This window comes from Thamnophis sirtalis, unplaced genomic scaffold (genome assembly GCF_051295495.1).
Source record: "Thamnophis sirtalis isolate CommonGarterSnake01/CBP01778 unplaced genomic scaffold, rThaSir2_p1.2 scaffold_10, whole genome shotgun sequence".
Classification (NCBI taxonomy): Eukaryota; Metazoa; Chordata; class Lepidosauria; order Squamata; family Natricidae; genus Thamnophis; species Thamnophis sirtalis.
The window spans coordinates 37,557,833-37,702,011 of NW_028261390.1; the positions used below are offsets into that span (position 1 = coordinate 37,557,833).

At 38.3% G+C, this 144,179-nt stretch overlaps 4 protein-coding genes and 1 long non-coding RNA gene across 12 annotated transcripts; 1 reads left to right on the forward strand and 4 right to left on the reverse strand.

The window, feature by feature from the left end:
- Positions 1-4,436: 4,436 nt before the first annotated feature.
- On the reverse strand, positions 4,437-47,157 carry HSPA4L (heat shock protein family A (Hsp70) member 4 like). 2 transcript variants are annotated; one of them, XM_087724407.1, is made up of 19 exons: positions 46,919-47,157; positions 44,322-44,379; positions 43,800-43,940; positions 43,267-43,389; positions 41,941-42,040; positions 40,283-40,416; positions 39,665-39,909; positions 39,505-39,542; positions 28,877-29,028; positions 28,351-28,457; positions 20,838-20,971; positions 17,871-18,070; positions 14,491-14,589; positions 12,231-12,362; positions 11,911-12,036; positions 10,239-10,346; positions 6,843-6,962; positions 6,325-6,486; positions 4,437-5,243 (listed from the first exon to the last, which is right to left on the reverse strand). In XM_087724407.1, exons 1-19 carry the CDS (start codon positions 47,023-47,025, stop codon positions 5,058-5,060), a joined length of 2,472 nt encoding a protein of 823 aa, XP_087580533.1. In that variant the 5' UTR covers positions 47,026-47,157; the 3' UTR covers positions 4,437-5,057. The 2 variants fall into 2 exon arrangements, with proteins under 2 accessions (XP_087580533.1, XP_013918528.2); XM_014063053.2 differs by having other exon boundaries at positions 39,505-39,581; positions 46,919-47,155.
- LOC148043856 (uncharacterized) lies at positions 34,952-37,998 on the forward strand. Its single transcript, XM_087724408.1, has 2 exons — positions 34,952-36,524; positions 37,517-37,998. Exons 1-2 carry the CDS (start codon positions 35,613-35,615, stop codon positions 37,949-37,951), a joined length of 1,347 nt encoding a protein of 448 aa, XP_087580534.1. The 5' UTR covers positions 34,952-35,612; the 3' UTR covers positions 37,952-37,998.
- A 763-nt stretch (positions 47,158-47,920) lies between the features above and the next one.
- Positions 47,921-76,940, reverse strand: SLC25A31 (solute carrier family 25 member 31). 2 transcript variants are annotated; one of them, XM_087724410.1, is made up of 7 exons: positions 76,324-76,940; positions 73,743-73,870; positions 69,066-69,183; positions 67,492-67,646; positions 54,837-54,962; positions 53,181-53,298; positions 47,921-48,041 (listed from the first exon to the last, which is right to left on the reverse strand). In XM_087724410.1, exons 1-7 carry the CDS (start codon positions 76,538-76,540, stop codon positions 47,938-47,940), a joined length of 966 nt encoding a protein of 321 aa, XP_087580536.1. In that variant the 5' UTR covers positions 76,541-76,940; the 3' UTR covers positions 47,921-47,937. The 2 variants fall into 2 exon arrangements, with proteins under 2 accessions (XP_087580536.1, XP_013918519.2); XM_014063044.2 differs by lacking the exon at positions 47,921-48,041 and having other exon boundaries at positions 52,948-53,298.
- Positions 76,941-78,754: 1,814 nt separating this feature from the next.
- Positions 78,755-112,460, reverse strand: INTU (inturned planar cell polarity protein). 5 transcript variants are annotated; one of them, XM_087724403.1, is made up of 17 exons: positions 111,531-112,460; positions 110,439-110,608; positions 107,118-107,701; positions 106,554-106,639; positions 105,187-105,387; positions 104,192-104,310; positions 103,401-103,490; positions 103,029-103,106; positions 101,251-101,422; positions 94,621-94,674; positions 89,102-89,164; positions 88,417-88,635; positions 83,927-84,220; positions 82,723-82,820; positions 80,377-80,566; positions 80,005-80,153; positions 78,755-79,686 (listed from the first exon to the last, which is right to left on the reverse strand). In XM_087724403.1, the coding sequence occupies exons 2-17, from the start codon at positions 110,573-110,575 to the stop codon at positions 79,575-79,577; spliced, it is 2,646 nt and encodes an 881-aa protein (XP_087580529.1). In that variant the 5' UTR covers positions 110,576-110,608; positions 111,531-112,460; the 3' UTR covers positions 78,755-79,574. The 5 variants fall into 5 exon arrangements, with proteins under 5 accessions (XP_087580529.1, XP_087580530.1, XP_087580528.1 ...); XM_087724404.1 differs by lacking the exon at positions 111,531-112,460 and having other exon boundaries at positions 110,439-110,671; XM_087724402.1 differs by lacking the exons at positions 110,439-110,608; positions 111,531-112,460 and adding an exon at positions 108,810-109,020.
- Positions 112,461-128,114: 15,654 nt separating this feature from the next.
- Positions 128,115-142,191, reverse strand: LOC148043857 (uncharacterized). 2 transcript variants are annotated; one of them, XR_015697819.1, is made up of 4 exons: positions 142,154-142,191; positions 133,402-133,466; positions 129,761-129,851; positions 128,115-128,681 (listed from the first exon to the last, which is right to left on the reverse strand). It is a non-coding gene; the product is annotated as an uncharacterized LOC148043857 (long non-coding RNA). The 2 variants fall into 2 exon arrangements; XR_015697818.1 differs by lacking the exon at positions 142,154-142,191 and having other exon boundaries at positions 133,402-133,797.
- Positions 142,192-144,179: the final 1,988 nt, after the last annotated feature.

The window sequence follows — 144,179 nt, forward strand, 5'->3', positions numbered from 1 at the left end:
TAAATGTAGGCTTCAGAATAATGTAATATAGGCAGTAGATACACTTGCACAAGACAACGGTGCAATAATAGTGAATGCATAGCTGTACATCAGAGTTGAAATATTGGTCTTTGCCAAGATTGGATTTCTTTTTGGAAACTATTTCACTACCAAACTAGTGTCGTCAGTACTTCGACACAAGGGAGTAGGGTTTTCTGGTGTAAAGGAAGGGGATCAACAAATAGGAATAATGCAAGATAAAACAATATAGCCAACAAAGCTAGATAGGCCAATCACAAACGCAAACTATTAAGACAAGTAGGACAAGCTGCTACATATGAAAAGCTAACAAACCCACTTCTTTGTGTCAAAGTACTGTTAATGTTACTTAGGTTGGTAATGAACTGTCTGCAAGAAAACTAAAATCCTAACATTTTAAGGGTAGGACTTTGAAGCTGATCCAAGCAGTTTGCTTAGTACTCATAGGAAAGTATTAGATCTAGATTCCCTTATCGATTGCCCTATTGACAGTCAGTCCTGCCTGGCCATCTTGATTCACTTTCAAGATTAGCTATATGCTGCCGCACATATTGCAATTAATTATTGTTCTGCAGTAATTTAACCTGCATTTGTGCTTTATTTTTAATGGCATAGCTGTTGCATGTTATTCCATTTTCTAGTGGAATTGGAAGTTCTTGTCATTCTGTTCTAAAGGGGGAAAAAGTTACCAAGATACCAATTACCAAGATAAATGGTATGATTTGAAACTTGCAGTGTGATGAAACATTCTACAGCTTATAAAGAAAACCTAAATAGCTCATCATTGCTGTTGAATAAAATATACTCAAACTTATGGTTTTCCAACATATAGTGGCAACTGAAATTTAATTTGGCTCTATTCTCTACTATTTTTATTCTATCATGACTTAAAATATTTATTTTTAAAACAGATATTTTATATTTCAGATCAAAACATTCAGATTTATATAAGGTTTATAAATTCTTTGTCTCTTCAACTGTATATTGAGTATTAACAGACTATATTTGAAAATTACTGTTGCTGAATAAATTTTACAGTTATGGATTTTTTTATTGTTCATGGTTTAATTGGTTTTTAATATTTGTTAAGCTGCTCAGTCACCTCAAAGTGAAATGGGTGATAAATAAATCTAAATAAATTAATAATATAGATAATGCTGTAATAGCTTCTTACATTTCAGCAGAAAGTCTAATAGATAAAAAATTTAAATATTTACAATTTTTTTAGCCTCTGAAGAACTTGGTCATCCTAGACTCTAGAATATTACTCCCATCACAGATATCCAATTCAGAAAAAGTCATAATTGTAGAACAGTGAAACCAACAGCAATAAAGTCTTATGTAACAATTAGTTGAGGTTTAAGAAGTAAATTTAAATATTTAATAAAATATATTACATACAATCTCTAGCAATTTGTATTGCTACTTAGAAGTCAATTGACATATTTGTCAATTTGTGCATATCGCTATGAAAGATTCCATATGTTTACATATACAGGAAACATTTGGTAACACCTATAGATTTATTCAAGTTTAGAACATTCCTCTGTTTCACTGGGCAATATTTGCTAGATAATACAAAAATTGTTGAATTAATCACTTTCACAATGGCAGGTGACTTCAGTTCAGCTTCTTGCTAATATTTAAGTGTTTCTTTCAAATGGAGTATGTTTAAGCGCCCCACTCCCCCATCTGTGTTCAATACCATCATGAGAAGTGTGTCCATTTAGATCATATTTTTAAAAACTAGCACATCATCAAATGGGCATAAACTATGTATGAGATCATCTTCCATAGTTCAGACTTAAAATGTTTTCTTTCTAATTAACCATTGTAATTTAGCAAGCTTATACCCTCCATAATAAGCAAATGGCAGCTAAGACCTGAGTTCATCTAAGCTGGGTTTATCTGTAAAATGTTTGCTTATTAAGTCTGACAATAGAAGAACCTCTAAGGCATGTATAATGTTTTGGCTGTGTACAAGAGAGAAAAAAGCAAGCAAGTTTCTAATTGCCCTTTAGGAGCCCTGGCCATTCATGTTTCTCTTTCCCTCAACCTAACTTCTTTATATTTTCATAAAAATATTTTGAGTTTTAGTCCAATTTAGTTTGAGGGTAGTTTGAAAAATTATTAAAATGGATTGTATTTTTCAAATTATTTTAGAGAGAAATTACTGCATTACTGTTATTATGTAAACAAGCATTAAATATAATTTGATAGCACGTGAAGGGGAAATGGGAGGAAGTTAGGGGTGTCTAAACAACTAAACAGTGGGAGCTGATGAAAATTAGCTAATATAATTAAGTTTATTAATCAAATTTCTATTGTAAGACAATTGGTCACATAGATAGTATAAAACCAGGTAGTATCAAGGCTTTTTTGTAACACTAAATTGCCCATGTCCAAATATACCAATATCAGGAATGAGAAAAGAGTAGAATTAATTCTACAGATGAAATATTAGCCAATCATTGGTAGGTTTAGCATCTCCTGGAATTCTTATGTAATAGTAAATAGAATCTAATAAGGTTTTGCAAGATGGTTTTGTCCCTGGCTAAGAAAATGTATTCAGAATAGTTATCCCTTAATAAATAATAGTTAACAAACTTATCCTTGTTGAATTTAACACAGTGTAGGACAAGAAAACCAGTTTTCGAAATGTGGTGGGGAAACAATCCATATGAAACTGCGAAGCACTTGCACAAAGTATGCCTTTAGGATTTTCTTACACTCATAAGCATTTTTCATTAGCATCTATTACAGTTATGAAAACTATTTTTCCTACACTGGAAGTGCCATAAACTGCAGCTTTTTCATGTCATTGTTATTTAACTTCATTTTACATGTCTCTATTTACATCATATCTATCCTTGTAAGGGTAGCACTTCATGCAACTAATGAAAAGGGTTCCATACCATAAAAACTCGTGTCATTACAAGTCATTAAGTTAATATTTCAGCAACTTTTTCTTGTATATTATATGTACCATGCTAATCATAAGTGGACATTTTCCCAATATGGAATGCTCTATATACTTTTCATATACTATTGTGCTTTTTTGTATTAATATCCCATCAGATAATTTTATACTGCACTTTAAATTAATTCTCCAGTCCAATGTCAAGTGAGTATTTAAACAGAAAGGTGACATACGTCTTTCCCTTTCCTGATCCATCAAAAATCCATCAACTAAAATATAGCTAACATAAAATAATAAATCATTATACAGATGCATCATACCCTAAACCAAAACATTTAAAATAAATCATAAAATGTAGACCTGTTATACCATACACTGAATTAATATACAATAGCATATATTCAAAATTTACCACAGGTTTACATAGGTAAAGACTATATACCCCAAAAGGCTTCTATAATTTCTGCTTGTACAAAATTGATTGTATAAACAGTAGAAGCCAAAATAATATAAAATGCTCTTAATGCTTTATGTAGTGGGTTCTCATTAGTAAACTATCCTCAGTTATTTATGCTACATTCCAAATCAATTTGGTTATAATCCAGTGGCTGGCAGAATAGGCTGACTGAACAGTAGTTGGCAAGTACGTTACTCTTCTTTTAATCAGTTGGGACAGATGGGAAGGCAGTGTCTACCATACCACACCAATATGAATATGATATACTAAAACACATGCTATAATCAGAAAAAGAACACATAATTCCTCTTATGACAAAACAATGTCTCTGGTTGCTGAAGAATTTTTTTTTGGCAGCAGCAGCAAATTGATTTCTTCTTTAGGATCTAGTCAGTTAAATCTAAAATTTAATAATTTAGCAAATCAACTTATATGTGGAATAAAAAGAACAGAAATCTGTACAAGATTTTTGCAAAAGCACACATTCATTTTGTCATAATTTTTCAGCCAAAAATTGGAATGAGCAGTGAAGGATTCTCAGTCTCCACATGATTACTTTGATTAAAACAATGTAATTGCTAAGCAGTGTGAGCATGTTGTAAGATTATTTTTTAGATTCATCTGTACTGATATTAATCTTAAATGTTAGTAGCTTGTTTTATCTATCTGTTAAAGATATATCAAATGTTATTCTATAAATGCTTGGGACAATTACCTAAAATGATTACTATTATGAACTTGCTGTAAGCCCAATCTCTAAACCAAAAATATTATTTTTGCCAAGTAAAACAAAAATAAGGAATAGTGTGTAAGTAATATTAATTGATGAAATATATTATGTATGTATTTTTTACGTTTAATTCCAAGAAGGGCATTTTGTAAAAACAGTCAAAGACAGCATTCTGAATAAACCCAAGCCAGTTAGGTCAGAGGTATTTAAGAGAAATGAACACATGTGCCTCTCTCGTTACAGTGTTCCAATTTCATACTATTACATTAAGAGCATCTCGGCATCAACACAAAATATGATACAGGACCGTGTGAACACGGGGACCACAAGTTTTATTTTAAATCTTGTTACTAGTTTGCTGACAAAGAATGCTGCTGGTGTAAGGTCCTTTCAAGCTTTGGATATTGATCAACAAAATTCTTACAGGTTTTTGTGGTACATCAACAAGATGAACTAGTTTGCCAACTAAACTCTATTTTAATATTAAATTAGAACAATACAACAATTTAAAAAAGATCAGTGCTTCTGGTGGCAGTGTCCAAGCCACGTCAAACTGAATATCTTCTAAAATAAAGATGCAAAAATCTACACTTCAGCATCGAAAGTGCAATACAGTGGTCTTTCATGAATAAAGGAGCAGTGGCTTACAATAAAAGCTTTGAATAAGGTAGATTGTTGTCATTTATGTATCAATTCTGATGTATCAGAATGTATCCATTCTGATATAAAATATCATAAGCTTAAACTGATTACAATCTACATTCAACTAAAGCTTCACAATAAGCTTAATGGAATGAACAATGAGAATGTAGAAAAACACTTTCTGAAAAGAATAAAGTTTTTTAAATAACAACATATGTAGTGTGAATTAAGAAAAAAAGGACCCTCTGATTACTTGCACTGTTTTTAATGAACTCAAAGAATTGTAAAACTTAGTCCATGTCCATTTCTTCAGATGATTTAGGCTGCTGGCAACTATCGTCTAACTTAGTATCAGAGCTGCTTTGTCCATTCATTGGCCTGTTTTGTTCACTATTAGATTTTCCTTCATCTTTAGACAGTGGTTCTGCTTTGGACATACGTTTGTAAATAATTGGATTACATAAATTGTCCAGTTCCTATTAGGAAAAATAATTATAATTACCATGCAAATAACATAATGGCCTGTGAAATTTATTACAATGTAAAATACAGGAAATAAGCTTAGCAGTAAAATTATGAAATTGTCCATAATTACAATATAAAACAACACAATAACATACAAGTCAACATGAGTGGTCTGTAATAAGGAAACTTCCTTACATATTCCTAAATTTTGAAAATAGATGTGGATTGTTTTTTTTTTACTGTTTTTTCTTCCAACAGTAAAAGCACATTACATTACTGTTTCCCCAAAAATAAGCCCTCTCTGGATAATAAGCCCAATCAGGCTTTTGAGCACCTGTGTTAAAATAATCCCTGATTCCAAAATAAGCTCTTCCAAAAAATATTGCAACACAGCAGCAGCCATGAGGTGACCAAGCTCGCCACCTCCTGCACTTCAAAAATAATAAGACCTCCCTGAAAATAAGGCCAAGGATTATTTCAGAAGTCAAAACAAAATTAAGACCCTGTCTTATTTTCAGGGAAACATGGTAGATGAACATTTTTAGCTTTAATAGATTAATAATAGAAACCTCTTCTGTCAATGGAATAAAAAAAAAGTCATGGATCAAACCATATTCTCCTGATTTAAATATATTTGCTATGCTATCATCTGAATTTAACACTTGAGAACTAGTTTGGGATAGGGATTAAAGTGCTGGCCTACAAATCAGGATAGTGTAAGTTCTAGGCCTCCGCTAGGCATGCAAGCCAGTTGGATAATTTGGAGCAGTCTCTCTCTCAACCCAACACACCTCATAGGGTTGTTGGGGGGGGGGGATGGGAGGCAGGAGAGTAAGGTATATTCACTGCCTATATAAAAAGGTAGGATAACATCATCACCTAGAAAACCCTATTTACATATGAAGAGGTATAGCAGATTGAGCTACACCATATCCATTTCTGTGGAAACTTAAGAAATATCTATTTGCTATAGTTCTCTTTTGCCACAACATATTTGTGTCCTGATATCATTTGAAATACTAAACTACCATATTCTTGGGCTAATTCATCCTATTTTTCCATTAGAATAATTCAATCCCAAAGTTAATTTACCTTAGATTTTGCTTTTATTTCTGCCATCTTAATAATAGGATCCTGTGTCAAACTCAGTCTGTGCTGTATATGCATCTTTGAGCTCAACCAGTTCATAGTTTCACTGGCAAATTTTTCAACCTTTTCCATATCAACAGGATCAATGTGATCATATTTTTTATCCTACAGAGAAAATAGTTAAAATTAGCATTCAATAAATAATAAACAATAGGTTTATCCCATAATGGATGGTAGAAGAGTTGATTTCATAGATTTGTTACTTGAAAAAAAAAACATTCTGTTAAAGCGAGATAATAATTATCTATTTAAAGGAATATGAAAATACAACCTTATTTATTGTTTGGCTTTAGAAATTCCTGTTTCAAGTGGAGGTAGAGTATTAATATCACAAGCCCAAATTATCTGATACATCTAATTTTGAGAATTAGATTTCAATTTTATATACATTTATTGAAAATGCCCATATAATGTACATTATTTCTGAATAATTATTATTAAAAGTACATGCACTGACCTACCTTATTTTCGTATTCTTCTAGAGCTTTCATAAGCGTCTGGAGTTTATTTTCTAAATCAAATAAAGCTTTTGGTCTTTCTTCATATTCCTTATATCTATCATGAATAGGGCCACCAAATTTCTAGAAATATAGAAAAAATATTGTAGAAGTACTCATTAAAATGTAGAAAAATATAAATGAAGATAATTTTTTAAATAATTGATCAGAACTACTTCTAAACGACTAGTCACCATATGAAAGAAATCAAGAAAATAGATCACATATGACATCCAACAAGCCTATATCTTAGTCATGTGGAAATACTAGAATAGGTAGTTGAATTCATTGCTTAAAGCAGGAAATCCAATGCTGCTCTCTCACATATTCCACTATCAACTATAATTTGGAATAACTGCCATTCCAATCCCCTGGTAGAGAGGCAGGATACAAATGAATCAAACACAGTAAAAGATCTAAAAAGTATATAATGCTCAAGACAGTAAGATGAGATAAAGATATAGCTGCCTGGTAGTGGTAAATAGAAAGAAAATACTGTATAAGATATAGTGCTAGGTGGGGGTGGGGGGATCAACTACTGAACAAAACAAATAATAGTTAAGAGGAAAAAATGCAGACCCAACAGGAGCTCCTTCATAATGGACAAAGAAGAGAACAATAAACAAAGCAACGTTGTCATTCCATGCAATGCAGAAATATTGGAAAAGTTCAAACCCAACAATACACTAAGGCAGAAGCTTGTCCTGCCCAAAGATAAAACACCCAGACACAAACTGAGCAACGTGGTATATGCAGTACAGTGCAGTGAGCCATGTGCATATCTGTACATTGGGGAAACAAAGCAACTATTTCCTAAATGCATGGTACAACATAGGAGAACAAACCCATCAGGACTAGATTCATCAGTCCTTCTTCATTTAAAAGACAAAGGCCACTCTTTTGAAGACAGCAGTCCACATTTTGCAGAGAGAAGACCACTGGCTTGAAAGAGAGGTCAAAGAGGACATCTACAGTATGTTAAAATTGAACAGACCTCTCTCAACAGACAGTGAGGGATGCAACATCACCAGGGGTGGGTTCCTGCCGGTTCGTCAGTGAACCCAGAAGTAATTAACTTCCAGGTTCCTAGCTCCTAGCCCCTGTTGCTGGGTGCCTGCAGGGTTTTTCTTTTTAAAAAACGCCACTCTGGATGATCTTGAAAACCTGCAAGGTTGCTTTGGAAGGGGACATATGGGCAGCATTTCCCCCTGCCCCCCTCCCTGGGAGCCTGCAGTTTTAAAGCAAGCCTTTGCACAGTAAAGAAAATCTCACGAGTGAGAGAAGTTCTTACTTGCTTTTACTGTGAAGTTGCAGAAACTTCCGAGGCTGCAGGCAACCAGAGATGGGGTGGGGGAATGCCTCGCAGGTTTTCAAGATCGTCTGCAGAGAGGCGTTTTTTAAAAAGAAAATCCTGAAAAGGATTTGGAGAGATGGGCAACTGGTCTTTGGTGGGGGGGGAATCCCCAGAACCAGGAGCGCAGCCCATTCCCCCTCCCAAGAAGACCGTTTTCTTTTTAAAAACTCCTCTGCAGAAGCTTCTCTGTGGAAGCTTCCAAGGCTATAGGCAACCAGAAATGGGGTGGGGGAATCCCTCGCAGGTTTTCAAGATTGTCTGCAGAGAGGCGTTTTTTAAAAAGAAAATCCTGAAAAGGATTTGGAGAGATGGGCAACTGGTCTTTGGTGGGGGGGAATCCCCAAAACCAGGAGCGCAGCCCATTCCCCCTCCCAAGAAGACCGTTTTCTTTTTAAAAACCCCTCTGCAGAAGCTTCTCTGTGGAAGCTTCCAAGGCTATAGGCAACCAGAAATGGGGTGGGGGAATCCCTCGCAGGTTTTCAAGATCGTCTGCAGAGAGGCGTTTTTTAAAAAGAAAATCCTGAAAAGGATTTGGAGAGATGGGCAACTGGTCTTTGGTGGGGGGGAATCCCCAAAACCAGGAGCGCAGCCCATTCCCCCTCCCAAGAAGACCGTTTTCTTTTTAAAAACCCCTCTGCAGAAGCTTCTCTGTGGAAGCTTCCAAGGCTATAGGCAACCAGAAATGGGGTGGGGGAATCCCTCACAGGTTTTCAAGATCGTCTGCAGAGGCGTTTTTAAAAAGAAAACGGTCTTCTTGGGAGGGGGAATGGGCTACATTCAGAGGAGCCGGCGCACATCCCCGCCACCTCGTTCTACTCAGCAAGCGGGGACATCCCGTCTGTGCCCACTTCTGCTGCCACCACCTCCGCTCCCAAACGCAACTGTCAGCTGCGAGTAGGTGACTGAAGCTGCTGCTTGCAGTCATTTATGGCTGCAGATAGATTGTGCCTGTAGCGGGAAGCTCTTCGCTCTGTGAGAGCTCCTCTCCAGCACTCCTAGTTTGGTAACATCATCAGTGCTAGAAGGGAGTGGGGTTGGGGGGGGGGGGGAGAAGGAGAAAGTTAGGACAAAAAAGAAAAAGATAAGGAGGGAGAGGACTGTGGGGTCCTTTGGTGTTCTCTGAACGTGGTAGTTTTTAATTAGTTTAGGGAATTTTTATTTATTTATTGTTTATAGAATGTTTATTACAAGAAATGTTATTCCTTTTTGCAAATGTTTTATTTGTGATGCAATATGTTGCTTTTAAGTGTTTAGACCAGGTTTATGTGTCTCAAAGTGGCTGCTTTTCTATGGGCAGGCCAGGTTTGTTGCAAGGCAGTGTGTTTCACCCTCCTTGTTTAGGTAATTCTGAGGTGGTTGAGTGCCTGTCCTTTATAATTTTCCACATTGCCTTGATGGTTTTTATTCCAGTGACTTTGTCTTTCCTGTTCTTAGACTTAGGAAAAAAAAACTGGTTTCATTAGCAGTCTTTTTGGGGGGGGGTATTTTTTTGGTGTTTTCCTAGCACTGTCATAGTTTGTGGGTGGGTGTGTAATGTCCCGCAGTTATCTATGCATTAATAATGATCTAGTAATATTAATAATATCTAGTAATTAGTAATATCTAGTAATAACATCGTCTTGGCCACTCCCACCAGGTCACATGGGCGGCAAGCCACTCCCACAAAGGATGCCACGCCCACAGAGTAGGTTCGAACAATTTTTGAAACCCACCCCTGAACATCACCTATCTTCACTCTACAACACAGTCCTTTCAACAGTTCCAAGAAGGCTCCACATCCATTTGCACTACTCAGGTGACCCTGAGGACTCAGATAAACCTCCAGGTAGCCTCAACGATTCTTTAAAAGAATGCAAATGATCAGCTGTCTGCAAGGAGTATAAATCCTTCCATTCCCACCATCCAGTCAGAGCTGAAGAAGCTTCTTGGATGAGAAGCAAAGCATCTTCAAAGATAAAGTCCAGTTGCCTCTTGAAAAAGCACCTTTGGGACAATGGAAAGCTTACTTTCATTTCCTGAAGTTTTTCCACATATACATGTTTTGGCTGATCCTCTCCATCTTCATAAAGCCAGTTTTCTATATCCTCTAACATTAATGTTATTTGTCTTGAATCCTAGAGGCAAAATAGTACATCATACAATAAGCCATTGATTTTTATCATTTTAAACTAGTGGAAAAAAATAGTTCTATAATAATAGTTTGTTACTTACACTGAATTACAGTAATAAGATTATAACCAAAGAATCTTTTGTAAGCTCTTATTTCTACGCCATTCATAAAGAACAAATAACAGTAACTCCAATGTAAGAGGTAGGGCTTCATGCTATTTAATATTTTAAACTTAACTTGGAGGCAAATAATACATTTACTAGAAGTATATACTATAAATAGAGCTTCCTTGGTTTTAGTTATTTAAGGAAAACCATAGTCGAGCTTTTAAGTCCCTCCTACACACTTCTGCATCAACACTTGTAGTAAATGTTAATAGGCAAATCTAATATAAATATAAATTAGATCTAAATCAAATGGTTAATTTATCAACAATACAGGTAGACCATAATTCTATTTAAACTTTTTTCATAGAAATATCTTAACTGGTTTAATTCTATACATAATAATGACAATACATCTGGAATTTACTATATTTAAGTCTGAATACACGCTACTTTTCTTGCCAAAGTGTGCAGAAAGATTTTAATGAATATAATATCAATGTTTATATTTCTGTAGGTATATTATAAACACCAAGAACATGGAATTTAAAAAATTGAAACAGACATTAAAACAAGCTTTGTTTGAATGCTTAAATAAGCAAAGACAATTTTTATAGGATTGAAAATACCTACATATATGAATATGTTCTTAAAAAGTTCAGTTTTACTAAAAGAATGAAGGCTTCTAACCAAAGGAAATCCTGCCCACTATCCCACCAGTAATTCATGTAAAGGTGAATGAATTCAACTATGATGAGAAGGATTACTATTTTATTTTTGTTTCCTTCTGCTTTTTCTTCTTTTGATTATTGCTGATGCTCATGCTACTAGAATTGAACATTTCAATAAATTATTCTGGCCCAATACATGGAAAAGATGCTACGAAAGGACAAACAAGAAATGTTTGATCTTTGCGTCTAGTCCATGCCTGACATTCCGGAAGGCCTCCAGGAATGTATATTACAGTTTTAATGAATATACTTTAATAATTAAAACAGTAATTTTATTTACATTTTCTTCTTAAATAGCATTCAGTTTAACTTTTAGTTTAATGGAGATTCATCCATTGTCTGCCTTGATGTGTCAATGAGGAGAAAACCTTGAAGGATTTAGAAACTTTAAAGTAATAAAATGGAGAAATTTAACAATCTTCCCCCCCACCCCCCACCAAAGGGAAAAAACCTCAAAATTCACAGGTTTTTAGAAATTTATGTCAAATTTATGAGAAAATCTAGTAATGTTTAGGAATGTTTGAACTGATTTATAAAGTAAAATAGTTATAATCAATGTAAGCTCAAATTTATCTTAATTAATTTACCCCACTGACAATATTGACATTGACAATATAATTAGAAATATAACTAGAACCAACTCACTGCAATGCTTTATTACAGATGCAGCCATTTTAATACTAATGTTATTTTAAAGGACTTCATCATGTTATAGTTTCATGAGAATTCTTACATCTTCAGTTATGAATTTATCATAGACGCCACAAAGTTTATCTCTCAAATCATATACATATTCTTCAACAGCATTTTTGGCATCATTTTTCTCCTTCTCCAGAATGTCTTGCATTATCATCTTTCCCTGAAGCAAATAAAAGAGTTCAGATAACTTAATCACAAATATTGTAAAAATCACAGTTGATTTTTTTCTTGAAATACATCTATATTCTTCCACCCCAAATTGTTGGATTTACAAGTAACAAATTTTCATTTCTGCACTGATACAATTGTAATATTATTTCACGTCTATGGTTCAAGATTTCTGCAGTTGCTTACCTCATTTTCAATGTACAAATTAATAAGATCCTGTTCAACCTGCCTATATAAGTTAACATGGATGGGTAGATCAATGCTCTTGATCTTTGTTTTGCTTGACTGATTTGCATCAATCTTATCTCCTGAAGCAGTCTGCAGAATAAGAAATTAAACTGTCATCATAACATCTGTTCCCATTGCACATAAAGATAGAATGATGAAAAAACTATATATGTATAATTTAGCAGATAAAGCAATATCCTAATATGCTGCCATTTTTAATAGCCACTATATTGCAATTTCTGCATATCAACTTCTTATGAATTTTAAAATACAAAATTTGAAAAATAGAATGATTCTATTTTCCAACATTGCTTGGAAATAAATTCACCCTGAAGTGTTTTAGACTAGCAATTAAAGACCAATCCAAACAACAGTTTCTTCAAGGGTTATACATGACAAACATCCACCCTACCTCTATGTAAACATGAACCCTTAACATGAAAACAAAGTATACACTCTCCGAGTTTTATGATTTTACATATCAGGACACAGTAAAAATCATCTGGTCCTTAGCAGTTTTTAAAGGTAGTAAATGCAACCTTAGGTGAATAATACATGACATATTACACCATTACAAAAAGAAAGCCAAATGGAGAAGCCATGTGTGAAAAACTAACTACATGTTATGATTCAATAGCTTATAGGAGCACCTTTAGCAGCAATAACTTTCCTGTATGACTTTATCAGTTTCTCACATTGTTGTGGAGTAATTTTGGCCCACTCTTTTTTTACCATGTTGCTTCAATTCATTAAGCTTTGTAGATATTTGTATATGCACAGCTGTCTTGAAGTCCTGCCACAGCATTTCTGTTGTCTGGATTTTTATTGAACCATTGCAATTCCTTGATTCTTTTCTTTTTTCAGTCATTCAGTTGTAAATTTGCTGTTGTGCTTGGGATCATTGTTCTGTTGCATGACCCAATATCAGCCAAGGTTTAACTAGTAGACAGATGGCCTCACATTTGATTCTAGGATTCTTTGGTATACAGAGTTCATAGTTGACTCGATGATTACAAGGTGCCCAGGGTTAATAACTATAAACAAGCCCAAATCATCACCTCTCCACCACTGTGCTTGATGATTGATATGAGATGTTTGTGTTGATATGCTGTGTTTGGTTTTTGCCAAATGTGGCATTGTGCATTATGGCCAAACATCTCCACTTTAGTCTCATCTGTCCAAAGGACAATGTTTCAGAAGTCTTATGATTTGTTCAGATTCAACTTTGCAAACCTAAGCCATGCTGCCATGTTCTTTTTAGAGAGAAAATGCTTTCTCCTGGCAATCCTTCCAAACAAACCATACTTGTTCAGTCTTTTTCTAATTATACTGTCATGAACTTTTAACATTTAGCATGCAAACTGAGTCCTGTACAGCAGAGTTCCCCAACTTTTCCAGCTTTCTGGACCAGGGGATCGTTCTGTGCAAGTGGCTGGCAAGCATGCACAAGCAGCACCATTTGTGCAACTGGCACGCATGCATGTCCACCAAATGCACCACACTCACCAGCCATTTCCACAGCCCGATTGCAAACTGCTCATGGCCCACTAGGGGGGCATTGCACTGTTTGCCTTGGGATGAATTTATAAGTATGCCTACTCCTGGGAAGATTGGCAACTATTTTGAATATTTTCCATTTGAAAATAATCTTTCTCACTTTGAATTGTTTGGAAATGGCCTTATAAGTCTTCCCAGATTGATAGGCAGCACAATTGCTGCTCTTAAGATAATTGCTAATGTTTTTCCTCTGTGGCACTGTGTTAACACATACCTCAATGCTGGACACCAGCAAACTCCTAAAACTTCAGTTTTTATAGAGGCAATCAAACTTGCTGCTGATTACCTGATCAAGCTGCTATATAGCCTTTTCTTTCTTATGGAAGTGGTAAGGATGTATTTTACTAGTTTTTCACACAAGACTTCTCCAATTTGGCTTTTATATAAAACAAATTATGACATGGTGTGATGTGTATTGTTGTTCATCTGAAGTTGTATTTACTTTTAAGAACTGATAAGGACTAGATGATTTTTACCATGTCCCGATATGTAAAAACAATAGAACTCAAATAGAGTGTACTTTCTTTTTCACATGGCTATAAGTGAGAATGCCAACATATCAAAGCATGGCATACTATGTATTTTTCAACATTTCCTAGCACTATCAAAAGATAGACAGTCCTAATATTAGAATCTGATTTTATCATAATTTCATACATACCTTTCCTTCAGTACCTATATGATCAGTTTCCTCATCTGTTTGACTTTGTTCTATTTGGCTCTTTTGATTACCGTCATCTTGATCAATCTGCATTTTAGCCTATAAAATAGAAATTTTTAATTCCACACTAAACTTTACGGGAAGTTTTATTATTCTTGTCAACAAGCAGTAGCTTTTCACAATCCAACAAGGTAAAAATGATTTTAAAATACAAATAAAAGCAATGGTACTAAATTTTGTTTATTTGTATTTATTTATCACATTTTGAAACCTCCTCTCTCCCCCAGAAAAGGACTCTATTCTTGAGATACACCATTCCCCTACCTCCATGGTTTTTAGAAAAAAAATATTGACAAGTTTTTTTGGAGGGGGGCGATGCCTGTGTCTTTGAGTCAGTCATAACTGCTGGCAACCTCAATGTAAAATCCATGCAGTTGTTTTAGTAATACTTTTGGAATAGTTTGTTACTGCCTTCTTCCTAATAAAAGATTATTCAGTTCCTTCAACATGGTTTCCGAAAGGAAGTGTTCATGACTAATAAATAATTGTGGCTAGGAATTGTATTATTAATTACTTAATAATACAATTCTAATTATACATTACTGAGATTGTATTATTAATTACATTATTAATCAGATATTAAAAGTAAAACAACCCTCTTGAGACAAAATGTAATTGCATTTATAACAAAGAACACTTTAAAATGTTCTATAAATAGTGAAGGAGGGAGTTTTTTGAAAAAGAATCTTAGAAAAAGAAACGTAAAGTCTTAAATGAAAGTAAGACAGTAAAGCAGAACAATCGAAAGCTGAAAATAATCCCTAGAATTAACACCTTATTACTGTAAGAATTCACAAGCTTGAGGCAGAACATCATTTTTTATTTATGAAAATTTATATTTAGCCACACAGAGAAGGCCCTTCTTCTGGGTACCACCAGGTGTATCCCCCTCGGGGATGGGACCCGCAACATTCCCTACCTCTCTGTTCTAATAGGTCAGGTAGATGTGACCAGCAAGAGACAGTCCCTCAGATAATCTGGTCCCAAGCCATGAAGGGCTTTAAAGGTGACAACCAGCACCTTGAATTGCACCCTGAAGCAAATCAGCAATCAATGCAGCTCCCGCAAGAGAGGTGATACATGTGCACACTGAGGTCTGCACAAAACCATGTGGGCCACTGCATTTTGCACCAATTGGAGCTTTCGGATACTCTTCAAGGGCAGCCCCATGTTCATTGCAATAGTCAAGATGGGAAGTGAGGAGGACAGGAGTGACTATGAGTAGGGACTGTTGGTCCAGGAAAGGGCAAAACTGGCACACAACAGTTGTGCAAAGACCCTCCTGGCCACAACCGCCACCTGCTCTTCAAGCATGAGTCATGAGTCCAGGAAAACCCCTAGATTACGCACAGGGTATATGTTTGGGGTAGTCCAAGACCAAAGGTGGCAATTCTCCCTGACCCAATGAACCCCAAACCCAGAGCCACTCAATCTTGCAAGGGTTTAGTTTCAACCCTTTGCTCCGCATCCAGCCCCTAACAGCCTGTAGGCACTGCAAGAGGGAAGACACGGCATCACTTAATTCACTACAGGCCGAGACATACAGCTGAGCATCATCAGTATATTGGTGATAGCTCAGTCCATGGTGACAGATGATCTCACCCAGCGGCTTCATATAAATGTTGGAACAGGAGCAGAGAGAGTACCGAACCCTGTGGAACCCCATAAAGCAATGGGCGAGGGCTGCATCTCTATCAACACTGTCTGAGAGCAGTGCAGAGGATGGAAGTGAACCAGGATAGCAAAAGACCTCTAACTCCCATCCCCCGAAGCCACCCCCATGGTCGATGGTATCGAAAACTGCCGAAGGTCAAGTAGAACAAGAATGGATGCACTACCTCCATTTCGCGCTTGCCAGAGATCATCCAAAAGTGTGACCAATGCCATTTTTGTCCTGAATCCTGACTGGTAGGGGTTGAGTAATCCGTTTCATCCAGAAACCTCTGGAGCTGCCGCACGACTACCTTCTCAACAACCTTCCCCAAAAAGGGAAGATTAGACAGGTTGGAAATTATCCAGCTGGGTGGAGTCCAGCGATGGCTTAAGAAGTAGGCGGACCACAGCCTCCTTAAAGTGGTGGGGCACTGCCCCCACCTGTAGGGAAGCATTAATCACCGCCAGAGTCTACCCACCTGGGAAGCTTTCACAAGCCAGGGGAGAATGGGTCTAAAACACAGGTGTTTGCATGCATACTCCCTAGGATCCTGTTTACTTCCTTGGGAGCAACAGGTCAAACTGTTCCCAGATAACAGGGCAAGAACCTGCCTTAAGTTAAAAAAAAAAATTTCCAATATTTTTGAATAGTTTATTTTTTAATGTACACAGGCATCACTATTACGCTCAACTGTTAGCCAACATCTGAAGTTGAAGCATTGTTGCTATAATTATAAAGTACCAAATAATCTATATTTTTATAGAGGTGTACAATGATCCAGGAAAAGTCACTGCTGTTTTACAATGTTGCCAACATGTGCTTTATGAGTAGTCCTATGTGCTTTGAATCAGGTTTTTCTTTTGCTTCAACTCCCCCCCCCAAATGTTAAGACTTTTCTAATAGTGCAGCTATTAGAAAATCTTTACAATTACCATCTTTTATATCCTACTGTATTCTCAAAAAAGAATCCAAAACTATCTTTGCTATCTTCTGCTTACCGAATGCTATATATTTCACTTCAACCTCAGAGTAGAAAGGTTGCATCTTCACTTGTGAAAGGTGTCAATACACGTCATCGTATCAGAAAATAGTTAGCAAATATTTGAGAGAAACCAAGGCTTAAAAATTAAAATGGCTACATTATTATCCTTTCAACTCTTTACATCATTACTGACATTTGCATTAGCAATATTAAAGTTACAATCATATTTTCTGTTGCTTTGGCGTGCTTCTAACAGACATAATGTAAATTTGTTTAACTTAACTATTTTAAAACTTCTATGGATGTTGAGACATATTTACAAATAACTAAGCATATTTATATAGTTTTATAAGAGATTTCTCAATACAGTGTCAAAGATATAGCCTTTATTAGTATAGAGAAAGAGTGAATAAGTATGTATGTTTATAAAAGCAAGGAATATAAGAAAGGTTAAAGATAGAACGCAAGTTAATTTACATGGGATAAAAAAAATATTGAAAGCACTAGGATTAAAAAATTTCATAGGTTTGGAAAAAAAGTTAAATTACTGAAACAAACTAGATTTTCAAAACAAAAATTCTTAATGACAAAGATTAAAAGTAAAAAAATAACCCCACTGCATTTAGTCAGCACAGTACATACCACAATTTAGAATTAAGAATTCTATTTATAATTTTTACATACCAGTTCCTCTTTGCTTTGATTCCTACATGACAATTCTGTGTCCATTGGAATATCATTAGGCTCATTGTCCAAATTTTGCTTCTCTACTACAGATGCATTAGCCACACTGAAGATTCCATGGATATTAACTCGCACTTTAACTTTAACTTTTGAATTATCACCATCGTTTTGGGGACCAACATTTTGAATAACAAAATGACCTAAACAATACAGCAATATGGCACTGGTTAGTACACTTACTTATTTATAGCAAACATTACAAAAACATTTATGAACGTATACTTCACTTATTGTTTTTAATGATGGTTTGAAGTGATGATGCCTCAGACTGTCGCCTAACCTCCAGTCACGTGATTGCAAGTTGGGCACTTAGCAACTGGATCCATTTACAACAGTTCGGCATCTTGTAGTTACAAAATTGTAACCTTCCCAGCCAGCTTCTGAGAAGCAAAGCCAACTGGGGAAGCCAGAATCACTTAATCACCACATGATTTGCATAATGACTGCTGTGATTTCTTTAACAGCCATAAAAATAGGGAAAAAAATCAGTTCTGCTTACATGATGACTTGTTAACAATCACACTGCTTAATGACCAAAATTCCAGTCCCAATTATGGTTGTAATGTGAGGATAACTGTATGCATGCATCTTTGATGGACAACTTCCTCAAATGGCTGCTACTGCAGCTATGCCTGAATAACTGTAAGCTGCCTACAGTCACCATGGGAAGAAGGGAGGGGCATAGAAGTTTAATAAATAAATGCCAGTCAGACATTTGTTTCCATTAAGAAGAAATAGAAGTAAACAATACCAAACCATATCTGTTTGGTGGATAGAAAGCCTTGAAAAATATATTACAAGCACTAAAATCTAATTGAAAACATAGAAATAACCAGTTTCCTCTAGTGCAGCATCCTATTATCCCTCTATAACCTTCTCCAGAAGGGGAAGATAAGGAACGTATAAACATAGGATAAAAGGATACTCAGAATCCAAAATATTTTGTACATTACAATCAACAACTGCTAAGTAAAAGAAAATACAGGCAGTCCTCGGTGAATGATAGTAATTGGGACAGGAATTTACAGTTGCAAGAAAAAGTATGTGAACCCCTTGGGATTACGTGGAGTTTTGCATGAATTGGTCATAAAATGTGCTCTGAACTTCATCTAAGTCACAACAATAGAAAAACAGTTTGCTGAAAATAATACTACACAAACATTAGATGTTGCCATGGTTTAATTGCACATAACATGTAAACATTCACAGTGCAGGGAGGAAAAAGTATGTGAGCCCCTAGCCTAATGACGTCTCCAAGAGCTAATTGGAGCCAGGAGTGAGCCAACCTTGACTCCAATCAGTGTGATGATATTGGATGTGTTGCTGACAGCTGTTCTGTCCTTTAAAAACACACACCTGTTTTGGGTTTACTGGTTTCCAGAAGCACTGTCTGATGTGAACCATGCCTCGCAGAAAAGAGCTCTCAGAAGACCTACGATCAAGAATTGTTGACTTGCATGAAGCTGGAAAGGTTACAAAAGTATCTCCAAAAGCCTTGATGTTCATGTTTCCACGGTAAGACAGACTGTCTACAAATGGAGAAAGTTTAGCACTGTTGCTACTCTCCCTAGGCATGGTCGTCCTGTAAAAATGACTGCAAGAGCACAGCGCAGAATGCCTCATGAGGTAAAGAAGAATCCTAGAGTGTCAGCTAAAGACCTACAGAAATCTCTGGCACATGCTAACATTTTTGTTGACACATCTACAATAAGGAAAAGATTAAACAAGAATGGAGTACATGGGAGGACACCACGGAGGAAGCCATTGCTGTCCAAAAAAAATATTGCAGCACATTTGAAGTTTGCAAAAGAGCACCTGGATTTTCCACAGCACTACTAGCAAAATATAGTGTAGACAGATGAAACCAAAATTTAGTTGTTTGGGAAAAACACACAACACTATGTGTGGAGAAAAAAAGGCACAACACACCAATATCAAAACCTCATCCCCACTGTAAAACATGGCGGAGGGAGCATCATGGTTTGGGGTTGCTTTGCTGCCTCGGGGCCTGGACGGATTGTTGTCATTGATGGGAAAATGAATACCAGAGTTTATCAAAATATTTTGCAGGAAAACGTACGACCATCTTCCGCCAACTGAAACTCCGTAGAGAATGGCTGGTGCAACAGGACAATGACCCAAAGCATACAAGTAAGTCAACACAAAAATGGCTTCAACAGCACAGAATACGCCCTCTGGAGTGGCCCAGTCAGAGTCCTGACCTCAACCCGATTGAAATGCTGTGGCGTGACCTTAAGAAAGCGATTCACACCAGACATCCCAAGAATATTGCTATACTGAAACAGTTTTGTGAAGAGGTGTGGTCCAAAATTACTCCAAATCATTGTGCAGGTCTGATCTGCAACTACAGGAAACATTTGGTTGAGGTTATTGCTGCCAAAGGAGGGTCAACCAGTTATTAAGTCCTACGGTTCACATACTTTTTCCTCCCTGCACTGTGAATGTTTACATGTTATGTGCAATTAAACCATGGCAACATCTAATGTTTGTGTAGTATTTTTTTCAGCAGACTGTGTTTTTCTATTGTTGTGACTTAGATGAAGTTCAGAGCACATTTTATGACCAATTCATGCAAAACTCCACATAATCCCAAGGGGTTCACATACTTTTTCTTGCAACTGTATATTGCTAAGCAATGTGTTTGTAAGGTGTGACTTGATATGATTGTGCCACTTGGTGATAGTTACTAGTTACTAATAAATGACATATCCAGAAAAGTACAAAATATATTAAAGCAAAAGAACTAAGCATTGTGCACAGAAAACAAGACATTACTAATTAAAAGTTATTTTATAACTAAATCTATTAGGTGAAGATTCTCATAATTTGAAGCAAATCTTTAAAAAGTTTTTGTTGTCATGCTCAGCAAGTAACCAAAGCATTTACCTATTCTTGTATCAGGATAAGGAACATCATGAGGATGTGTATAAAATGCTTCCAATTCAAAAGGCTCTTTTTTGTGGAAAGTAATAACTTTTGAGAATGGAGAAGCATGATTTTTGTTGAAGACTTCACATTCACTATAGAAAAGAAGAGTGCTTATAATTTAAACTCAAAAAGAATTACAAATAATGAGAATAGGAAAGTAGACACAATGCATCTTGTGACACCAATTACCTGAAGCCAGAGAATTAAAACTACTGTTACTTCCATATTATAATTGTGTACAATCAATAATTCATAATAAACCATCCATTATAAATTTTATTTTCACAAAACTAATAATTTTGAGAGGAAGTTACATAACACAACATTAATATTAATTTAATGGAACTTTAAAATTGTAACCTCTTTAAAGATAACAAGCTAGGATACATACAACTCAATACTTAGACAAATATGATAGGAAGTTGAGAGGAACTCATTTAAAAATTAACCACAGAATGGCCTCCACTTACAAGTCTTTGCAATTAAAAGCAGTGCCCACGCATGCGCACACATACATGCACTTACACACAATGAGGGGGAAAGAGAAAGAGAGAGAAAACATAAAATAAATTCAACTTTAAATTCAAAAAGTTAAATCCAACTTTAAATTGCTTCTGTAGGTACATTGAAGATTAACCAGACAAATAAGGCTACATAGCAGAGTTAGTATGACATGAGGATAAACCCAATATGTTACCTTAGTTTTCTTGCATTTCTAGAATAGTCAGGGAGAAAGAGGGAAAGTACTGATGGAAGAGCAGTATAATTATAGTCCTTACAACTTGAGTGGAGAGGAAGGAAAAGTAATGGAAGCAGAAAAGATGAAATCAGCAGGATTAGGTCAAGATATTCTGTTGCTTGAGACAGAAGAGCAATCTGTTTTCCCAACATGAGTAGTATATAAGATTGGCTAAGATACTTTGAAGTACAAGATAAATGTACTTGAAGTTTTTTTCCCCCCTGGAAACAAAGGCATTAAAAAAAATTAACTAGACTGTCATGACCTTAAACTCAGCAAAGGAACTGCCTTTCTTTTTCCAATGTAATTAAGTGCCTTGGGGGATTTTTTTTAATGTACTTAACACTGAATTGACTCTCAAGCTCAGCAGAAAATCAGAAACAAGTACAGTCATGTGAAAAAGAAAATACACCTTCTTTGAGTTCTGTGGTTTTACATATCAGGACATAATAAAAAAATTATTCACAAGTGGAAAGCATTCAAGACATTATTTCTGTAAGCCGCCCGGAGTCCTTCGGGATTGGGCGGCCTATAAATTTATTAAACAGTTAAACAGTTGCCAATCTTCTTAGGGGCAGACATCCCAACAAATTCACCCCAAGGTTAGACTACAATGCTCAGAAAATTGCAAAAAAGCCATGAGTTACATCTCAGACTCTACAGGCCTCAGTTAGCATATTAAACATTAAACATTCATGAGAGTACAATTTAAAAAAAGACTAAGGAAGTATGGTTTATTTGGAAGAATTGCCAGAAGAAAGCCTCTTCTCTCTAAAAAGAACATGGCAGCATGGCTTAGATTTGCAAATTTGCATCTGAACAGATTATAAGACTTCTGAAACATTGTCCTTTGGGCAGAAAAGACTAAAGAGATGTCTGGCCATAATGTATAGTGCCATATTTGGTAAAAACCAAACACAACATATCTACACATCTCACATCAACCATCAAGCACAATAACACCAGGCTTCAAATTTGCGGCCAGGATTTGATTGTCTTGAAAGAAATACCACCTCAAATGCTAAGAGCCAGGAGAGATTATGCTTTTCTAGTGGAAGAACTCAGAAACCGTCAGATACAGTACAGATGGGATGTGCCATTTGGTATTATAATTACATATGACAAGCAAAGATATCGTCTCAACTCTGTATGGAAAGCTCGAGATTTCTATCACAAGATTCTGAAGGTGGGACACCCTGCACCATCTGGATCTGGAGAAAGACCACAAGAAGGACAAGATAGACAGCAAGCTACACAACTACCAGACAAGACGCACTATCTCCCCTTCCCGGAAGGGCAAGGTGTCATGGAACAAAGACCTAGCCGTATGACTACCAGACGAATGGAAAAACAAGCTACAATGCAACAACCTCAACTATCACCGGCCATTGATCAAGGAGTTACAGCAACAAGCTCAGAAGCCATGGGAGGAACTAGGCCAAAGGTTAAATAGGCCATGCAGGAGGCTCTAAAAAAGCTTCAGGCAACCAAAGATGACAACTAAGATTTTGGCATGGAATGTCAATGGACTGAACTCTCCACAGAAGAGAAAGAAAATATTTCACTATCTTAAACAGTTCAAGAATGATATAATTTGTCTGCAAGAAACTCATATCAAATCAACTGATCAAAAATATTTGTTTAACCCCAAACTTGGTCAACATTTTGTGACCTCTGCTACGGAAAAGAAAAATGGTATAGTTGTATACTTAAGAAAAGACATTAAGGCTGAACTAATTGAAGCAGATCCCTTTGGAAGATATATCGCGCTAGACCTAATCTTAGAAGGGAAAAAGACATTACTTTTGGGAATTTATGCTCCTAATCAACAGCAAGACGGATTCTATAGAAATCTTCATGCTAAATTAGTACAGTGAGACTATAAGTCTTGTATACTATTGGGTGACTGGAACGGTGTGATTGACACTAAAAGAGATAAGAAGACCTCTCGCCCAAATACTAAAATGCGAGCTAAGCTACCCAAACCTTTTTTTGACATGATGGACGATTTTGAATTGAGAGATATTTGGCGAGAAAGAAACGCAGAGGAATATGATTTCACCTTCTTTTCTGATAGACATCAATCCTTTTCAAGGATTGATTTTATACTAATCACTAATGATTTACTTTCTAGGGTGAAGAAGACAAAGATTGCGGCGAGGGTCCTTTCGGATCATAACCCAGTATGGATGGAATTGGGAAGGGTAGTGCAGACAAGAAGGTCTTGGAGGCTGAATGAAAACTTATTCAGATATGAAAAGTACATTAATGATTGTAAAAAATTGTTATCTGAATACTTTGTTCTGAATATGAATAAGGGTACACCTATGGAATTTGTATGGGATGCAAGCAAAGCGTTTATGAGAGGAGTACTGATGAATATAAACAAAATACATAGACATAAACAAGGGTTAAAACGAAAAGAATTGGAAGAGGAAATTAAAGGGAAAGAGTTGGAGTTAACATTGAATCCAGGCGATACAAAGGTTAAGGAAGCAATTACCATATTAAAATCCCAATTTGATATGTTGATCTCTGACCAGGTAGCCACTAGTTTATTATTGCAAAACACAACACTTTTTGTAACGCAAATAAACCGGGCAGATGGTTAGCTTATCAGATTAGGAAAAAAAGGAAAATTCGAAATGTAACCAAATTGATTTATAGAGGGAAGGAGGTGTTTCAACAGGAGGAGATTCAAAAGGCATTTCGGGAATTTTTCACAGAATTGTATAAAGGGGACAAAATTAAGGGTTTAGATATAGACAAATACTTAGATAAAGAGAAAATACCCCTAGTGAGAGAAGAGTACAGGCAAAACTTGAACCAACCAATAACCTCAGGGGAAATCTTGCAGGTAATTAAGCAACTAAAGTTAGGGAAAGCGCCAGGCACAGATGGCTTGACAGCGGTCTACTATAAAAATTTACAGTTAGAAATGGTAGAACCTCTTAGAGAACTATTTAATAAAATTCAAACGGAAGGTAAAGTGCCCCCATCTTGGAAGACAGCGTTTATATCTTTGATACCCAAAGAAGATCAAGATACTACCCAACCAAAAAATTATAGACCTATCTCATTACTTAATGTAGATTATAAAATTTTTACTAAAATACTAGCAAATAGGTTAATGGTGGTTATTCAACAATTGATACATACCGACCAAACAGGTTTTATACAGGGGAGACAGATGAAGAGTAATGTTAGACTAATTATTAATGCATTAGAATATTTGGGAAAGAACAACCAAATTCCTGCTGCGTTCATATTTCTGGATGCTGAGAAGGCCTTTGATCGAGTTAACTGGCAATTTCTGTTGAAGATATTGCAAAAAATGCAGATAGGAGATAGCTTTTTACGGTCAATTAGTGCAATATACCAACAGCAAACAGCTCAAATCATAGTCAACGGAAGTTTAACAGACCCTTTTCAAATCAGAAAAGGTACAAGACAGGGCTGTCCTTTGTCCCCACTATTGTTCATTATAACTTTGGAAGTGTTGTTGAATAAAATACGGGGCTTGGATGGTCTAAAAGGGATCAAGATTAGGCAGCAAGAATACAGAGTCAGCGCTTTTGCGGATGATTTGGTCATAATATTGGAACAACCATAGGAATCTAGTATGGTTTTAATGAATACGATTAATCAATATGGTCAAGTGTCTGGTTTTAAAATAAATTTAGGGAAAACAAAAATATTAGCTATAAATATGAATACTAAACAAAAGGAAGAACTAGGAGGGATGTTAGGATGTGAGGTAGTCAAAAAAGTCAAATATCTTGGGGTTAATATTTTAGTCTCAAACGGGAAATTATATAAGCACAATTATGAACCACTTTGGCGGAGTATACAGATAGAGATGAAAAAATGGGAGAAACTGCACTTATCTTTGTTGGGTAGGATAGCGGCAGTGAAAATGAACATCTTACCAAAATTTTTATTTCTTTTTCAAATGTTACCTATACTTAAAAAAGATGTGAATCTTTTAGAATGGCAGAAGGGTATCAACAAATTTGTATGGGCCGGAAAGAAGCCGAGGGTAAAGATGAAAATAATGCAAGATGTACGCGAGAGAGGAGGCTTGAAATTACCTAACCTAAAATTATATTATGATGCAGTGGCGCTATCCGCAATTAGTGATTGGACCCATTTAACCAACGATAGAATACTGAATATCGAGGGACACGATCTGGTATATGGTTGGCATGCTTACTTGTTATTCAACAAAAAATTGGATAAGAATTTTAAAAGTCATATCTTAAGAAATGCTTTACTGCGGGTCTGGAAAAAATATCAATATAAACTAAATGACAAGTTACCCATGTGGGCAATTCCTAGACATGCAATTGAAAATATGAATATAGCACAAAAACAGGATAGAACCACCTACAGACAACTTCTCACTTTGGAAAGGGGGGTTCTACAACTAAAATCTTTAGAGGTACTGAAAGAGGAGAAGGTAGTTCAAACATGGTTCCAGTATGGCCAATTACAGGCCAGGTGGAAAATAGACCAAAAAACTGGTTTTATCCAAGTTGAGGATAATTTGTTTAAACAAATAAGAGATCAAAGTTTAATGGATATAAAGAGGATATATAATGTATTAATACAGATGGATTCGGAAACAGAATTAGTTAAAGATTGTATGATAAAGTGGGCTCAAAATATTGAGGAACCAATAATGTTGGACACATGGGAAAGAATATGGGTAAGAAATGTGAAATTCACACAAGCACAAAACCTGAGAGAAAATTTTTATAAGATGTTTTATAGATGGCATTTATATCCTAAAAAGCTGGCTTCTATGTATCCGAATGTACAGCCTAAATGTTGGAGATGTGGTTCTCTCGATGCTACATATTTTCATATATGGTGGACTTGTCAAAAGGTTAAGGCATTTTGGATAAAAATGTGGTGGATTACGCAAAATATCTTTAAAAGAAGGATAAAGTTTACTCCTCAGTTATTTTTACTAGGTATATGTACTGACTTTACAGCGGTAGAGACTAATTTGGTTCTGCACCTAATAACGGCAGCAAGACTGTTGGTGGCGCAATATTGGAAGAAAGAAGACTTGCCTACAACTCAAGAATGGACATTGAAAGTTACAAACCTAGCCGAGATGGCTAAAATATCGGCATATCTTAAAGACCATTCAAATGAGAGATATAAACGAGACTGGAAAAAATGGATTGACTATATACAAAACAAATACGGGACTAAGAAATTCCAGATAGCTTATCCTTAAGATTAGGAATAATCTAAACTGCTCAAAGTTAGTGTAACATGAAGAAGCTGAGTTCAATGCAGAGATGTTATCAACTTCTCTTTTTTATTTCCTTTGTCTTAATATATTTTAGACTGTGTTTGTTAAAAATCTATACCGTGTACGGGCTCTGGGAAGTCGGGGGGGGGGGGAAGGGAGGTGGGATGTGAGGGGGGGAGGGGGGATATTTAGTATGTGTTAGATCTCAAAGTAACGCAACTGCACTTGTATACTGTTGCTCTTTAATTCCACTGTAAAAATAGGACAAGCTGAATACATTAATAGATAGTAGAAATACACCGAAGGGAGGAGTAGAGGGATATCAGAAAGAGGGGTAGAGAGGGTGGGAGAGAGGATTGGAGGGAGGGTGAGAAGGGAGGGAGTGTACCGGGAGAGAGGAGTGGTAGAGGGGGAGGGGAAGTAGGGTAGAGGGGAATGAAGGAGGGAAGATGGAAAGTTGGAGGGGGGCGTAAGAAAGGGTGTATGGAGGGTTGAAGAGGTACATTGGTTTCTATTTTGGGGGGTATTGTTGACAAGAGGAATGGCTGTGTTTATTGTTTAATGTTATATGGCCCCGGTTATGTACAGTATATATGTGACTGTACGAAATGAAAATGGAAAAATAAAAAATGCATTTAACAAGAACCATCAAGCACAGTGGTAGTGAAGTGATGGTTTCAGCTTGTTGAACTGAAACAACGTTGTAAACAAGAGTGGACCAAAATTCCTCCACAACTAAGTGAAAGACTGAGAAAGTCATATAGAAAACGATTACGGTCCAAGTTATTGCTGCAAGCTGTTGAACCCTGAAGTGTAGTTTTCACACATGGCTTCTCCATTTTTGCTTTCTTTTTGTAAAATAAATGATGACATGGTGTAATATGCCATGTGTGGTTGTTCATCTGAGCTTGCATTACCTACTCTTAAGAACTAGAAAACTAGATGATTTTTACTATGTCCTGATATGTAACACCATAAAACTTTGTCAAAGAGGGTGTACTTTCTTTTTCACATGTAAGTATCTGAGTACTTAGAAAAACAGAGTTATGTTAAGCTTCAAAATTATTTTATCCCAATGCTCAGTAGTTATTGCCTTCTCATCCCACAATGAGCATGAATGTCATATTCATAGAAAAGATGAGATGGGAATGCCTTGTATTTGCCAAAACAAATTTTGGAAATGCTCATAAAAGGAACGTGAGAAGAATGCTTACTATAATGTGAATAGCAAAAGGATTGGGGGGCTCTGCTCTTCAAGGAAAATAAAAACATGAAGAATTGTATTTCTTTACAAGATAAAGAAATTATGTAATAGTTTTTAATGTATAAATCAGTGGACTTTATAATTTATAATTCATACAAATAATACTTGTACAAAGTTAACAAATGGCAAATCTAACCTACTTTTGTTTATAGATATACTATCTACTTAGTTATTTCATATTTTTAAATCTCAAAACTCTTACCCTGTTCCTTCCTCATAAGATGATTGCCACCTCAGAGTAATTGAGTAAGGAACAACATCTGTGATGGAAAATTCACGAACTTTAAATGCTGGGGACAGAATTGCACACTAGAAAAGAAATGGAGTATCACTCAGACATGTGTCTGGTACATATTTATTTTATTTATGAGGTACTTATAACATTTTAACTTCACAATTATAAAACCTTAGAAAAATTGTTGTGGCAAAATCTATGATGTTGGAGATGACTAGTAACTTTTTTTCTGTGACCAGAAAAATTATACAAGAGATGTAACATTGCTCACAAACAGAGATCAGCTGTTTCAGAGAACAGATTCAGGATTAGTCAAAATGATTAATTTAAAATATATATATATAATTTAATTTTTGTTAAATTGGTTAAATAGCTGTGTTACCTTCAACTCCTTAATGTAAAGATTAATGTAATTATAGCATGCTTCTTTTGATAAATTTGCAAGACCAAGAAATTTAAGTAGTTATACTGAAAAGAAAACCAGTTAACACACCTGTAATGCACAACCCCTTGCAACAGCTTCATCTGCATTTAATGTGGTACTTATCTCTTTACAGAAAAAATTGCAAATCTCTTCCTTCACAGCTGGAATACGAGTTGCTCCACCTACTATTTCTACACTGTAAATATCTTCACGCTGTAGTTCTAGGAGACAAATGAGATAATTTGTTTTTATGGATGCAAAATATCATCAATTTTAGAGGGAATGGGTTCATTTGGTGGAAAGACTGCAAGAATGGAAGCAGTTTCTCTATCATACATTGGCATGTCTCTTCTGTTAACATTAAAAACTACTGAATACTTGTGGAAATTCTATTTCAAAAATATACTTACCATTCTTATAGGTAATAGGACTCTAAGAATTAGATAAGCATGCCAAAATAATAATGAGAAATTAATGCCACATATAACATAGGAAGCTATCTGTTAGGTTCCAGAGCCTAGCAGAAGTGAATACATAATGAAAATAGATAATAAAAATAAATATGGTATAGTGTACGGTACTAAATTGGCAGTGAGGAGTAACATCTGGCAAAAGGTCGTTTGATCTGTTCAGTTTTATTAAAAAAGACAAAAAGGCCCCAAATATGATATATGCCTTTCTTGGCTCTCTAAAGAGACAACTGTAAAGTAAGCAGACATATTGGATAATTTTTCTTTAATATTAACTTTTGTTTTTCAGCTACATCCTAGGTTATTAGGATTTCTGCTGTTCTGATTGCAAATGTTCATGTTTCCGTAACCAAAACTGATATCCAGTAGAAGAAAAGTCTAAGGAAATTTATGAGAATCCCAACTTCTGAAGAAACGGGCATATTTTAACAAAAATAAAGCAATTTCAGGACAAGGTCTCAAAACAGTTCTATAAAAGAAAAATGTGTTCAAGGACCATGAAGTGCTCAGACTAGAACTAGAATCCTAAAAAAGAAGCATTTCAAACCACAAGATTTTAATGCAAACTTCATTTGTTTTGCTCTACTCTGATTTTTACTTCTATTATGATTATTATTGGAATAGAAAAAAAATGAAAACATTTATGATAAAATGCTTGTCTTCATCCAGATTGGCTATACTTAAACCATTATCTGTGGAAATAAGAACCATCAGAATCTTAAATGAGCTTTGGGACCATCAGGAGAATGGATACACAGATGTCCTATACTGAACTTATACAGTATAACCAGAAACACTGTGCTCTGCAGGTGCATGGTACAATATTTTAAAGTGATGGTCAAATAATGAGAACTACCATTTAACAAATGAACTATAGCAAACTAGTGATTATTGACAAGTATAAAATATAAGGTAAATTTTCTCTCTCCCCCCCCCTTTAGTTTTGATTATTTTCATCTTTTACTGTACACTTGTGCCGGCTACTTGACTATACTATCCTAATCTCTACAAAGTCTATGAATCCCAAGGACCTATTACTTAATTTCTTGAGACTCATGATTTTGGTTGCTTATTCAATGTTAGATCTGAATCTGTATATGTACAGTCTAGCTCTTCTTTCCCAATCTTCTACCAAATTTTCCTTCCAGCACATTTTATTTTCTTTCCAAACCAACAGAGTATTCAAATACAATTAGGACTCTGTCTGTCTGCCTGTCCATTAGCATGATGATAGTCTAAAAACTAAGTAGGATTGGATCAAATTTGATGTGAAGAACTAAACAAAAGAAAGATCAAGTTCAAAAATAGACTGGCTCAGACCAGAAACTAGAGCATAAAAAAAAATCCAAAAAATTTCCTCAAATGCATTCCTTAGGGAAGAGGCAATTTGGCAGCTGCTCAGCATATTACCAACTCCTGCAATCTTAGAACCTTTCCTTCCTCTTTGTCACATGACAGAGCAAAACTATTAGGGGATTAAAAAAAATCTAGAAGCCATACTTTGCATGTTTTTCTTCTCTTATTTGGTTTCTAATCTATTATATTGGATGCCATTTTTCTATCTCGATCAGGGGTGTCAACCTCAATTTCACTGAGGGCTACATCAGGGCTGTGGTTGACGGGCCGGGTGGGTATGGATAACTGGGTGGGTGTGGCCAGCTTGACTCCATTCACTGGGCGTGGCTGACTGGGTAGGCATGGCCAGCTTGATGCCACACCCCAAACTGCTGGCATGTTTCCTCTTCGCACTGGGTAGATCGGGTTGAAGCCACACTGCCTGATATTTCCTCTTTGCATTGGGTAGACCGGGCTGAGGCAATGTGGGCTGGCCCCTTACATTTTCCAGGCCCACGGGCCTTGTGTTTGACACCCCTGATCTAGATAATTTTTTTTTCTTCCCTCATCTTATTAGCATCTTTTCTTTTTTTATTATTATTAACGGTTTTTTATTTTTTATTTTCAAAACAAACACAACACATAAAACCTTCCTTTTTTACATACTGTAGAAAGTGTATCAGTTGGTTATAAAAAACTTTCATGTATCTCTTCCACAATCATCAAGCATAATTCATATTAACTCAAGTATTTTAACTCAGATATTTATACGTGTTACCGTCATCATACCTCCATTTTCATTTGACTATAGTTGTTTAAACGTCCTTCATCATAAAATATACCACGATTTAATACATAACCACATACTGGCATTTCATTTACTATCTCTAAAATCCTCCAATGACACTAAATCCTTATGTCCTATTCTAGCTAAACATCCATAATATTTAATAACAAAGTTTTCTATCCTTCTTTCCAAATCACTGTTTACAATTTACATTTCATTTCCTTATATTGTACCCATACATATATATACGTTATTATCATTATCCCTCCTTTATTTGACTATATCCTGCATCATATCATTTTTCCCCCTAGTAATCAAGACTTAACTGAATCTAACTTAATTCTTTTTTTTATTATTATAATCCAAAAGGGTTTCTAATCTTCCTTTCATGGGTACCATTCAATATTCATATCCAGTTATTACTTATCATAACACTACACATTGTATACATTATTATCATTATCAATTATTTATTTAACTATATTATCACAAAATTTAGCTAAATTTAGCTAGTTTAAATTATACTCTTCCATCTATCAACCTGTATCTTTCCAGTAACAAAACAGTGTCATATCTTCTGCCATTTGTGGCGTCAGTCCTCTAATCATCTCCTTAATCAGCTTTGTATGGACTCCTCTTAGCAACTCTTTGCTTATAAAATCTCTCATGTAATTTCGATGCCCTTCTTCTGTTTCCTTAATCTGCTTATCTTTGATTGTCGATGGTGTTATCAAAACTATTGCTAATAGGATTTCTCTTTTTAAATCCATAAATTCTTTTATTTTTTCCTCTTCTGTATCTTCCCATCTGGGGTAGGTTTCCCCTCCATTTAATTCCTCTTTCAGTATGCCACGCTTTCCATTTTCAGAAACAAACCAATCACCATAAATATCAGCAATTTTAATTTCTTTATATTCATTTTCCTCTTTGATTTTTTTTATTTTATCCGCTACTTTCTCCAGTGCACTGCTCAGAGAGCCCAAATGCTGGGTTAACACAGCCTATCTGCCCTTGGACTGAGTGATGTTTTTCTTGACCACGCCTCCCTTTGCCTGCACATGCTCAATTCGAAAACTCAGTCCGCCCGAGTTAGGGCTGTTTTGGGAGAGCTCCAGTCTAAGGTCAGATAGGCTGGAAAAAGTTTCCCAATTTGGACCACGTTTAAATTCTCAGATAGAGGAAATCACGCTTCTACATCAGGTCTGTCTATTTGCCTCCAGTGAGGCTTCCGTCGCTTTAAGAGAAGGGCTGCCGGGTTTCCCTGCTGTTGCTAATTGCAAGCACTGCAGGGGGTTGAAAAGGCTTGCACAGCGGGGGCTGGCTAGCAAGGGAGCAATTAGTGGGATAAACCAAGTTCCCTGTTGGAACAGGGGCGTCCCAGGGGGAGGAAAAGTCCAGCAAAGGCTCTGAGAAGGCTCTAAAGCAGGTGAGCCGGATTGCTAGGATTCCCTCGCCTGCTCCATTTTGCCCGGCAACAGCAGCGACGGCTGGAGCCTTCGCGCGCTTTTCAGGGCTGGAAAGAGCGGGAAGCGGCTGCGCGCGCACTCCCCGTCATTTTGGATCGCTCCGACTCACTGTGCAGAGCGGCAGAGCTCGGAGCGTGCGAGGAACAAGGCAGCAAGAAGAGCCCAGCCAGCCAACGGAGCCTCAGCGAGCCCTCAACGACTGCAGAACGCCGCGGGGAGGCTGGGGGCTAGACTGGGGAGCCAGCTAGTCTCTCCCTCCAGAAAATAAGCTAAGTCTCGGGGAACCGAGGGCGGTGGGAGGAAGGAAATCTGACCCCAAGGCGGCCCTTCCCTCCTGGAGATTCTGCCAGCGCTTTTGGACTGCAAAGGCCAGCGCGTGCCCATCCCAACTCCAGCTATCTTCCAGGCCTCGTGGGGACCTGAAATGGCTGAGGAATGCAGGGAGGCCTTCGGGGAACAGGTGGGGCCCTCCAGCAAGCGCTGCAAGCTGGATCCCTCTGTAAATAAAGGCAAAGGGCACAAAGGCTCACTTGAAAGGTCTTCTCCAAGAGCCACAGTGGATCCCAGGGAGGTTTCAAGGCCCCTTCAGCCAGAACCTAGCCCAGACCGTCGCAGCAGGGAGTCAGCTTCCCCTGATCGTGAGGCCCAATCCCCGGGGACAGTGAATTCTTGTCTGGGGATAACTATGCATCCAGGGATCCATCTCCTGAAGCATCTTTGGGGTACCCCGACTCCCCTAGCTCCTCCATCGGAGAGGAACGAGATTCTGTCTTCCCTTTGGGAAGAGTGGATCCAGCTCAGGCAGGCCTTGCCAGCGCAGGCCCAGTAAGCAAAAGAAAAAAAGGGGAAAAAGTCCTGCTCTTTCTGATGAAATGAGGGAGGTAATTTCCTTAGCCATCTCCCAAGGGTTAGCTGAAGGCATTAAGCGCAAGGGCTCTCGCAAGGGCAAGGCCCCAAAGGAGAAACGCAAACCTAGGGCCTCCACCTCTAAGGAGCCTGTATCCTCCTCCCCATCTTCAAGCCCCTCTCACTCTGGGCTATCAAGTTCTGAGCAGGAAGAAGGGGAGATTTTCGCCCTTTCCGAAGACGAAAACCCCACCCCTGACAAGCCAAAATTCTCTGGCCTGTTTCAACCGTCATTATTCAAGTCTATCTTGCACAAAGCCATGAGGGCCACAGAGTTAGGCCCCACTTCCAGACCTGAGGCCTCTCAGGCTTCCACTTCCAAGGATCTTAAGCATGGGTTGTTCAAAGAGACAGTAGAAACTCCCGAGGTTATTCCTGTGCCAGACCTATTTATGGACGCGGTACAGCGCCAGTGGCTACAGCCAGGCACCCTGACCAACCCCAGTGGGGGGGATAGAACTCTATATGCAGTAGAAGATAAAATGGAGGAAATCCTCAAATTCCCAGAAGTAGATGCCCCAGTTGTGTCTCTGACTTCCAATTCCAACCTGCCAGCTGAGCTCCTAGAGGGACTTAAGGCAGAAGATAAGAGGTCAGAAAAGGCATGTCAGAAAACACACATGGCGTCTGCCTGGGCCATCAAGGCATCCACCTCTGCCTCCTTTTTTATTAGGGCAACCCTATTCTGGCTGCGCCAACTCAGGTCCAGACCCCCGCCCAGGAAATCTAGGTGGCGCCATGAGCTGACCAAGATTATTACCGCTGTCGAGTATTCGGCGGATGCCACCTTGACAGCAGCAAAATTCTCTTCCAGAGCTCTAGCTTCCAATATCACCTCCCGCCGCCTCCTATGGCTCAGGCACTGGCAGGCCGAAATGAAGGCTAAATGGAAGCTGGCATCGGCCCCATTTAAAGGGGGCTTTCTGTTTGGAGAGGCCCTGGACAAGTTTGTCACCGAAACCAAGGACAAACGCAAGATCCTTCCGGCAACCTTTAAAAGGGGTGACCGGAAAGGGGCGGGGTCCTTTCGTAAGAGACCCTACAGGAGCCAGGAAACAGGGCAATCTTCTCACCCTTCCTCCTATCAGAGGCCCTTTCAGGCAGGGGGGGATAGGCACCAAGACAGATCCTTCGGGGCTCGTGCCAACCAATCCCAGTCTTCCTTTTGGAGACCATTCCGAGGAGGAGGAAACAACAGTGGTGGATCCCGGCCCTTTTGTAAGGGAAAGTGACGGTCACAGGGATCCCCCCATCGGGGGTCGGCTACAGCTGTATGCCGACAGGTGGGAGGAGATAACATCGGACAAGTGGGTCCTCAACACCATTCGCAAGGGCCTTCTCCTGGACTTCCTATCCTTTCCCCAAAGAAAGTTTATCCGCTGTCCTACCCCCAGGAACCCAGAAAAGAGGGAACGCATGAGGGCAGAAATCTGCCATCTCCTAGAGATAGAGGCGATAGAGCCAGTCCCCAGGGATCAGCAGGGGAGGGGCTTCTATTCGATCCTCTTCCTAGTGCCCAAAAGTTCAGGGGGGTGGAGGGCCATCTTGGACCTCAAGAGCCTAAATCAGCATCTGGCTTACAAGAGGTTCAAGATGCAGTCACTCCACTCCATCCTGGGCTGTGTGAGGGAGGGGGACCTATTGACATCAATAGATCTCAAAGAGGCCTACCTGCATGTCCCCATCCATGTGGCCCACAGGCGGTTCCTGAGGTTCTACGCGGAAGGGAAGCATTTCCAGTACAGGGCTCTTCCCTTCGGGCTATCATCTGCGCCCAGAACATTCACCAAAATTCTGGCAGTGCTAGCGGCTCATCTCCGCAACCATCCGGTTCGTCTGGAATGTTATTTAGACGACATAATCATTCACTCTCTCACCACCAAGCAGGCACACCGCGATGTTTCTCTAACTGTGCAGACCCTGCAGTACCATGGCTTCTCTGTCAACATGGAGAAGAGCCAGTTCCGACCATCCACCTGTATACAGCACCTGGGTGCGGTCATCAACTCCACCTCCTGCCAGGTATTTCTTTCGCCAGACCGGCTGTCAAACCTGAGACGCAGAGTGAAGCACTGCAGCCTTGCCAGGTCGGTACCCATCATTCAGCTGTCCCAGCTCCTGGGGATAATGATCTCATGCCTGGGGGTGGTTCCCTGGGCTCGCCTTCACGCCAGGGAGCTGCAGTGGTTTCTGCTGCCAGTGCAGAGGGCCAGGAACAGCAACTCACTCAGGCGGGTTCGGCTCCCACGAAAGGTGATCCGGTCTCTGGCATGGTGGAGGTCCAAGGCAGTCAGGAAGGGCTTCCTGTTCAAGGAGCCGGAGAGACTAGTTGTCACCACGGATGCCAGCCTCCTGGGGTGGGGCGCCCACTGTCAGGGCCACCTAGCCCAAGGCCGATGGACTCAGAGGGAGGCCGCCCACAGCATCAATTGGCTGGAACTGAGGGCAGCTCGCCTAGCGCTGAGAAAGTTCGCATCTCTAGTAAGAGGGGCTCATGTACTGTTGATGACAATGTGGCGACAAAAGCGCACATAAACCGGCAAGGGGGCACTCGATCAAAGGCCCTCATGCTCGAGGCAGAAGCGCTGGGCAGGTGGGCGGAACGTCATCTGGCTTCTCTCAGTGCAGATCACATCTCCGGCATAAGCAACCGGGAAGCAGACTGGCTGAGCCGCCAGTGCATCGACCACTCGGAGTGGCGCCTGCACCCGGACCTGTTCCAGCAGATCGTGAGGAGGTTCGGCAAGCCACAGGTAGACCTGTTTGCCACACACAACAACACACAGCTCCCACGCTTCTTCAGTCGCTACCACTCGCCCCAGGCGGAGGGAACAAATGCTCTGAGGTCAGCGTGGCCTCAGGGACTTCTGTATGCCTTCCCTCCACTTCCGCTCATCCCTCAAGTGGTGAACAAGCTCCTGACCGAAAAGGCAGACCTCATTCTGGTGGCTCCCTTCTGGCCCAGAAGGCCCTGGTACGCAGACCTGGTCAGCCTCTCAGTTCAAAGACCTTGGAGAATCCCCCGGGACAAGATTGCCCTCAGCCAGGGGGCCATCACCCATCCGGAGCTCCAGTGGCTGCAGCTAGCCATTTGGCACTTGAAGGGGAGCTCCTGAGAAAGCAAAAATTCTCTGACCAGGTCATTCGAACAATCCAAGCGTCCAGGAAGCCCTCTACGACTAGAATCTACGATGCCACCTGGGCCGCCTTCTCACGGTGGTGCAAGACTAGGAACATAGAGGCCTCCTCAGCCTCGATCCCTCAGACCCTAGACTTTTTGCAAGAGGGTCTGGATAAGGGCCTTGCAGTCAGCACCCTCAGACGCCAGGTTGCAGCGTTGTCTACCATCCTGGCAAAGGGCTCCTCTCGCTCGCTGAGTCAGCTCCCCCAGATCAAGAGCTTTCTCAAGGGAGCAGCGAACATCAGCCCTCCAACTGTTCACCGGTATCCGTCATGGGATCTTCCATTTGTGCTTAAGGCCCTGACCAAAGCCCCATTTGAGCCTTTGAAAAAGACCAGTCTGCGCTACCTCACCATCAAAACCGCTTTCCTGGTGGCCATTACATCCGCTCGCAGGGTATCCGAGCTTGCTGCGCTCTCTGTCAGGGAGGATTTGTGCGTAGTTCACCCGGACAGAGTAATATTGAGACTTGATCCGTCATTTGCTCCGAAAATTAACTCTCTGTTTCACAGGACTCAAGAACTTATTTTGCCCAATTTCTGTCCCCATTCTTCTCACCCTAAGGAGCGTGAGTGGCACAAGCTGGACGTGAGACGGGCCGTGCGCACGTATGTAAAGAGAACAAAGGACTACCGCCGGTCAGAGGCTTTCTTTGTCTCCTTCCTCCCTGCGTCCCTGGGCCGCAAGGTCTCCTCTCACACTGTGGGACGTTGGCTACGTGCTTGCATCAAACTGGCATATGAGCACCAGGGCAAGACGGCTCCGAGACGAATCACCGCTCACTCCACCAGGAGTGCTGCAACGTCTGCAGCCTGGGCAACCCAGGCCTCTATCCTAGACATTTGTAGAGCGGCCACCTGGGCTTCCCCCACGGCCTTTATTAGAAACTATAAGATTGACACCTTTGCCTCAGCCGAAGCCTCCTTTGGCAGAAGAGTATTACAAAGAGTGGCTGAAATGCCAGAGGCTTCGGCGCTTCCCCACCCTGGGACTCAATAGCTTGGGCATGTCCCAGCATTTGGGCTCTCTGAGCAGTGCACTGGAGAAAGACCATTGGCTTACCTGAACGGTCGTTCTCGGGGCACTGCGAAGAGAGCCCAAACCCACCCGGGTGTTAGTATTGAACGATGTGGCTGTATTGACTGTAATTGATTACAGGACGGTTCCTTCGTTTTCGAATTGAGCATGTGCAGGCAAAGGGAGGCGTGGTCAAGAAAAACATCACTCAGTCCAAGGGCAGATAGACTGTGTTAACCCAGCATTTGGGCTCTCTTCGCAGTGCCCCGAGAACGACCGTTCAGGTAAGCCAACGGTCTTTTTCCATTTGATGAACATCTTCAACTTCTCCGTCATATTTTACTGTTAGATGCACTAAGTAATCCAACTTCTTCTCTATCCTCTCACTTGTATTTGATAGTTTCTGTATTTCTGAGAGTATCTTTTGCAGATTTAAAACTTCTTTCTGGTGTTGAAATTGTGCCATGATTTCCAGCTGACAAACACTGCTACTCTAGCTTAGAAGGTTTTAGCAGAATTAAGCATCACAATAACATTTCACCTTTCTCTGGTTAAGAATCTACTTCAAAGGAACACCTGTGTGTTTTTCTTCTTATCTCTCTATAAACAAGCTGTGAGTCCTTGAAGTGCCAAGCCAGGATAATCAGTGAAAAAAGTATTTCGTTTGCAATACACAAACATCTAGCTTCCGAGTAGCAGCGTTACAATGTTACAATTTCTTTGTTTCTTTTTGTATCTTTGTATTTCAAGTTTTAAAAAAGGACCGATTCTTAAATGAGTTAGGAAAACACCCACAGTAATGAAAGAGGAGAGTTTTAGTCCATAGATTACGGAGAATAGTCAAAGAAAAAAAATAGAAGGAAACTTAATCCATTCGTTTTAAAAGGCTTGCATAAATTCGATCTGTAAAAATAGCATTTAAAAAGATAAACCACTGTTCAAAACCAGCCCAAATTTAATTCAGCCGCTTATTTATTCTGTTCTCCAATTTAAATTAATTTTAAGGTTTTTTTTATAGGCAGTCACTTTTAAAACAGTAAAAATTCCTCACCAGCTGAAAACACTTTCTCTTTCCATATCCTTCCATTTTGGAGCCGCCCCGACCTCATCAGCCATTTGGCTGGATTTTTTGTCACCGGCTTGAAGAGCTTCTCTTGGATCAATCAGAGACTTTGGGATGTCCCTGTGATCAGTAAGATGTATTCTTCCTGTTCACAATCTCTACGGGATGGTTTAGGTCCATTTGGACCACCCAGAGACAAAAGTGTCGACTGCGATCTCAGAGCATTGAGATTGCACGTCGTGTCATCGCGACTTCGGCTCCTCCCTTCTTTTTAGCATCTTTTCTGTACCTGATAGAATCACACATACCTAACTTTGTAAGAACACCAATGCCAAAATATTATTTTTTCAATGTCCATAGACATTAAAAAATTAAAGAATATTCAATGTGATAGGCATGATCTACAGTAGCAAGCAGAAGCCTGTATATTAAATATAAGCATTCAAAATAAGCTGTTGCAGCATTTACTTACTAGCTTGTTCCATCACTGCTCTCAAAGGAGGTTCTACTCTGGCCAGAAGAGATGCACACAATTGTTCAAACTGAGCCCTATTTTGAGAAAAGAATATTAAATATTTCAGGCATAAAAATGGTTATCTCATAATTCCCACTTTATACAATGAATATGGTACCTGTTCATTTTGCTAGAGACATCAACGTCATTCATAAAGCATTCTATGTTTACTGGAAGATCAGAAGTATTTGCACTCATCAGCTTCTTCAGTTTTTCACATTCCTGGTATAATCGCAGCAATGCTCGACCATTGTCCTTAACATTAAGTTTATATTTCATCCTGAACTCTTCACAGAAATAATCTACCAAAGCATCATCAAAGTTTCTACCACCCAAAAAGGGATCAAATGTAGTAGCAAGTACCTATGAAATTAAGCACAATAATAAGGAACATAAAAGCAAGCAAGAAAGAAAAAGACTTGTGGTTAGATAATGCAAATAGAAGTCTAATGCAGTGTCAGTGCAAGAATAATCCACTGTATAAATCTGCTGGCATTACATCCTTATCCTTATTATTATAACTATTATTATTTAAGATTTAATCTTCAATTCAATTGACAGTCTGAGACTGATAAAACTTAATAGTTCAAGTCCTAACCAAGGACCTAAGAGCTATTAAGGTAGCATCTGAGTATATAGGCAATTCTGAGTAAGATGGAATTTATTTATTTTCTGTTTTAACTTATTTTTTATCCTGTTTTATCTTTCTTATTTATATGTTGCTTCAACAATTTACCTTCAATTTTCCTTTGTTAAAAGCACAAATAGAAATCTGGTAGGCAGAATGTCCCATGTCTACAAAAACCACATTCCTTGGTCTCTCGTCTGGGGCTGGTAGATCCTGTTTATAAATTCCATAGGCTAAAGCAACTGCAAGAATGTAAAGAGTAAATTCTATGAAGTAGAAAAGCTTTAAAAATAACTTATAGAGTTATGAAAAACCAAGTCAGGGTTGCAGGGTTTTCAATGTTCTAATATCAGAAACAATTAGCTTCAAAATATTGGTTGCGCTATAACTAGTTATGTGCAAAACTATTATTCTAACTACTTTGGGAACGTAACAAACCAATCAGATTTACTGAAATTTCATATGCTTGGAAAAAATGGAATGGGAACACTGAAATATTTCAAGATGGAACAGTTTCATATACACTATATTGCCAAAAGTATTCGCTCACAACTGATTCTGATTATGTGGATGGGTGAGTGAATACTTTTGGCAATATAGTGTACCTTGATAATTTCAAAAAATATTTTCTAAAATAAATCAATTAGCTTTAGGGAAACAATATCGTTTGATCATTTTAAAATATTTTGAAACTTTTAAGGGAAACAGTTTATTTTTTTTCCTGCCAGTCCTTTACCCTTGTGCTTGGCAATCCACATTTGCTAAGTTCACATCTGAAGGCTGCTCCTAAATTTTCAAAATGCCATTTATTTTTCTTTTAATATTGTCAAATTATAAGATACTCCAGAACATTCATTTCTCTTACTTATGTTCTAATGATATTCTTACAACTCATTGAAATTACTTATAGTTAAAAATGGCATAATATGAAGAATTTGCCTCACTCGTGAAACTTAAAAACTTTATCTCTTGCAGTCAGTCCTTATAAAAATGGTGAGGATACAACAGTGTGGCCTGCTGCCAATTACCTCCACTAGACCGATTAGATCCCACAGATTAGGCCTCCTCTGAATCCCATCTGCCGGCCAGTGTTGACTGGCGACTACCCGGAGGAGAGCCTTCTCTGTGGCTGCTCCGACCCTCTGGAACGAACTCCCCGTGGAGATTCGAACCCTCACCACCCTCCAGGCCTTCCGCAAAGCCCTCAAAACCTGGTTGTTCCGACAGGCCTGGGGCTAAAGAACTGTTGCCCCCATCTCGAATGGTATGACTGTTGTGAGTTTTTAAATTATATATTGTTATGTTGTTGCTTTTAAATCTTTTGTCTGTATTCCCCTCCCCGGTTCGAGTTGTGAGCCGCCCTGAGTCCCCTTCGGGGGAAAAGGGCAGCATATAAATTTAATAAATTGAATTGAATTGAATTGAATTGAAGTCAAATGATTTTTGGTACAGTATTAATGTCTCATTTACTTACACAAAATAAAGCCAGTTTTCAACCTTGGAAACAAAAGCATTGAGCAAATTTGTTTATAAATGCTATCCTAGAACTGTTATATTAGTCATATTTAACTTATTGTGGTAGATTTCTGAACAGATGTTCATTAATGTTGCTTCAAGAATTTACAATACTTATTTTAGTAGAAATCACTCATACTAGAGGATAGTTTACTTGTGAGTAAACCCCAGTATTTAGTTGTATACGGTATAATCTTAAATTTGTTTAAAAAGCAAAACTACTATATATAACAAGTAAAACATAAATTTACCTGCTGTAGTTTCATTCATTAGTCTCAAGCAATTTAAACCCGCCACTTGCACTGCTGCTATAACAGATCTTCGCTCAGCATCAGTAAAAAAGCTTGGGATCTGTGGAAAAATGTTTTCTATTAAATTAATTTTACCATATTCATCTTTCTAATGAGTTTTCTACAGGTAGCTTATGCTATTACAAAAACTTAAATTATAATCCTGAAATATGCAATTTAAATATATTTGTGCCAATTAATCCAATATTTCAGTATTAATAGGCTATAGATTACACTATTTCCAATGGATTCGTTTGGAATAATTTTATGGCTCTATGAGGCCTTAAATCAAATTAGATCTCAATGCTGCAGAAAGACATATTTTGGCTGTACATATTTCCTATTTTCAACTTTTGCTTTTCCACAAAATGCCAGCTTGAGAAGAGAAAGGGAGCTGAGTAGCAGTCTACATTTCAATAAAGATGAGTTCATGAATAATCTGTACATATGTGGGTAGTTCTTGGCTTACAACCACAATTGAGCCCAACATTTCTAGTGCTAAGTGAGACATTTGTTGAGTGAATTTTGCCTCATTTTACAACCTTTCTTGCCACAGTTATTAAGTGAATTACTGTAGTTGCCAAGTTAGTTTGGCTTTCCAATTGACTTTGCGTGTCAGAAAGTTGCAAGAGAGGGTTATGTGATCATGGAGATGCTGCAATGGTGGTAAATGTGAAAAACGGTCATAAGACATATTTTTCAGTGTCATTGTAACTTTGAAAAATCACTAAATAAAATGTTATGAGTTGAGGACTACCTGTAATGCCTGGAGCAAACCCTCTACCTGCAACACATGTAAGCTAATAACTAATTAAGCAACTTAGGTGTAAAACGTAATGTATTATTTGGTAATTGGTTTTTTTGTAAAATATCAACAATGTATGCGAGTTTCATGATGGGCTGGCCACAAAACAATGAGAGGGAATGAACAATATGAATTATTTACTTTGCCTCAAAGCAATCAATTTTCAGCACATGTAATGCACATCCTAAATCTATATGTCTGAATTTCGGCAGACTTTAGCTTATCAAGTGTCTACTATGTATGAAACTGCTTACTGTTTACACATTTCATTATCAGTAATTGAGAAATCAGAAAAGACTATCTAGGAAACAAAACTTTATTAGCTTATAGTTTAATGTTATAAGCTGCCCAGAGTCACGAGATGAGCAGCAAACAAACCAAATCAAATAAACAGAGCTGACTTTCCAGGAACATGTTATAATCTAATCATTCCAAATGTTATATAACTATTATTTTATAAGTATATCATTATAAAAACTTACGGATATGACACAATCTGCTACAGGCTTTTTAAGTGCACTTTCTGATGTCTCCTTAAGTTTAACTAATAGCATACCAGTAACTTGTTCAATAGCAAATAATCTTTCTTCGTCCAAATAACGTACCTAGAGTTTAAAAAACATCCAAATAAATAACGAACTAGAATACATAGTAGGCAATCATGTTGACAAAGATGTTACACTCATTTTATTATTTCTAGCATCCTCTATTTGCTGAGATATGTGAGGTCCCCAACCCTCAGGCCACGACCCACTACTGGGCCTTCAGAAGCATGTGTGCAGCTCCACTTGCATGGGCGACTGTGTGCATCTGCACAGCTCCATTTATGCGAGTGGTGAGTGTATGAATCTGCTGTTCACACAAATGGAGCTGCACCTATGCGTTCACATGCCACTCGCATGTAACTATTCCCTCTCCCTCTCCCCCCTTGCCAGTTGGCAAAGGACCAGATCTTAAAATGTATTGTTCTGTGTATTCTGCCAGCAGACATCATAAGAGAAGGTTCTATGCTCACCTTCACTCCTACACTTCCATTAGGTAATTTCTGAAGCTCATATGGCAGTTTCTCTTTCTCAGACTTTATAAAGGGATCATTAAATGCTCTCCCATGCAGCTTTTTAAATCCATGTAATGTATTCTTAATATTTGTGATAACCTGTCAAAATAATATTACAGTATTAATTTTGCATGTTCATATTAAAGTTCCGTTCATCTTACAGTTTTTCAATAGTTTTATTAATTTATTAGTAAAAACAATATCCCATTCTTATTATGCATTTATAATTCTTTAGTACTGTAAATAAGATTTTATTTTATGTAAGACATAAATACCGACACTATATTGCCAAAAGTATTCGCTCACAACTGATTCTGATTATGTGGATGGGTGAGCAAATATTTTTGGCAATATAGTGTAAGTTCATAGTGTCCACTGGTGGTAATACTATCAATGCTTTTGATTTAAAGGGAGTTTTGTGAATAAATTTTCTTTTTAAAAGGTAAGAACTGCTGCAAATAATTATAAACTTATGTTTACCTGGCTTTTTGCTGCATTTCCAATAGTCCTGGCTTTGGATCCCAAAGATATACAGGCTCTGTAAAACAACAGATACTCTATAAATGTGCACGAAGAAATCAAATTGTTACCAATAGGGCTGTGAAAGATTCATCAATCTGAAAGCAGAAAAAAATGAGTTTGCAATCCCTATATACACTAAACATAGATATATGTAAATTTCAGTCATGTGAACTAGTCTGGGAAGTTTGTCTACAAAAGTTGAGCTTGATTCAAAACAATCAATATGAAACAAATTCAATATTTAATAATGGAAAGTGGTGGTGTTAAAGCTAGCCTGATTCCACAGAGCAGAGAACCCAACAATGAATCATAAGCAGCCCCCTTTCAGAGACAAATCTAATCTCACCAATATATTTTGACCTCAGAAAATAAAAAACGATAATACAGAAAGTAGAATCTTCAAGGATATACATGAGAATCAGCAATGTAAGTCATTGATAAGTAGCAATAGCACTTAGACCAGGAGTGTCAAATTCATGGCCCACAGGCCAAATGCGTCACACACTGGCCACCCTCATTCCTGTTTTAGCGAAGGGGAAAAAAGTCATGATACGTCATGATGTAACTGTGAGTTTGACACCCCTGATTTAGACTTATATACCGCTTCATAGTACTTTACAGTCCGCTCTAAGCAGTTTACATTGCCCCCAACAATCTGGGTCGTTGTAAAATAAACGTTTTAACTGAACTAGATATAAGGATAATCATGAATTATTGAATTTTAAAATGTTTGCAAATTATCCAAGATCCTAAAGTTTAAAGCCGCAAGATAAATTCTTATTTATTTATTTATAAAACACTGTAAATTGCAGGAGCATAAAACAGCTGTCAACGTCCAGATATAGCAAAAAAGCCTCTTCCTAATAGTAAAGAGTAAGGCTAAGCAAAAGATAAGTTATTTTGAAGTCCTGTTTTTGATTTTGGGAATATATAGAACAAGATGAATTTTGGTCTGATCCAACAGATATATAAATACATTCATTTACTCTCACATGCAATCATGTTTTTGCATATCCAAAGAATATACTAGGTAGAATGTTTGCAACAACAGATATTGTTTTTCAAAGGAACAAAGAACACAAAAATAATTGTGTGCTTTTGATTATATAATTTTTTGATTCTGCTAAATCTACAAAGAGATGGTACCTATTTACAACTCCTGGTTGTAACCCATGGAAACAGGGAAGAGTGAACAAATTCTACCTATTCTGCAGTACTCTACAATCATCTACACATCATCTCTTTCCAGGTACCACCCTCCACGCCTGATAGTTAAGTGAGACAATAGAACAAGAATAACATGTCAAGCAAAAGGAAAGAATGCTACAAAACAGTAAAGACGAAATACTGGCCAACTTCTTTTACCCTATATAGCCTTTCATGTAGCATGCTTATTTCAAAGGTTGACTATGCAAAAATGGTGCATATTACTGTGACCTGAATTGCCCTTAGCTATAATACTTTTAACTGAACAGACACACTACTATTATTTTGAGGTTCAGAAAGAAATGCTAAATCATGGAATTATTTGCAAAAACTTAAAGGTGCTTCTGTTTCAATGCTATTGTGATGGATGGATGGAAAATGGCAATAGACAAAAGTAAAAAAAAAGTGGGTTTAGTAGATGTCATGAACTTCGCAATATGAGTTATTTTAAGTATCAAATCATCTTTTTAACAGAGCTACAATGTTTTAGATGTGCAATTCTCTCTTTTTTTTTTAAAGTAATCAGATGAGAAATGAGACCAGAAAGTTGACTCCTCTTATGAAGGCTAAAGCTCATGGTGAATTAGTTTCAAATCTATCAAATTGAAGATTACTGCTTAACCCAAACTTCAGTGAAAAGAAGAAAAATCTTTCTGGAAAAGAGAAACCTTATTTCTCCAATCCAAAACACTATTTGAGTCAAGAACGGGATTCTGGAAGTTGGAATTCTAACATAACTGGAAAATGTCAGCATTATTAAGAACAAAAATTCAGCACTAGGACACATGTTTTGTGTGAAAATAGTGTCAAGAAAATTCCAAGCCTTTCTAAGTAAGACTGATCAAGACACTTCGGGAAAAGTTAGTTTTGTCTCAATATAACAATCTTCCACATTTGGCCGTTACAAACCTAGTGGTCTTATCCAGCAGGACCAGTTAAGAAAGAGTTGGAAGTCAAATACACCCAGCTAAGCTGAGAAACGGTTAATTTGACAACACCGAACTACCTCCGTACATGATCCATGATCCATGCTGATACATAGCAGCTTCTTTCCCAAGTTTACACATGACAATGAGCCACGACTTAGGATGTCGCGTGAACCCACCTACTATGGGTTTGTAAACTATGACAACGGCTCATAATCCAGAGAGAAGTTTGTAATTCTAACCGTCCCTTGTCCAACCTCGTAATTTCCAGGTAGGCAGAGCAACACCGGTCGGGGGGAAAGCTCCTTAAAAGGTTTCATGAGGCGGAGGCTGTCAGGAGCCAACGGAAAGAGCACGAGCCGCCGTTAATTCCTCCGGAGCGGAGGCTGTTGCCCAAAGCCCGGTTGGAAGGCTAAGACTCACGGGGTGCAGCGGTCGCTGTACTCATTGGCGATGGTCTCGATGCCGCCCCTCCGCGCCACCGCGATGTAGCAGTTCTGAAAGCCCAGGTCGATGCCCACCACAGACATGACTGCGGCGGGTGCGGTCCGCTTTCTTCCTCAGCCCTTCCTCCGCGTTACTGCGGCGGGCCCTCGCGGGACAGTGCTCGCGGCGGGGAGACGGCACCTGGGCGACTCGATCGCTCGCTCGTTGTCACTGCGGAACAACAACCGCCAACCGGCACTTTCTCTCTTCTGCGCAGGCGCGGCTGATTGCCAGACGAGGACGCCGCGAAATTCCGACTTGGGTATCGGCAGTTTCCGTGCGTCCTCGGTTAGCCTTCAGGAGTTCGAGAAAGATCTGGAATCCGGGTGAGGAGAGTGCGAAAGAGGCTTCTGTAGGGCGTCCTCTAAGGACCAGAGTCCAGAACTGCAGCTCCTGGCTGTTCGGCCTCGGAGGTTCTATTCTGAAGTACTGTCACAGAGGCCCAGAGCGGAAGAAGCACGGAATACGGTTACGGGCAGTTTGCAGTTATATAGCCAAAAATTATTATCATCCTTCAAATATTTTACTTCCTTTGTATTTTACGTCCCCTATTAGAACCCAGGAAATATGAAATCAACACCGAAAGAATAAATAGACTGTGAAAGAAGATGAATAGTATATGTGTCAGAATGGGAAATAAAGATATAAATAATTGGGATATTTATTTGTTTTTATTTAAAGATGTGAACAGCTGCTCATCTTAAAACCAAACTCTGGGTGATTCACGCTCAAAGGAATAAAAAATGTATAAGTATAGAAACAGTACAATGGGAAAATTATCTTATGTTGTAAATGAGCATATACAAGACATGAGTACAGAATATGTACTCTGACAGATAAATTATGTCCTATCAAGTTGATATCCATTCTTAGTGACTTCATAAATAGATTTTCTTCTGGACAATCTCTCCCTTGCTTGATCTTTCAGGTCTTCCAGTGGTGCAGCTATAACAGAGTCAATCTACTTTTCTGTTGGTTGTCTTTCTCTTTCCTTCCACCTTTATCAGCATTACAGTGTGGGAAGTTATCATCCAGCCCTCTCCCAGAAAAATGAAATATCCTAGGAAATATTGAAAAGGCAGAATATTTCTCTGGATGTGAAAAGAAAGAAACATGCTTTAAAAGACAGAATAGTTGCCTGTAGCTTCCTGCCCATCCACACTTTGTCAATAGGCCATTGAGAAGGCCAGGCTAGCCCACTTTACATAATAACACTGCAGCTGCAGGGGGAAGGGATATTGGAACTCTCCACATGGCATCTGAGAACTCATCTATACCTGGATTCAAAACAGCCTAGAGAGTAGCCCCCTGCATGACACCATGGGAGTCTGACAACCAATCAGAATACATTTCTTACACAGGAACAGGAAACAGAGAGGTGGGACTAAACAGGGTATAAAAAGCCTAGCAAGCCCCTTCCTCAGCCCTTCTCTTCTTCTCCATCAACATTGAAACATGTGATCACCTTTTCTGGTCAGGGCTCAAGCCATGTGGCCCTGTCCAACAATAAACCATCTTTCCAAGCAGTCTCCATGTCTCCAGTGTCTTCTTCCCCACTTGGAGCTGAACCCAGAAGGACATTTCTTGCAACAACAGCCTCTAGGCAACTAGGTCTTTGCATACTATGTCTAAAATAAAATAATTTATGTTGAGATATGCCTGGAGTGAGAATTCTGGTTTTATTTGTTGATAATCTATTGGGGCTTTTTTAGGCTGCCTCAATATTCTCAGGAGTTTTCTCCAACATCATATTTCAAAGATCTCAATACTGTCCCTATCCTGCTTCTTCAAAGTTCAACTTTTGCTTCCATAGAGTGTCATGGGGAATACCATGGCTTTCAGTATTTTAATGTGTCCCCCAGCTTTCCACAATAGGTGCAATTCTGCAGTTGGTGCAAATTATTGCACGAAAATACAGTATTCTCCCATCAGCCATCTTTTCCTTGTGTACTGGAACAAATAAACGGGACAGGCAGAAGGCTGTGACTTTGCTGATAACCCACAACTGTCTGTAATACGTTTCAGATTCTATTTTTCTGATGCTTTGCACTAATTATTTTTCTTAAATGGGAGTTGTTTTTGTATGCAGGTAGTCTTTGACTTACAACATTCATTTAATGATGATTTGAAGTTGCAATAGTGTTGGGAAAACTGACATAACCCATCCTCAAAATTGACTGTCACCCCACACTTCACAATTTGGGCACTTGGCAACCAACTCCCTTTTATAGTGTAGGAAGTTAGCACCCACCCCTGTTCTAGAAGAATGAAATATTCTAGGAAATATTAAAAAGGCAGAATATTATACCACCCTGGATGAGAAAAGGAAACATGCTCTTGGAAAGCAGCCCCCACGTTTGTTAATAGCCCCAGAAAGGCTGGGACAGCTTCTCTACAAAACAAAGGACCTTCATCCTCAGGACATGATAGGATTAGCCCTCACTCAAGATCCAAACCAGGATCATTAATCCAAACCAAACCAGATCCAAACCAGCCATTGAGCCATAATAGGAATTGCTCAAACCCTTTCAGAACACAACCCTCTTCATTAAATCATCACCCAGCAAGATTCAACCAAGCCTGGGACTTGACAACCTACAGTTACCTCTGCATGGCCCCATGGGAGCTTGACAACCAATCATGATACCTGCCCTTACACATGAACAGAAAGCTCTAAGGCGGGACCCAAGATATGGTACAAATCTCTCTCACCCATGTACTCATTTGCCCAGGACCCAAAAAACCCATATGGTGCTGTCCACTATTAAATTATCTTCCCAACCATTACTGATGATTGACCCACTGTCTCTGCTGGAAGTAGGTTCCAAGCTTCCACTACTCTTTCTGTGAAACAATACTTTCTAATATTACTTTTGAACTTCCCTCCTGTCAGTTTGAGCTTATCCCTCCATGTTCTTGAACTAACAACTTCATTTAACAACTGTGGCAAAAAAAGTGCGACTCACTTAAACATCTGCCTCACTTAGGAACAGAAATTCTGGTCCCAATTGTTGTAATTTGAAGACAACCTGCATTTGGTTTTGAATCAAACTTTTGATTTACTTAAATTGCTAATTCCTTGTATTGCCAGTTCAAGTCTGCAATATTCAGACTTGAATATTCATATTCAGTTACGGTAAATCATTGTTCAATCATGTTATGTAATATATTCAACATCAGAAGAAATGTTGCCTCTTCCTAAATGAATACACATACCCTAAAGATTGATGCTAATTGGAGGAGTCAAGGTTTAGTCAAAATCTTAATCTTAATGCAGAAAAAGATGGACTTTAAGAGAGAAATATACCAAGTGAATATACATCATATTGGACCCTTGCACTCCAATTTGTATTTTAAAAAAGCTCTTTACTGGGTCTATCACTTCTGAGCCATAATGAGATATAACAAATTTTATCTCTTTTCTGCCCTTAGCCAATTATTTAACACCTGGATTTCTACAGCCTAGAATGGGCAGTTCACTTTTAAAGAAAACTGACTCTTAATTATTTATAGCATGAAATGCTTAACATGCTTAAATTAAAAAGATTTAAGAATGTAACAGTGCCAGAAGTTCCTTTGCTGGGCAGCAGTCACGTAATGACATACAACTGCATAACATAGTGAGAAAAATTCTCATAGTGAGAAAACTCCAAATTACTGTTATTAAGTGAGGACTATATCTATATACAACCAATCAATCATTTCTTTCAACAAACACTGGAATAAAAAAGAATATTTTACTGTATGTGAATGCAGTCAGTTCTTCTTTATAATATAAAGAGAGAGAGCACAAAGCCCAACAGCCAATTTTATTTAACGAACCATGACTTAATGCAATATGTGAATTGAACCCTAGTTTCCAGGTATGGTTTAGCAGCAAGAGATTTATAGGGTTAATACACAATAAGCCAAAACTACATACAGTATATTCTTATTTAGCACATTGTGTATAGCTACTGTACTCTATAATCCATCGATTATTATAATAATTAAGATCATTGTGCAAATAAAGTCCATTGTGTATTTGTGAATACATTTTAATATCAAGTTTGTAATATCTGCCTGGTTAAGTTTGAAGTTATTCTTTTTTCAAATCAACCAATTAGTGTCTCAGTGTTGTTTGTTTCTAATATGACACTAGCAAGATGCTATCTGTAACCAATTTAATAGAACTATTTGTTTGTAAACGTTGTCTTCCCTGAAGAAACCTTCTGGGCACAGTCTCAAAAAAATGACTTAAAAGCACTCTTCATCTGTCGTGGTTGACAAAAATTCTACAGTTCTTCACCCATCTTTTCAGGGTGCAAGTAAGCATGTTATTATGACAGGTATTTGATCTTTGAGAATGCAACTGATTCATGAAGAAAAAAAGGTTTTCTGTACACCTGTTGACTGGCATATATGACTTTTCTTAGCACCATCTATCAAACAATCAAGGTTTTCTTTCCTCATTACCATCTTAATGTTGGAATTAGAAATCAGCCATCCCAGTTGTAATGCTACATCATTTTTCATTCTAAATTTAGGAGAAAACAATCCCAGCCCTTTTTCGATTGATCTCTGAAGTATTATTCTCCCTGTTTGACATAGAGGTAATGCTTATCCTGTTTATTTGGATCCATATAATTTTCCTAATTATTAAACTCTACGTAATGGAGACTACTAAAATGTGTGGATGAAATTGATCAAATAAATGTTTGATTCTAATATTTGGCTAAGAATTTAAGGAATCTTTTCTGGCAGGTGACTTGTCAACTCTGATTTTATTAATCTATTAATAACTAGGCTAATTTTTCCCAGATATTTGCTTCTAAAAAAATTGATGCAGAAGTTAACAATAAAATTATTTTCTTGATTGGTATCATCAGATTTTTTTTAGCTCCTAGTTTATCAGGGTCAATTTAAATATGCTTGTAGTTTTAAACCTTACAGTTTCAATTAATACTTAAATGATGTTCTTTATTATTTTCATAAAATCTTCTGAACCTCTTTTTTTCTGAGACCAGCATCAATGGACATTAAGGAAGATGCTATTGAAAAGATGACTATCGTTACACAAACATCAATCTTTTTCTGCAGATTTCTTTATATCTGCTCAGAAACTTTTTTTAGCATTTGTGAAATACATTCTTTTTCAATAGCCTTATAGATTTGTTAGTAGATTCTTAACAAAGTGTTCCTTTTAATTTCCTTTCCTATGATTTTTGATTTTAATATTCTCTTTCTCTCTCTTGTTCTAATTTACTGTCTTTTTTCTCTGCTTATTACAATTTATTGCTTTCTGTTGTAAATCACCTTGTGTGTATCTGACAAAAGGCACACTGAGGCTCTCCTTCCATTTTTACACTTTACATCCTGTGAACAGTATCATTGAAGAACAACAAATTTAGAGATTATAATTTTTACTAACTGTTTTACACTGATGCTTTTTACTACACAAAGTTAATTTATTGCTTTGGAAAGACGTAACTGAAATTCTTACATAGTAATCGATTCCTTTAACTGAATATGCTCAGTTTTTGCTTCAATACACATCCCCCCCTTCTGTAATACTGGAAAAGGTTAAGGAAAACTGTCTCCTAGCAAGAAATTTATATTATTATTTTGCTGCAGAACAGTATATTCACTTCAAGATGCCCTTAATTCAAACTCTTTAACAAAATAATCTGAATAAATTTGCACTAACTGGGGCTTTGCTTTGCTTGGAAAAGCTCTTATTTCTTACTAATAAAAATGTTTAAACTCCAATGTAAACCACTGGGTTTGGCTCGGACCAAAATGGATTCCAATCCAAGCTCAGTTATCAACTATGATAGACAACTTTGGCTAGGCAATTCAGTGTTTCCCTCTCCCTTTTCCTCCCAAAGAATTGCTTATCTTCAAGATGAAATCCAGGAATCTTGATTTTGAAGATAAAGATAACGACTCAAAGAAAAGACTGGAAAGGGAAATAATAGGCAAAAGCATTTTGAAAGTAAAAACTAAGTAAATGTAACTTTTAAATTGCTTTAAAATCATAACAGTAAATACTACTGACTTGTTACAAAGTGGAATACTAATTAATAAACTAATATTCAAAACAATCTCTACATGTGCAATGCAAGTAAAATGTGGTTTTAGTCAGATGTTTGGCCTACTGTAGGATCAATATGAAGAAATTCCTTGATTTTGTCATAAAGGACTAGCACCAAGGCACCACCTGTCCCACGAAGAACATTTGAAAAAGCCCCACGAAAAAAGGCTTTTATTCCTTCCTGGCCATATATCTTGATAAAGCAGTCAATGGTTCCTTTATATTGGCGTTCGGCCTCTCCACTCTGAATTCAAAAACATTCAAATATAATAAAAGTTAATGCAAACCATATACACTTGATATATAGTAAATAATTATTCTGTAATATTTCTTTTACTAAATTAAAGGAATACTACCTCAAATGTTGCCACTGCTAAGAACTTAATGAAGAAATATTTTCCTGTTGTAGGTCTCTGTTACTACACTTAAAATGTCTATGATTTTTCCAATAAGTTTTTCTGTAAACTTCTTAAAACTTAAAAGACTTAAAAGAGGTCGCTTCAAAGGAAAATTTAAAAACTGCTAGTTTAAAAACTACTAGTTTTTAAATATCTGGTTTTGGTACAAAGTTCTGTAATGAATTTTCACTCTGAAGTTTCTCATTATCAGTAAATATTAGTCTGACTGAGACTGACTGAATTTTAGATTCTCCTTAATTTCTTTTGAGAGTGGATATAAATGCTATTATTTGAGGGGCTGCCACAAATAAAAGTAGAGGGAGTCAACCTATTTTCCAAAAAATCAGAAGGCAATACAAGAACCAATGGATGAAAACTAATCAAAGAAAGAAACAACCAAGAAATAAAGAAGTAATTTCCTAATGGTGAGAACAATCAACCAGTGGAATGGCTTGCATTTGGAACTTGAGAGTGCCCCATCACTGGAAGCTTTTAAGAAGAGCCATTTGTCTGAAATGATATAGACTCTTCCGCTCAAGCAGGGAGTTGGACTACATGATCTCCATCTCCCTTCCAATTCTGTCATTCTATGTTCTATGATTTGGCACCAAATGATTATAATTCCGTAATGTATAGATGTTTTAAATGTTGGTTCTATGGTAAAGAAGTAACAATAATAATAAATTGAAAGAGACAGTTGTGGTTCTTTTTTCTTTTACAAAAAGAGATTTCATCCAAATTTATGTATTACAAATCATTCACACAAAATACATATACATATATATCCTTAACTTTCTTCTCTTGCATACCAGTTAGCAGTCCCCCCCCCTTCAAATATCTCAAACATATACAAAAAATATTGAGGACGGAATTTACCAATTCAACAAAACGTATTATTTGCTAATATTTACTCCTATTGCTTTGATTCCAACATTGGTGATTAAAAAAAATCTAATAACTGCCAAAATAATTGGATACAACACATAAAAGAAAACCATATTTTATTTTGCAATTCCAATGTTAGTTATGTCAAGGTTGTGTACAAATCATAGCTAATTTATAAATACCAATGTCCCTATTTGAAATTGTAATTGCATGCAAGGTATAGGCCAATGTGTATGTCTTATACAGAGGCTACTTAGTAACAGAATACTTGCTTGCAGAATCTCTGTAGTTATAGAAAAGATTCCTGCTGAGATTCTGAAGAACTGTTGCTCAAATAACTAGACAATATTGAGTTAGATAGGGCAATGGCTTTATTCAGCATTATATTTTAATATCACATTTTCTGATTAAAGAAGAGAGAGATGAAACAAATAATATCAGAACAGAATGATGTAGCCCAGACAGTCACAAGGACATTCACATTGGATGAATTGCTTACCTGCATCATCATGCGTCTTCTGACAGTGTCAAATGGATAGGAGAGTATCCCAGAAAATATTGTCACCACTTGAGCAATTGCAAAAGATAAAAGGAATGGGGTTTCTTTCGGATTTGGTAGCATTCCCTAAAAAGGGGAAATTTATCATTGGCTTGTATTCAAATATTTAAATTTAAGCATGAATGAAGTTATATTCACATATTCTACCTGTTCAGAGTATTTTGATGAATCATTTTACATACTTGAAGTAATTTAAAATATTTTTCATCTTACGTTTTAGGGTGTCAGACAAATTAAACAGGAAGAATATTTCATATGAAAAATTAAGATGCAATACAGCTAGACAGGGACATGCAGTCAGGGGAGGCAGAGCCTCACCATTGTCATCATGAAAAAAGAAAAAAAGGAAAAGGAAAAAGGCTGAGCTAGTTGCTGCCAGAGTCACCGTGGATGACTCTGCTTAGTGCTTAACTGTTTAAAAAAAGCCTCTAAAAAAGCACCCTCTACAGGAGGCAGGAGAATGACAGTTGGCTTACCTGAACGGTCATTCTCTGGGCGCTGTGGGAGAGTCCAAGCATGGGTTAAATTCAGTCTATTCGCCCAAAGACTGAGTTAATTCTTTTGGCAATGCCTCCCTTCCTCATTGAGGGCCAGTTCAAAAATGAAGGTGATGGTCTTTGATGGTCGTGTGTACAATGTCTCTTCAAGTCTTGTCAATAGTCTCTTGCTCCTCACAGCCGCTTCAATCCGGTAGAGAAAAGAAAACCCCAGGGCGGGGTTGGACTCTCCCGCAGCGCCCAGAGAATGACCGTTCAGGTAAGCCAACGGTCATTTTCCTGTGCGCTGCTTGGAGAGTCCAAGCAAGGGACATATCCAATGTCAGCCTCTGCTTTGCTGCTGCTTCGGCTGCCATTGAAACGGGGAGGGGGGGCATAGTATTTGGGAGGGGAATCATTGCTGTGCTGGAGGAAGTTTCTAGACGCTGAACTGACCACCTTACTGCGCATGTGGAGGAAGGGAGTTTCCCACCAAGGCCAACCGTCCAGCAACGGTCCAGCATTCCATCCTGGTGATGCCTTTTGAAGTTATCTCACACCTGATATTTGGGGGCAATATGATTTGACTGTGCTCAGGGATGCCAAGGGGAGGGGGATGAATTATGCATTATATTATTAACTTTCGCACCTAATTAACCAGACTCAGCTTAGCTTTGCAACTGTTCATTTATAATTAGTAAAAGTACACTTGATTTCAACTCAAATGGAGTCCAGTGGTTTTCTTTCCTGATTACTGAATGAAGTAATGCTGACAATAAGCTGAGTCTGCTTTTTTCACCCATCCCGGAGCTAAAACCTACCGAGGGGGGTGCCTTCAGAAAAAGAAAAAAAAATGTCTTTGCATGTAAGTGACCAGGAGGAAGAGGAGGGGGCAATGGCGGGACAATCTTTAACCGAAAGGCTGGCCGAACTAAGAGTGGAAGAACTTGCCGTTCGTCCCAGATGGACTTAGGGTGTGGGACAAAAAGGGGAGTCTGAGGAATTGGATGCTGGAGTCACGAGAAGGAGACCAAAGAAAAAATCAGCTGATTGGGGTGACTCTGGGGAAGAGGATTACAAGCTTTCCCACGTCACAAGACTTCTCAAAGAAGCATGGACTGAACACAGAAACCGTGAGAGAGAAGTGGAAAGGGAGCCGACAGAGGAATTTGAGCAAAGGTACTCAATGCATAGTTTAAGAGAGGGTGAACGGGCCGAGGGGGGTTGTGCACAAGAAAACCCAGAACCAGCCTCCTCCCCTCCAGCTAGAGTCGCTCAAAGAGCGGGGGGGGGGGCAGGCGACGCCGAATGGCAAAGTCCCTCCCTTAACCATTAAATATGATGGAGATCCTAAAAGTCTTGGGTTGTTTATCATTCATGTCTGGAATTATATGGAAATCTATGGACCTGATTTAGAGACAGATGAAATGAAAGTGAGGATGGTGTTGATGTCCTTAGAGAAGAAGGCAGCCGAATGGATGGTCGGCCTACACAAATGCAATTCCCCTCTCCCGAGGAATTTTAATGACTTTATGGCAGCCATGAGAAGGAGGTTTGATGACCCTTTGATCGAGAGACGTGGGCGCTTGAAATTTATGGCTCTGAGGCAGGGAAACAAATCTGTGCCAGATTATGTCCAGGAATTTCAAGAGTTGTCAGCTTATATGAGGGGGTGGTCGGAAGAGGCTTTGCTGGATCAGTTTGCTGAGGGATTGAATGAAAAAATATACCAACAGTGCATAAACAGACGCTTTCCCCGTCGTGTAACTGTTTGGTATGAGCACGCGGCAGACGTGGAGTTGGATTTAGCCAGGCTTCAATGCATGAAAAAGGAAGATGTGGAGAAATTCCCCCCAGCAGCCCCCAAAACCCCCCTCCGCCCCAGGAGTGAGGGAAAAGGAGGTTTCACAGGCAAAGCCAAGCCTTTCACTTGTTTCCGCTGTGGGAAGGAAGGCCATCGCGCTGTAAATTGCCACGTAAAATTGGCTCAGACCGCCCCCCCCCCCAGAGATAGGGAAAAGCAATGAAGACCCCAGGCAAGAGGGGGGAGGCTGCATTCACCGCTGAAAATGTTCCCCAGCACTTCCAGCTGGAGGAGGAGGGAGGCATGAGCCCCAGCTCATCTGATGAATCGGATGAGGAGGAGTCTCATCGCTGGGTAAGTTCCAGAACGGGCCCCATGCTTATCCCAATTGAGATGAGAGTGCCATCTTCTGGCGCAACTGAGAAACTTTTAGCTCTCCTTGATTCCGGCTGTTCTCGCTGTATGATAAGTCCTGAAATGGTGGAGAAACTAGGCTTAAAATTGAGGACTTTGAAAATCCCTATTGTTTTTTGCCAAATTGATGGTTCTATTGCGGGAGGCGGCCCTGCTCATTTTTCTACTGAGCCCATAGAGATGAAAATGGGGACCCATCAGGAGTTGATAACTTTTATTATGTCACCTGGCATGGACTGGCCCCTTATTTTGGGACTCCCCTGGCTTCGTAAATGGAACCCTCGCATTAATTGGAGAAAGGGTTGGTTACAAATTCGCACAGACATACCCCCTGAACGGAAGGTTGAGACTCCAGATTCTGCTGCTACTAGCTCCACATTGGCAGCCAGGGGGCAGGAGAGAATTGAAGGGGAGGAAAAAATACCAAAGGAGTATTGGGATCTCAGGGGGAGTTTTAGTGAAAAATCTTCTGATAAATTACTCCCACACAGGCCCACTGATTGCATCACTGATATTTTACCTGGGGTGAAGCTTCCAAAGCCCCAAATATATTCAATGTCCCCTAGGGAAATGGACAAAATGAGAAAATTCATCAATAAGAATTTGGAGAGGGGGTTCATTGAACCGGCAACCCAAGGTAGCGGCTCCCGTACTATTCAGAGAGAAGAAAGATGGCTCCCTGAGATTATGTGTGAATTTTAAAAACCTGAACGTGATATCATCTCAGAACCTCTACCCGTTGCCGCTGATGAAGGACATGCTGGCCCAATTGGAGAAGGGCCGCATCTTCACTAAGTTGGACTTAAGGGAGGCATATTATAGGGTCCGAATTAAAGAGGGGGACGAATGGAAAACTGCTTTCAACTGCCCCCTTGGCTGCTTCCAGTTTCGTGTGATACCGTTTGGCCTACAGGGGGCGCCAGCGGTCTTCATGCAGCTAATTAATGAGGTTTTACATGACCATCTTTACAAGGGCGTTATCGTATATTTAGATGATATCCTTATTTACACGGAAACACGTGAAGAGCACGTGAAGCTGGTTCATAGTGTGTTGAAGAAACTTCGGGCAGCTGAACTTTACGCCAAATTGTCCAAGTGTGAATTCCATCAGGAGAAGGTTGACTACCTGGGCTATCGCATCTCCCATGAGGGTGTTGAAATGGACCCCGCTAAGGTAAAAGCGGTCACCGAGTGGGAAGCCCCTCGTACACGCAGGCAATTGCAAAAAAATTTGGGTTTTGCTAATTTCTATCGCCAGTTCATCCCCTCTTTTGCTAAGATAGCTCTTCCCATAACTAACCTTCTGAAGTCCAAAGGTGGGGCGAAACCCAAGCCTAGCAAGCCGCTGGATTGGACCATGGAATGTCAAGCTGCCTTCGAGAAGTTAAAACGGCTTTTTGCGGAGGAGCCAGTCCTCAAGCACCCGGACATGGATGTGCCTTTTGTGGTTCAAGCTGACACCAGTGACGTGACTGTGGGGGCTGTGTTGCTTCAGGCCAATAGTCAAGGTAATTTACAACCCTGCGCATACACCTCTCGCAAACTAACTGACACGGAGAGACGTTGGGCCATTTGGGAGAAAGAGGCGTTTGCTGTTCACTGGGCTTTGGCCACATGGCACAATTTTCTAGAAGGCGCCAAACACCCTTTCGAGGTGTGGACTGACCATAAGAATTTGGAAGCTTTGAGAACGCCCAGAAAACTTTCTCCTAAACAGATGCGCTGGGCTCAGCATTTCAATCAATTTAATTTCACCCTGAAATACATTCCAGGGGGAAAAGTTTTTATGGCTGATGCTTTATCCAGACTTCCTCAATACAACTGCTCTAAGCTCAGTGTGGTCCAGCCTGTCGTTCCTGCGACGAGTCTCACTGCTCCTGTTGTTACTAGGAGTCAAGCGCGTTCTAAGGTTTAGATGTCTCAGGACTTCCTTTCCAATCTGAAGAAAGCCCTCGCTGATGATGATTGGTTCCGGCAGCACATGAATGAATGCACTATCAGATGAATTGCCTTGGATTGGGACGAAACTATACTACACTGAATGGGTTGACGGGTCCCATGTTCGGGCGCCTCTCCTGCTCCGCAAGTTCTACTCTACTTATCCTGACAAGCCCTGATTTGGCCATTCTCCTAATTTTTTTCTTCTTCTCTCTTCCTCTCCCCTTTCCCTCTTTCGTGTCTTGTTGTTTGTCTGTTTGTTTGTGTTTTTTCGTTTCTGCAGGTCTGACCACCCTTTTCTGGAGGAGGGCCGGAAGTCAGCCTCTGCTTTGCTGCTGCTTCGGTTGCCATTGAAACAGGGAGGGGGGGGGGCATGGTATTTGGGAGGGGAATCATTGCTGTGCTGGAGGAAGTTTCTAGACGCTGAACTGACCACCTTACTGTGCATGTGGAGGAAGGGAGTTTCCCACCAAGGCCAACAGTCCAGCAACGGTCCAGCATTCCATCCTGGTGATGCCTTTTGAAGTTATCTCACACCTGATATTTGGGGGCAATATGATTTGACTGTGCTCAGGGATGCCAAGGGGAGGGGGATGAATTATTCATTATATTATTAACTTTCGCACCTAATTAACCAGACTCAGCTTAGCTTTGCAACTGTTCATTTATAATTAGTAAAAGTACACTTGATTTCAATTCAAATGGAGTCCAGTGGTTTTCTTTCCTGATTACTGAATGAAGTAATGCTGACACCCAAGCTATGCAGTCCCAGAGAGGGAAACAGGAACATTCAAGGAGCGTGGATTTGTTACAACTTGCTGCAATACTCTCCTCCCGAAGGATGCTTCGGCTGCGGCATAGGAGTCAATGTGGTAGTGTTTGATGAATAAGGATGGAGAAGTACAGGTGGCTGCCCGGCATATTTCCTCCACAGGGGCCTGAGTCGCCCACGCGGCCGGTGTGGCAACGCTTTGTGTTGAGTGATCTATCACCCTGGATGGCACCACCTTGCCCTGCTGCATGTAGGCCAACTTAATGCAAGCTTTCAGCCAGCGAGCTATAGTAGGAGAGACCTTCTGCCCCATTGAGCCTGGCTGAAAAAAGATGAAGAGTGCTTTGGAACGATGAAAAGACGCTGTCCGCTAGATGTACCTGCGGACCCTATGCCTCACATCCAGCTTGTGCCAGGTGTGCTCTCTGGGATGCCAAGGGTGAGGGCAGAAGTTAGGGCGCACCACTTCCTGAGACCTGTGAAACAAAGAGTTCACTTTTGGCAGAAAAGCCGGGTCTAACCTGAGGGTGACACGGTCAGCGTGAATAATGCACAAGTCAAAGGGGGTTTTGGTCAGTGCTCTGAGAACGAGCGGAAGGTCCCACGTGGGAAATCTGTGAATAACAGGTGGATGCAAGTTTGAAGCCCCTTTTAGGAAGCTCCTCACCTGAGGATGCTGTGCCAAGGAAACTGCGGAGTGCCTAGTCAAGATGGTGGACAAGGGAGCTACTTAGCAGCAAAGAGTGTTGGGCGCCAACCCCTTGTCCAGGCCTTGTTGCAGAAAGTCAAGAAGCTGTGGAATGGTAGTTGAAGCTGCGACCACACCATGAGAGCAGCATCAGGAGTTGAAGGCGACTCAGGTGGCGTCATAGATGCGCGTTGTCGAGGGACGCCACGATGCCTGGATGGTGGCGATGACCTTTTCAGATAGATTGTCCTTTCTCAAGAGGTCCCCCTCAAGGACCAGATGGCTAGCTGGAGCCAGCCGGGATCCGGATGAATTGGCTTAGGGACAGAAGGTCCAGCGGTATCTTCCAAGGTCTGCGGATCGAGAGGCTGACCAGGTCTGCATACCAAGATCTCCTGGGCCAATGCAGAGCTATGAGAAGGACTTCTGCTCCTTTGTCCAGGATCTTCTGAATCACCTGAGAGATGAGCGGGAGCTGAGGAAAGGCATACAAAAGGCCTCTTGGCCAACGGCAGCGCAGGGCATTGGTCCCCTCCACTTGCGGAATGCTGTACCTTGAAAAGAATCTCGGGAGTTGGTCATTTGCTGGACTGGCGAAGAGTTCGATCACTGGAAGACCGAACCGGAGCGTGATCTGATGGAAGGAGTCCGGATGTAGACGCCATTCTGTGTTGTCTATGGTCATCCGGCTCAGCCAGTCTGCATGCACATTGTCCACTCCGGAGATGCGGTCTGCCTTGAGTGAGGCCAGATGACATTCCGTCCATCTCCCTAGAGATTCTGCCTTCAACATGAGGGTTCTGGACTTGGTGCCCCCTTGGCGGTTGATGTGGGCCTTCGTTGCTATGTTGTCCGTCAGGAGCAACACGTGATGGCTCACAATATCCTTTTGAAAATGGCGCAGTGCTAGCCTAGCCACGCACAGCTCCAAGAAGTTGATGCTCTGTGTCACCTCTCTTTGTGACTACCTCCCTTGTGTCACCTGTTCTTGAAATTGGGCACCCCATCCCTGGAGGCTCGCGTCGGTCATGACCACTAGCCGTTCTGGTTCCCTGAAGAAGCAACCTTTCATCACTGCCCGTGACTCACACCAGCGAAGTGACCGCTTTACCTTCAGAGGAAGCTTGATCGGCCTGGGAGAGTTGCTGTCCTTCGCTCTTTGGATGGGAAGAAAAAGCCACTGGAGTTCGTGAGTGTGTAGCCGAGCCCAAGGCACTATGTTGATGCAGGAGATCATGAGGGCCAGCAGCTGGGACAGGGAGATGATGGGGCTCAGCTGTTTCACTCTTATTGTTAGCAGAATACTTTGTTTTTAATATGAATAAGGGTACATCTATGGACTGAATGTACAGCTGTAGAGATTAATTTGACTTTGCACTTAATAACTTTAGTTAGATTGTCGGTGGCGCAATACTGGAAGAAGGAAGACTTGCCTATAATTCAAGAAAGGACACTGAAAGTCACAAATTTAGCCGAGATGGCTAAAATACCTGCATATCTTACGCACCACTTAAACGAGAGATATAAATGAGACTGGGCAAAATGGATTGATTATATACAAAATAAATATGGATAAACGAGATGGGGAAAAATGGATTGATTATATTCAAAATAAATACGGGACTAAGAAATTCCAGATAGCTTATGATTAACATCAGGACTGATATAAATTGTTTAAAGTTAGTTTAGCAAGGAGGAGCTAAGCTTAATGTAAAGAAGTTATCAATTTTTTACTCTGTTTTCCAACATATTTTAGACTGTTTTTGTTAAAGATTTATACCGTGTATGGGTTCTGGGAAGTCGGGGGAGGGAAGGCTGGGGGGTGGGGTGGGGTGGGAGGGAGGGAGGTTATGAACCACTTTGGCATAGTATACAGACGGAGATGAAAAAATGGGAGAAATTGCACTTATCTTTGCTGGGTAGGATAGCGGCAGTGAAAATGAACATTTTACCAAAATTTTTATTTCTTTTCCAAATGTTACCTATACTTAAAAAAGATGTGAACCTTTTAGAATGGCAGAAGGGTATCAACAAATTTGTATGGGCAGGAAAGAAGCCGAGGGTTAAGATGAAAATAATGCAAGATGTACGTGAGAGAGGAGGATTGAAACTACCTAATTTAAAACTATATTATGATGCAGTGGCATTATCTGTAATTAGTGATTGGACTCATTTAACCAATGATAGAATATTGAATATTGAGGGACACGATCTGGTATTTGGTTGGCATGCTTACCTGTTATTCAACAAAAAATTGGATAAGAATTTTAAAAGTCATATTTTAAGAAATGCTTTACTGCGGGTTTGGAAACTGAGGGGTGTTAGATTTTAATGTAATATGATTGCACATGTATACTGTTTTCTCTTATTTTTTCTTTAAAACTACGATATGTTAAGTATATTGTTATGGAAGTATAAATACTATCAACATAGATTGGAGTTTGCTCAGAAGCGGAAATACGCCAATGAGAGGAAGAGTGAGAAACAGAAGGGAGATGGGAAGAGATGGAGGGGAGAGGGTAAGGGGGAAAGATGAGGAGGATAAGGAGGAGTGGAATGTAGAGAGAAAGATGGGAAGAGAGGGATAGGAGAGAGGGTAAGGGGGGAAGATGAGGAGGATGAGGATAAGGAGGAGTGGAATGTAGAGAGAGGAGAAGGAGAAAGGAAGGGGAAGTAGAGTAGGAAAGGATGATGGAGGGACGATAGGAAGTAAGAGAGAGGTAGAAGAAAGAGGTGTATGGAGAGCAGAAGAGTTAATAATGGGTTTTTATTTTTTGGGGCGTTGATGATAAGAGGAACTGATGTAATCATTATTTATTACTATATGATACTGGCTATGTATAGTATACATGTGATTGTATGTCATGAAAATGGAAATAAAAAATATGTTTTTTAAAAAAAATACCAGGAAAGATTCTGGAAAAGATAATCAAGCAACGAATTAGCGAACACCTAGAAGTAAACAAAGTAATAGCCAAAAGCCAACATGGGTTTGTCAAAAACAGATCATGCCAGACTAATCTTATTGCATTCTTTGACAAAGTGACAAAATTAGTGGACTACAGGAATGCCGTCGATATAGTTTACTTGGACTTCAGTAAGGCATTTGATAAGGTAGACCATAACCTACTACTAGATAAAATAGAAGAATGTGGGTTGGAAAGCATCACCACCAGATAGATTTGTAACTGGCTGACCAACCGCACTCAACATGTAGTCCTCAATGGAACTGCATCTACATGGGGGGAAGTATATAGTGGAGTACCCCAAGACTCTGTTTTAGGCCCAGTACTCTTCAACATCTTCATAAATGATTTGGACGAGGGGATAAACAGGAAACTCATCAAATTTGCAGATGACACCAAGCTGGCAGGGATAGCCAACACTCCAGAAGACAGGCTTAAAATACAGAAGGATCTTGACAAACTTGAACATTGGGCACTATCTAATAAAATGAAATTCAATGGTGAAAAGAGTAAGCTTCTACATTTAGGCAAGAAAAACGAAATTCACAGCTCCAGTATAAGTGGTATCTTCCTCAATAGTAGTAACTATGAGAGGGATCTTGGAGTCCTAGTGGACAACTATTTAAATATGAGCCAGCAGTGTGCAGCAGCTGCCAAAAAAGCCAAAACAGTTCTAGGCTACATAAATAGAGGGATAGAATCAAGATCATGTGAAGTGTTAATACCACTTTATAATGCCTTGGTGAGGCCACACTTGGAATACTGCATTCAGTTTTGGTCACCACGATGTAGAAAAGATGTGGAGACTCTAGAAAGAGTGCAGAGAAGAGTAACAAAGATGATTAGGGAACTGGAGACTAAAACATATGAAGAACGGTTGCAGGAAATGGGTATGTCTAGTTTAATGAAAAGAAGGACTAGGGGAGACATGATAGCAATGTTCCAATATCTCAGGGGTTGCCACAAAGAAAATAGAGTCAAGCTATTCTCCAAGGCACTGAGGGCAGAACAAGAAGCAATGGGTGGAAACTAATCAAGGAGAGAAGCAACTTAGAACTGAGGAGAAATTTCCTGACACTTAGAACAATTAATCAGTGGAACAGCTTGCCTCCAGAAGTTGTGAATGAACACTGGAAGTCTTTAAGAAGATGTTGGATAGCCATTTCTTTGGAACAGTATAGGGTTTCCTGCCTATGCAGGGGGTTGGACTGAAAGATCTCCAAGGTCCCTTCCAACTCTGCTATTGTTAGGGTGACCAGACATCCCGCATCTGGCGGGACAGGCACGCCTTCCCATAATTTTTCCCACGTCCCTGGCCGTTCTCAAAAAACCCCGCTTTATTTTGGCGCTCGCAGCTCGCTCGCTCCCCCGCCCATCAGCTGCTAGCTCGCTGGCTCGTTCCGTTCTACACTAAAAATCTAAGCCAGCCCAGCCTCCCGCTCACTGATTGGCCTGGACTCCAGCCAATCAGTGAGCTGGCTGGGATGGAAAACTTTAAGCATGCGGCGTGCTTAAAATTTTCCATCCCAGCCAGCTCACTGATTGGCTGGAGTCCGCTTAGCTTAGCACGCTCCATTTCATTTCGTCTTTTGCTTGCTGCTTAACTGGTGAGTAACATTACCGGTGGGAATCGGGAGGCGCTGGGGGGAGGAGACGGCCCTCCTCTCCTTCTGCCCCTTTGTGGAGTTTCCCTGTGTCTCCCAGGTCACGCCCATCCCCTCTCAAAAGGATTCGTCCCGCTTCCTCCTCTTCTTCTTCCTCCACCTCCTCCCCATCCATGGTGGCAGTAATAGGATGGGGCGGCGGCGAGAGAGAGAGAGCGACAGAGAGAGGGTTCCGTCCCGCGAGGAGACGCCCAACGAGTTGCGGGTCCCCCCGCCGCCTTCTATCCCTCGTGGTCGCTTCCCTTCTTTCAACTCGTGGTCGCTTCCCACCACTGGCGGTGCCTCGCTTCCCACCATCCCACCATCGCCCAGCCGCTGCCTCCCCTCCCTCCCTCCCCCTCAGACTCCTCTTCCCACCCCCACCGCCTCGGCTTGGAAGGTCCGGGAGAGCGAGAGAGAGAAGGGGGGAATCTCTCAGGGCTCGCCAGAGCGCTGCTCGTTTCCCAGAGCGAGGGCGGTGTGGGGAAGACGATCCGCCGGAGGAACCTTCCGAAGTGGAGGCGGCGGCGGCTAGGCGATGGCCAGCAGCGCTCCAGACCCGGCGAAGCTGCCAGACCAGCCTGGCGCGCCACTGCAGGGAAGAGACGCAGCGGGGCTGGGTGTGGTGCGCGCTGTTCTTTCCCTCCGCGCCCGGGTCCTCTCCGTTCCCAAGCCCCCGCGCTCGCTGCTTCTGCCGCAGCCACACCGAGGCAGAGACAGGATTCAGGGTTTTGACAGATGCCCGTTTCTGTCAAAAAAGGGCGGGGGGGGGAGAAGATGGAAGGAGAAAGGGCGGGGGGGAGAAGATGGAAGGAGAAAAGATGGATGGAAGGAGAATGGAAGGAGAAGGAGGAAGATGGAAGAAGAAAGGAAGAAAAAGAAGGGAGGGAGAAAAGAGGGAAGGAGGTAGGAAGAAAAGGGGTAGAGAGGGAAGAGAGGGAAAGAGCAGAAAGACAAAGAGGATGAAGTTGATAGGCAAGAGGAAGGAAGAAGGAAGGAAGAAAGAAAAAGGGAGGGAGAGAGGAAAGAAGAAAAGATGGAACTAGAAAGGAAAGAAGGGAGGGAGGGAGGAAAGGGGAAGAAAGGGAAAGAGCAGAAAGACAGAGAAGGTGAAGGTAGATAGACAGAAGGAAGGAAGAAGGAAGAAATAGGAAGGAGGGAAGGTGAAAGGATGGAAGGAGGAAGGAACAGAAGCGAAGAGGAAGAGAGAAATGGAAAGAGCAGAAAGACAGAGAAGGCAAAAGAAATGAAGCTGAAAGAATGGAAGGAGGAAGGAAGAGAAAAGGAGGAAGGGAGTGAGTGAGGAAAGAAGAGAGGATGGAAGGAGAAAGGAAGGAAGAGAGGGAAAGAGCAGAAGACGGATAAGGTGAAGGTAGATAAGCAAGAGGAATGAAGGAAGAAGTGAGGTGTCTCGAGGAGGGGGAAAACATTTAGTGACCAAAGTTACAATGGCATTCAAAAAAGTGACTGATGACCATTTTTCACACTTAGCGACCGTTGCAGCATCCTCATGGTCATGTGATCAAAATTTTGTTTGGCAACAGATTCGTATTTATGCTGGTTTCAGTGTCCTGGGGTGACCTTTTGACAAAATATAAAATTTTTAATCAAGCCCCCCCCCCCCCCCCCCCGGTCAATGGTGTCCCTCTTTACCAAACTGAAAATCTGGTCACCTTAGCTATTGTATTGTATTGTATAATATGTCATGTAGAACTTATACATAAGACAGAAAGCTACAGCCCAGGAACATGGTGGAATATATTGACTCCAGGATAGCAAAGGAATGAACTAATGCTGTATATTTTACATAAATTATATCATATAAAACATGTATAATAAATATAGCATATCAATACTCAATGTTTTTGAAAAAAAAATAGTTAAAAGAACTTACTTTTATGGTGTCATAACATCCAAAATAAGATGCTCGATATACAATAATTCCCTGTACTGAAACGCTAAATCCTTGGTATAGACCAGTAATTCCATCTTTTCTAGCAATTTTACCAATACAGTCAGCTAGACCTGAGAATTGTCTCTCAGAGGGACCTTAAAAATGAAGTTTAAAAAAGCAAATTTTCAAAAACATGTTAAAATATTTGAAGCATAAGTAAAAACAAAATATCCCTAGTAGTCATTTTGTAAACAATTTCCTCAGCTGTAGAGATCTCTATCTGGAGAGATTGCCAAATCTGATGAGAAATAGAGTCAACTTTGTAGATAAATCAGGTAACTATATTTTGTTTGGCCAATTTGTGGTTTGTTTATTCCATTCGTTCTGCCAATTTCCAGAAGAAACATGTTGAGCACAAAAACAAATGAGAGGTAATTCAGTATTTATTTATTTAATCCAATTTCAAGGCCAACCAACTTCAAGGTAGTTTACAAATAAAAGAAAGAAATAATACATACCAAAAGAATACCACTGAGTGGAAGAACACCAAGCCTTAAACCAAACCAAACTAAACCACACCAGTCTCAATAATCACTCTTTCTACAATCAGTCAATCCCATTTATTGTTCAGCCCAAATAAAAACAAGTCATAAAAGAACTTCAATTCAGTTACCCCAAATTAATCATGTTTTTTTTTCTTAGAATGAGTTAACATGCCATGGTAAACTAAAAACAAATATCCTGTGATATTTTTACATGCTATATAAATGAGGAAACTTTGGATAGCATCTTTCATTTTCAAAGTAACTGGCACGAAGTCATTCAAATTTAATATAGTAAATAGATTGTTGCATGGAATATCCAGGTCCAGAGCAATTTTCTACAGAATAATAAATAGTGGGGAAACACATTAAAGAAAGGGCATAGCTGTGCATTTCTTAAAGATATCTAATGACTATTGAAAAAAGTAAAAGCTAAATGTACTTTATCTAATGAGCTTTATGTATAGGCAATTCAAAGTTTAAAATATCAATGTCAGATCCCTAAAAGTGATACTGCCACATTCAATTGGGAGGAGGGGAGCCTCAGAGTTAAATAATTAGCTATATCTGAAACAACTGAGTTTTACAACTTTACAACTGGTTTCCTGTCACCAGGAGACTGAAGGTCCAAATATCTCTGGAGGGATGTTTATGATAGCCATGTGGGATATATAACTTTGATGTCTAGCTAGAGATAGCCATGGGAACATGTGCTTTATTGACTCCCAGGACAGAAGAGTTACGGATGCATCTTCACACTTGTGTATTGGTCAGAATCTGCATTCGGACAAAGGGGAGGGGTCATTATCAGATTAATCCCATTTGCATGGCCTAAAGGTTTTCAGATGCTGTTTTGCTTCTAATAGTTTCCATCCTGACTGATTAAGGTTTCCTTTTGAAATAATCTGTTTCAGGAGTCTTTACTTTCTCAAGTTAGGAGAGGAGCCATTACAATCAAGTTTTTATTATATCTTCAGTATTGATAGTACAACATATAGAAACTCAAAATATTTTTAACATGTAGCACCTTACCTTTGCCAATGTCAGCACCCAATCGAGTTCGTGCAAAGTCTAATGGATATACTACACACAGTGAAGTAGCCCCAGCTGCTCCACCAGCAGCCAGATTTGAAATGAACCATCTCATAAACTGTAATAGAAATAAGTTCTCGGTTCAAAATAAATGTTGCAATCAAGCCAGGGGTGAAATTCAAATTTTTTCCCCTACCGGTTCTGTGGGTGTGGCTTCGTGGGCATGGCAGAAGAAGGATATTGCGAAATCTCCATTCCCACCCCACTTGGGGCCAGCCAGAGGTGGTATCTGCCAGTTCTCCAAATTCAAAATTTCTGTTACCAGTTCTCTAGAACCTGTTAGAACCTGCTGGATTTCACCCCTGATTCAAGTTCTTTTTTTTCGGATGAATATCTCAACTATTGTAAACTAATATTGAGATGACACTCATTTTATGTATGATCAAATTCAAATAAAAGCAAATGACCAACATTTTAGGGAGTTTGGATGACAAAATTACTAATCATATATACTCACAATATCTTTTCATTTCAACCTATGTCAATTGCTATGAATAGAAAATAATGCTCAAAATAATTTTGATTGTAGATATCACAGCTTTTATCTTAGAACACATTTTCTTAAAGAAGCCACCCTGAACTTTATGTGTTAAAGTGTAAGTAACTTAGTTACTTACATGTTTTGAAGTATTCTGGATTAACTTCTTTGAAAAGTACTGTTAAATGCTGTTAAACAATGCAACTCTTATTTAATTCAAATGAATGTGGCAGTTTTGCAATTATTCATATCTTTTGTTAAAATACACCTTCCAGTGGTTTTATTTATGCACTGCAGCTTAGTTATTTTAGCTTTCATTCATTATACTCCATTATATTATGGAATAAATGGCAAGATTTACTGAGCTTGGCTGATCTCAAAAGCTAAGCAGTGTAGGCTCTTTCTATACTTAGATCTGAGATCAAGAGAAAACTAAGGGCCACAGATTAGCCCAGAAATCAGAAAAGCATTTTGTAAAAAGTTAATAGCAAATTGCTTCTGTGTTGTTGCCAAGAAAATAGCATGGGCATGTTCATATATAGAGTTCTGTTCACTGGAAAGAGACATTCCCATGTTCTCTAGAATAATAATTTAAGAATTAATTTGCCTTAAGTTGACAGAAGATGAACATGTAATACAAAATATTGAAGATTAAATAAGGTCATTTGCAAGTGCTCATAAATTAAAGAACCTTAAATGTGAAATAAGTATTTGCTAATTCAGAAGATATTAAAATAAATATAGACAAATTGTCTACTGGGCAAAGGGAGTTTTAATTCTTCTTGATACTATTCTTATTTATATATTTAGGGCACTTATGTAAATAAACATATGTATGTCTTTTTAAAAACATTCTTTCCTCAAAGGTTGACAAGCTCATTAGATACAAAACTTTGTATACTTTCTCTCTATTCTCTACCATATAACTTTTAAAAAATAAGTAAAAATTCATTTACTGTATTTATATTGGCATATTTTAATCAAGATTCTCAGTGGTTTACAATTACATTACATTAATTAAAATGAAATATGAAATCTAAAATATTTGGAAAGCAAATTACTTTCCACTATTATACTGCACAATTGTACAGATGATTGAAAACTGTTTATTTTTATTATTACTTCCTAGCGAATGAAATGGTGTTAATTCTTCAATGCCTTTTAGAAATATATTCATTTAAACATTTACAAATTGAAAAGACATTGTAGGGGACGCAACAGCCAATAATCTATATCAATGCAGACAATTATTTTCAAAAGGAGCCATACATTCAAGTGATTGATCAATCAGGTTTCAGACAATTAGATAACGCTGAAATCTGTTTGCTTAACAACCTGGCCAAAGCTAATACTTTACAAATACATTTCAACTACATTTATTGGAATTTACAACCTGGGTAGGTGTCATAGCTTAAAACATTTAAGTTAAGACTGCAGAAGACTAACTGAAGTTCTGACCCCTTTTTTGTTCACTATTCATGCCTACACACTCTCACACAAATTTCCTTCCTTCATTTTCAAGTGGTCAGAAGTATGCTATCTGGGATTTCTAGCTTGCTGTCATTCCAACACATCTAGAAAAGATTAAGCAGAGTATTGCTGCCTTAATACAACAGGTATTAGAACACTGAAAAAATAAACTAACATATTAGTGGGCCTTAAGTGGCGGCATTCCAAGTAATAAGACTCAGCATTTCCTCATGTAACCATTGATTTAATCCTTTATTAAATATTTTGCATTTTTATGCATGATAGGAATAAAACAAATTTTCAATGATTCTGCTTTCTTACTATGACCCTTCTCTATAGTTTCAAAGGATCCTTCAACAAAAGGGGCTGTAGGAAAAGACTATCAAGCCATATAAAGTACACACATATATATTTTCCTGGCGGGCATGTCTCTTAAGTGTTAGTTAACTCAGGAAATACCGTATTTTCACGACCATAAGGCGCACCGGATTATAAGCCGCAGTATCAGTTAACGTTAATTTTTCAAACTTTTTTCATATATAAAGCGCACCCGGTTATAAGCCGCACTTTTTTTTGCAACATTTCCCCCCACTGCCTGCATTCCGTTTCCTAGCCTGGCTGGCCACTCGTTCATTTCGTTTCCCCCACTGCCTGCATTCCGTTTCCTAGCCTGGCTGGCCACTCGTTCATTTCGTTTCCCCCCCTGCCTGCATTCCGTTTCCTAGCCTGCCTGGCCACTCGTTCATTTCGTTTCCCCCGCTGCCTGCATTCCGTTTCCTAGCCTGGCTGGCCACTCGTTCATTTCGTTTCCCCCGCTGCCTGCATTCCGTTTCCTAGCCTGGCTGGCCACTCGTTCATTTCGTTTCCCCCCCTGCCTGCATTCCGTTTCCTAGCCTGCCTGGCCACTCGTTCATTTCGTTTCCCCCGCTGCCTGCATTCCGTTTCCTAGCCTGGCTGGCCACTCGTTCATTTTGTTTCCCCCCCTGCCTGCATTCCGTTTCCTAGCCTGGCTGGCCACTCGTTCATTTCATTTCCCCCCTGCCTGCATTCCGTTTCCTAGCCTGGCTGGCCACTCGTTCATTTCGTTTCCTAACCTGTCTGCCTGTAAGATAATAAATGACAGTAAAAATATAAAGCATAATTATTCTTTTTCTTTGCCATTCTTATATTATTATTATTCCATTTGGAAGGTTATAAGGTATAGTTTAAAATTCTTTGAAATCCCCATTCCCTCCCCAATCCAGGGGAAGGATACTATGAAATCACCATTCCCTCCCCACTCCAGGGGTAGGATACTATGAAATCCCCATTCCCTCCTCACTCCAGGGGTAGGATACTATGAAATCCCCATTCCCTCCTCACTCCAGGGGTAGGATACTATGAAATCCCCATTCCCTCCTCACTCCAGGGGTAGGATACTATGAAATCCCCATTCCCTCCTCACTCCAGGGGTAGGATACTATGAAATCCCCATTCCCTCCCCACTCCAGGGGTAGGATACTATGAAATCCCCATTCCCTCCCCACTCCAGGGGTAGGATACTATGAAATCCCCATTTCCTCCTCACTCCAGGGGTAGGATACTATGAAATCCCCATTCCCTCCCCACTCCACGGGTAGGATACTATGAAATCCCCATTCCCTCCCCACTCCAAGGATTTCCCACCCCACCACCTCTTAGGGAAAGAGGAGGTGTGGGACAGATCGTGGGATCGCTGGTTTCTGAGCTTGATGGGCAAGGATTTCCCACCCCACCACCTCTTAGGGAAAGAGGAGGTGTGGGACAGATCGTGGGATCGCTGGTTTCTGAGCTTGATGGGCAAGGATTTCCCACCCCACCACCTCTTAGGGAAAGAGGAGGTGTGGGACAGATCGTGGGATCGCTGGTTTCTGAGCTTGATGGGCAAGGATTTCCCACCCCACCACCTCTTAGGGAAAGAGGAGGTGTGGGACAGATCGTGGGATCGCTGGTTTCTGAGCTTGATGGGCAAGGATTTCCCACCCCACCACCTCTTAGGGAAAGAGGAGGTGTGGGACAGATCGTGGGATCGCTGGTTTCTGAGCTTGATGGGCAAGGATTTTCCACCCCACCACCTCTTAGGGAAAGAGGAGGTGTGGGACAGATCGTGGGATCGCTGGTTTTTGAGCTTGATGGGCAAGGATTTCCCACCCCACCACCTTTTAGGGAAAGAGGAGGTGTGGGACAGATCGTGGGATTGCTGTTTTCTGAGCTTGATGGGCAAGGATCCCACTATCTTACTATTTTATTTTTCTTTATGTACACTGGTCACCTTACCCAAGGGACGTGTGCCTGCTTCAAGTTTGAGCGTACTAAGTAAAATTGGGGGGGAGAGACCCAAGGGACGTGTGCGTGCTTCAAGTTTGAGCGTAAGTAAAATCGGGAGGGAGAGATTTTCGATCTTTTTCCATATATAAAGCGCACCGGGTTATAAGCCGCACTGCCGGTTTTTTATCAAATTTTAGGATTTTCAGTGCGGCTTATAGTCGTGAAAATACGGTACTTACACCAATAATAGCCAACAACAAATCCCAGCCAATGTCTTCTATATAATGCCCATAATCATCCAAAAGAAACCCACATTTCCAGTACTTCTTAAGATTAAAACAAAGGCAAACTTTTGGAATAAACTTTTATTAAATCAGACTTACCTGTGTATCTTTATCAACTCCAGCCATGAAAATCTGCTTGTATTTGTCCTTAAAGGCAAAGTTTAGGGCTTGAGTTGGGAAATATCGAATAACATTGGCAAAATTGCCACGCCAGTAACTGAGAAATCCTAGATAGAAGATTTTAAAATGTATAGGGTTCCCATTTTAAATAGTTTAAAACTGCATAACTATACTTTTTACTGAAACTTTTTCAATTTATTTCAAGTTTAAACACTTAAAATAAATCAAAAACATTTCAAAAATTAAGTTACTAGTGAACAACTTTAAAATTTATATTGTTTCCAAAGTCAATGCTTAACTTTTGAATTATAGATTTTTCTAATCTTAACTATTTGATAACTAAGCTTACATCTAGGACTGAGATCAGAAATGGCAACAAAATTAATTAATAATTAGTTGAGATCTATACTGTGCTGTTCTCGGAACCATTCCAACATGTTTACACCATTCTTACTCTATATCTAAGACATGTAAGAGTTGCTTTGAACTGCAAGATGGTGGCAAATACAGTAAATTTGATGGTGATGATAATTATGATGATGATAATAATAATAATATACAATATAAAAAACATAATATCAATTGCATAATTACAATAGAACTCAGAGTTGTATATATAAGATCCATTTTATTTACAGCAAAACCTCTCATTACAAGATGGTATTGTTCTTAACATACCTCTCAAAAATCTGCTGAAAAAAATAAAACAGGCTGTGATGGCTTTTTGTAAAATCCAAGTTTTAGAATATGCAAGGCAAATTGACTAGAAATGGGGGGGGGGGTCACCAGTTGATCCATATGACTTTATGATAAGATGGTATCAACATTAATTTGTGTAATATTTCCAAAATATGAGCAATTTATGGAGTACTAGTTTTGAACACTATAGTTTACTACTGTATTTTATCCCATCAGTTTACCAAGAGCTTCCATATAGTTCTCAATATTAGGAAGCACTAAACTTGTTTAAATATGAGCACAAATTTGGCAAAGGCCTGGACAACAGTAAGGATTAAATCTTTACAATGAAGCCAGTTCTATGTGATGACATTCATATGGTTTTCAGTGGTATAGCTACGTGATGGTGAACCTATGCGCATGCCTCCCACTGATCAGCTGATTTTCGGGTCTCCACTGTGCAAGCGGATGGGAGGAGTGCGTACATTTGCAGAGGTGATTGCACATGTATGCACGGGGGGAGGGGAAGCGTGGGGGTCATGCACACATGCGCAAGGGGGCTGGTGTTGTGCACGCATTGCATTATGGGTGTTGGCACACACGTTGCATGGGGGAGGGGAAGCGTGGGGGTCATGCACACATGCGCAGGGGACTGGTGTTGTGCACGCATTGCATTATAGGTGTTGGCACACACGTGTGTACTGTCGCATACGTCCGTGTGCTTTTGGCATGCAATCACAAAAATGTTAGCCATCATTGGTGTAGCTGATTTTACTAAGCTTAGAGTTGTAGGATGCCCATTTGCTTCTTTGACAATCCACAATTAAGAATTTGAGTATATTTGATCACAACAAACATACGCACAGATACACACACACACACACACACACACACACACACACACACACACACACACTGGTAGAACATCACAAAAATTTCCAGAGGGCAAAAGATATTATCTTGCAGAGACAAACATGGTGGATGGGATATTACTTGAAAAATTACATATTCTTTTTGAGTTTTATAATAGAAAAATTATACTAAATAACATTTAAAAATGAATAAATTCACATTCTGTTAATTCTGTTACTACATTATTTGGAAAAATTAACCAGTAACCAAGATCTTAAACTAATTAATCACAAAGATAAGAAACACACAGTTGTTGATTTCTAAACAAATCAGGGCTGGAATTACTAAATAATAAGAAATAAAGGTTACAATCCCCATGCTCTTGGCAATAGATTTTACTTTACTCAGTGAGCCTTACTTCCAAACAGAAATGGCATCATGTTATATTGATATGGCAATTGGAAATTTATATTTATGTTATTTGTAGAATTAAGTAGCTCACTATTTTATCAATACCTTCTGCATTTACAATAAGTACAGGACAGCAATCAATCCCATGCATTCATGGCAAAGATTCAATTTAAAACTGACAGGTAAACTTAAGATATATTTAGAATTGTTTCAATAAGACAACTGATATTTAAAGAATTCATATACATTCAAACTAATCCATCACCATTAGGCTAAGATTATTATATTGCAGTTTAGAGAAATGGAATTAAGTGTAAGTGTAGGTAACCTACATTTTGCTAGATGTTTTGACTATAATTTTCACTCTCCCTGTTCCCAGATTGGGTGTTGCATAAAAGATACAAGGCCTTTAAGTCCTATTCACATAGCGAGTCGTAAAGGGTTCTGCTAAATTGCAGCTCAAGAGATGCCTTGTGGCAAATAAATTTAATAAATAATAACATATCTAAAAGAAAACTAAAGTCCTTTAGCTTGTTGGGTTCATGGGAGAGAAAGTTTTAAAACAGGGATTTTGGCCACAATAACTTTGAAAGGAGAACTATTTCTACGGCTAACATACCTTGCTCCCGAGGAATGCGTACAATGCAGTCTATCATGCCTTTGTATTGCTGGTCGGCACGGATCTGCTTGGATGAGGCCTGAACCTGGAGCAGGAGCTTCACCCGCTCAATGGGTGCGACTGTTGTTTTGGAAATAGCAGCTGCCACCCCACCTATCATGAGGTCCTTCCCAAATGAGATAGGGTCGAAAAGCTGCTGCCCCTCAGCAGCCTGCATGATGACAGTTGGGTAGAAAGAAAGATGTTGGTGGAACTAGGGCCTGCAAGCAGCATCACCCAGCACCAGGCAACACTTCTAACTGTCACTGCTCAGAAAGAGCTAATGGAGTTCCCCTCCCCTCCCCCACTTCATTCTCAAGCCACATAATGCTGAAGCACCCAATCACAGCAACCGGCCTGCCTTTTCCTTTTAAAAGAAAGGTTGGGGCTTTTGAAGATGGAGCCAAGTTCAGAATAGTGAGCTGAGGTCTAAAATGAAGGAAGAAAGCCTGCAAGTGAGTGCTTGACTGAAGAAAGACCTTTCACCTTAGTTAATGCAGCCATTACGAAGGTTTTTCAGTATTCATCCACATTTCACATTATATATATGTATGTGTGTATGTATGTATGTATATGTGTGTGTATGTATGTGTATGTGTGTGTGTGTGTGTATATATATATATATATATATATATATATATATATATATATATATATATATATATATATATATATATATATATATATATGACTAAAAGAAAGCAAAAGGGAAGCTTATCACATTAATTTCAGCAAGAAAAATGTAGAACACCACTCCTGTTCCCTCCCACATTGAATGCTTGCATTAACTTGAGTGTCAATTATAGTGTGAAATATCACTATTTATTTATGGAGACATTTGTATATTTGACCCCAAAGGAGTCAAAATAGTTTGTAGCATAATAAAATACAAAAATATAAATATATATTCAAACCAAACACAAACAATGATCAAAATAAAAGCTTTTCTATAGGGCAGTTTGACTACAGTTAGCATCCCATAGAATTAAATGGTATTGCCCTGTTAATGGTCAAAATATTAAGATAAATAGATAAGTAAAGCAAATGCTTACAGGAAAATATAGCTAAAGATTTTAGTGAATAACAGACTATAACTATTTGCATATCACCCACTCATGAAAAACATAAACAGAAATAATTTTAGAAACCTAATTCCAGAAGACGACAAAAGGAAACAAATGAGGCAGCCCATTATCACAATCTTTGCTAATTTTGATGATATTACCCATCTAAAAAAAAATAGATTTTTTAAAAATAGCAACTAATTGCACCTCAGGCTAATGGTCCATAATATTTGATTTGCTGCCAAAATCAGGCTTTGCACCACAATTTCCTTCTTGTGGAATAGGGACCCTAAATATATATACCAGGATGAGCAAATTCTATTCAGAATAAATGGTCCAAAGGTAATGAGGAGCTGAGCCATATAAGGTTTATAGGTTAAAAATAACACTTTGAAGTAGACCTGAAAGCTTTTGGCAACCAATGCAGCAGCTATAGGTTTATATTAGCAAAGTATCTCTCACCTACCAGCATCCATACCATTGCCTTCTAAATGAGCACTTTCTAAATTATCTTCAAAGGCAGTCCCAAGTAATGTGCATTACAATGATTGTTTCGCAATAAATACATAAATCTCTGTTCTGAAAAATTTGCTGGATCACAAAAAGATATTACTGGTACACCAGCTGAAGCTGCTTACTGCTCAAGTGGAAGTCATAAAGGATTAGTGAGGTTCCTTCTTATTCTGAAAATGGGTTAGCATATAGTACCTGTTAGTTTTCCATGTGACCACTCATATTTGTTTTCCATCTCTCAATGATTGAAAAATCTTCCAAGGATCAAGTTAGACAAGATGCTGTTCATTAAATTAGGAATAAATTTACATTTTGTTTCTGTAGTCTCAATTGACTTGTTGCTTTATTGGCACTGCAATAAAGTCTCTAATTTGCATAAGACATTAATTTTCCAATAGAAATTCTAAGCATGAAAACTTTCCTGAATTTGGATGGTAGTGAGAAAAATCAGAGTCCAGATTTAAAAGTCCTGTAAAAAGCCTACCTTAGCTGGTCTACATATCAAACTGAACATATTGTATGTTGCCTTTGGCTTAGTCACTGTAGTTGATTTATGACTTCATGCCCTACACCAAGCCATGATTGTTATTTATAACGTTCATCTAGTTTGGGCCTTACTTTCAAAAATCTAATGCTAAGTATAGTTCTCTAATGTATGTGTATATGTTCAAGAAATTATTGATATGAATATGTGACTGATAGTGCTTTACATTTTAGTATAATTAAAAAGCATGTCTTTATCAGAAATATAAAAAACCCATAAAAAGATATATTTGAGTTAAAAATTAAATGAAAAAGAATTACATTATATCCAAGACTATTTGAAGAATATTCCTTTATTGTAAAAAAAGTCATATAACATTGTCTGCAATGTACTAGGAAACATTCAGTTTTATTTTATAACAAGTATTTTCTAAATATAAATATAACTTCTTTTTGTATCACAAAGTACTATATCCATTTAATGTAAGGTAAACTACCTCCCCTAAGAATTTGCATATAAATTTTCTGGAAGACTTAAGGAATCCATTTGTTAAGGCCACCAGATCAGGACTGCATAATGTGGATTATCACTAGACAACAGCAAAAACTAAGATTTCTTTTCTTTTTCTCTGATAAAATCATTGTGATCATCTGAAGTTTTGAACCTTAGTTTTGGTATCCACATATTTTGATCTTAAATCCCATACCAAACTGAATTAAAATAGTTCCCTACCTCTGACATAATATGCAAGCATTACATTGTATTCTTTAAATGAAGTCCAAAAAGGTGCATACATAATAGAAATCTCTATTTTAACTGCATAATGAGTGAGATTATTTTCAAGGTCTAAAGGTGCATCTTCCAAGGATATAGCTTTAAGGGAAAAATGTGCTTGTGTATATAACTTGATCATTGATTCTATAGGTAATATTTACATATAATTTTTAATTAATATATAATATCATAACTCATCCAACTTTCAATCTTCTGAAAGGAACGAATTTCATAAATAGTGTTATAAATGTGTGGTTTTTTAAATATTACATAACTGATTTTAGGGAATATTTTAAAGGGCACCACAAACAAAACCACAATGTAATACTTCTGTGTTTTCTGTGACATGGAAAATGAAAAACTGCAGATAAGTTTATCTATACAGCTAAGCCAAATGATAACTTAAAAGCCAATTCAACAGCAACCTCTGTGACTGAATCATGAAAACAGACGTAAAATTCCCGAGGCTTGGGATCTAGGAAGAGTCTCCTACAGAAAAAAACATAATTCAGTGTCAGCAGAGGATTAAAATATATATGAAAAACAATATTTTAACAAGAGTTTACTAAAGGATTAAAACAGATTTATCAAAGTTAGATACAATTCTAAAGGTCCAATAGAGATTGTTGAAACATTCAATATGTAAATTTATGTATGAATTTAACCTTTGCTATATTTTAGTATACTACAGTTTCTACTACCAAATATTGGATTAGGGAAGAACCTAAAAAACCATTGCATGTTCTGAGAATTTGGACAATCAGATAATAAATATTTAGACTAAATTAAGAAAACAGTATTACTTACCCTACCACCCAGTACATTATATTGGAATCGGGTTTCTTTTGGTCAGTACAGCTGTCAGGAGCACACTCAAACAATATACCATGTTCTTTCACTTGATTTAGGTCCAAATTTGCTTTTTGGGATTCCGATCTTCTCCCGGACTTTTTATTCTACAGTAAAGTAAGGGCAACAGAACTAATATCTCAATAGGCAGTAGGGAGAAGTAATAAAAAATGTCACATTGTATATGATAATTCTGAAATATCTGGTGAAAGGGGAGTTTTTACAAGCAGCAATTTGTCTAAGGAAATAGCTTTCTACCCAGTTATATCTATAATGTTGTTTGTAACAAAAGAATTCTCCTTTGCCCCTTCCCAAAATATAAGGACATACTTGTCTCAGCATAGTTTGTTGAAAAATGGAACGGATGGAAAGACAACAGCGATGGAAGTTCTTGATGAGCTGTGGATGGATAGTTCCACTAAGTTGTGCTACTTCAACATGTGTTGGAGTAATAAAAATTCCATGCATTGTTTCTAAACAAATATAATGAAAGAGGGTATTTTCTGGACCCGAAGTCAACCTTCAACACCAAAAGAAAACAACCAGATAAATCCCTAATAAATAAACATCATCAATAATAAATTACAAAAAGAAAAGGGTGAGGACTTTTGATTTTCAATATAATAGGAAACTTATGATAATTCTGTATTTTAGTAATATAGTTAATACATTATAATAGACGATTCTAATGATGTTCAGATGTCATCTAATATACCATATCCCAGCATTAGTATACTGTATTCAAAAATTGAATATATTATATATCACATATACTTGAAAGTACTTTCTAACTCTTCCCAAAGCACTTATCATCAGGAAATAACTGATTTATGTTCTTTAGTAACTAATACAGGTAAGAAATTAATTAATCAGCCATAATAATCATGGGACCTAGTTTGGTGCAGTGTTTAAGGTATCAGACTAGGACTAGGAACTATAAATTCTAATCCCATTTAGGCAGAAAGCCAGCTGGGTGACCTTGGACTGCCAATGCTGCCATGCCCACTCTGGCTACTGAACCTTGCTTTCCCGTGGCCTGCACAGCGTGTCCAGATCATGTGCCTCCCCATCTCTGCCTCTGCCTCCCCATCTCTGCCTCTGCTGGACACCATTTGCCCCCACACCCTTGCTGCCTCTGGTGCTGGCCACACCCACCCATCTCAGGCTGATGACAACTTTAACTGGGGCTTATTTGGGGGGAGTAGGGCTTATATTAGGAGCATGCTAAAATCAGTCTGGGGCTTATTTTCTGGTTAGGTTTTATTTTTGGGGAAGAACGGTAGAAGTTATATAATGCTAACAATATGAAACATATATAATATATTTATATATTTAATATGGGAATAGTAAATACTAGAATTTAATCCTATACAATAGGATAAATATTGATAGGATCTTTTTACAGGTTTATCAAGCCCAATCAGCTTTGCATCATGTGGTGGTAGTTCAAACCCAATACTGATACAATAGTAACTTTTTTATTTTAATAAAGGTAATAAAGAACTAAAAAAATGATTAGTTTCAACATACTATTTGAGGCTGAAACCTGCATACCAAATCTAGGATTCAATGTCCTATAACTCAGGGGTCTCCTACCCCCAGATCGTGACCCACTACTGAGCCATAATATTTTCAGAACAGAGCTGTGGAAACTGTGCAAGCATGAGCATGTGCACAGCTTTACTTGTACCTGGAAAGGTTGGAGACTGATGCTATAAGTGAAGCAAACAAAGAGGCTGAAAATGGGTGCAGAACCTATATACCTTACTGATTCAGATTCCTGAGACTCAGGGATATTGGGCCTGCATTTCAGGATCACGTCTTAATTTTGTTACATCTCTGAAGATCTCAACAACTGACAAGTATAGTAAATTCAGTACTTCCCTCCTAAATCCAAATCTCTACCACTCATACAAAGAGGACAGTGGCTTTAGAGTTATAAAATATTTAGAGCTTCTATTAGCCAGCAGACCTATCCATAAGGATCACTATCTAGCTACTTCTCATCCTATTACAGTGTAACTTTATATCTTGCTTCAGCACTGAAATATAGGCTGATACCTGTAGGAGAAAATATTTTTAAAAAGTCCTTATGCAGCACCAATGTTCAACATGATTTGACGACTTGTTTGTGAAAATGCACATGGTACATTTATAAATAATACAACTGAGATTTTAGCATTAAGCGTAAACATTCCATCCATCTATCTATCTACTGTATCTATCTACTGTATCTATCTATCCATCTATCTATCTATCTACCTACCTACCTACCTACCTACCTACCTACCTACCTACCTACCTACCTACCTATCATCCATCCATCCATCCATCCATCCATCCATCCATCCATCATCATATTTATACAGTCTTGGATTACATACAAGTAGTCCTGGACTTACTGTATATATCACGAAGAAACTTAATATATTCTGTGTATGTTTGTTTTTTTATTAACATTATGCTGAACATTGGGTAATTTCAGTAATTATCCATTCAAAAATAATCCCTTTTTTGAAAATATTTCATTTTTTTAAAAAGGGTTTTTTTTTGAAAAATTTGCAATGAAACGTTATTTTTGATGTGTCCATCTGCACATTCTCTAGGAAAATATTAATGTTCTCAGAAAAAAGATTTTATAAATACTATAAATTAGTTATAAATAAAAACCCTTACTTCATAGCATTATATAATTCAGCTTCCTTATCTGAGACATTCTTTTTCAGAGTTCCAAAAGTAAATGGGTTTGGAACAACAGGCTTCTTTTTAGTGATCTGAGAAATAAAAAAGAACAGCCTCATAGTAAGAGAGTAAGCAAGTCTCAGAATTTACAGATGGCAAATGGCTGTTTTCAAAATATATTAAGCCGTTAAAAGAATTTGTATGTTTTGTGAACAATGCTGAGTTGTTGTGTTAATGGACATGTCATGCTAGCTAGGAAAAAGTACTGTTTTTATTGCAAGCTAACACTTTAACAAAGATGTTATTTATTAAATGATTTGTATTTGGGAAATATACAGATGTCACCCGAAGTCTTAAACTGTATGAATAATAAATTATGCTGAGTGCATTCAACTTTTATTTAGTATTTAAGTTTGGAATAAAAAAACTCATTCTTATGGGAGAAAGGATCACAATAGGAACTGACTTGAGTATGGGAAGAAATAGCAATAAATAACGGCCCAATTTTGCAATGGTCATAGTCAGTTCATTCTAGAAACAGAATTAGTTATATGAAAGTCTTTGATATAGATGTGTATATACAATTAGTACTGTCTCCTACAGATTAATTTTTACAAGTCACATTTGCTCTAGGTCAGTGGTTCCCAACCTTTTTTTGCCATGCCCCCCCTAAGCATCTCTAAAATCCTGATGGCCTCCCTGTGACCTATAATTCTTACTTTACTCAAAAAGTGAATTCTAGTCACATGGAAGAAGCCTAAAAGGCCATTAACTTGGTTTAAACAAGGTTCAAATTGCCCCCCCCTCCCCGTGGGGTGTGGGCCCCACATTGGGAACCACTGCTCCAGGTTGTACAAAATAGGTGGGGAAGTATAAAATTTTAATGAAACAGAAAAATACTGAAAAGATACATCATGGGCATGAACAATTTTCTTCTACTTATTAAGTATCCCTGCAACTTGTTTTATATAAATAAAGTAAAATTACATTACTTGTGGACATTATTAAATGCAGCAGCGCCTTAAACAGACCATTATTTAAATAACAAACAAATCCACTAAGATTTTTCAATTGTGCATGGTATATGGATTGAATTCCATTTCTTCCTTCAGGGGTGTGCTGACCATTGACAGGACAGTGATTATTCCTCAAGGGACTTAACATATGTGTCCTCAAGACAAGAGTTACCAGAACTCACTTTTCTGTTTGCTGGAGAAGGTACAGTACTTGATATATGATGCAGTTTGCTGAGAACAGGCAAATGAGAAAAGCTCTCCAATTTGTCAGACGATGAAGGGTAGAACCCATCTACGCAACACACCAATGGAGCCAATGCTGTCTGTAATCTTTCATCTATGCTAAGATCTATTCCATCCAGCTGAAGGATAGTTGATTTCACCTGGTCAATATATATGCAATCTGGTCCAGGATTTCCAATAGCTTTGGAAGAACAACCTCCTGCTTCCAGCAATACACTCAGAATAAAATGCTTCTAAAAAATACAGGGAAAAAATATATTTCTGCTAGTGCATTTATTATACAGAGAGAGAGAGAGAGGGAGAGAGAGAGAGGGAGAGAGGGAGGGAGAGAGGGAGAGAGAGAGAGAGAGAGAGAGAGTTTGGGGGTAAAAAAACTTTTTCTTGTTTTGTAATCTAAAGACAAATGAAATGGTCTATAACATTAATATAAATAAACTATATAAATACACTTCTACTTCTGTACTAGAATATGGGATGCATTTGTGCTTGTGGGAATAGCTGATAAGCCCTCCCCTGTCAATCTTATGTAGGTGTTTAGTATATAGATTTAGTGACCATAACAAGGACCAGCAATTTGGTTCTCATATGAAGCAGTCGCTAAATAAAACCAAATGGTGCTTGTTTTAATTCAGCTTCCCTTTGCTTTATAGTCCTGAGAAGTTTATAAATGCAACAGTTGTCACAGTATTATTTTATCATCATCACAATTGTGAATAGTTGCTAAATGAAGCAGTCGCTAAACAAGGTCAACCTAGATACTTGAAGCAACATGAATAGACAAGAAATGCTAATTTTTACTACTATACAATACAATAGCAGAGTTGGAAGGGACCTTGGAGGTCTTCTAGTCCAACCCCCTGCCTAGGCAGGAAACCCTATACCGTACCAGACAAATGGCTATCCAACATCTTCCAGTGTTGGGGCATTCCCAACTTCTGGAGACAAGCTGTTCCACTGATTAATTATTCTAACTGTCAGGAAATTTCTCCTCAGTTCTCAATTGCTTCTCTCCTTGATTAGTTTCCACCCATTGCTTCTTGTTCTACCCTCAGGTGCCTTGGAGAAGTTTGACTCCCTCTTCTTAGTGGCAACCCCTGAGATATTAGAACACTGCTATACTATTGTATAAAGTATTTGATGGATATATCACAATATGTCCTGGTATGAGCAAAGAATCGCCCCTTGAAGTATGAAAGCAGTTACATTTCTCTTGCAACACATTTTAAAGGCTTTTTCCAGTTCTTGAATCAGTTTAAAAAAAATGTACATGTAGTCCTTGCTTAACAACTGTCCTTTTAGTGACCACCTGAAGTTATGACAGTGCTGAAAAAATAACTTTATGACCGGCCCTTGCACTTATGATAAGGTAACCAGACGTCCCGCTTTCAGCGGGACAGTCCCACTTTCTAATAATTTGTCCTGCGTCCCGCGGCATTTTTAAAAAATCCCGATTGTTGGCAAGTAAATTTTGGCAAGTAAATACATTGTTTGCTGGACACAGACTGCAGTCTCTGTACTCTGCAGAATGACCGTGGAATCGTGAACGAAACCCCCTCCAGCTAATCGCAAATGGAGACGAATGCTGTTTGCCTTATCAGTCAACGCTTGCTGGCTTTCCATTGGATTTGGAGGCATCACCACATAGCCTGGCGTCCATCACGCGTTGATGACGTTGACGACTTTGCTTGGGGGAGTTGTTTGTGACATGGTAGAAGGCGGAAGCGATTGCCGGACACGGACTGCAGTCTGCAGAGCAGCCGCACAATAACGATTGAAACCCCCTCCAGCTAAACAGGAGTCTTGAGGTGCAGCAGGGCAGCAAAGTGACTAGGTTGAGGGCTTGTGGTGGCTCAGGCTTCCTGGAGCAACTATTTAGAGGGAACATTGCCCACAGCCGCCTTCACACAAGTTTAAGAGGGCTAAATTTCTCTCGCTGGGTGGGGGGGGGGAGGGAGTGATTGGCTGAAACTCGCTGAAAGAAAGTTCCATGTCTTTCTGACCCGTGTGATTAATTCAGCCTCTGAGATAAACGTATTGTGTGAAAGCAGCTGGCTTCCCTTCCTCTCCATCATCCGTGCTTCGATTAACACATAAAAGCCCACAAGGGGTGGGGGCTGGTCGCGAACCAAGAACGAGCTAACTAAGCCGAGCGTGGGTTGCTCTGCAAAGAGCAACCCACACTCAAAAGAAACAGCGGCAGTGAGCCTCCTGCCTTCGCTTTCTACCTCTCTGCAACGAGGTAGAAAGCGAAGGCAGGAGACTCACTGCCGCCGTTTCTCTCGAGGCTACCCACCTGAGGCTCGCATTGGCAAATCCAGAGTGGTGCGGCAGTGATCCTAAACTCCCACCTAGAGCTACTGTGCCACAGAATCCAAATGCAAGAAGCAGGGTCTGTTTCCTTGCGCATCTCTCTCTTTCAAAGAAAGCTGATGAACTCTAGCAAATTATGAAGACAGATACTTGCAGGGTGCGAAAATTCCAGGTCGGCAAGGCGGCAGCATACAGCAAACTATTTTAAAGATTGCTGGTGCTTCCTGGTCATTTTTAACTCAAATATAGTAAGGTGGCCTTAACATATCGCATGAACAGCAGGTTCGCGGCAGTATTATATGCCTGTGAATTGGAATACATGACATTAAGTTTAGAATTGTTTTATTTGGTTATGCAATTAAGTATATTTCCCACTGATAATTTATAATGTCTTCTAGAGTCATCCCGTAATAAATTTGAAAGATCAGTAATGAGTATGGGTTTATATTTCTTCAAAATTGGGTGGATGGCTCTGAAGGCTTATAATTCATGAACTTAATCTTTGAGCTTTAATCCTCCCTTCATTCAAAAGCTCAAAGCAATGAACTTTGAACTCCCTTCTAATTTTCCCTGCAGCAACCACCCTGCAGGGTAGGTTGGAATGAAAGAAAGTTAATGGGGGTGCTAACGGAGGCTAGAGATCCTCAAATATTTGAAGGGATACAAGTAGTGTTACCTGAGGCTCTAAATGTAAACTTTTACTAAACCAGAGAATTCTGAACAATAATTCTCAATGATTCTGAATTCTGAACAATAATTCTCAACAATACTGAAAAATGATATCAGAGAATGTTTTCAGATTCCTGTTTGGTTTTCACTAGGGACATAGTCTTTCAACAATGCCATGATTTTATCCTTTATTTTAGGTTATTCTTAGCTCAGGTTTTAAGTGTTTTTAGCTTATTAATAATGGTATGCTAAAATGCTATGCACACATTCATAGAAAATCATTAAAAATGATGTTTTCTTTATAGTGCTATTGTTTAATCACTACTTTTAAGCTTTCTTTGATGGAAATAATTATATTGATTGATTGAGGGCTAAGAAATGGATAACAGATCCAATATACAGAGTTTTATTTTTTGGCCCTAAAAATATTGTCACTGAGGATAGTCAGTAGAAATTTCTTCATCATTGCTATTGGCTTCAAGTAGCAAATAATTAAACATGGTTTTTAGTGTACTTAGTTAGCCAAAGTTGCCTTTTGCAATTGGCTATCGGTAATCCTCGACTTACGACCAGGATTGATCCCCCAATTTCTGTTGCTAAGGGAGATGTTTGTTAAATGAATTTTGCAACCTTTTATTGCCATATTAAGTGAATCATGGTGGTTGTTAAGTCAGGAACATGGCTGTTAAGTGAATTTGGGCTTCTCCATTGGGTGACCAGATATCCTGCTTTTAAGCGGGACAGTCCTGATTTTTAACAATTTGTCCCCCGTCCCGCAGCGTTTTAAAAAAGTCCGATTTTTTTTTTAAAAAAATAATCAACACCCCCCCACCCCGTCAATGGTGTCCCTCTATACCAATGTTAAAGTCTGGTCACCTTAACGTATGACCACTGCAGCATCTTTACAGTTATAGGACCAATATTTAGGCACTTTGCAACTGGCAGGCATTTATGAGCATCACAGCATCCCATGATCGATATTTGCATAGTTCACAGTTGGCTCCCAAAAAAAGGGTCAATGGAGTAACTGGCAGTACAATTGCAAGTTGTGGTTGCAGGATCTCTCACTTAATGCCCATTTCACTTAGCAATGGAGTTGTCAGTTCCAATTGTGGTCATTAAGTAAGATTACCTGTACATGCAAAGCTACTTCACTCATAGGCAGAGTAAAGAGTTATCTGTGCATGTGCTCATGGAGGACCCATCAGAAAAGCTATAATGAGTCTTCTAGAGGACATAAATGCCTTAATGACTTCAGGAATGGTACTCCGCTTGTCTTTGAAATTCTCCGCATCCCTTTGAAATATTTTGCACGGCATTACGTAGACACTTGAAAGTTTGGCATAGGGTTATATAGATAGAAATTTTTCATATTCTCACTATAAGATGCATTGCATCAATTAGGAATAGCAAAGACCAGAGAAGCAATGTTCATGCTATAAAAACCTACCAAGCCAACAATGAGTAAGAAGTATCTTGCTAGGGGTTCTTGGAATCCTTCATATGAAGTTGGAGAACCCTGAATATGATGTTGTGGAAATACTTCTCGCCATATTACTAACTGACCAATTCGCTGTTCTGCTGCTAAGGGCAAAAGGCAATAATGTCTGCTGTATAATGAAATATCAATAAGATCCTCCTTTGGCAAGTGACTACTAATTAAATATCCCTAAAATAAAAACACAGACAATACATTATTATACAGCCATGCAGTAGTTTGTTTTTAGAACTTCTTACGTTGTAAATTTACATTAGTTCTTTTTTAAAAAAAAATCCAAGTACTACATATTGTCACAAAACTCAGTCCAAACCAATTGAGTCATAACAAATTTAAATTAAGTGCTGTCATTTTTACTGAGAATGGTAAATTTGATCCTAATGTATAACTGCCTATAATCTTCAGATAAATTGAGTTGACAAATTAAAAACTATTATTCTATAGAGAAATCTCAGAAAGGCAATAGGTTTGACAGTAGATACATAGAATAAGACACCCAAACCCACCTATGTGTTATTATAGTTATTGTGACTTAAAAATCTTTTTTTCCTCGATTAACATTTTATATATTAAATTTGGCTTTTTTGTTTGAATATAATAAATTTACCAGAAAGCAGAAAAGTTTGCAAAAGCTTACCTTATAGAAGAGACACGAGCCTAAAAATGTATACTGTCGTCTCACATCATAGTAATCTTCAGACTATAAAAAGAAAGACAATAAATTTTGGAATTTAGCTGATCCAATATGTAGTTTTAGAATATTTAAAGAATAGAATACTTCTAATTTTGCCTTATATACTTGACCAGCAGGATGTATAATTTGACACAGAATATGGTGCAATATATTCCAGAGAAGACACCAACTGTACAGATACAGTGAACATGACTAGGACAGAGTCTGATGTGTTTATCTGTAAACTTGTATAACTTTGAAAAAACTTGAGAAAGCAGAAGGCACTTCAGGATTGTGAGCTCAGCCACCTGTTATAAGATCCAGGTCCTGCTCTGGGTCTATGTGGTGACATCTACTTCTTTAAAGGATGGCATTATCAAACAGGCTATAGTGTGACCCTTCCAAGTGATTGATTGCTAGACCCAATGATTTTGGAGAATTTCTTTTTGCTCTCCAACCTTTTTAGTTGGGCTTCAGTTGCAGAAGATCTTGGAAGTAATTCATTATCTGAACCATGTTACTCAGATTTCAGACCAAGTGGAGACAGGAAATGGTTGTGCTTGTGAATGACCTGGACCAGAGCCAAGATGAGGATATGATGTCCATTTTTATACTCCTTAATTTCTCAGTGGCTTTCTATACTGTTGATCAGTATTTTTTTTTTAAAGTACATTTTATTTATTTCATTTTCATTTTCATTTTATACAATCACTTATATACTGTGCGTAACAAAAAAACAAAGAGAAAAAAATCCACCATAAAAAAAAACAAAAAAAACCCCCAACATGACACTTCAATCCCCCATACACCCTCTCTTCTCCCCCTCCAACTTTCATTTCTCCCCTCCAACATTCCCCTCTTCTACTTCCCTTCCCCCTCAGACATCTCCCCCTCCCTCCATCTCACCCTCCTTACATTCCCTCTCTCTCCCTCTTTACTTCTCCCTCCTCTTTCCCTCTTCTCCTCACTTTGGTGTATCCCTACAATTAATCTATTCAGTTTGTTTTTTTTAAAAAAATAAAAGAGAAAAAGAAAAAAAAAAGGGGAAAAACGAGCCGCAGTATACAAGTGAACTCTTATTGTTCTAAGAATTGAAACTGTAATTCCACCCTCCCCCCTCCCCCCTATAATCCCCCCTCCCTAACCCCCTTACGGCTTCGCAGGTCCCATACCCGGCATAATTCTTTAACAAGCACTTGAGTATAATAAAGCCAGCTAACTTTAAAATTAAAAAATAAATAAAAGAAAAGCCAAAAAAAGAGAGAATAGTAAAAAATAGAAAAGAAAAGAAAAAACACACACACACACAAAAAGAAAAGAAAAACAAGAAGGGTCAATAAACCCACTACGTTAACACAGCTTCCCATCATCTGTAAATCTTAAACAATGTAGCTCATTCCAAATTTCGGTTATTTTACTACTTGCAGGGTTTCAAACTGTATTAGAGCCAGGTAAGTTAATCAATTAGGGTTCCCCAACTAAAAGTCTCATTGCTTTGTCTATCTATTCAGACCTTTAATTTATCTCTTTTTTATCCGAATATCCAAACCTTTCTATAAAACCATTAAACTCAAGTACTTCTTTCATTTTTCATTTCCAACATCTCCCTTTCTATCCTTACCCACCTCCACATGTAAATTTTTTACCTTCCACCCTGCCTTTATCCATATCCACATATATATTTTATCCGCGTCCATTGCTCCTCACATATTTACTCCACCTTCCTGGAGACTCTCCGACCAATCTTTCTTGACCTTATATTGAAGTAGCAACTCAAACAAACATCAGCTTGCATTCTAGCCCCAAGTAGTCTAATTAAGCTTTCGCTACCCTTCCCTCTCCCACGCGCCTCCCAACTCCGTTCGTCCCTGACCACAACTCAAAAAGATCGCAATCTCCGCTCTCCTCGCCTAGGAAAATAATTCATGCGCAGTTTGAGCTAGAGTTCAAACAAATCTTATATACAATATGTGTCCACAATCAGCAACGCTTCTTTCAGTCTCCATGTCTCATCATCGATATACAACTTTTCCATTTTATCCCAGACAGAAATCATAAAGTTTTAAGAACATCGCTAAGTCTTTATTCTTTAGTCTTCTGCCCTTCCGGAAGAGGAAAGCAACACCCTCCGCCTTGTAGCCACGTGTCTCGCTGCTTGTCTTCTCCTTCTCCTTGTCTCTCTCCAGGTCCGGATGAGTCAGGAAGTCCCGCCTTCAAGGTCTCGTAGTAAAATTCTCGGGCTTCACAGACAGAATTAATACGGTGTTTTTGGTTGCCAAATGTAACTGTAATGCCAGCTGGGACTTCCCATTTGTATGGAATCTGAGAATTTCTGAGTTCTTCGGTTAAGAAAGCATACTCTCTCCTTGTTCTTAATATTTGAGATGGTATCTCTTTAAAAACAATCAAGTCCTGTCCATCAATTCTCAACCTCTTGCTGTAAAGCCTCTGTATTATCTCATTTCTGGATTCCCTTGTGGTAAAGTATATAATTATGTCCCTCGGAAGCTGTCGCTGTTTTGCTACCCACGAATTCTGGCGGTAAATTCTTTGAATCTGCCAATCAAAGTTAAGTCCTGGACTTCCCACCAAGCGGCTAAGAGCCTCAAAGAAAATCTGTTTCAAATTCTCCTGTTGGTTTTCACGCAGTCCTCTAACTCTTATTGCGAAGGCAGTCTTATTATAATTTATCATGACAAGTTGTTTTTGAGCATTTTCAATTTCCTGTTGTAACGTTTGAATTTTGGATATCAAATTAAGGTTAGTTTTTTCCAAAAGTTCCAATTTGTCCTCCGTTTCAGCAATATAATCTGTCATGACTGTCATTACTCCGATCATATCCTCCTTTGCCTGAGCAATTTTAGCATCAAATTGATCATATAAATCCGATATCAGTTGATTAATTTCCTGTCTAAAATCATTAAGCGTTTTGAGAAGAAATTCTTGTGTTAACAAATCTCCCGTGGAGGGTGTAGGAGGCAAGGGTAGCGGCTTCATAGCAGTTTTTTGAGATATGTTATTAAGGAAGCGCTTCTGTTTAGATTTGGGAGCCATTCCAGAGTAAAAATAAAAGACAAGCAATCAAGCGAGCCAAGAATCAAAGTCTCTGCTCCCCTCAGTTAATCTTTTAGCAATTAGTACGGAGAAGCCTTCAGGAGGGTAGGGCTGACTAAGTACGTCACATCAAACACAAAAGCTACAAGATCGCCATCTTGTGACGCAGCTAAAAAAAAAAGGGAGCCTTTTGCGAAGTTGAAGCTGGTATGTTAGATAGTAATGGAAGAAATTCCTCAGGAATGGTCCCCGCCCGGATTGATTTTTAAATAGCTTAGCTTTGTCCTGGGGGGGGGGCAATCTGCCTAGGGCTGCAAAAAAGGCAGCGCGGAAAACTGGCCGGAGTAAAGGCTCAGCTAATGTTGAACCTCTTCTCCATTCACAGCAAAAAAAAGCTATGAATTACAAAGAGATCCTAACGACTGACCTTCTCCCTGCCCCTTTCTGCCAGAAAGGGGAGATATCTATAGATCTTATAAGATATACGAACCAGAATCCTGACAGGAGCTTCGTTGAGCTCCCGACGGCGGCAGGCTCCTCCCCCCGAAGCCCCACTGTTGATCAGTATTGAGGAACTATTTTGTGATGATTCTTTCCTTGTGCTGGATTTCAAATGGAGTTAACAGGAGGCGAGATTGTGTCTTTAGCCTCTCACTTGTAGGGTGCAACAAGTCTTGATGCTCTCATCCCTTTTGTTTACCATTTACAATACAATAGCAGAGTTGGCAGGGAACTTGGAGGTCTTGTAGTCCAACCCCTGCCTAGGCAGGAAACAAATGGCTATCCAACATCTTCTTAAAGACTTCCAGTGTTGGGGCATTCACAACTTCTGGAGGCAAGCTGTTCCACTGATTAATTGTTCTAAGTGTCAGGAAATATCTCCTCAGTTCTAAGTTGCTTCTCTCCTTGATTAATTTCCACCCATTGCTTCTTGTTCTACCCTCAGGTGCCTTGGAGAATAGCAATAGCAATAGCAGTAGACTTATATACCGCTTCATAGGCCTTTCAGGCCTCTCTAAGCGGTTTACAGAGAGTCAGCATATTGCCCCCAACAATCTGGGTCCTCATTTTACCCACCTCGGAAGGATGGAAGGCTGAGTCAACCCTGAGCCAGTGAGATTTGAACCGCTGACCTGCTGATCTAGCAGTAGCCTGCAGTGCTGCATTTAACCACTGCGCCACCTTGGCTCTTAATAGTTTGACTCCCTCTTCTTTGTGGCAACCCCTGAGATATTGGAACACTGCTATCATGTCTCCCCTACTCCTTCTTTCTATTAAACTAGACATACCCAGTTCCTGCAACCGTTCTTCATATGTCTTAGTTTCCAGTCCCCTAATCATCTTTGTTACTCTTCTCTGCACTCTTTCTAGAGTCTCCACATCTTTTTTACATCGTGGCGACCAAAACTGAATGCAGTATTCCAAATGTGGCCTTACCAAGGCATCATAAAGTGGTATTAACGCTTCACGTGATCTTGATTCTATCCCTCTGTTTATGTAGCCTAGAATTGTGTTGGCTTTTTTGGCAGCTGCTGCACACTGCTGGCTCATATTTAAATGGTTGTCCACTAGGACTCCAAGATCCCTCTCACAGTTACTACTATTGAGCAAGGTACCACCTATACTGTACCTGTGCATTTCGTTTTTCTTGCCTAAATGTAGAACCTTACTTTTTTCACCATTAAATTTGAATTTCATTTTATTAGATAGTGCCCAATGTTACATGAACATTGATTACATGAACCGGGGGATTACATGAACCGGGGGATTAAAATGAATTTATCATCCTACAATTCAAAATTATACTTATGACTGTTATATAGGCCTAAGAGTTTCACTCCATGTCCTTGCAGTTAATAACAAGATTTGCAAATAGAAATTTCATACATAAATAACCCATTTGTTAGAAATAAATATTGAAATGTTTTTTTAAAAATCATCTACATTTTTTCAACCAAAACATGAATGAATGGTATTCCATTTTTAAGACAGTACTTCACCTTATTTTTGTTCCCAATTCCTATAGATCCAATTCTTATTAAGCACGCTGTAGTTTGCAGTTCTCCTTATATTTTATCCCTCCTCTGAAAAAAGTAGGAAATGATAGTAAGAAGGAACAACTACTACGTGGAATTTGGATCTATGAGAAAGAAGATGAGATTTTCTTTTGTGTGGCCCTCTTACTCATAGTTGATACTCTCTCTTTGAACCACATGACCAAACTAAGAGTAATGAAAAAGAGGAGGATAATGATAGGAGCAGACTCCATTGTAGCATTGATGAGCCACCAGTGATGACATCCCAATTCTGGCTCTTACATGTATAACTGGCATACCACTGAAATCAGCAATTTTAAAGTAATTTATCTACTAAATAATGAAGAACTGACATAAATGCACAAAACACCTGATTAAAAATAAAGGCTTTACCAATTCTGCAAAGTCTGCTGCCTCCAGGTCACTCAGAGCTGCATCAATTTCTACCTAAAATACATAAGTAGAAAACGTTCATATATATTGATATATGTTTGTATATTTTGTGTTTTCCTACTCCCTATCTTTTAACAGTATTACTGTGGTTATTTAGTGCAGTGTTTTTCAACCACTGTGCCGTGGCACACTAGTGTGCCGTGACATAGTATAAGGTGTGCCGTGGGAAAAACACTTTATATATAGTCAATATAGGCACAGAGTTAAAAATTTTTAACATTTTCTAATGGTGGTGTGCCTCGTGATTTTTTTCATGAAAAAAGTGTGCCTTTGCACAAAAAAGGTTGAAAAACACTGATTTAGTGCTTTATTATTTATTATTTTAATGTGCAGTTTTAATATTTGTAAGCCACTAGAGTCATCTGTGGACATTAATTAATTAAGCAAGCAAGCATGACTTTTGTTCCTGTTTTGAAAAAGCTTCTCAATACTGAACAATATCTTAATATCACAACTACATTTTTCAATCCAGAATAATTAACAAATGAAATGCCAGCAAGGTGTTGGAAACTACTGTAAAATGGATCAAAAGAAAAATATACAGTAATTACAGATTGCTTGTTTTTACAGATAAAGCAAAAAAGATTATACTTTTTAGGCCTCCAATACAATGCTTAATAGAAGACATTCACCCTCTTGCTAATGAATTACAAGGCACAAAGTTTCCTTGAAACGTGACATCGCACCCTCACAATCAGAAAAATATTTTCACTAAGCCTTTAAACTTTATCTCTATGGAATGTTTTTCACAAATTCTCACATATCTTTATTTTACCTAAGAAACAAGAAATCATTTTTATTTATATAACCTAGTAATTATCCCCCAAATGTAAAGATGTTGTCCATTCTAAAATTTGTCAGAAAGCAGAGGCACTCCCTGTAATCTTAAAAAAACCGTAGTTTTTAACCGATGTTGCCAAAATTCCTAACAACCGAGCTAGTGGTTATATCATTCATTTCCTCTGTTCTTTTATTTGTACAATTGAAAACAAATGACATTTCCCTATTTTGGGACATCACTTTTTCTTAATTCTTATTATAGACATATCATACCCTACCATTTTATAATAGAATAAGCCACTTTTCTGGTATGGTCTATTTTTCTTAAAAACCAAAAAATCCACACTTTGAAATGTCATACCACGTACCACAACAAATTCACTCAGAAATATACGAGGCCAACATTTAAATAACATTTAAATGTATAAAGCTTTAAATAACATTTTAAAATTGTCCCAGTCTTGAATTGAAACATCATCTTCTTCATGAATGGGACCTATATGTTAATTATAGCAATTTGTCAGTAATTTCTATGTAGAAATACAATGTGTGTGAGAGAGAGAGAGGGGGAGAGAGGGAGAGAGAGGGGGAGTTGCAACAATATAGATTTAAAAACATAACCTTTTGAAACATTTTAGAGATCATTGTGATTCTGTGAAAAAAGTACCTGGATTCTGAATTTGTACTTATTTCGTTGCTGAATGTTAATGTGGATTCTATATAAAGAATCCGAGTAAACAAGCAGCACCAATAGCTGTTGCTCAATGATATGCATGTTAACTGAGAAATTCATTTCATAATCAAAGACATGCAACATGGGATAAGCTAGCATGAAAACCTAATTGCCTCTTCAAGTTTGTAATTGATTAACTACTTTTAGCTGCAGTAACTACAACAAAATCACCCTATAATTGGTGAACAATTTCTCATATCACTATATGAATATTCTGATCTATTCTTTCATGACAAGTTGCTTCAACTCAGTAGTATTTGAAACTTTACTTGCATTAACTTATTATTTCAGATCTTAAAGAAACATTCCCACTGTGTTCAAGTCTGGGCTTGGCTAGTCCAAAACTTGTATTTTGTTCTTGTTCATTCATTCTTTTGTGTATTTTCTTGAAGGCATGGCCATGTTGTCTTGTTGCATGGCTCACTGGCAGTTCAGGTTCAACTGACAAAGGTTCTAATGTTCTCCTGTACAATTTTCTGATAAAAAGCAGATTGATAATTTCTTCAAAGATCAGAAATAGTTTAGGTCCCAAGGAAGCAAAATATCCCCAAAGTAGGATACTACAAGTTTCATGCTTGACAGTTGCTATTAAGATTTTATTTTATTTTATATTTACATTTTTTTTATTAAACAAACAACACCCACAAAAAATAATCATCTTACATTACATCTTGTAGAAAGTGTGTCAATTGGTTACAATTAGCTTTTGTGCATCTCTTCCAGTTATTACTTACATTCATATCAAATGTCAAAGTACTTAATGAGTCTTACTTTCAACATATCATAGTTCTCATTTAACTGAAATTGTTTTAGTGTCCTTTTGCCTAGAATAATCCCTAGTTAAAAAACACAACCACCTAATAATTAATTTCATTAATTATTACAGAGTCATCCAATAGCCTTAAACCTTTTTAACATATTCTAAACAAAAATTAGTTGACAAATCACTGTTTACAATTTGTGTCCATGTTCCTTTTATTATGGTAGTACATATATGTATCATTAACTGTATCCCTTATCCTTATTATTCCATTGTTAGTTGTTATAATTAATATTGGTTAACAAAAAATCCTTTAGTGTTTTTACTATTTTCAAACCAACATATATGTATATATCTTATTGCCCTTATCAATTATTTATTTAACATAACCATCTATAAGTTACTAAATTACTACTTACTACTTGTAAAACATAGTTAAATTTTTTATTATCTACTTTCATATATCCAATAACATTATACCTTTATAAAAATTAATTAATTAAATTTCTAAACCTTTTTCCCCCAAATCATTGTTTGCGATTTATATCCAAATTCCTTATATTAAGCCAGTACATATATGTCATTAACTATTATTCTTGTCATTTCATTATTATTATTATCATTAATATTTGTAACGAAATCATTTATTACTTATATCCAACTTCCTCACCTCCAGCCAACATAGAAATATACCTTGTTACCATTATCAACTATTTAAGCAAGCAATCTAAAAAATTACTAAATTCCTTCTTACTAATCATCAAACTTAGCTATTATCATTATTTTTTATTATCAATTTTCAGATATTAACCTGTGTCCTTCCAGAAGGCATGTAGTCTTATTTCTTTTGCCATTTGTGGAGTTAATTTTCTATTTATTTCCTTTGGTAAAGTTTTAATGGACATCTCTCCGCACCTTGTTGTCTGATGGATCTCTCAGGTAATCTTGGTGCCCTTTTGCTACTTTAATTGATTTATCTTTGATTGTCAATCCTGTTTCTGATAAGATTTTTTTCTTTAAAACCATCATTTTTTTTCTCTTTTTTCTTTTGTGCCTTGAAATTTGGGGTAAAGCTCTGGACCATCGAATTCCCCCCTCCAAACTTCCATTTTTTTTACTTTCAACCACTTTCAGTTCAGAAATCAAATCATTAGTTTTCTTATCTTTGTGTTCCTTTTTCTCTTCAGTTTTTGGGACTCCATCTCCCTCATTTTTTACTGGTATAAACTCTACCTTCTTGTCAATTCCCCAAGTTACCAATAACTCTTGAATTGCATCCCAAATCATTTGCAAAGTTAAAGTTTCCTCTTCTGTAAATTGCTCCATGTTTCAAATTGTAAATTACTGCCACTGTAGCTTTAATCTTCACAAGAGAGAGGTTCCGTTTTTTTCCCCCTTCTCCCAGTACCGATAAAGCTCTCGAGAGATAGCTGTGGTAAACAATTTATGGCCTTGACTCTTATCACTTTTAGTTACAGAGCTTTGAAGCACAAAGACAGTAAGATCAAAGGAGAAACAGAAACAGAATGCGTAGTTTGAAAAAAAAAAGCTCTAGCGTGTAGCTTCCGAGCAGCAAAATTAATATTTTTTTTCACTTTCTTGTGTTGACTCAGATTTAGGAAGGACAAAGTTCTGCTATTAAGATTTTATTATGGAATGCAGTGCTTGCAAGATACAATAATACCCATGTAGCCCCAACATTTTTAGGTTTGATTCATCTGTCCATATGTCATTCTTCCAGAAAACTAGATCAAGGAGCTATTTTTTTAAGCTGAAAAGTAACATTAATATGTTTTTAATGAGCAGTGGCTTCTGCCTTGTAACTATGAATTTCTGAATTTCTGGCTTGTGCAAATATTTACCAGCTAAACATTCAGAAATACAAACTTCTGAGTACATGCTATTTGGAGCTACAGTTCAGAACATGGCCTAGTTAGTATATCATGACTATTTGAATTTACTATGGTAGTTCATATATATGCTAGTTATGCAGACTGAGGGATAAAACAATATTGAGTCAGAATATTTTGGCACATACCACTGTTCCCTTTAAGGTACGCGGCTGCGCGGCCGTGCACATGGCAGGAAAACACCGCACAGGACTTTTCAACTCCCGCGCAGTGATTTCTACTGCCATAGGCTCCGGAAGCTGGGGAGGAGGTCCTTTGCAGGCGCTGGCCAACTGGCCCTGGACTTGTTTTGATGAGCACGGGGCGACTGACGGTAATTGTGAAGCCCCAAAGCCCCCGCCACCACCGGACTAACTGCTGCTGCCGCCTTCTCCTCTAACAGCACTGCCGGATTTGTTGCCCGGCGCTGCGGCTTTCAGGAGCCTTGAGGCTACGGGAGCCAGTAGGAAGGCGGCGGAGGGGCGGGAGCAGGAAAAAAAAGCCCCGATGGCTCCTCAAAAGCACGGCGGCGGAGGAGGGGGCAGGGGTAACGCAGTGCCCAGCTCAGGTGCTCCGAGCAGAGGGGGAGCCGCTGCTGCTGCCACGGGCAGGGGCGCCAGCGGGAGCTTTGGCAGCTTCACCTCAGCCACAGCGCTGGGCAGCAAATGTGGTGGTGCTGTTGGAGGAGGAGGAGATGGCAGCAGTTATTCTAGTTATTGCAATGAGCAATACTCATTGCTTCCATTATTGTAATCTTCATGCCTGAAAGATGACCTTTCCATTTTAAAAGTAATTTTTTTATGGAAAAAAGCCCAGTATCCATTTCAGGTTATGTAAGTAAAGTTAGATAGCTACAGAAAGTACAGACTAATATCTGTTTATATTTTGGGCTGTCTAAGGTCTTATTGCAGAATATTCCTAAAAAAATGACAAGAGCTTCCCTTATGTCTCGTATCATTATTATTATAATTTCCAAAATGCCAGAAGAGTAGTTGAGTGCAAGGAATTACAGAGAAAGTCATCCAGCCTTGATTGAAAGGAAAAACTGAACATAACTCTATACAATGAAATGCCAGTAGTGCTTAAGCTTGTTCATGTTCCAGCAGAGTGGCTTGCTAAAGTGACTGTTTCATGTAAATTGAACTGAAGTTGTCCATTTAAAGTTGCATGTGGCAATCTAAGCATAGTGTCTTACATTCTCTTACAGCCCATATCAAATATTTATCCCCATCCAAGATGGATGATGGTCCTCTAGGAATAATGTATAAAATCTGGAGGAGTTGAGAGTATTATCTTAAAATGTCATCCTTTGTTTGATCTATATTGGGACTTTTAGGGTTGACAGGTTTCTACTTGATGATTAGACCCATCATTCCAACTTTATAAGAGATGCTGGTGTTTATTATGAATGGTTTTAGGAGGTTGTTCTTGTTTTGTGGAATTTGTACCCTAACCTGCAGATCTTTAGCAATTCAAACTATTTTCTAAAAGCAGCCTTACTTGATCATATTTGTACATTGTTTTTGGCTGGTTTCAAAGAAAATACAGAAAACCATCAATTAGATATTATTTGGTTGAATACAAGGATTCCTGATTAATACTCCAACTTCAGACAGGACTGTTTTAACTGTAACATAAGGCAATGGATTTCTGAAACACTGCTACAGTATGGGATTCATTAGGAAGGTAACAGGAGGAAATTATGTTACAGAGAGATTGGTATTAATATGCCCCATGATTTATTACAAAAAAAAATGTTGACTTGCAAATTTGCCCAGCTGAAGGAAGAGCTATCCCACAAAGAGCAAAGTCATAGCAGAGAATTGGAAGGAATGAGGCTTGAGGTTACCCAACTAACATGGGAACTGCATCAATGTGAAATCACAATTGCTTCTTCTTTGGGTTCTACTTCAAGCTTAGAGCAACAACCAAAAATAGAGAATGAAAAAGTGGAGCAAAAGACAATAGAGCACACAAGTCTTAAAGCTGTCAAGTTTGAACACCTCTGGTTTTTGTTTTTTTCTAAAGGGTTAGAGGTGCAAGGATCTTGTAACCTGACAGCTTTAAGACTTGCGCACTTCAATGCCAGAGTTCCTGAGCCAATATTTTGGTTGCTAAGCAGGAGCGTTGTTAAGTGATACTGATATTATATAACACTTTTAATTAAGCGGGTACCTTGAATAAACATAACTTTGAGTTTCAAATAATACTGATTTCATCGTTGTCTTAGGTAACATCTGTGAAAAAAATTCAGGTGCTCAGGCATGAAAATGTGCCGCTCAAACACTATACTTTTCTGCTCACACTGAAAAAAAATTAGAGGGAACATTGGCACATACATGAAAATGTCTATGCATAACTTCAATTAGACTAATGTCTGATTTTTAAAAATCTGTAATCTAACTTACTTTAATATTTTGGGGTAGCAACAGCCATCGTACTCCTGGAAAGTTGTATAAAAGTAATGAGCTGTTATCATAGTCAGGGTTGGCATTGGAGTTGGCATGCTGAAGAACTTGCTGGAAAAACAGGCTGAAGAAATAATCCAATCGAGAAGTATTTTCTGCCTGACAAAAAGCACTGAACAAGCAAACAAAAAGTTGGAAAAAATAAGAAATTTGCTGGTTCGATATAATCTGTCTAGCTAGCATAAGATATTTATAACATAATATAGGAAGACTTAAGAAATCAAAAAACAAAACAAAAAGAAAAAAAGGGAGAGGTACTAGAAAGGAGAAGAGGAAAAAGAAAGGAAGGAAAATTCAGTTGTAATCATTTTTAAAATCAATACAAGTTATTTTAAATTTAATTATTCTCATATGTGGAATGCTCTGATTACTGTTATTTTGGTAAAAGTACAATCTTCATAAGCTAAATATAACCATGTTCTTTTATTAGACAATATTACTTACATGTAATGTAATATGCAATATGTAAACGTAATATGAAAGAATATACATGATTTTCAAGATGCTTCCACTTTTACATTTTTTAGACTTTGTTTAGTGGCTATGGTATAAACCAGTAGTGTCAAACTTGATTTCATTGAGGGCTGCATCAGGGCTGTGTTTGACCTCCGGGGCCAGGGTGGGCATGGCCAGGGCACCTCAATGTTACTTGTGTCGGGGGCATCTATCGTGGTGGCTTGAGCACTCTGCCAGTGAAAACGGGCTCCCAAGCTCCATTTTCGGCTGTGATGGACTCCTGCAACCTACACACGGCCCTCCCGAACTTTGTTTTTGCTGGCAGAGGCACCACAGGCTGGTCCTTTGCTGTTTCTTGGGGGCCAGATCTAAGCACCCCGCGGCCTTGGGCCATGAATTGACACCCCTGGTATAAAGGATAAAAATTCAACACATCAGTGGCATATCCTATACCAGGGGTGTCAAATTCGCATTGTCATGTGAATGTATCGTGGATTTTTTCCTATTTGCTAAAATGGGGGTGAGGCAGTGGTGGATTTCAAAAAAATTTGGAACCTCTTCTGTAGGTGTGGCCTGCTTTCCGGGTCCATTGGTGGAACCTCTTTTAACCAGTTCAGTAGATTTGACGAACCGGTTCTACCGAATAGGTGTGAACTGGTAGGAACCCACCTCTGGGATGGGGATGGGTTTGGCCAGCACTTGACGCATCCAGCTTGTTGCCTGCGAGTTTGATACCCCTTTCCTAGACTATGTTGAGGTTAGAAAAATATTCTATACCCAGGTCAAAATATGCAAGAGCAAAACTTTCAAATTCTAAATGGAGCTTCAGAAACAGTTTGAGATTCCAATAGGAAACTGATCTTTAAAGAATGTAAGAGAAAAAACTATTTGAACAAACAAATGACTGTGAACAACTTGCTTTATTAACTGAGAAAACAAAATTAAATATTTATTTCATATATTTCAAAATATATTCAGAGATTCATCTTTATATTGCTATTTAAAACATAAAAAGTATATCTAGCAAACAAAGCTACACTTTATCTCCTGGGAATTTAAATAATTTGAGTTTTATTTTTCACTCCCATTCTGCAGAGCAAATCACATGTGAGACTGACAGAATTTTCAAGCATAATTCAAAATTTGGTAACTGGATCTGTCCATCAAAATATAATCCTACAAGTATATTTTAAACAATGTAAGTGCAACCGAAGTGAAAATGCATAGGCTTAGTTACAATGGTCCAGAACTGGAATGCTTACCTATCCAAGGAATTGTATACAAAGGTCAATATTCTCACAATATCTGCAATCATGTTCCTTAGCTGAGAGAGAGGTACACTAGAAAACCAGAATAATCTTTTAGATAATTTTTCTAATGGAACAAATGCATATAAGGGAGAAGGAAAATGTGTGCAAGGAATAGCACACAATCCTGTGTCATTAAAAGCAAATGAAAAGGGCACAAACTAATTTTGGGGGTTCTATACTTAAAATATTGTTTTAATTTTGTTATATGCCATAAGAGACTAGAATTTAACAACCATCTTAGAAGGATGATCTTTTGATTTAGTAAATATTTATGAATAATTTTAGGGACAAAAATATTAAAAAGGGAAAAATACAGAAATGTACCTTTCAGCTGGAAGGCCAATTATGAGCAGCTTATCAGCCTTCTTCCAATAAGCTACATGGATCAATTTCCCACATAAAAACATAGATGAACTATAAAAAGTCAACAAAACAATAAAGAAAATATGGTTATGCAATTATAACATTGTACAAATGTGTCAGTTAGCACTATGCATAAAAACTCTTTCCTATTTTAATTTCAAGCAATAGTTAATTGCTAAAATTCTTCCCATCAGTTTCTTTTTATTATTCTCCTATATGTATATTATCTTAATATGCAGCTTGGACTATGCAAATAATATAACAGATGCCAAGACAGTACTACTATATGATTTGTCATATTATCCAGTGTTGGACAACTTTGGATAGCCAGGGTAACATTTAGAATTCAAGAAGCACATGACCATGTTCAATTTATTATTTATTTCACAATACTTACTTAGCTTACAATACTTAAATCAGTTCTTATGATCCTAAATAATTTATACTAATTGTTAAAATACAAAAAACCAACAATATAAATAACAATAACTTGGCAGCTCATGAATAATATTCAATAGCATTCAATTTGATTTGGTGGACTTTTAAAAAAATTGTGATATGTCTATTTTTGGGTATATAGTATATTCTTTTCCTATTTCTCATGAAAACAGGTAATAGTTTTCAATAATCATGGTTTATGAGAGATCAGGGAGAGCAAATTTAAACCAAAGGTATAAAATTATTAAATTCTAAAGAAAAAGATAAGAAATCTGGTGATGGTGCATAAATGATAAATTAAGAGCAATACTTGCCTAATTATTTGTGTCCCAGTCATATTTTCCAGTATGTCACACAGAGTGAGAAATATTCCTCTTACACTTTTTATTTTTTGAGATGCTTCTGATATGGGATATTGGTAAATAATTTCTTGCTGTCAAAGAAATGCCAGCTTGTGTATCAGTTAAGAAAATTATGGGAAAATCCATATACATAATTAAAATGGATCTTTCTTGATTTCATCTAAACATCCTCACCAGAGAAATGTATTGTAAAAACCTTACATTCAAGAATAAAGGATGGATTCCTTGGGAAATTTGTGTACACAATTTGCTAGTACATTTCATTACTGCTGATTTTATAACTACATATTATTAAATTATTTGCACCCTTTTAAAATTTTTATAATAAAGTCATTTGTAATTAAAAGTTTTTAATTGCAGGCCATGCTAAAAATATTACTGTTTTTGTGAGAGAATGTACATTATCTTACTGAATCCAAGTTCTAATATGAAATTCCACTTTAGTGCACCAAATAGGTTTCTGCTATCCCACAATCTCCCTAAGAGACATTACACAAATTATGTAAATCAATACTTATGATGTCACTCTCTTTTGTGAAATGATATTATTATACACTTTGTTCTGTTATGTGTAAAGTCTGTTGCATCAAAATTCAGAAAACTGAGATTATAATATTGGCATTTCAAGTTACAGAAGCGTTCCTCCCAAGCCAATTTAAAACGCACTTTACAATTTTTCTCTTTTAAAGTATAGGTCCTCAAGCTATTTATAAGTTTATCCTGACTACATAGGGACTTTAGGCTGATCCTATTTTTAACACCCCCATGTTTTGCCACTCTTTTGCTTGTAATTATAGATTATTCTTGCTCTCTTCCTAGTCTCCACAGTTTATTGGAAAGAATTTTTATTTTCATTGCTTTTTTGTTGCATTTGTGTTTGTCTTATTATTGGTCACTTTTCTTTTGAAAGACAAGATACATGCACTATTTTAGAAATGTATTCCTACCTCATCAGATGAATCAGATTCCAAGTTAAGTGAGAGATACATTACAATATGTGGTATACTTTGCAGAGAGAACTGCGAATCATTATTATGGTCTTTCCACAGCAGATTCACCAAGTTGTTTTCAGAGGATTCTGTCTGTTTACTCTTTGACTGAGATGTTCCTGTTGGTTCAATTGCTGCTATTTCAAATGTAAATTTTACCTGTTAAAAGAATTAATAATAGTTTCATTGGGTATAATTTGGATCTTTAGAAATGTTTTCTAGACAGGTAGTAGTTTTAAACATGGACAACAGTAGGATCAGTAAGCCATGGTATTCATAAATATAATGAAGTAATGAATCCAAATTGTTCATTATTAACAACTGCAAAAGTAAAACCTGCAATAGCAAAGACTTGAAGTAAACACACTGTATGATTGAAGTGTAATCTGCTTTCAGATTTTTTAAAATGGAGCAAATAGTTTTAAGTAATTTAAATGCATTTGTCATATTGGAATCAGCAAGTGATGTTCAGTATTATCAATTGCTCTAGAATGTCTTTTTTGCTTCATACTTTTTGTCTCACTCTGATAAATATCATTTAATGTAATTATTATTGGTTCATTAACATTATGATTTGATTTTCTTCAAAAAGTTGAAGGAAGTTGACCATCAGTGTCTATGCGCCACCAATTCCTATTTCTGTGCATTTTTCACATTTGTCCCTATATTGTTACGATTACTTAAGGTTTTTAAGGCTCTATATCACCAATTCAGAGAAAACGGTACCATTTTCAAGATATAGAAGAGTTCCGCCCAAACTGTAGTTGCTGTAAATGATGTTTACAGCATAATTGCATCTGATTATGAAACTATGCCAAATGGTAAAAAGGCATCTCTTCTGTTTAGAGAGTGAATAAGGGAAATGGCAAAGATCATATCTTAACTGCTCAGGCAACAATATGCCTGTCCAATCTTTCTGCTTAGTGCTAAAAATTTTAATGCTTCTCCTTGACCCTATTCTTGTCTTATTGATTTTTAATATTTGTATTGCAGGTAGGTAGACAGAACTGGCTAGAGCAGAATACAATCATTATTCTAAACATACATACCTTTAAAAAAATAAATATGAAATATACATTTTATTTTCAAGATCATCCATTTTATCCTTTTTAGTTGAAGGAATATGACCAAATAAGAGCCCGAGACACTCATCCTAGTCAATGACTAAAATATGTGCTCTCTTTTGCAAATCGGTGCCCTGACAGCAACTTACTTTCATCAAGGATTACAACGAAAGTTGTGTTTTATGTATGATTCATATAGAAAACTAGTATAAAAAAACTTAATGTTTGATGCTTGTCTAAATAAAGTCAACTGAAGTATACCTGCATAGGACCAGGAATACAAGACAAAATTCTTTCTATATTTTTAGCGTTTACATCAACATCATTTACAGCAACAAGGACATCTCCTGAAAGCAGAAGGAAAAGCAACATTAAAGAAGCAAACAAAATAGAATTCCAAACAATGGATTGGTTGTTTCTTAAGAATGGCTGATTTATACGCATTTATTGAGGATTAATATTTATTTCATTTGAGACACTTATATATGAAATTATCTGTTCTCTTTGCTTCCCTTACCAGCAATGTATTTGTTCCTGTAACAGGATATGAACAACTATCAATTCCAAATATGTTGCTTTAGGTCCAGTGGTGGGATTCAAATTTTTTTTACGTCATATGTTAATACGTTATATGACAATGCCATGACAATGCAAGTTTGATACCCCTGAGGTATAACATGTTAAATGTTTATTGCTCAAATAAGACTAATATCTCTCAAACCATGACCTATTCCTTAATCAAAAGACCAATACAAAAATTGAAATAAGTCCCTCCATCTTCCACAATTCTGGTTTTGTCAGAAGTGTGTAAAATATTGAACTTACCAATTAAGATCTGTTCAGATTTTATTGCTGAGCTTCCTGGGATGAAACCATGTACTGTAATTTTTTCTTCATTAGTACTTCTATATTCAGTACCATGATTATATTTTTCAGCTGTTGTCCATGGTCGTTGGTGGACAATTCCTATTAAGGATTCCAGAAGCTCATGTTGGTCCCCTGTTGCAGCATTTGAGCCTTTATGTGGATTTACATAAATGTAAATGTCTTTGTACAGCTGTTGGGCGACATCTCCCATCTTATGGCAAGAATTGTATTTCAATATGGATGCTGGGCCATAATTATGGACAGTGACTTTACTACTTGCTTTCTTCTTTTCAAAATGCCTCAGAAGACCTTTATTCTTTAATAAATTAGAAAACTGTTGCAATCTATGTTCACACTTTCTGTCTTTTACAGCTTTCTCATGAAAAAATTCAGCTTCATTTTCACGAAATCTCACATGGCTCATCATAGATCTAGCAAGAGAACTGTCACGAGGGATGGTTTCCTCTTCATCTTTTGTTAATTCTAGGTAGAATAATTCTCCATTTTTCTGTACACTGTCCAACCACTCAGGTTCAATGTTACTATGGACAAGATGAGGAAGAGTATATTTAATTTATAATTAACATAAAATTGTTATGAAGTGCAGAAGAGGACCAAGAAACTATCACTCAAAAGATTTACTATTTGGATGCTTCAAAAGCCTTGGATGCTGAAACCAACACTTTTGGCACAACATACAGAGCTAAATTAGTCATGATAACAATGGTTGTGAATATTGATCATAATTTTTAAAATATAAAAAGTGTATATGTGGAGGTTGGTGGCTTCTAATCTGAGGAATCATTGGTGATCTCTGAACTTAGTTGTGTTTTTTTTGCAGACGTTTCATTACCCAAACTCGGTAACATCACTGACTAGAACTGATAATGTTACCTAGTTTGGGTAATTAAGTTCTGCAAGAAAACAACCAAGCTCAGAGAGCACCAAGGACCCCTCATTTCAACCCTGCACTACAAAACTCCTTTACTGGTTTCTAATCTCTAATCTATTCTGGTACACTGGGCATTATAATAACCTATGTCATTCATTTAAGTGAAATTCACCATAACAATATTCTTTTGCAAATTAGGAATTTAACATTATTACCTATCTGCAAACACTTCCCAATATAATCAGGCCTTAGCAGTTTGTCTAAATGCCAACAGGCTGGTTCTGATCTAAACTTGAATGAAATACTGTTCAAAGGAGGAAGCAGTAACATAAAAGACTTGCTTTTGTGTTCTAATGGAAACACTACTTCAGTTCAGTTAAACAACACTTAAAAGGATGCCTTCTCCATTAGATATTATTGTATGGGTGAAGATGATCCCATTTATATTCAGTCCCAAACCATCAGGCTTTTAAGGTAATTACCAGCACTTTTAATTGTATTGACATGCCACGCTATTCGTCGGGAAGAAAAGGGCCTAAGGGATAAATCAGTAAAGTTCCTAGATGGAGGCAAATGAAAAGCATTCCGTTGGGGAAATTGCAATTCCACACTTTCTGCGTTTCTAAAAGCAACAAAGAAGGTGGTCATTTCAAATAATTAATTCCTAAACCAACCCCCTGCCCTTCGGGATTCAGCACATGCACAGACTTCAGGCCTTAATCGATCGTAAAAGCGGGGAAGAATCTCTTTCTCCTTACTCGGAACTGCTGGACAAAGACGGAGCGCAGGAATCGCCACTCTGAGTCGACTCACCGCCCTTAGACTCGTCATAATCCTCAGCCGACGGCTCTCGGGGAATCTCAAAAGGCCGGCGAGGCAGCGTCGTTTTCTCCATAACAAGGGGGGGGGGAGGAGTTTCCTCCGAGATCCCTACAAACTCTCTGCCGCCATGTAGCTGGAATCCGAAAAAAGAAGGACGTCACCCTCTGCCCTGTCTTGATTGGCAAAGGCTGGGGAAACCATGGCGACCAGAGAAGCGCTAAGAGACCTGACAAGGATACGCTCCGCCCGTTTCCAAAAAAAACCTGAAACTCCTAAAATAGGGCTTAAACACGTAACAGCCTTTTTCCTCCCTAATTCGCTTTGCATTTTGCCCAGATTTTTAATCACCTGGCCTGAGTTATATTGCATTCTTGGAATCTCAAAAATTTGCATATTGGTTTGTAAGTATTTAGCCTGATAAGCCACTCTATCTTTGATACTCTCCCTGCCCCCATGCTAAGAATTGCTGTGCAATAATATGCATATTAACTCAGAAGTAGTCCAAGGAATCAATTTCTTGGATAAGGGATTTCCACTGGATCAAGTGGATTTCCATAAGATATTTCTACTGGATCAAGTGAGATGGAAGATTACATTTTACTGGTTTAAATCAGTGTTTCAATTAATTAACTTCTCTGCTTTTGGGATATGGTCGTGGTGGTTTATCTTTGGATCAGTCTTGAACTTTAAATGCCTTTCTGACCTCCATTCTATGTTCATTGCACACGTCCCTTTGGATTAAAAAAAAGATTCCATACATTAAATCATATTTTATCTGCGATTATTCTTTATTATCTATCCCCAGAAACATTGAAAGTAACCATCCCCTCACACAAAGAGCTTGGACTTGCCTTCTGCAATTTGAAAATTGATGAATGGGGTGTTTTTCTACCTTTGGTACTGAATTTTGTTTTGCATTATTTATTATACTAAAACCATACTTTTTATCTTAATTTATGTAACTAGCAGCTCAAACATGGTCTTGATTAGAGCAGCATATTAGCCTTGTAAATCAATTGATCAATCAATCTCCAATTAATATTAACAGTGTAAATTAGAAATGTTTCCAAAGTGTTCACAGGTATAAATAGTGTTACATGCACGAAGGAATATGTACAAGTCAATCCTACTATGTGCTGTATCAGGATAAAAATTAAAATCCCAAAACCTGTCCACTAAACAATATTATGTGATACTTAGATAATAAAGCACTACTTTTTTCACCATCAGAAAGATAAACACTTTTATGGAAGAAACCTTTTATGTGGGAAGGTTAGTTGACAGTTTAAGATTTGTTACATCAATTTTGTGTGGAATTTTTAAAAAAATTCCTGGAATTAGTGAAATATAATCTGTAATATAAACCAACTCAGTTGCAAACTGTAAAGACAAAATCTGCATATACATCAACTTTCTCCAGTGTGGTATTGAAAAATTCCCATCGTTTACTTAGGGTGTGTTATCCCATACATCTGAGACTAATTGATGCAGATTAGCAGAGAAGAAATCTGGAGCACATCTGTTTTCATTCAGAATCTCCTCCTTTCATAAACTTTCATCTTTACCTGTGCAGCAGGATGCTCTGCACCGAGTCCAGGTCTTCTAAATTCCGAGTTACCGGCCTGGGGATTCTCTGCTTCGTATCGCGGAACATGGCGCTGAAGAAGTTACCTGTCTCCAAAACGGTGTCCGCAGTATTCATCAAGTTTCACGTAGGATCTTGCAGATCATTCCCCTAGGCAAAAAATAACAGCTAAGGGAAGGAGGAGTATGGAAATCGAAAGCTATAATGCTTAACAGCTCCTGCCGGCTGCCGGGAGAGTTAGAGAAAAACTATGCTTCGGTGTACGGAGCCTCTGGTGAGCGCCGCCTCCTTTAAAAAGTCTCGATTTAACTCTTTTTCTTGAGGATGTCAGACTCTCTGTAAGCACGAAAAAAGCTTAAGCTTCGGCGCTCACACAGAAACTCTTCTGCGGATGAAAGAATGTCCGTTGCTCTAGCTCAGTTTTTCTGAACCTTGGCAACTTTAAGACGCGTGGACTTCAACTCCCAGAATACCCCAGCTAGCGAGGCTGGCTGGGGAATTTTGGAATTGAAGTCGACCCGTTTTAAAATTGCCAATATTCAGAAATACTGCCTCTAAAAAACAGCTCTGTCCTTCTTGTATTATTCTCCTGGGTCTTAAAGACTTCCCAAACCTTGTTAACTTAGTACCTAGGTCCTTAGGGATTAAGGGGAAATCATCCTGGTGATCCCCCAAAAAGAGGCAATGTAGTGTAACTAAGTATCAGGACCATCCTCGGGACACTCCATAAATGAATCAGAACCTACCGAAATCACCTCTGTCATTTCTTTCACATGGCATTATTTAATGCTATATACAAATACTGAAACAACTGATTTTAGCATGATACATCAGTATGTTTTATAAAGTTTCATATATTATTGTATACACAGTAGTAGATATAAACTTGATAGGAATCTTCGCTAATCTCATTTTATATGTGTATGATCTCTATTGATTAAGTAGACAAATTCCTTGTGTGTCCAATCACACTTAGCGAATAAAGGATTTATTCTATTCTATTCATTTTCACTTACACAATTTATTAGATTAATATTTCATCATACATTGAAGAACTATAGGTGGTACTCACATCTCTCTTCCATTTTGTTCCTTGGCAATAATCTTGTGAAGTAGGTTAGATTGAAAGACACCCAGCAAGTTTCCATAGCTAGACTGGGACCTGGAACTCCCTGTTAAACTTAGAATTTGTGATAGTGTCAAATATCTGTAGCTTGGGTGTAGGATGCGGGTAGAGGTTCATTCTCCGAGTTTGTGAGTTGGTTTCCAAATGTTTCATTACCAGGCTAAGTAACATTTTAGGCAGAATTTAGGGAATGTCAGTATTGGTGTTCTTCTGCTTATAAGGGCTTTGTGTGGTCAATAGGTCTGGTTATGGTGAGGCCACATCAGGTGAGGGTCATTGGGAAGTAGAGGGTGGTTGGGGTTGTGTGGGTTGGTTGAGGGTCAGTGGCATCGCTGGTTGGTTGTGTGGTTGATTTGAATTCTTCAGGGTTGATAAATTGGTTATAGGTCGATGTGCTTCGCACTTCACAAGCAATTCCATTAACAAACACTTTGAAACATGAGAGAGACGGGGTGGGGAGGAGAGATTTATTTGACAATAGAATTTTTTTAAAAAAATTCAAATATATATTGATTTGGTTCTGTATTCTATAATATATATATCTATGGCCTATTTAATGCACTTAGCATAAAGCAGTAGATAAAGTAAAATAACAAGAACAAAGAACAAAGCATGACCCTAGTTATCAATGCTATACATATATGACTATCTGGCAATTGCCTTATGTTCAAATTAGGAAATTAAAAGTATTAGTACAAATGAAGCAGAATATCTGTTAATGCTAATTGCAGTTGAAAATATTGTCATTATGTCTAAAGTCCTATAACTTCCAATTTTGAAAAAAGTTTTGAATTAGTGTCTGTAGATAGTAAGAAATCATATCATTTTATTGCTTATTGCTGATACTTCCTGTAACATATAAATGTCTTTATTTAATCTAATGGACTTTCTCTTACCTTTTAAGAAAAAAAGATACCTAGGAGTCAATAAATCAAAATATTTGAATGAACTTTCTTTTTTTAAAACACACACACACACATACACACACACACACACACACTGTTCTAATGTGGGATGAAAAAAAATCATTGAGTAAATAGTGAATTTATATTGGCTACTTTGTGCTTCCATATCCAGGCTACAATTTTTTTAAACAAAAATTATATTTTCTATATCATTGTGCTATCATGTAGTAATCATCAGAATGGTGTAGCCCAGATATGATAGCTATATTGCTTAGAAACAGTGTAGAAAAAAGATCTAGTTTTCACAGTGTGGAATAACATTTCATATTTAAAGGTAAAGGTAAAGGTTCCCTTCACACATATGTGCTAGTCGTTCCGGCTCTAGGGGTGTGTGTTCATCTCTGTTTCAAAGCTTGAGAGCCAGTGCTCGCCGAAGATGTCTCTCTGGTCATGTGGCCGGCATGACTGAACACCAAAAGTGCACAAAACGCTGTTACCTTCCCACCAAAGGTGGTCTTTATTTTTCTACTTGCATTTTTTACATGCTTTTGAACTGCTAGGTTGGCAGAAACTGGGACAAGTAACGGGAGCTTACTCCATTACGCGGTGTTAGGGATTTGAACCGCCAAACTGCCAACCTTTCTGATCGACAAGCTCAGCTTCTTAGCCACTGAGCCACCGAGCCCCTTCATTTCATATTTAATGATAAGCAAAAGTACAAGAAATGCATAAAATACATCATGTTACTTATTTAATTTTGTTCTGGAGAAGATATAAAGTAAAACAACAGTTTTTTTTTTAATTTAAGGTGATCTCATATACTTCATAAAGGTTAATAGTAAACAACATGTTAAAAATTAAAATATATTTAAAAATTCCACCAGCAGCATTTACTTAATATATTGCTTTGGTATTTCCACCCACAATTCCATGGCAAAACTGCAAGTAACTATTATTACTTAAACGAACATTGCAAGAATGTTGCATAAAACATAAACTAGCATGAACTAAAAAAAGCTAAAATTAAAATTAATCTTTACAATTATGTAATTCCCTTTCAACATTTGTGTTACACTTTTCTACACTGTTCATGGTTGTACTATGAGAGCAGTGTACACAAGAATGAAGGCAGTATGAAGTTCACTTGGTATAAATATATTTGAGCTCAAGTACCATTTAGGCCTCTTGGATGTGGCCATATCTCTTTGCAGGAACCACATGTGGTTTTAGGTGATGACTTCTGCACAGTTGTTTGATTCCAGACCTATAAATAAGAATCATAAAATTCAAGAAAACAACACAAAAAATAACACTAGAATGTGACTGTTGTTAATAAAGATCTAACACCCAGAATATATTCGCACACAAATCAAGGAAAAGAAAAGTTTCTTTTAACAAGAGGAGAACATAAAAGAACATGTCAGAAAAAGAGGTCAACGGGATGTTAAAGTATCTATGTTTTTGAAAAACCTTGAATTCACACATTTTGGCTCAACAATAAAGAACTGTTTGCTTTCTATAGTACACATTCTACTGGCTACCAATAAATTGCCTCCTGGCTTTAATAGGCTTCCTCCCTTTTCCCCAATTTCTGCTTTTTCTTGCTTTCTTGCATCTGCTCTCATTGTAATACTCCATACTGTACTATATAACCTGTTTTTATTTATGATGGATTTTATGATATAAGTACAACTGTATATAAATTAGTTGTTGGCCTGCATATACAATGGTACAACCTGGTAGTGCAATAAGACTATATATCAGTATATATCGCTATACCATGCAGCTATGAATGTTTTCATTTGATTAAAACCCGTTGTCTTGTATACCACACCATCATTCTCTTAAGTTGATGATGGTTGTAAATTATACCTAGCAATATAGTGATGTTGAATCATGTTTGACAGTATTATTTCTACATTGTCTTATATTTCCTAATAACACATACAGTACAATGCAGATAAACAGTTGGGTATAGATTTCATTATCTGAACAGTCCCTTCCTTCCTTCCTTCCTTCCTTCCTTCCTTCCTTCCTTCCTCCCTCCCTCCCTCCCTCCCTCCCTAACATACATTAAACAAGGCTAAAAGTAGGAAGGATGTAACACCATTTGGTCTAGTAGTTTGTTTTCACAGTGGCCAACCAACTGCAGACATCCTGGTAGCCTATCGGCCAATGGCCCTAAGAGATAGTCACATTGCCATCAAGGCTAATAGTCATTAATCTCATGATTTCCATCAATTGGTTCAATCCTTCTTTAAAATCAGCGACGCTGGAAGCCATCATCATGTCTCATAGTAGAAAATTATATAAATTTAATTACACGTTATATGAACATATTTCCTTTTGTCTGTCCTGATTATTCCAAGAATCAGTTTCATTGGGTGCCACCTGGTTCTAGTATTTTGGGAAGGAGAAAATAGCTTTGCTTTGCCCACTTTATCCACACTATATATAACTTTATGCATCACTGTCACTTTCATTTGCCTCCTTTCTAAACTAAAAAGCCAAATGTCACAACTTTTTCTCACTGCTCCAACTCTTTGATCACCTTAATTGTTCTTCTCTGGATCTTCTCCAGCTGCCCTATATCCTTTTGGAGGTGCGGAGGCGCAGTGATCAGAACTGTGCACAATATTTATGAATAAAGCTATACCATTGATTTTTATCAGGGCATTATAACATTGGCATTTCTCTTTTCAATACCATTCCTTATTATCCTTAACATGATCTTTTCCTGATCAGTCAAGGCTAGCTCTAATTTCATTAGTTTGTATGAACCCATTAGTTTGTGTGGAAAGATCTGGAAGGGTAAAGTAAGAAAGGAAAAGTCTAACCTTTGACTGGTTGTGACCTTGAAGAAAAATTCTCTTCTTGAATCATGAGATACAACTTAGCCCATTTTCTTTTGCTAAATATAGAAGGCACTTTTTGTACAATATACATCATATTAAAGAGTTATAATTTTTCCTCCTATATGTTCAGAGCAAATGATTATTTTTTCTTTTTCTTTAGAAGTAATTTTACTATTAACTGCTCAACAGAAATGAGCTGTCTGGAGTCCTAAAATATACATATGTACTATTTAAAATGCATGCCTAAAAATGCTAAAACAAATCTAAAGCACTTAATCTACAAATTCAAAAGATTTGCTCTGCTTCTATTTTTCTGCAGAGTCAATACTTATTTGCATTACTTAAACATTATTGTTTCATTCCATTCAACTGAAGGAACTTGTTCATTCACTAACCAGTGAATGTTTAGTAGAAAGTAAACTGGTTTGGACCCACATTTTGTGCACATTTGAGATGCAGTGGTCCATTCTCCAGACATAATTTAGGATAAAATCACATATTTCTAATTTCATGCAAAGTCAATTGCAGAATCATAAACACATCTGGGAAATCAAAATTTAATTTTTATGTTAACAAATGCAGGGTGAGTTTTCTCTGTATTTCTAAAGTGAATCAGCTCCACCTAGTGTTGGTACAGAACAGAACAGAAAATAAAAGTTATGTTTAGATTCTAAATGGTAAAACGAGTATGATATCAGTTATGTTTATTTCAGATATATTATTATAACTGAAAAGTTAGTGGTCTATTATTCCTTTAACAATGAATAAGATATAGGTTTAATGTAACTACTTGAGAGCTAGTGTTTAGTTGAAATATATAGTGTGGTATCTCTAATCGTGAAAAGAACCAATTATTTTAAAAAAAAAAGTTATCCCTGTCTCTTCCCAGTTAATGATATCCCAGCTTTAAGCTGGTTTTAGAAAAGACTAAGAAATTCTGGATAATTGAGAAATTGAGGAAGGCAAAGAATCCCTAAAGAAGACACTACATGCTGCATTGATAGAAAGATCTTCGGTTATGTTGACCATGTCAAGTTGTGGACTTCCTGTTCAACATCTAAATTAAACTGCTTGGTGTGATTATCCATCTCCACTGGATGAGGTATCACCAATGCACTGATGATACCCAGTTATGCATCTCCATCTAGGTAAAGTGTAATTATATTGTAATTATGTTGTTTCTTCCTCTCATCACCTTTTTGATTTAATTATTTTTTCAAATTTTATTCTTTTTCTGTTTTATTTTATTAAATAAAACAGCAATGGAGTACTCAGTATCACTATACATCCTTCTGTACACATAGTTATTTTATTTCTAAGTAGTTTCTTCTGTATCTATTTGTCTACATAATTGTACTAGCAGATTACTCTTCCTGTAATCATTCTACTTTCTTCTAATTTGGTTCACTTCCTCCATGTCTTTTTGCTCCCAAAGATTCACTTTGCACACTTTCAAACAATGGTCTTCCTTCTCATCTTGGTTGTATTCTTTGCTAATTCTCTCAGTATTCTACCCAAAACAATCAAATAAATCATGCTTTTTGATTCATTCTCATCCATTTTATATATGATGTACACTCTAACCATCTATTTAAATAAACAGACTTTTTCTCTATGGAGGGATTTAAATAACTCAATGGATTTTTTTCCTATGTAAATTGCAAAAAGAACTAAATGTGCATGGATAATAACATGTTAAAAGGGACTTTTATGCTATCATTTTGTCAAAAGTCTACATATGTTTTTGATACATCCCTATTCAGAGTTCATGTGCTAGAAAATAGTTATTTGCTGTGTTGATCTCTTCATGAGTTGGATTATATTATCCATCTTCTGGATAACTTAAGACAGGATCAGGTAGAATTTCATTCTTGATAAAATGCTGGGTTTTGGAGTGGTGTCAAATAAAAACTGGGGTTTTTTCCCCTTACATTTAGAAAAAGAAATGGATGGTTTTAAATGGAATTGTATCCTTAGAATTTAAAAAAAAAAGTTCTTTGCAGTGGTATACTGTTGAAAGTCTTTGGGACCTCCAAATCTTAAATAAAATCACAGGACAAATGAGAGTGTAGTTAAACTATATTTTCTCCCATTTATTTCAATGGATGTTTCATGCTTCAAATTATATTCTGGCATATAAATGTGTTGTGGCCCAGCAGGATCCGGTTGAGCTGCTGATGGACTCGGATAGCGAGGAACCATATGAGTCTGCCCTGGATGATGTGGAGGACCCTGGGTAGGGTTCAGACTCAGAGCAGGGACCAGAGAGGCTGGTTGGCCACCAGGAGGCACCTGAGGCATGGAGCAGTGGGGAGGCAGTTTGTCCCTGATGCTAGATTGAGAAGCGTTGAGAAACGGAAACAGCAACTCTGTAGGCAGACTCATAGAAGATGATTAAGCACAGGTGGTTGTTGATTGGTCCCTCCGGTGGGGCGGAGCTGCAGCCGGTGCAGCTGGAGCGTGTTTGCGGTAGTGCCTCCCGGTTTTATTTTATTTTATCAATTTTTAGTACTCCTACTGGATTCTTTTTTATTTAATTAACATTTTTTTGGTGGAGATAACAACGTAGAACATAATACAAACAAAAACTTTTGTTGCTGCTGAAGAATTAAATAAGCATGGGAAAAAGAAAGAAACGGCATGGCACCAGCCCAGGATCTCTCCCTCCAGTGAAGACAGCAAAACAACCAAGAATCGAGGAGCTCTTTGCTGGCAAAATATCTGTAAGTAAAACTAACTCCCCCCCTCCATCTCCAACAATCTGGAGAGAATAGAACAGGACCGGCAAAAAGATAAGGCAAATCAGCATTTATTAGACTTTTCCGATCTGGGGGGTGGGGAACAAAATGAAAACCAGCTCTTCTCATAAACAACTAGTCCAATAACTTCCTTTATGGAATCTAAGTTACAGACTAAAAAGGCAAAGAATAACCAGATAATTCAGAGTATGAAGAGTTTACCCCTGGAAAATTCAACCGAGTTTATGGCAAAGCAATGCCTTCTCACAGCGCAAACGGTGCTTTCAATATTTGAACAATTAATTGCCATCCAACATGATGTAGAGTCATTGAAAAAAGATTTAGCTGTTTTTCTTCAAATACAATATCGGGCCCCAATTACTCCCACTAAAGTTCTGGCAGAAGATTTGATTAACTCCCATTCGCAGGATAAGGAAAAGGAAATAGAGCAAAGAGCCAGAGAAACAGTTAAAGAGATGGATAAAAGGAGGCAGTCCTCTCAGAAAAACAGTCTACCCCCAGACAAGACAATGAGAGGAAAAGGTATCAATAAAAAAGAAATCAGGAAAGCATCCCTCCCTCAATTACAACAATCACATTGCTCACTACAAACACAAAGGATAGCTCTTAGAATCCATTTGAACGGACTTAATTATGGACGTTGCAATTCCAGAAGTGCAATATTAAATTCCCTAAGCCAGCTTCTTCACTGTCACAGGGGCATGATTGATCTCTGTGCTGTGGAGTGGTTACCTGAGGCCCCAATTTGGAAGCAGATCCTTCTGTCTTTCAAACAGCCCACCATACCACAGATGTTATTCAAGATGAAGGCATATTTAGCCTTCTTTCAAATCTTTCCCATCAGAGTCTTTGGTGAGGAAAGGGTTATTCTGCTAATAGCTAACATGTGAGCCTCCAAGGTATGTTGGAATGTTTGGAATGTTTATTCAACTTGTATGCCACCCTATTCCCGAGAGATTCAGGGCGGCTAACAAACCAAAGGGAAGGGGAATACAAACAGAACACAAGACAAGCAAGTTAAAAACAAAACAACAGTCACAACAGTTTAAGTGGGGCTGGGAACTCATCAGCCCCAGGCCTGCTGGAACAGCCAGGTCTTAGTGGCTTTGCGGAAAGCTGGAAGGGTGGTGAGGGTCCGGATCTCCACGGGGAGATCGTTCCAGAGGGCCGGAGCAGCCACAGAGAAGGCCCTCCCCCGAGGGGTCGACAGTCGACATTGGCTAGCAGATGGTATTCGGAGGAGGCCTAATCTGTGGGATCTAATTGGTCGTAGGGAGGTGATTGGCAGGAGGCGGTCTCTCAAGTACCCAGGTCCAAAACCATGTAGGTCTTTAAAAGTAATGACTAGCACCTTGAAGCATGTCCGGAGACCAACAGGTAGCCAGTGCAGCTCGCGGAGGATAGGTGTGACATGGGTGTACTGGGGTGCACCCATAATCGCTCATGCGGCTGCATTCTGGACTAGCTGAAGTCTCCGAATGCTCTTCAAGGTCTGCCCCATGTAGAAAGCGTTACAGTAGTCCAGTCTTGAGGTCACAAGGGCGTGAGTGACTGTTCTAAGGGCCTCCCGGTTCAGGTAGGGTGGCAATTGGTGCACCAGGCGAACCTGGGCAAATGCCCCCCTGATCACAGCCGACAAATGATGTTCTAAAGTCAGCTGTGGGTCCAGGAGGACTCCCAAATTGCGAACCCTGTCTGAGGGGCATATAATTTCACCCCCCAGCCTGAGAGATGTAGTACAAGGCCAATTTTTGGGAGGGAACAGAAATAGCCACTCGGTCTTGTCGGGATTGAGTGCAAGCTTGTTCGTCCCCATCCAGATCCTAACAGCCTCCAGGCACTGACATATCACTTCAACCGCTTCACTGGGTTGGCATGGGGCGGACAGATACAACTGTATGTCGTCCGCGTATTGGTGGTATTTTATCCCGTGCCGACGAATGATCTCACCCAGCGGCTTCATGTAGATATTGAATAGGAGGGGGGACAGGACTGAACCCTGCGGCACCCCATAATTAAGGGGTCTAGGGGTCAATCTCTGCCCTCCAACCAACACCGACTGCGACCTGTCTGAGAGGTAGGAGGAGAATCACCGAAGAACGGTGCCTCCCACTCCCACCTCCTGCAACCGCCGCAGAAGGATACCATGGTCGATGGTATCAAAGGCTGCTGAGAGGTCAAGGATTACTAGGATGGAGGAGTGACCCCCATCCCTGGCTCTCCAGAGATCATTGATCAGTGTGACCAAAGCAGTTTCTGTGCTGTAGCCAGGCCTGAATCCAGACTGAAAGGAGTCCAGATAATCGGTTTCATCCAAGGACCGCCGGAGCTGAAATGCCACCACTTTCTCAACAACCTTCCCAACAAAGGGGGGGTTGGAAACTGGACGGTAGTGACTCAAGATGGCTGGAACCAGAGACGGCTTCTTCAGAAGGGGTCTCACCACCGCCGCCTTTAGGAGGGGCGGGAAGGATCCCTCCCAGAGAAAGGTGCTAACTATTGCCTGGATCCAGCCACGTGTCACCTCCCTGCTGTTCACGACCAGCCAGGAGGGGCATGGGTCCAGTATACAAGTGGAGGCACTCACAGCTCCCATAGCCTTGTCTACGTCCTCAGGTGTGACAAGTTGAAACTCAGTCCATAAATTTCGCTCAAGACCTGCCCCCGGTACCTCGGCTGGCTCTGAACAATTGGAGTCCAAGTCTGTCCGAATCTGAGCAACTTTATCCACTAGAAACTGAACAAACTCCTCAGCTCTACCTTGTAAAGGGTCATCCGCATCCCTCCCTTTCAGGAGGGAGAGAGTTATTCTAAACAAGGCGGCTAGGCGCGATTCAGCGGATGCAATAAGATCGGCGAAGTGAACACATTTTGACGCCTGTATTGCCATGAAATAGGCTCTGATAAAGGCTCTCATCAGTGCTCGGTCTGACTCAGACTTACTGGCCTCCAGCGGCACTCTAGGCGTCTCTTTTGGAGCTTCATCTCCCGGAGTTCCACGGTGAACCAAGGCGCTCTCCTAGATCCGCTTCCTTGGAGAGGCCGTAAAGGCACAATCCGGTTTAGAGCCCCCACCGCCGCTGAGTTCCAAGGAGCAACCAAGGTCTCCAGTGGACTGTGGACGAGAGCATCAGGTATTACACCAAGCGCCATCTGAAAACCGATAGGGTCAATCAGGCACCTGGGGTGGAACCACCTAATCGGTTCCTCCTCCCTACAGTGGGGGATTGGCCTCCGAAAGTCAAGCCTCAGTAGGAAATGATCTGACCATGACGGGGCAAGATCTCAATACCCCTCAAGTCAAAATCATGTCTCCACTGCTCCAAGAGAAATACGAGGTCGAGCGTGTGACCCACTGAGTGGGTCGGGCCCTGAATTACTTGGGTCAAATCCATGGCTGTCATGGAAGCCATGAACTCCATCAGAGTGACCACCGAGCGAAGGCAGATTGAAATCCCCCAATACCATAAGCCTGGGGAACTCAACTGACAGCTCGGCTACTGACTCGAGGAGCGAGGGGAGGGCTGTTGCAACGCTGTTGGGAGGCAGGTACGTTAACAACAAGCCCATTTTACCCGCAATGTCCAACTTCACCAGCAAGGACTCACACCCGACAAGCTCCGGAGCAGGGATCCTACGAGGAACTAAAGACCCTCGGATAATGATAGCCACTCCCCCACCCCTTCCTTGGCATCACGGTTGATGCAGCACCTGAAAACCCTCTGGGCACATTTCAGTGAGGGGGACTCCTCCCTCCGGGCCCAGCCAGATTTCAGTAATACATGCCAGGTCTGCCCTCTCGTCTAATATTAGGTCCCGGACGAGGGGAGCCTTATGAACCACAGACCTGGCATTTAGCAACAGCAGCCTGAGACCAGGGCCCTGACTACTCACGCCATCTGGTCTTGGAGTGGAACTAATAGGGCTGAAAGGCGGGATCGCTGTGATGTAGTGGACCCTCCTTCCCTGGTAATGGCTCGCCCTGAAGTTCCCGCCATACCTGTCCCTCCCTGTCATGACCATAATGTTCCGGCCCATTCCCATGTCTGTAGTCCCCACACACACCCCCGCATCCTTCGGCAGGCCATTTAATTCAGACATTCTAATGCTGGGATTGAGTCTGGGCCCCCTTAACACTTCTGTAAAGCCCTCAGTGCCAGAGGCGTCAGATTATGGTCCCAGCCTTCTCAGACATACACAGCCATACTATCAAGCAATCCCCACAGAACAATTTTCCGCGCAGCCCTCAAGATCTGGCTCTCCCAGCAGGCCTGGGGATAGGCTCCTAATTACCCGCCCGAGTGTTTGACTGTTGAATGAAAGTTGGGTTTTTATTACTTTTCTGTTGTTCACATATTGTTTTGTTTTGACCTTGCACCTCCCCTTCCTTGCGGTTGTAAGCCGCCCTGAGTCCCCTCAGGGAAAAGGGCGGCATATAAATCCCAATAAATACCTAAATACCTAAAAACACAATACAGCAAAATGGTAATAAAAGTGGGTACAATCAATCAACCATATTCATGCCACATACACTCACCATACCATTTAAAAGTTGCGCAATAGTGCAACTTTTCCAAGGTTGAAAATGAGGTGACTGACAACACCTCATTTTCAACCTTGGAAAAGAAAGAGAATGATAGTGGGAGTAAACCAGTCTTGCCCGGAGAAGAGATACTTAATAGCACAGAAGCTGGCCTCATTAACGCTTTTGGTGCTCTCCCAAGGAAAGAACAAGACAATATATTATTCAAGCTAGAAAATTTAAAGAAATCCTTATTGTTCACAATGGACACAGCAGAGCCACTTATAGACCTGGTTTCCCCAATAATTGAGCCTCTCACTCCCCCCCACCAGAGGACAAGGGATTACATGAATACAAGATCATAGAAAATAGAAGCCAAGACCCAAAGGGGGTATTAGAGACCCCAGTAGAGATGGAGATGTTTTCATCCCTGTGTGAAAATCCCATGATACCTTCAGCACTGTCAGTTCCAAACCAAGATACTGAGAGTCGACTCACGACAGAGCCACCATTGCAAAGAATGAAAGATGACCTAATAACGCCTTGTCCTACAACCAGAGAAGAGGCTTCGGAATGGCAAGCTCTGCTAGCTGGTGCTAAAACCTCTTACCCTGAACAAGTTTCTCAAGAGTCTACACATGACCTAGACGGGTCCTCCCTATTTTTAAAGAAGACCAATTATTTACGGAGCACAAACAGGAATCCTTGCAAAGAAAGACTTGTTAGAATCCATACAAACAAAATTCCTGCAAGCCATCTTAGCTGCACCCAATGGAACTCCAAATGCCCAGTTAAGAATTGAGACAGGCATGCCTCAAATTCAAGTAAGAGCTGGAAGATGATGATCATTTATTGGCTTAAAATGCATTTCTTTCCAGAGGGACTGTCCCCACTAGTGTTGCTTGTTTCCCCCTGGAAACAAGCAATTGATCACAAGCTGGGCTCTTATGGGCTCTCACCATTATTCTTAATGTCCCTAGGCTTTGAGCAAGCAAAGCAAGTAGTAATTAATAGAATGAGGGACATGGAGTTCCAAGAAGAACTAAATAGGTTGTCATTTTCATGCCTGAGCACCTGAATTTTTTTCACAGATGTCACCTAAGACAACAACGAAATCAGTGTTATTTGAAACTCAAAGTTATGTTTATTCAAGGTGCCCGCTTAATTAAAAGTGTTATATAATATCAGTATCACTTAACAACGGTCCTGCTTAGCAACCAAAATGTTGGCTCAGAAACTCTGGCATTGAAGCACGCAAGTCTTAAAGCTGTCAAGTTACAAGACCCTTGCACCCCTAACCCTTTAGGAAAAAAAACCCCAGGGGTCTTCAAACCTGACAGCTTTAAGCCTTGCTGACTTCAACTCCCAGAATTCCTCCTCCAGTCATGTTGCAGCAACGTCATCTGCGTGGATCTGCTCCATCTTTGGTTTTTTTCACAGGAGGCAGGGCTGCTGCTGAAGATGCCAACGAGCCCCCACCACCACTAGAATATGCATTTGTTTAGCATGACATAGAATAGTCTTTCAACCAGAAGTATGGAATAAAAGAGTGACGGATAAATATTAAAAAAAATAAAACCAAAAAGCAGCTATTTATTTGAGTTCTAGATAAACATTTAGTTCAGATTTAATAGTGTTTCAGAGATGTGGCTGTCAGCTATTTGTGTATGTATGTTATTATTATGGAAGGTTAGATGAGATTTCACCAACATTATTCACCCCTGATTAATGCATTCATTCTAATAATCGAGTCTGACTCTGAATTACAAATCTATGTCTGAAGAATCTGGGTTAAGTTTTGGATTGGAAATTTGGGGAACATGAAAGTTTATGCATAATTTTTGTAATTTTTTCATTGGGTCTTAATAATGATTTTATTCATTTGGGATTTTTTTCATAGGCTTAACACAGCTCTAATTTTGTCATTAGGAGCAATGTAGCAATAGCAATAGCAATAGCAGTTAGACTTATATATCGCTTCATAGGGCTTTCAGCCCTCTCTAAGCGGTTTACAGAGTCAGCATATTGCCCCCAACAACAATCCGGGTCCTCATTTTACCCACCTCGGAAGGATGGAAGGCTGAGTCAACCCTGAGCCGGTGAGATTTGAACCGCTGAACTGCTGAACTGCTGAACTAGCAGTCAGCTGAAGTGGCCTGCAGTACTGCACTCTACCCACTGCGCCACCTCGGCTCTAATGTATTGTATACAGGTTGCCTTAGAAGGTAATACCTTTTGTATAGTAGGAACTTAAGATAGGCAGACTTCATACAGATAAACAATTGAGAAATATTGTTCTTTTTAAAAAGCAGTGTTAATTGCTGCACCTTTCTCATATTACGTATATTAGCTCAAGTTCATGTTAGGAAAAACTTTCAGTCTTAAAGGTTTGGTGAGGAGAAATCCATTTTTTTTTTAAAGAATTTAAATTACATTTGAGGCTACCTCTGCTTTCGTTCTCCCTCCCTCAGTTGTGCAGCAGTGGCAGCGGCAGCTCTCAGCCTATGGCGGCAGCGTCACGCAGGCTGTGGAAGGAGGAGGAGGAGGAGGAAACCAAAGAGAGGCTTTTACCGGGTCTGCGCCCCACAGCCAGGACCGTCCTTGCGCCTCAAGCCGCGTTTCTTCCTGCAAAGCCCTTCGGGCAACCCGAGAGTTCCGCTTGACGCCAGAAGGGCTTTGCAGGAAGAAATGCGGCTTGAGGCGCAAGGACGGTGTGGGGCGCAGACCCGGTAAAAGCCTCTCTTTGGTTCCCTCCTCTTCCCCCTCCTTCCACAGCCTGTGTGATGCCGCCGTAGGCTGAGAGCTGCTGCTGAAACAAGTTTGGGGAGGTCCTTTGCGGGCGGCCAGTTCTAGCCGCCTGCAAAGGACTTCCCCACATTTGCTTTGAAAGAAATCTCTGCGCGGCAGTTGGAAACTGCTGCGCGGGGGTTTCTTGCCATGTGTGCGGCCGCGCAGCCGCGCACCTTAGAGGGAACAGTGAGCAGAACGGGTCTGTATATGTGGTAAAGGAGAAGTGAAAGATAATGCACATGTTCTATTACACTGCGAGCTATACAGAGCTTGTAGGTCTGCACATATTCTCCCCTTATTAGAGAGATTGCCTGGAAGGGCAGACAATTTTTATCTAGGTTTTCTCCTCCAGGACACTAACACGGTTACCACGTATGCAGTGGCAAAGTTCTGTGCTGCTGCAATGTCCATAAGAAAAAAATTGGCTACAGAAGTATAGTATCATCTTGTACCAATTATCTGGACATCCCTCTAATAATCTCTGGACCATTGTGTTATTATCCACTTTTAATGTCAATACTTTTTAATTATATCTTAATGTTAGTATTTTTTAATATAATGTAAAAACTAATGTGTATTGCTGGTCTGGGAGGGGATATTTGCAGGAAACAACTGTTCGAATTAGTAGTTAAGAAAATCTACCTGTGTATTCTAGTCGTGTCTGTTTGTTTGAACTATCTGGGTTGTTGCAGAACTATTCTATTGAATGTGAGTGTCTGCGTCCTCAGCCAAAGGATTCGTTATCTCAGTAATTGAACAGTGGCAAACAGCCAAGCCTGTGTTCTGGTTTATTCACAGGCCGGGGGGGTCAGAACATAAATGAATGATGGCTATTTATATTTCTAGTTAATTGTTCTTACAGCTTTTATACTGTTGATGCATAGCTTCTACAGCCATATGGTTTATGTGTTCAAAAAACCAACCCCCTGTTCCTCTATACAGTATTGTGAACTGGACATAAAACAAAAATCTAGATTACTTTTTCTCTTTTCCTTTAATCTCTTCTCATAATCCCTTAATATTGCCCATCATTAATTTCCATGCTGTAGAATATTCCCTCCTCCTGGTACTCTAGAAAATAGCATGGCTTTGTTACTAATATATTGTTTGGTTTCTGCTTTGTAAGATTATTATAATGAAATATAATTACTTGTTTTGTTTTGGAAATGAAAGTTTATTCTACTATTTGCTTATTATTATTCTTTTTGCAGTCATTCATTGTAGGATTTTAAAAGTTTTATTTCCTGTCAAAGACATCTCTGTCACACAAAAGCCAAATGTTAAAGCAGTAGATGAAGCAGCAGGCACTGTAAACTAAATTTTCTAGATTGTTTGCAATGATCTGCACTATACATAAAACATATCTAAATGATATACGTCTTTTTATCCCCCTGTCTGTACCTCCTTCCCTGATTGAATTATGAGCCGCCCTGAGTCCCCTTCGGGGAAAAGGGCGGCATATAAATGTAATAAATAAATAAATAAATAAATAAATAAATATATTATATAGCTGCACTTCTATTTTAATTTTACTATAAATACACCATGATTCAAATGAGTTTGGAACCATTGATTGTGGGTGAGTTTAGCCTTTTTCCTGGTTTTCCTTCAAAACAGCCTCTTGTATGATTGGGGCAGTGGTGGGTACCATTCTGGTATGGTGCTCTGGAGGGCTACCCACCATCCTTATCTGTATTTGAGCTCTTTGGCACTTCCACGCACGGAGCGTACGGCAGCTGCGTGACAGTCTGCCGAGCAGCTGGAGCATCGCGGAGGAATCACAGGAGGTAAGGATGCATGTGTGTGCTGTGGCACATAGGATCTTGCAGATCATTCCCCTAGGCAAAAAATAACAGCTAAGGGAAGGAGGAGTGTGGAAATCGAAAGCTATAATGCTTAACAGCTCCTGCTGGCTGCCAGGAGAGTTAGAGAAAAACTATGCTTCGGTGTACGGAGCCTCCAGTGAGCTCCGCCTCCTTTAAAAAGTCTCGATTTAACTCTTTTTCTTGAGGATGTCAGACTGTCTGTAAGCACGAAAAAAGCTTAAGCTTCGGTGCTCACACAGAAACTCTTCTGCGGATAAAAGAATGTCCGTTGCTCTAGCTCAGTATTTCTGAACCTTGGCAACTTTAAGACGCATGGACTTCAACTCCCAGAATACCCCAGCTAGCGAGGCTGGCTGGGGAATTTTGGAATTGAAGTCGACCTGTTTTAAAATTGCCAATATTCAGAAATACTGCCTCTAAAAAACAGCCCTGTCCTTCTTGTATTATTCTCCTGAGTCTTAAAGACTTCCCAAACCTTGTTAACTTAGTACCTAGGTCCTTAGGGATTAAGGGGAAATCATCCTGGTGATCCCCCAAAAAGAGGCAATGTAGTGTAACTAAGTATCCGGACCATCCTCGGGATACTCCATAAATGAATCCGAACCTACAGAAATCACCTCTGTCATTTCTTTCACATGGCAGTATTTAATGCTATATACAAATACTGAAACAACTGATTTTAGCATGATACATCAGTATGTTTTATAAAGTTTCATATATTATTGTATACACAGTAGTAGATATAAACTTGATAGGAATCTTCGCTAATCTCATTTTATATGTGTATGATCGCTATTGATTAAGTAGACAAATTCCTTGTGTGTCCAATCACACTTAGTGAATAAAGGATTTATTCTATTCTATTGATTTTCACTTACACAATTTATTAGATTAATATTTCATCTTACATTGAAGAACTATAGGTGGTACTCACATCTCTCTTCCATTTTATTCCTTGGCAATAATCTTGTGAAGTAGGTTAGATTGAAAGACACCCAGCAAGTTTCCATAGCTAGACTAGGACCTGGAACTCCCTGTTAAACTTAGAATTTGTGATAGTGTCAAATATCTGTAGCTTGGGTGTAGGATGCGGGTAGAGGTTCATTCTCCGAGTTTGTGAGTTGGTTTCCAAATGTTTCATTACCAGGCTAAGTAACATTTTAGGCAGAATTTAGGGAATGTCAGTATTGGTGTTCTTCTGCTTATAAGGGCTTTGTTTGGCCAATAGGTCTGGTTATGGCGAGGCAACATCAGGTGGGGGTCATTGGGAGGTAGAGGGTGGTTGGGGTGTGTGGGTTGGTTGATGGTCAGTGGCATCACTGGTTGTTTGTGTGGTTGATTTGAATTCTTCAGGGTTGATAAATTGGTTATAGGTTGATGTGCCTCACACTTCACAAGCAATTCCATCAATAAACCCTTAAAACACACACACACACTGTTCTAATGTGGGATGAAAAAAAATCATTGAGTAAATAGTGAATTTATATTGGCTACTTTGTCCTTCCATATCCAGACTACAATTTTTTTAAACAAAAATTATATTTTCTATATCATTGTGCTATCATGTAGTAATCATCAGGATGGTGTAGCCCAGATATGATAGCTACCGTATATTGCTTAGAAACAGTGTAGAAAAAAAGATCTAGTTTTCACAGTGTGGAATAACATTTCATATTTAAAGGTAAAGGTAAAGGTTCCCTTCACACATATGTGCTATTCGTTCCGGCTCTAGGGGTGTGTGTTCATCTCTGTTTCAAAGCTTGAGAGCCAGTGCTCGCCGAAGATGTCTCTCTGGTCATATGGCCAGCATGACTGAACACTAAAAGTGCACAAAACGCTATTACCTTCCCACCAAAGGTGGTCTTTATTTTTCTACTTGCATTTTTTACATGCTTTCGAACTGCTAGGTTGGCAGAAACTGGGACAAGTAACGGGAGCTTAATCCATTATGCGGTGTTAGGGATTTGAACCGCCAAACTGCCAACCTTTCGGATCGACAAGCTCAGCTTCTTAGCCACTGAGCCACCGAGCCCCTTCATTTCATATTTAATGATAAGCAAAAGTACAAGAAATGCATAAAATACGTCATGTTACTTATTTAATTTTGTTCTGGAGAAGATATAAAGTAAAACAACAGTTTTTTTTTCATTTAAGGTGATCTCATATACTTCATAAAGGTTAATAGTAAACAACATATTAAAAATTAAAATATATTTAAAAATTCCACCAGCAGCATTTACTTAATATATTGCTTTGGTATTTCCACCCACAATTCCATGGCAAAACTGCAAGTAACTATTATTACTTAAACGAACATTGCAAGAATGTTGCATAAAACATAAACTAGCATGAACTAAAAAAAGCTAAAATTAAAATTAATCTTTACAATTATGTAATTCCCTTTCAACATTTGTGTTACACTTTTCTACACTGTTCATGGTTGTGCTATGAGAGCAGTGTACACAAGAATGAAGGCAGTATGAAGTTCACTTGGTATAAATATATTTGAGCTCAAGTACCATTTAGGCCTCTTGGATGTGGCCATATCTCTTTGCAGGAACCACATGTGGTTTTAGGTGATGACTTCTGCACAGATGTTTGATTCCAGACCTATAAAGTAAGAATCATAAAATTCAAGAAAACAACACAAAAAATAACACTAGAATGTGACTGTTGTTAATAAAGATCTAACACCCAGAATATATTCGCACACAAATCAAGGAAAAGAAAAGTTTCTTTTAACAAGAGGAGAACATAAAAGAACATGTCAGAAAAAGAGGTCAACGGGATGTTAAAGTATCTATGTTTTTGAAAAACCTTGAATTCACACATTTTGGCTCAACAATAAAGAACTGTTTGCTTTCTATAGTACACATTCTACTGGCTACCAATAAATTGCCTCCTGGCTTTAATAGGCTTCCTCCCTTTTCCCCAATTTCTGCTTTTTCTTGCTTTCTTGCATCTGCTCTCATTGTAATACTCCATACTGTACTATATAACCTGTTTTTATTTATGATGGATTTTATGATATAAGTACAACTGTATATAAATTAGTTGTTGGCCTGCATATGCAATGGAACAACCTGGTAGTGCAATAAGACTATATATCAGTATATATCGCTATACCATGCAGCTATGAATGTTTTCATTTGATTAAAACCCGTTGTCTTGTATACCACACCATCATTCTCTTAAGTTGATGATGGTTGTAAATTATACCTAGCAATATAGTGATGTTGAATCATGTTTGACAGTATTATTTCTACATTGTCTTATATTTCCTAATAACACATACAGTACAATGCAGATAAACAGCTGGGTATAGATTTCATTATCTGAACAGTCTCTTCCTTCCTTCCTTCCTTCCTTCCTTCCTTCCTTCCTTCCTTCCTTCCTTCCTTCCTTCCTTCCTTCCTCCCTCCCTCCCTCCCTCCCTCCCTCCCTCCCTCCCTAACATACATTAAAGAAGGCTTATGGCCTATATCTGTGATGGCGACCCTATGGCATGTGCGTGCTGGCCAGATGATTTTCGGCCTTGATTTTTGCCCATTTTTCGTCCTCTGGAGACTTCCCTAGAGCCTCTGGAGGGCGAAAAACTGCCAATGTGCATACCGGTAGTTCAGAAACGGACTTCCAGTTTGCACATTAGGCATTTTTTTTGGCCTCCAGAGGCTTTAGGGAAGCCTCCTGAACCCCCTAGAGGACAAAAAAACCACCCAATGTGCAAACTGGAAGTTTGGGAATCGATTTCCAGTTTGGGCATTGGGCTGGTTTTTGCCATCTGGAGGCTACAGGGAAGCCTGCTGAAACCTCTAGAGGGAGAAAAACAGCCCAACGGGCAACCCAGAGGGCCATTTGTTTGCCCTCTTCAGGCTCCTAGAAACCTCTGGAACCTTGGGAGGGTGAAAAATGGACCTACTGGGCCCACTGGAAGTCGGAAAATGCGCCGTTTCCAGCCTCCAGAGGGCCTCCGTTTTTGCCCTCCTCAGGTTCCAAGAAAGCTATATGTGCATGTGTGGGGCAGCGGGGTGGGGGTGGGTCACTCATGCATGTGCAGGGGTCATGGTGTGGGGGGGCATTAAATTATGGGGGTGGGCATGTGAGTGCATGTGATAGTGTGTGTGCGTGCTTTTGGCACTCGAGGCAAAAAAAGTTTGCCATCACTGGCCTATACCATCTTCTTGTGCAGGTCTGCTGAAAAGCCATTGCATCTGACAAAAATATCCACAGGGTACTTGGTATTTCAGAAATGGAAAGGCTTCCAATATAGACTATATCAAATTCTCCTTGTTGTAACTATTTCACAGTATTCTTGTGCGTGTAGGAGAAGGAATGTCCAGCTTAAGTGACTTTAATGTCCTTAGTAATAAAACTTTTAACTTTATAGAAAAATCCAGGAAAAACAGATTGAGAACTCAATATGAGATAAACACTGATCTCACTGCAACACTATAGGAATTGTATTTATTCTGGAATGTCACATGAAGAATATTCACTACTTTCCCAAGGAGGTTTAGTTATTTTTGTTATGAAGAAATATTTTCATTGCTGGTGATCAAGCTGTTCTGCACTCAGGGATTATTGCATGCAGATGCTAAGCATATTACACTTCTATGTAATTGCAGTCAGGAAGAAATGCGCAGAAACACTACTCATGTTTAGATCATATCTATTGGATTTTGTCCTACAGTAAATATGGAAAAAGAAAGCTAAAATAAAGGAAAGATTTTACATGCTATGCACAATTAAATTAATAAATATGCAAGACATTACTTGAGATATACTTTTAAGACAATGTGCATAGAATTAGGTTGTGCATGTAATTTTTCCTGTTCTGCATATTACGCTTAACAAATAATTTGAAAAAGAAATTCATACTAGGGCTGAAGATTGTTTGAATTAATTAGCTTGGATCATTTTCTTTAACAAATAAATGAGAAAGTATAATATTTTTACTCATTTTTCATTGTGTTCCCTTTTTCAGATTAGGTCTTGCATGGAGAATAGATCATGTTTTAAGTTATGTTTGTGTAAAAAAAATTGAAAATTCAAATGATTCATAAACTTTTAAGCACCATCATACCTTCATCTATTCTTCTGGTAATTCTTCAATTTCTAATAATTATTCTTATAAGCGAAATAAAAATAGCATAACATATCGGTACTTGATTTCAGAAGTTTCCAGTGAATTTTATGAAGGGATTACAATTCTGATGTACAAGCCAATCTATCATAATGTAATTAATTTATATAATTTATTCCAGACGCAAAACTTCATATTTTTAGAAAACAATGAAAACAGTAGTTTGTTGATTACAAATATAATTATTCTGAAAAACAAAATTATCATTGTTGTTGATGATGTATTTAAATACCTGCCTGTGTTGTATAGTTCTCCTGATCTGCTGTGGAAATTTAATGCAATGACATGCCACAAAGCAGCCTCCAAATATTTTTTTAATATTTGGAAACAATGAGAAAAAAAGGATAGAATTCTGCATGTGAGCTATAAGGTAGTCTTTAGATGCTGTGTTTTAACTTATAATAATTTAAAACTGAATATTCTGCCCTCCATTTTAACATGTGATCGCTGTTTGTACTATGGAATCTGGTAAGTACACTATGCTGATGGCATTTTGTCCATTTTGGTGGTGAATGCATATATAATGTTCAGGCTTCACACATACCTACCAGAATTATCTAATTACCTAATTCTGGCAGGTTGACCAAGAGATCTTATCTATAATCAGTAGATTAGAATTAATGATAATAATTACAACAAGGATATAGTAAGCATCAGAAAAAATGCTTTGGATCATGTGAAATGATAAATATAGCACCATTTGCAACTTTTTAAAGCAGATGCTTTCTAATTTTAGGGAAAAACATTTTTGGGGCAACAAAGACGTTATACAGTAGAACCTCTGGTCACGAACGCTTTTGACCAAAATATTCACATCCCCCCTGCTGCTGATTTCCCCTTCTGCACCATTTTTTTGTAAGCGCCAAATTTCCAAAATTAGGTTTGATTCATGACCAAATCAGTTTGCGACCAGTTATGGAACAAATTATGGTTGTGACCAGAGGTTCTACTGTATTCATGCCTTTAATACAGATAAAATTAAATACAATATCAAAACCATAAAAAAGTAAAATTAACCTGTCTGGAAAATCTTATGCCTGTCTTGCTATTATTACTGACACACTTGTTGCAGTATTTGATGGCTAAAAGAAAAAAAAATATTGTTAAAGTGTGTATTATGTTCACTCCCATGTCTTGTCTGCTGCGTTGATTTTGAATTCATTAAAAGAGCTTATTTTATATCAAATCCCTCTCATATTATTCTCCTATGTTCAATAAACCCTAAGAGACAGCATACTATACATGAAATTCCTGTAACTGTATATTTAGTAAATTGTGGAGCTGAGTTTATCCAATTAACTCAGTTTTTGGACTTGAGTAATCACATACAATAAGGGAAATAAAACTATTTAGAATGAAGTGTAGTTGGCTATTTGTGATTAAGGGTGTCATACAGAAACAATTATAGTTTTGATCAGGAAAATACCCTAAAAAAACCCTTTTGTTCTTTCTGGTTTTTTTTTTTTTACCTTGCTTTGGGAACAAAAACCATTCTTGCTACTACAGATATTTGCCTCAAAGCAACTAGTTCTGCATTCTGTCTCCAACAGCTGCTATGCAAATAGCCCAGGATATTTCATCATGTTGGCAAAATTAGGTAATAGTCATCTCTTTGTTATTTGTTGCTAACATCTGGTAACCAGAAGTATACAATTGCTCCATAGGAAGGCTTCATATTTGCTTTCCTGGTAAATATCAATTCAATGATTTTTCCATGGCACATCATAGTGTTACACATATTGTTTTGAATAAAAAACAGCAGCTGCACATTTTTAAAAACCTACATTTTGTTTCTTTCATTCTTTGTTAATGAATTTATGGTGTTTTGTAACAATTTCATGCATTTATTAATATACTGACTGAACTTGCATAAAAGCTTATATTAATAAGCCAAATTGATTATATTTCTATATTTAGTCCACTGGGAAGAAACAGAGAAAATGGCTATACAGTACACCTATAATGTAATTCTTTCCTAACATATGCTCTTTCTAGCGCCTATTCCAATTTTTGCTTGCAGTGAAACAGGGTTTTTGTTCTACGTTCAGTTAATTACATTGCACAGCCTTTGTGCAAATAAGATGGGGATGAATGTCTCTGAAAAAAAGTTATTCAGGTTAGCCATTTTGACAAAATGGACTGTACGATGTTAAAATAGATTGAAAGGAAACATTGATGGAATTACCACAAAATTGGATCAAGAATCAGTTAATACCTCAAATGACATGTGCCATATATTTTTGCAACATCATGTTTAAATGCAACATATTTAAAACATATGTTTTAATTGATACATTAAAAAGTAAAAAAAGAACATAAATATGTTGTTAGCCACCCAGAGTCACTGCACAGCGAGACGGGTGGCTAAACAAACAAACAAACAAACAAACAAACATTTACCAGAACAAAACATTTTCTTTATCAATTTCAATTCACTTAAATAGGCTCACCATTTTTATTTCTTATTAATTTTTTAACGTTTCTGTGTATTGTTTGCTATTTTTAAAAAGTTGAAAGCACTTAGAGTCACTGTTCCCTCTAAGGTGCGCGCGTGCGCGGCCGCGCACGTCGCTAGAAACCTCCGCGCAGAGCTTTCCAACTGCCGCGCAGAGCTTTCTACCAAAGCAAACGTGGAGAAGTCCTTTGCAGGCAGCTAGAACTGGCCGCCTGCAAAGGACCTCCCCAGACTTGTTTTGATGAGCCGCCAGTCCTCTTGCTTCTTCTCCTTCACCAGCAAAGCTCCCGCAGTGGTGCCTCTCTCTCCACACGGAGCACCTGAGCTGGCCCCCGCATTATCCCTCCCCCTTCCTCCTCTGCCGTGCTTTTGAGGCCGCGGGAGCTAGTAGGAAAGCGGCGGAGGTGGAGGCGATGGCAGGGATAACCCAGAGCCCAGCTGAGGTGCTCCGAGCGGAGTGGGAGGCACCAGCGCCGCTGCTTTGCCGGTGAAGGAGAAGGAGCAAGAGGACTGGCGGCTTTGAAATGGTCCCGCCGGCTGCAGATTTGATTCAGCGTAAGCAGGGGCCGAACACATGCTGAGCCGACTTTGCGCAGTGAGGCGGAGTAATTCAACCCCCCCAAAGAACACGTGTCTCTGTGTCTGTGTGTGTGTGTGTGTGTGTGTGTGTGTGTGTGTGTGTGAGAGAGAGAGAGAGAGAGAGAGAGAGAGAGAGAGAGAGAGAGAGAGAGAGAGAGAGAGAGAGAGAGAGAGAGAGTGAGAGAGAGAGTTGGATCAAAATTGGTGGCCAAAGGAGTGGAGGGAAGGAAGGAAGGAAGGAAGGAAGGAAGGAAGCAAGCAAGCAAGCAAGCAAGCAAGCAAGCCCTGCCCCCTGTGAAAAAAACTGAAGATGGAGCAGTGAATGAATAAGCCATAAAAGCAACAAACAGTTAATGCGTAAGTAAGCTGAGGAGGAAGTTCTCAACTAAGGAAGCAATATTAGAAAGAAATATAAAAAGCTCAATATGCCAAAACACTTATTTTAGTCTTCATTTAATTACTTGTATTGTAGTCTGATGTAACATCTTTTTAAAGTTAACGTTAGTTAGAAAAGATAGGGTACAAAACTTAAATAATAATAAAAATTCTACATTCATTTTGAAAAATAAATGCAATACTTGATTAATTTCATATCTTTATTTAAAATAGTTTTGGCATGGCCTATCATTTTATTGACTCAGTTGGAAATGATGTGGATGTTGTATCTGATTCTGAGGCATATATATTCTTAAGTAACATAACATATAGCATATTGTCCAAACTTGCTAGACTATTTAATTGATCTTATTACTTTAAAGGGGGAGAGTTTCATGATAAATTATTTTATTACATTTATGTTGTATTTATATATTATATTTATTACATTTATATTCCACATTATATATTTGTATTGTTATTTTAGTGTTTATTGTCAATTTTGATAGATATATTGATTATATCAATACTGATTTTAATCATACTAAATAACAATTACTGCTATTATTTATCAGCATTAAATATTTACATTTTTAATATCGAGTTAGTCATATTTTAGAATAATAGGATTATCTTTTAATAGGATAATTGGCAAAATCTAATTCAAATGTGATGGGTTGCATTCCAAAGGAATGTGAGAGGACAGGTTGCCTGCAAAATGCCAGGACCCAGGACCTGTTGGTGCCATGTCTCTCTCTAGCCAGTCTAATGATCTAAAAGCTGAGCAGAAGTCTTTTTTTTTTCAGGGTGAGCGGAAAAGTATAGTGTTTGAGTAGCACATTTTCATGCCTGGCATTCATCAGGCTGAAACCTCGCTCACAATTGGTGCTTGGCGCTTGGAATGTTGCGCAAATGTCCAGCAGACGAGACAGAAGTTCAAACTGTTGCTCTCTTAGGTGCTCAGGCATGAAACTGTGCCGCTCAAACACTATACTTTTCCGCTCACCCTGAAAAAAAATTAGAGGGAACATTGCTTAGAGTATTATCTGATTTGCAGTCTACACGTAGAAAATATTCTTATTTTAATATGATAATTTTAACTTAAAATAATGTGAGTTAGCCAGTTAACCTTTCACCTTCCTATAATAACTATGATTTAATTGCTAATTAGAATTTCTCTCTCTCATTTATATTCAAGATGATAAAGGAGTATTGCAAACTTAATTATTAATATGAAATGTGAAATCCCTTGGGACATTGGTTACTTTTTCTCTTGCTCATAAAATGTGCTAAGGCAAACTATGTATGCAATTATGTTTCCTTGTTTTTATGTTTCCTGATTTTGCTTGCTTCAATAAACTGATACGCATCAGGAATCACATTTATTGGCTTAGCATTTTATAGCTGTATAAATGTTATTACTGAGAACATTGTCACTTTTCAACTTGCTCTTTTAGAATTTTACAATTATATCATTTTACTTTGAAGAACATATTTATCTTTATTGTGTTCTGTTTTTTGAATATAGCATTGTAAATAAAATTCCCTTCCTCTCTTCTCATCTAGTCCTGCAGGCCAGTTCCTGAATCTTCTCACTGCTTAGAACTGGGGAATGTGAAGAATAGCATAATATTTCTTTCTGTTAGTTATGCTCCATACTGCAAAAGCCACAATATTCTCTTTGTGTCCAATTCTTTTTTACTAAAGCTGGAAGATCATAAATCTGGCACCTGTCATGTATTGAGAAGAAACATCACCACAAGGGCCACTGAACAACTTAAATAATGGAGAGTTGTTTGGCACATGAAATATGGAAGTGGAGGTATTTGTTTCTTCTTTTTACATAAGTACTTCATGATTTGTGACTTGTCTCCATTTGAAACAAAGGAAAAGAAAGACTCTTACCAGAAAATCTGCACATGAGTGAAAGTTCATTAAAATATATTTTCATTTAAAAGTCTTAAATATATGAAAATATGAATGACAAAGAAATGTTTTAGAATGGGGCTTGGTTAGATCTCTTCCTACACATTCAGATTCCTGTTTGTGTTTTATCTTAATGTTCCAACTATATTCTACTCTGAAGTTTCTACTAATTTTATACTTCCTTTCCCTTCAATTAAACAATACTATCTAGTGGGCCCACAGAAACGTGACTTCTGTGTCATGGTTTCTACCTTGTGAAATTGCATCCATCTGTATGCTCCCACATTGGTAACATTCCCCAAAACACTGAAAAATTTATTATTTTCCCAGTCCTTGGGGTAGGCTGGTTGGTGAAACCCTATAGTACGTTGTGCTATTTGTATGTTTTTTCTTTTTCTGGGCAGATATTTTCTTTTATTATTATGGCTTTTTATAATGTAAAGTGCCCAGAACTGTTGTGAACTGGAGATTCTTTCAATTTACATAAATAAATAAGGACTTTTGATTAAATCATAGGTATCTATAATTGATTTTGTGATAAGGAAATAGAATCAAGTTATGGTGGAAGAGTATGTTTGAAAATAATTACTGTAGTTTGCTTCTGCTCAATATTGATTTTGATTTAAGTCGATGTCAGTTCCTACCCATTGCCAACTGTTTGATATAGAATGATAATGTAAGTAGAGAACAGATCCTACCAGTGGTATAATTCTTTTATTTAAAAAATAGCTGATTACAGGCTTTATTCTCAGAATTCCTGTGCCCTACTACAATGTTTAAAATACAAAACAAGAACAGTTATATAGGATGACATACTGTAACTTAGATGCAATGCTGGGTGGCAAAGGACTGTGAGAGAATTTATCAAATATTTTCGATACTCTTCATCAATGGATTAATTATACATTAACTGCTACTAGCTTTCGATTATGAAATTTACTTTTCAAATTCAAGTTCAGTGTGGGTTGTATAAATTATAATGTAAAAATGTGCATGCCTACATTTAGTCTATGTTTGATTTAGAGCTTTTGAAATGACAGAAATGTTTTTCAGTACAAGGAGCCATACAATCATTCTTTATTTTTAAAAAATCAGCACTAAATTCAAACTTTATGGCTATATATATTCAGTTTCATGGCAACAGTATAAAATCAATTACTGTTGCCTTTTCTCAGGATTTATTTTTCTTCCTAGTCTAATCTAATCCCAGGAAATCTCTTGTGGTTTACCATTCAACAATTAGCCAAGTTTGGCTTGTGAGCTAGGCAAGATTGGCCAGGTCCTGCTCTGACTGTAACAACATTTTATATTCCCTGTACTATTAATAAGCAAGATCAACTGGGCTTTAAGGAGTGGTGTGCTAATAAATTTATAACAACTGGCTCTGCCAGTTCTATTAAAGCTGCTGCCCTGCTGTTCACTGTCAAACAAATGATCAGCTCCACTAGGTGTCACGGATCAGCTCTGCTATCAGTTGGCTCACAACATTCCTGTAAATTTAATAAAATTTAACAATTGGCTCTTTGTATGAGCCTGTTGTATACTATTGGCTTTAAGCATATCTGTATTTGAATAGAGAGAGTCCTGAAAAATGATGATCTTGAAATGGGTAAGGTCTACTACAAACTTTCTCATACTGTGGCCTCCAGATATGTCTACAATTCCTTCCATCCGCAACCCCACAGTGGTTATGCCATGTGATTGAAGATGGTGAGAGTTTAGTCCAACACATCTGGAAGACATCGTTGAGGAATTCACTTACAGAAGGCAGTAGTAACATTCAGCTTAATACTGAATAGGAGATTATTTTTCTGCCTTATAGTCTAGCCAATATAACTAATTTCATTTTTCAACATATATCCCAATCACCAGGTTTTTTAAATCTATTTATTCTTTCTCTCTGATCCAGAAACATTTCTAAGACGATGCTTTCATCTACTATATTCATGGAATTTTATTGGCAGTCCAGATGTCATCAGCTTTTTATTTTAACTTTCCTGTATTTTCCCATTAGATCTTCTTTAGATCCTCACTACGTTTTCTTGGGAAATATTTCACCCTCACTACATTATGAGGAAAGCATTTACTTGGTTTTAAACATCAATTGAATTGTCTGTAATACCTGGCCTAACATAAAGAAAGTCCTTGTCAAACGGTACTTAATCATGCAACCTATGAGTGATTGTGGAACAGTGTAACACTTAAACAAAACCAGTGATTCTCACAGTGTGGTCTGCAGACTATTTTTGGTCCACAGAGGTTTTCCAGTTGGTCTGCCATACTTATATTCACCAACCAGGGTCTATTTGCTGTCTTAGCTCTGTCTCAACTCTTAAACCACACAAGCCTCATTGCTGACTAAAATAAATAAATGGTTAATTTTGGAGTTTACCGACACACACGGGGGGAGGGGGAGGACAGAGAGGGAGGGGGCAGGGAAGGAAGGAAGGGGGAGGCAGGAGAGATACCAAAAGAGAGGCAGAGGCAGAGATTTATATTAGCACTGTGCCACCTTCATAGAATCAAGAGTCTTTTTAAAATGGAAGAGATAGAAAACATACATAAAGGCAACTATAATATTTATTTACTCCAAAATGGTAACTTCCATGCTCCTAAAAACAGATACATAGGGAAGAGGTATACTGTATATTTAACTGGGTGGTCTTTACATTTTCTGAGCATTTATTTAGTATCAGTGAATACAAAAAACCTGAGAAAACTCTGCTATAATCTCATAGGTTTATTGTAAAGATAATATTGGAAGAGAAAGTACTAAGAACTCTAAGGTGACCAAGCATTGTTGCTGAGAGTTCTGTTGTACTCAGTAGCCTGTAGGATATATTTCTGGGTAGCAGGGGCATCTGTAAGGGAATAGAGTTAAAAATTCAAAATAGTGACTGCCCAGTGGACATTTCACCCCATTTTATGTATGGTGAGTGCAGGAAGCATATAAAACGGGTAGGGTTTCAATGAACCCACCCAATCACAGCTTGACTTTTTAAAGATACCTTTGCTAGGTAAATATTCATAAAAGTATTTTTTTTTAAATAAAGCATCTGTTTTCTAACTTGTATATTAATATCTTGCTCTTGTTTGATTGTTTTAAAGGATTTTAGGTGTTTTCCCGCCCCTCTGTCACATGACATTTATAGCTGCCTGCACAAAGCTCTTTTGCTCTTTTTAGATTATTGTGCTCATTCATTTAGCCATGTTGCTTTGCTTTCATCCTATCTTCAAAATGGGAAGAATGTATGTCATCTTAAGAACTCTCCACGAGCATTTTGTTTACTGTGCTGCAGGTGGGAGACGGTAGAGTCACTTCCTCTTAAAGCAGAGAAGCAGTCAGATGCAGATGCTTCCTTTCCATTTGTCTTTACAGATTCTCATTACTTTGTTAAGTTTCTTGAGAAGAAAGAAAGAGATAGGATATTGCTCAAGTATGGCGGTGAGGAAAGGGATAGGCAGAAAGGGATAGTTCCTTTTTTCAGCAGCCAAAGTAAAAATCACCACAGAGAATCTTGGACTGGAGGCTTTGTTGTGTGATCCCTAAATGGTAAGGAGGCCATCTGAGAACTGGGGCAAAGAGTTCTATCGATCTAGCCATTGTTTGTTTTTCATTATACTTTTGAAAAATCACACAATAAATGTTGTGTTGTAATATTTTTTTTCTTTTGTGGCCAAGACACTTGAATGCTCACTTGAGATTAAAGTAGTAAAGTTTTGTTTCCTAAAGTCTGATGGTTTTGCCTGGGTCATTTGCAGCTTCTGACAAATTTTTACAGAAGCATTATTTTTCATATTTTATCGCAATTGAACTTATCATTCTCATGCAGAACATGTTGCAAGCTGCAGGCAATATCTTTATGCACTTTAGAACAACAGGATTAGAGGCAGAATAAATTGAATGTATTTATCAATTAAATAAATCATTCAAATTCCCTATACAGATACAGAAAGTTTCTGAGCAATTAGAATGTATTATACCATTATAAAGAAAAAAACCTATCAGTGTTATTGTATCCTTTCCTTTTCTAAAAATTACAAGCTCCAAGGCCAGAGCAAGTTCCAGGGGCAGAGCTCCCAAGATGTGGCTAGTTTTGAAGAAAGGAACCCTGGAATTAATTGATGTTTTTGGAAACATTTTATTTCTTTACAAATATACAAGTAGAATGTCAATGGGCCATATGGCAATCATATTAATGTCACACCAGCGTTCCAGAGAGACAGGCACATGATTACAAGATGTTTTCATTCAGAGCTGACCTAATGCATTGTGTTGTTTGTGGCAAAGCAACAAATACAGTGCTAACCACACAAATCATGGTGAAGAATTGTCAATGCCAGGCTCATTATTTTGACATGTAAGCTAAAAGTTTCTATAAGCATTCCCCCCCCCCCCATCCCAGCAATAAATTACAGTAGTGAAATAAATACCTTTTATCTGTATCCTCATCATGAGTTCCACAATCTGCTCTCTGAGGAAGCTGTCTGCTTATTTTCATTGGTATGGGCTTCCTATTAGCTTTGTTCCCTAAAGCTCCTTTTGTCTACTGCTTGTGTTTAGGATAGGATTCAGGGAGAGTGGCTTTTCTTCTAGCTTAGAACAGGTAGATGTTTTAAAGAGAATACTCACTATGTTTAGTTATTATTATATTCATCTAGTAGTTAAATTTTTTATTATGTTCAAGTTTTTAATTATGTTGGGTTAATGAAAGTAGTAGAAATATTTTTAAAATATATACGGTATTTCAAAAATGTATTCTGTCTATACCATGGGTATTTTTCTCCATCCTTTCTAGAAAAATAAAATCAATTTTAGAATGCTAAATTAGTTGTTTCTATATGTTATATGGGACAAGAAATGACTAGACAGAGAAATATAGAGATACACCTATATATGCATTTGTGTGTATATGTGTATTATGTGTAGGCACATACATAGAGACTGTGAGTAAAAATATGTGTCACTGATTAGTTCTGTGTGCACTGTATGTCTCAGTCTTGTTCTAAAGTTTTTGACATTGACTGTTGATTCTAGAAGATTTTGTAGTCCATTACCTGCGAGAAACACTTGGACCTGCAATTTTCTTCAAAAATCAATAAAAGTTGAAGAAATCACCACTGGAGAATGAAGCCCCAATATTTTAATTTTACCTTAACATAAAAAGGGTAATAAAAGAGGATATTTGTCGGTACAGTGATACCTTGGTACGCATTGTTAATTGAGGTACAAGAAGTACCAAACAATTTTTTCCCATAAGGAATAATATAGCGAGTCACAAGGCAGCTGAAACCGACAAATTCTAGCTTGTGCTTTGAGTACCAAACAAATGATGAGTACTGGGACAAAATGTTCGTGTCAAAACATGTTGAGTATCAAATACGATGGATTTCAAAGTAGTTGAGTACCAAGGTACCATTGTATGTAACATCTTCAGTATAGTTAAATCATTTTGTTTGCTTCAGTAAGTTTAAATCAGTACTAGAATTTTAAAAAGTTGTATAAATTTGAGTCAATCTCTCATAGATTAACCTTCTCACAGAATTTCTACTCTAGAGATAAAATGAAAATATAAATCTATAAATGAAACTACATTTACAGATTACAATTACATGAAATGTATACTACTTTAATTGGATCTACCCAGCTTGTTGAAAATAATACGGGCTTCCACCACTTGAGGGCACTCTGGTAATTTAAATTTTTCAAAGGAGAATTCATTTAATAAGAATGAAAGTCTTTTATCTCATATATTTTAATTACGAACAAATAGGAGTAAAAAGGTAATCAAAACTTTAAAAGAATAAAGCTAATCAATTATCTCTGTTTATCAAAGATGTAAGATAAACATCTTAACTACAAGAGGAGAATACTGAATTCTGAAAAGCTGAGTAAATTATTTAAATAAAACTCTGCATTAAATATTTTGCCTGATCCTTTAGGATATTTATTTCTTAAGACAGTGCACTGCTCTGATTCCTTATAAGAAGATTAATAACTAGTCATATCTATATAATGATGGTCATAAGAATTAAATCAGAAAGTAGTATCTATCTATCTATCTATCTATCTATCTATCTATCTATCTATCTATCTATCTATCTATCTATCTATCATCTACCTACCTACCTACCTACCTACCTACCTACCTACCTACCTACCTACCTACCTACCTAATCTATCTATCTTGTCTACTAGCTAAGGCACCAGGCTACAAAGCAAATGAAGATGAGTGCAAATCCTGTCTTGACCATGAAAGCCAGGTGGGTGATCTCATGTTCACTCAGTCTTCATAACTGGCTTATTTAGCTGTATTACTCAATTTGTAATTTTTTAAACTCACAGAACTAAGAACATAACTGTGATTCAGATGCACTGAGTTCTATGTAATTTCAGAATGCAATTAAGTACTTCAATTTCCTTGAATTCAGATGCATCATTCTTTTGAACAGCATTAAT

Coding starts and splice junctions, on each gene's coding strand:
- LOC148043856 (XM_087724408.1), top strand. CDS start 35,613: ATGTTATTTAGACGACATAATCATTCACTCTCTCACCACCAAGCAGGC. Junction 36,525..37,516: donor GGAGGTTCGGCAAGCCACAG/GTAGACCTGTTT, acceptor TCTCACCCTAAG/GAGCGTGAGTGGCACAAGCT.
- HSPA4L (XM_014063053.2), bottom strand. CDS start 47,025: ATGTCTGTGGTGGGCATCGACCTGGGCTTTCAGAACTGCTACATCGCG. Junction 43,390..43,799: donor ATGGAAGTGTAGGAGTGAAG/GTGAGCATAGAA, acceptor TTTAAACTCTAG/GTACGTTATTTGGACGAAGA. Junction 12,037..12,230: donor ATTTGTACATTGAAAATGAG/GTAAGCAACTGC, acceptor TATTTGCTTCAG/GGAAAGATGATAATGCAAGA.
- SLC25A31 (XM_087724410.1), bottom strand. CDS start 76,540: ATGCAGGCTGCTGAGGGGCAGCAGCTTTTCGACCCTATCTCATTTGGG. Junction 73,871..76,323: donor ACGCATTCCTCGGGAGCAAG/GTATGTTAGCCG, acceptor TCTTCTATCTAG/GATTTCTCAGTTACTGGCGT. Junction 48,042..53,180: donor AAATGTTCTTCGTGGGACAG/GTGGTGCCTTGG, acceptor AATATTTCCTAG/GATATTTCATTTTTCTGGGA.
- INTU (XM_087724403.1), bottom strand. CDS start 110,575: ATGAATACTGCGGACACCGTTTTGGAGACAGGTAACTTCTTCAGCGCC. Junction 103,491..104,191: donor ACTGGGACACAAATAATTAG/GCAAGTATTGCT, acceptor GACTTTTTATAG/TTCATCTATGTTTTTATGTG. Junction 80,567..82,722: donor GAATTATATAATGCTATGAA/GTAAGGGTTTTT, acceptor TTGGTGTTGAAG/GTTGACTTCGGGTCCAGAAA.